We start from the raw sequence: 117,659 nt of genomic DNA on the forward strand, positions 1-117,659 counted from the left end.
AAAAATCAAATGAGAAACCTCTCAGGAGGAAATGATGGGCAAAATTTTCAGGTGTTGTGCATATTTTTTCCCTCTGTCCTCTTTACCATGAACGCGGATATAAATCGCTAAAGAGAACTGAATTATTCCTGAAGGCCAGTTCTGACTTTAGTCCAACAAGGTGAATCCATCCTATAACAACTTTAAGGTAAGTCGGTACTGCCCTTTTCAATTTGCCTGCCTTTCTACTGCAGTTTGGGGTAAATTAGGCCTGAAGTCACAGGACAGAATTCATCCCTGTTGGCAACCTGAGTTGCTTAAGATTTTCACTTCTAGGTTCTTATTTATTCTCCTAGTCATTCATTTAAAAGGCAATAGACAACATCTACAAAAATCAAAGTAAACTTGACAGTAAGGAAACATCAACTAAGATGCATGAGATCTGAAACGTGTAAAAGTTTTAAACTATCTCCATAGAAACTGGTTTAGGGGTTTCTTTGGGGAGACCTTGCCATCAATTTACCCAAGGCCAAACACAGAGAAATCCTGTAACATGTAGGTACCTGAAAGAACGCTGGTGAGGCCTTCCTCAGCAAAATTGATGTCATAAACACATTTTATTTATATTCAAGCATTTTCCTCCATCATTTTCCCCATAACTACATTATCTTTAAAGCACTGCCTAAACATGGCCTTTTTTTTTTTAAGCTGTTTTATCGAGAGCGGATTAAAAGAAACACCCTAAAATGTCATCAGGTTGAAAAATAATTCAATGCTCCTTTGGTGAGAGTGCCGCCTGGTAGGGGCATGTGTACACGTGGTGGGCAAGAAACGAGTTTTAGTAGATCTGGTCTTAAAACATCTTCCCACTGCTGTGATTTTTGTTTCCTGATTATCAAAATAAAATATGTTCACTGTCAAAAAAAAAAACTAACATTAAAAGAAAAAGGAAACAACCCATAGTTGGTGTGATTTTTGGATGGGAGCCCTGGGAAGGCGACGGAGAGGAACGCACGATCTGTGGCCTGGAATACTGGGCGGCGGGGTACCCCTGCCTAATAAATTAACAGTGCCATCCCCAGGGCGCTCCTCTTCGGCCACCTGTGTGGCGACTTGTCGCCTTCCCTGAGTAGCTGCGCGGCCCCGTCACCCCGCCACCCAGTTCCCACCGATCTCCTACGCAAAGACCCAACCCAGGCACCTTCCCCCGTAAATGTCCACCGACTGAAAATAGATCCCAAGCCCGCCCCTGACCTCCCCCCCCCCCAAATCCTCCCCTTTAAAGGGAGCCACCGGGTGACGCCGGGGGAGTTTGCGGAAGCGCCAACCGCGTTGGGGCCTTGGGCGGATCCCGTGATTGACCCGGCCCCGCCCCCCGGCTCCTCTTCCCCCATTGTGTGAGCGGCTTGGGCCCAGGCCCCGCCCCCTGCCACCTCCCTCCGGAGGCCTAACCCCTCCCCTTTTTTTCACCCCCCCCCCTTGGCTCATTTCCGGCCGCCGCTGCTACCGCTAGCCTGTAAGGAGGATTCGGCAGAGGGAAGAAACAACAGCCGCCATCTTGTTTGTGTGCTAGGCTGGGGGGGAGAGAGGGCGAGAGGGAGCGGGCGAGAGTGGGCAAGCGGGACGCCGGGCTGAGTGCGAACTGCGGGAGTGAGAGTGCGGAGGGGAGTGGGCCGAAGAGAGGCGGCAGGGGGCCGAGACAGTGGCAGGGGGCCCGGGGCGCACGGGCTGAGGCGACCCCCAGCCCCCTCCCGCCCGCACACACCCCCACCGCGGCCCCGGAGCCGGGCCGGCGTCGACGCCTAAGGGGGGACCATTACATAACCCCGCGCCCCGCGGCGCCTTCGCCCGCCGTCGAGGGCGGCCCCGAGCGGAGCCCCGGGGGGCGGGCGCTCCAGGCACCTGGCCGCCGAGGGTGGGGGCCGTAGCGGCGGCCGTATTTATTTATTTTCGCGGGAGGGGAGGGCGAAGGAGGAGAGAGCGCGGCGCGAGAGGAAGCCGCCTGCGCCGCTCGCCAGAAGCGGGGCCTCCTCGGTGGGCTCGGCGTCGGCGCGGGCAGGCGGCGCTGCTCAGCCCGGCCCCCCTCGGCCCTCTGGGCCGGCGAGCTCCGCGCCCGGCGTCCTCGCCGCGCCTCCGCCGCGCCATGTGAAGCGGCGGCGCCAGCCTGGCTCTCAGCTCGGGCGAGCTCTCTGCGGCCATTAGGGGCCGGTGCGGCGGCGGCGGCGCGGAGCGCGGCGGCAGGAGGAGGAGGAGGGTTCGGAGGGTGGGGGCTCAGGTCCGGGAGGGGGCACCGGGAGGAGGTGAGTGTCTCTTGTCGCCTCCTCCTCTCCCCGCTTTTCGCCCCCGCCTCCTTGTGGCGATGAGAAGGAGGAGGACAGCGCCGAGGAGGAAGAAGCTGATGGCGGCGGCGGAGCTCCGAGAGACCTCGGCTGGGCAGGGGCCGGCCGTGGCGGGCCGGGGACTGCGCCTCTAGAGTCGCGAGTTCTCCGGGATTCGCCGCAGCGGACGCGCTCGGCGCATTTGTGTGCCTGTGCCCTCCTCCGGGCCTGGGCCCAGGCCCGGCCCCTCGCACTTGCCCCTACCTTTTCTATCGAGTCCACATCCCTCTTCAGCCACCGCGATCCGGCGGAGAGAAAAAGGAACTTCCCCCCACCCCCTTCGGGGGCCGGCGGAGCCCCCTAAGCCCACCCCCGGGATCCGGGCGGGGACCCCGGGCTGAAGAAGAGATTTCCCGAGGATTCTCCTTTTCCTCGCCCGTATCTCCGAAAGAATTAAAAATGGCCGAGAATGTCGTGGAACCGGGGCCGCCTTCAGCCAAGCGGCCTAAACTCTCATCTCCGGCCCTCTCGGCGTCCGCCAGCGATGGCACAGGTTAGTCTCGGGAGTCCTGGCCTTCCACCTCCTTCTCAATCTTTTCTGCTCGCAGCACCTTTATTCGTCCATATTTTCTTTTCTCTTCCTAGTTCTCTGCCTCTTGATTGATTTTAAAGGTGTTTGAATGAGCTGATCGAAGGCGTCCAGTAGTCGAACCATTTTCTTTGCTTCCTAAACATTCGTTGCCACACTATGTCATATCGATGTGTGTTCTGGAATTAGGGCTCTTGAGTGGTGCTGTAAAAATGGCCTTTATTGTCGTTATCATGCAGTGTAATTTTGGAAATGCATTTGAGTGTAAGGGCTTTTTTTTTTTTTTTTTTGCACTTTTAGTTGTAATTTGTGGTTAAGTGAGGAATTGTGAATTCTTTCTTCCTGATCGTTACTTGTTCTGTTTTCTCTACTTTCTACTACTCTTCAAGAATTCCTTTTTGCCTAAGATTTTCTGTTGAGGATGAAGGTGTAAAAATTACTGGTTTTACTTGTTTGTGTGTGTGAGATCCAGGATTTCAGGCTTGATGTGAAGTTAAACGTCAAACCTGAAATTTGGTATGAATTATTTTACTAACCATTCCTAGCTCCCTCCGCCCCCTTATTTGCTTTTAAAATCAATATGGAGCGCAGTTCATTTTATCTCTCATTTCTTTGGTGCCAGACCAAAATGTCTGAATTTCTGGGGTTTTAGGTTGGGAGAGAGCAGAGGCATTTTCTTTGCAATTTGTAGTTACTTTCTCTTTGGGAAGAGTTGGGGGGTTAACTGATTGTGTGGAGTTATGTACTTGGAAATCAAGACTAGAAATTGAGAGAGTCCCAATCAAGAACTGCCCACATAAACTGATCATACAAGAATTTAAAATGTGTGTTAAGTTTTGCATCTGTAGGTTTTGTCTTTTTACACTTTAAACAATGTACGGGGATCCAGATTGCAGTTTAAAAAAACTTTAAATTTTTTTACTTCACTCAGTTGTGGACCAGCCTTTTGTCAAGAGAAATGAGACTTGTATCATTCCCTTGTCACAGTGAGTTTGGTGCTATCCTGATGGGCACCGACCTTCTCTTTGGCTGTCATAGTTGTTTGAGGTGCCAGGATAATGAAGACGAAGAATGGCTGGCCATCTGACAGTCTACAAGATGCTCCCCTTTACTACGGAGCATCTCTTTAACACCCTGAGAGAACAAGCTCAACGTCACCCCTCCATCTGCCAGTGATAGTACATAATGGAGTTAAATGTACTCTTTGAGTTTGTAGAGAACTTCTAAAGCGTGGCTCTAAGTAGGTTTCCTTTCAGTGGGTGAAAATGTAAGGATATGGCAAAATGCTTTGGATTTTTTGCTTTTAAAAGATGTATCCTGAGTTTAAGATAACCTGCAAAGATTGAGGATTTTTGCAGAGTTCCTCTGCTTCAGGCTTGTAACGTTGACAGCACATGAACTTTGATCTGTCCTCATTACTTGAAGTTTCTGTAGTCTTCAGGGATATTTTTTTTAACCTGTTTTTTCCCTCAGAATTCATACACATATTGAGTGTGGTATTCCTTTGCGCTTATTAAAATGTCGCTCGGAAGGACTTTCAGATTACCTTTAGACTCCTCTTCCACCTGTGGATTTTTGTGTCGTGTCTTTAGTTTTTGTGTACTGTGGTAGTTTTTGCTGTTTAGTTTTTGTGTAATATGGTAATAGATTTGAGTTAGCCAGTGACTTGGGGATATTGTAAAGAAAACTTTTTACCTGTACTATTTTGCCAATTCCTCATTTAAGCAGTTTAGTCTTGGGAGTACTGCAAGGCCTGAAAGGGAGACTGTGCTCTGTTGTTCAGATAGTTCTGTTCAGGTTGATCTGTGTACTTGGTAACTTTAACTTATTTTGGTAGTGTTTCCCCTGACTTATACACAGAAACTGTTTTGCTACTTGAAATACCTGTGAATAATTGTAAGAGTACTAAATGTATCAAGTAGGTTTTTATATTTAAAAAATTCCTCAACATTGAGATTTAACTCAGTCTTAGTGTTAGAGTTTATGTTCGTTACTTTTCTCCAAATTTTGTAGTGAAGATTGTTTTTTGTACCCCCGCCCTGCCCCACATAAGATTCTAATCCAGGAATTGGTTGGTGTCTAATTTTTAATCCTCACCAGTCTGGATTTTTTGATTGGGGCTGGAGGAAGGAGAATGAGCATTAAGAATATACTGTCCCCCTGTGAACTTCACATTGGGCATCATTGTATTTTGATTGATTGTTTTTACATCCAGCACGAGGTAGTTTTAAGTTTGCAGGTAACTTTAATAGAAACACTTCATTCTTTAAAACTTCACATTTTAAACTTGTAACTTGTGCATTTTTAGAGTTGCCACCCTAGGTAGTTTATAAATGTGAATGTAAATTATGCCTCAGTACTTACTGATTGATTTTATCTAGAACTGTTCAAAATGATCCCCAAATTCTAGACTCCAGAAACTTTTTTTGAATGATTGAGGCTTGCAGTTTTAATAGTGTACGTGTACCTGCCAAGAGTGTTTGCGTGTGCCAGTTTTATAGGGAAGAAAGTTGGAACCCAATTGGGTTGACATGCTGAAACATTACAAAACAAAATTAGTGCTTGAATCTCCAAATTTGAACTTCTAAGGTTATCCACTGATGCAGAATGAATTCTCAGAGATTCTTCTAAAAAATTTTCCAGGTTGATTATAGTAGCTTGAATTAAGTTCAAGTTTTACATGTCAAAATGAGGAGAAAGAGAATTACAGCTTTTGCATCTTTATGTTCTTGTCTCAATATTCGCACATGATCCGTTGAAATTTTTATGTAACTTGGTATGGTTAGAGCAGAATTATTTGAGAAATTGAATGACTTTCTGTCCTACCACGTCTGTTACCGCCCTGCATCATAAAAGCATTTATTAAAAAAAAATTGTTTTGGTAAAGTTATTGACCAGAATAGTTACTATTTAAGTCCTGCAAATATTTCTTGAACCTGTTTGTGGTGATGCCTTGAATGACGGGAAAGATGGGGATGATACGTTGCCTTCATTGCTCACTGGACATGTTCTAGCACTGCTTTGTATACACTTGATGCTGTATGGACAGTCTGGAAAGAGGCGTGACAGCATGATCTGGTATATTTAGTAGGCTCTTTCTGGTCTTGATACAGTTTTGTGGCTCTGCAGTGTCCTCTGTGTCAGAATTAGCTTGGATTTTATGCCTGTTTTCATTTTGAAGGCAAAGGACAGCTATAGCTGCATTTGAACACTAGATTATGGTATGCATTGGATTTTTTGTGTGTATGGCAAGGATTTTTTAAATGTCTGTTTCTTTCTCAGGACACTATTGTGTCTTAGTGGTTTTTGATTGGAGACTATTTCCTTCTTACCTCTTAGACCGGTGATACTATGTTTTAATTTTATTTTGGGGGCATGAAGGTTTGCTTGAGAGTTCTGGTTCTGAAGTTTTTGAGTTATGGCTGTTCAGTCCAGCAAAGTATTGCTGACCTTGGGTTAAGTTAAATTACAAAACATTTTAAGTGCCTTAAACTCTGGCAATTGCTTATTCTTAAGACTTTGTAAGTTCACTTATAGCACTCCCAGAAAGTTGTCTGTGGTTGATAGTAAGATAAGATGACGTTTGTTAAGTTGTAAATCTTGTGTGTGTCACAGTAGGGTTCCCTTTTCCAGCTAGAGTTCATATTATTTTGCAGAGGTAAGAAATGCATTGCCATGTCCAGCGATTGGATGAAGGGGAGGGAGGAAAGGGTTTCTGCCTTGGTTGCCTTTTGGCATTGTTTTCTGTTTTACTTTGCTTTTGAACCTTCTCCTTAGTCTGTTCTATAAAACGGAGGGGAATTAAAAGAAAAAGTTGAGTATTAGTGCATAGTGGGTTTGTAAGAACAGTAAGCGGTAAATAGGAAAGAAAAAAAGAGTAGGAAGAATGTTGCAGATGCAAGTGGGAGTGTAAAAAGCTTCTTCCTGGTATATTTACAAAAACAATTCAAGAGTTATTTTGCCAGTTCTTACACCCAACAATTAATGGAAAAATAAGACATCTTGTTTGGTGTGATTTAAATTTTAAGGTTTCCTCCTTTCAGAATTTCTGAAGTTGATTCCCGCCCCCGCCCCCCCCCCAACTATGGCAGGCATTAAGAGAAATTAATGGGCAAGCTGAAATTTAAATTATGCCATGTGTAAAATATTTAAAACATTGGCTATTGCAGATGATTTTTTTAAATTAGGTGGATAGTAGTTTTCTTCTAAAATTTTAATGGGAAAATTTTTTATTACTGCCTCAGTTCTTGAAAAAGATTTAAGAGAATAAATATTGAGGTTTTAAGGCCTATTCTGAACAATTTGGATATCATTTGTTTTTGAATGTACATCTTTTAAAATAAATGCCCCCAAGTCAATTAGGAGTAATTTAGTTGAGAGTGTAAAATTTAAACTACTGGAAAAAAAGTAAAATGTACACTACTGGGAAAGTGAGTGGCTGAGAGAATGGGTTTTAGAGTCCAACTAGCAGAGTTCAAATCCCAGGCCTGCCTTTGTTAACTGTGAGCCTTAGGCCAGTTACTTAATCTTTCTGTCTCAGCTTCCTCACCTGTAGTGCCCAAAGTGTAGGATTGTGGTGAGGAATAAATGAGAGTTCTCTTTATTAAATGCTTAGAATAGAGACTTCCCTGGTGGGCCACTGGCTAAGACTGTGGTCCCAGTGCAGGCAGCCTGGGTTCGATCCCTGGTTGGGGAACTAGATCCTACATGCTGCAACTGAGACCAGGCACAGCCAAATAACTAAATGAAATAAGTAAATATTAAAAACGCTTAGGATGGTGCTTGCTGTAACATAGTATGCGCTTTTTAAGTGTTGAGTGTTTTTAACCTTACTGCTAAATATAGCGCACAAAGCAGTGCTAGGTATATTTTTTAATGGATATACAGATAGGTTGGCTAAAGATAATGAGAGAGTAGTCTTAAAAGTAAGGCTTATGGTGCAGAGTTAGCCTATACATCATCAACTCAAATGTGAAGTTTTTTGAGAATATAAGAATATGGCAGCAGAGATCAAGAGTGTGTGTGTGTGTGTGTGTGTGTGTGTATGTATATATATATATATACTGTCACATATTGAAGGCAGTTAAGAAAGATTGTTCTTACTGGAGATGCTCAAGGTAAGAATGTCTTTTTTTCTAAAGAGTCGTATGGTTGAGCATTATTTTTTATTTATCTGGATCTTAAAACTTTCTTAAAGGAGGAGGAAGAAAAGTAGGAGGAGTAGGGTACAGCTTTTCAGTATTTTTGGCCACACCCAATAAGAACTACATTTTACATGGAGAACCAGAGACCCTGTCTCAGCAAGTGAACAAACAGTACTTATCTTGTTTACCCTTACTTCTTGTGATCTACTCTGACATTTTCTGTTGTATTTTATTTTTTTAAAAAGTGGTGGTTGTGGTCCACTACATTGATTTCATGAGCCACTATGGCTTGTGGCTCATGACTAGTATTTGAAAAATACTAGTTTAAAAGAGTTGACAGGCTGCCAGTTAGTTTTCCTGTGTTGGACCAACATTTTCTGTGTGCTAGGCATTTATGCTCAGAATGAGGAATATTGTGGTAATCCAGAAAGTCATGGACCCTTCCTTCCTGGGGTTTGCAGATAAGGAGAGGAGAACAACATTCAAGTCTGATGGGGCCAGTATTATATTTGGGAAGTACAGTGTACAGTGGGAGAAATGGGGATACCTAACCTGTAGCTACTGTTGCTCTAGTGGCTGTCTTTGAAGAAACTGGAATCTGATCTTGGGATTTGAAGGATAGACAGGGTTGCTAAGAGTGAGCCCGGGTTAAGGAGAAGAGTCTGGTCTGTCAGGAAATCTTTACGTTTCATCTAGTTGGGGGACAGCAAGAAATATAACTGCATAGGTTAGTAAGGGGCCAGTCATACAGGACTTACTGGCGTTACTGCTTACTAGAGTTTAGACTTTCCATTTTAGCTTTTTTAAGTGTATAGACAGAATTGTACCTTAGAGTCTAAGGCTTAGATGATCGACAAATGAGGGATGGTTTGGAAAGGAAAAGGAGAAAATAGGGAGACCAATGAGATAACTGTTTCAGAATTGCAGCTGTGATGAGAGAGGCCTGGATTAGTAGATGAAGTGAGGTTTGAGGGGGCATGGGTGGTCAGCTGAGCTTGGTGATTAATTACATGTCAGGATATTGCCAGAGAGGGAAATTCCCAGATTTCAAGTTTGGGCAGCAGGATTGATGAGGATGTCATTTACTGAGCCAGCAAGCATAGGAAGAGATGTGTGTGTGTATGGATGGGGGAGGGGTTTTGATGAGTTAAGTTTTGCACATTTTGAAGTGGTGCAATTCTCCTGAATTGAGTAGTCACTGTTTTCATTTGGAAAACTTTTCATTTCAGCTAACAAACATTGACTACCTACCAAGTTATAAGTGTTCACACATAAAGATGAAGCAAGGTGCAGTCTCTGGTCTCAAAGCCTTTAGAATCTGCTGGAATTGGTATACATATCTACACAGTTTTTCCATAAGTTATACTCTGATACAAGTTGTTAAAATGGGTTAGATGAAGGCAGAGGATAGGGATTCTTTCTTTCTTGACATGTACAGCTGCTGCATTTATTTATTTGTTTTTGGCCACCCTGGGTCTCTGTTGCTGCAGGCAGGCTTTCTCTCGTTGCAGGGAGCGGGGCCTTCTCTGTCGGTGCACAGGCCTCTCTTGTTGGGAAACACAGGCTCTAGGTGCACGGGCTCAGTAGTCGGCTACTTGCTGGCTCTAGGTTGAGTGGGCTTCAGTAGTTGTGGCTCACAGGCTCAGTAATTGTGGCACGTGGGCTTAGCTGCTCCAAGGCATGTGGAATGTTCCTGAACCAGGGATCGAACTTGTGTCCCCTGCATTGGCAGGTGGATTCTTATCCACTGTGCCACCAGGTAAGTCCAAGGATTATTTTTGACAGAATGGGTTTGAAGTATTAGGGAAAAACTTCATAGAGGAAATGTATATTTGAATAAGGGTAGGAGAGCATCACCTGCCTTTTCTTAGAAGTAGGGAAAGTTGGGAATTTCCTGGCAGTCCAGTGGTCAGGACTCCCGCACTTTCACTGCCGAGGGCCTGGGTTCAGTCTTTCAGCAGGGAACTAAGATCCTGCAAACCGCATGGGGCAGTTAAAAAAAAAAAAAAGAAGTAGGGAAAGTTGGCATGGTATTTCAGGTGGAACAAACGTAAGTGGTTTATATGTGACTGGAACACATATGACTATATGGTGGAATGTTTTCGTAGGAGACAGACGGAAAAGGATATTAGGGTCCTATTTTGAAAAAGACAGAAATATGCTAAGGAATTTAACATTTATCTCACCATCAGAATAAACATTTTATGAGAATAGTGGCATGGTCAGGGGAAGAGTAGTTCCAGAAGACTTGCACGGAATCGGTAACAGCAACAGAACCTAATGGCTGGAAGACTTAGGGTTTGTCATTTATCTCTTGGACATGCACATATCTTTTGTCTTTGAGGGTTTTGGTAAGTTGTCATTTTCAAAGTGAATTGTTTATTTTCTTAAGATCCAAGTTGTGTTACTAGCTGTTTGTCATACATGTAGAAAATAAGCCTATTAAAAAAACAGTCATGCTCCTCTTTTTCTTTACAGATGTAGTTTCTAGGAGGCTTTTTTTTTTTTTTTTTAAAGAAAAGGGTATGATAGCTTCCCTAGGAGCCCCCTAGGCATTCCCTTGGAACAAACTCCAATTAGGCAAACAAATCCAGCCCTCAGAGCAGAGCTTCTCACAAGATGTTACTGTACTCAAAATCAAGAAATGATCAGTGGTAGTTAAGTTAGCATGCCGTTTAGGCTTAATATAAACATGTAATTGAGTTGATTGGTTAAGTGGGTATTTATTGAAATGAAAATAATAGTGTCCTCATCTTTTTAATTTCACACCAAGAAATATCATAAATGTGTTAGGGTAAAGAATAAAACTTCCAGTCAGTCGCTTCCCCAAGTATAGGTATACCTTTTGCTGTCATGGTTGCAAGACTGTTAAGAATGCATATTTTGAAAATTAATACGTGCTTTTGCCTGTTGGCTTTTGAAATTCAGCCCCAGCCAACGTGCATAGCTGTGTGATCCTATAAAACTTAATATTGATTATAAAACTTATATTGATTATTGTCTTTGATCAAACTTGTATAACTTAGAGATGTTTCATAAAGTATTAGAAGTCTTACCTGTCTCTCCAGCGTGGATTTTTTTTTAAAATATTTTTAATAATTTTTTTTTTTAATTTTTAAATTTTTACTTTTTGGCTGTGCTAGGTCTTTGTTGCTGCAGAGGCTTTTCTCCAGTTTCAGTGTGCGGGCTTCTCATTGCAGCGCCTTTTCTGACTGCAGCGTGCAGGCTCAGGGGCGCACATGCTGGGCTTCTGTAGTGGTGGCTCTTGGGCCCTTAGGGCACAGGCTCAGTAGTTGCAGTGCCCGGGCTTAGTTCCCAGATCAGGGATTGAACCCCTGTCTCCTGTGTTGGCAGGCAGGCTTTTTTACCACTGAGCCCCTAGGAGCCCCCACTGTGGATATTTCATTACATTTTTTAGTGTTCCTTTAAGCTCAGTATTGTAGTTTTGAATGTCTGTGATCTTTTCCTTGACAGGTGGGTTTTTATGGTTAGATTAATTCTGCTTCCTCTACAGAGTATTAAAATACTTCAGAATTACAGTACTGAGTAGAAGTTATTTATCATGAAGTTTACAAAATTGCCTTGATTTTAAAGGCCAACATTGTGCTTTTTTAAGCACCCAAAACAGCTGAGTTAATTTAAGAATAGAAGTGCCCCAAACCATTAAGGAGAGATCTTTGTGAGATTGATAGTTTCATATCTAGCCAAACCGTTTTCAGAATTATTAAAGTTCTGTAGATTTGACTTTCATCTCCAATCCTTATTTTTTTAAAACCTCAGATCTCTGCCCACCTCGTCACTCACCTGGCTCCCCTTCAGTTTGCTTGACTCAGTTCCTCTCCACTCTTGTCCCATTCCTACTCGTCCTCTGGCCCCACCACAGGGATTAAAGAAAGGTTTTGAGATCTGGATTGTACATTCATTTAAAGGCACTTTTAATATCACTAGGGAAGCCCTTTAATATCACAGAGAAAGCTAGCTTAAAGGAGTGGATGGATAGATTCTGTCTTTTAAGCAGATACTTGCAAATTGACTAGTTTTAGAATAATTTGTACAGGTATTTCGCTTAATGTACACAGTTCCATTAAGAGAACTGAGTTTTTATTTGAATTCAGCTTACCTGAAGTACAAAAAGTAAGCCTGTTTATTCAGAAAATAAAGTTTGAACTTTATAAATGGGGAAAAAGTTAGTGCAAGAGATTCTCTTATGCAGTAGAATTAGATTTTGAGCCAAAATTATTTCGGTTTTGCATCCTAGTTTGTAGCTTTAAACTTTCTTTATACTCAGACAGTCCACTGTTTGGGGTTATATTGTTAGTAATTCTAATTTTGAAAGTTATACTTCAGTTATATATTTCACAGTAGTGAACGTTTGCCCAATTTCTCAGCCAAGTATTTCTTGTACAAGAGATGATACAGCTAAATCTGCTGTGAGGGCCACAGAAATATAGAAGACACCAAGGGTAATCTACAGAATCAGAATGTAAGAATGAAAGGGTGTTTTGACTCAACACTAGTTTCCTACATGTTCAGTCCAAGTTCATTTTTGTTTAAATAGTCACATTTCTTATCCCCAGTCCATGGATAAACCTAATGTATTATGCTGAACTTTTCAAACCAGATTAAAATCTGTCCTGGTAGCCTCATTTTGTGCCACCTTGTTTGGACTGAATGTATACTCAGGTGAAGGAACATCATTTTTGACCACATCGCCTGGCATTTGGGATCTTACTTCCCCAACCCAGGGTTGAAATGAACCCACTGCAATGGAAGTGTGGGGTCTGAACCATGGACCTCCAGGGAAGTCCTGAAGAAGCATTTTAGTCAAAGTCCTTTTGTATTTGAGCATCTGAGAACTGTATATGGAAACCTGTCAATAAACTATTTGATAGAAGTAGCCTGCTGTTGATGTTGATCGGTTGATACTTTGGAAAGTAAGCAGGAAAAGTCTTACTGGATAGTGTGAGTTCATTCGTTTCAGGTTGTTCGTGATACCGTTCTACGGTGTTTGTCATGGGATACTTTAAAGGTAATGGGATAAATTTCAGATTTGTACATCTCTAATCAAAGAGAAAGGGGAGTCAGCAAATTAAACATGTTAGAAGCTCACCTTAGTATCCAGAAAAAGTTCTCTCTGTCATTTACTATCTTAACCTCCTATTTCTCAGTCCACTGCAGTCTGGCTTATGTGCTTCACTGCTCTTAACTTAGACCGCCGACTATCTCCTGTTACCTATATTCAGTGAATTCTCTCTCAAGCATGGAACACCACAAGCATTGCCTTCTTGGAACCTGGTTTCCAGGACAGTATTCCTGGTAGATGGGCTGGAGGAGGGTGTTGAATTTTAGCATTCTTTGCTGGTAAGATCATTGTCCCTTAAATATGGGCATGTCCAGGTTATCCAAGCCAGTAACTTCAGAGTCATCCCTCTTTTTCTCTCCATAACCCCCAACCGTAGTTAGAGAGTTCTTCTGATAGACCTCTTTGATGCCCCTTTAGCAGCAACCTCCTCACCAGTCTGCCTTACTCTAGACTTGTCTGTCGATTTATTCTTCATCTTCTTTGTCTGAGTGGGCTAGAGCATGCAGATTCATTCATTTCCTGAAAAGTGAAAGTCGCTCAGTCTTCTCTGACTCTTTGCGACCCCATGGACTATATTTAAAGTCCATGAAATTCTTCAGGCCAGAATATTGGAGTGGGTAGCCGTTCACTTCTCCAGGGATCTTCCGCACCTAGGGATTGAACCAAGATCTCCCACGTTGCAGGCAGATTCTTTAACAGCCGACCCATCAGGAAAGCCCAAGAATACTGGAGTCGGTAGCCTATCCCTTCTCCAGTGGATCTTCCCAACCCAGAAATTGAACCAGGGTCTCCTGCATTGCAGGTGGATTCTTTACCAGCTGAGCTACCAGGGAAGCCCTTTGTTCATGTCATATTTTGCTTAAAACTCTTCAGTTGGGAAATTTTTCTCTTTGTAGTAAAAATCACAAGGTATTAACGTTAAGGGTCCTCTAGATTGCTGCTGTTATTTGCTGAACACGTAAATTTTATTCAGCTGATCTGAACTAATCCCTGTGACGGGCAAGTTGAAATGGGGGCCTGGGAAGGTGATTTATTTAAACCTTTATATTTTTCCTTTCCTTGAAGGAAAAGGAAGAAGCTGAGGAGCTTAGTAAGAGTCATGGATTGAGGCTGGTCAGTATTGAAACACACTGTTCAGTGTTTGTTTAAATCCTGGCATTTAAATTTTTAATTATTTTTCCCTTGCATCTTCATACATACTACTTTTTGTTTGGGATTTGCTTTTCTACTAGTTTTAGACCATTGGGTTTTATCTCTGTTTATGACAAACTGGTTAAAGACATAATCTCTCATTTTTAGTAATCTTTTTCCTATATGCTGCTCATGAACTCACAACCAGGTTTTTTTCTTGGAAGCCCCTTGCAGAAGAAAGATTGGAAAAGATTCTTCTAATCGGGAAAGATTGGAAGTTTGATTGTTAAAATAAAACCCTCGTGTTACATTTATTGAGCTTTAGTATTCTTAACCCTTTGGGGTTTTCCTGTTGGCTCAGTGGGTAAAGAGTCTGCCTGCAATGTAGGAGAGACAGGTTTGATCCTGGGTTGGGAGGATCCCTTGGAGAAGGAAATGGCAACCCACTCCAGGATTCTTACCTGAAAAATCCCATGGACAGAGGAGCAGGCGGGCTGTAGTACAGGGGGTCTCGAAGAGACTGATGCGACTGAGCACACCTCTTAACTCTACCAACATAGAACTGATACAGTTTGGGTAATGTTTCTTAGTCTGTAAGTATTTAAGTTTTGTTTAAAAATGTTTTCGCAGTTTAAAAATGTTCAGAAAAGTTACGCTTCTCATAAGATTCCCTACTACTATAAAACAACTGCTAAAAATGAAGTCTATTTGCTTACTTACATAGAACATTCAGCTGGGATCCAGGGACTTTAACAGAGTCCCTATTCAGTAACAAAATAGTACAATCTCAGGGAAGCCAGTGATGGATCACCAACTGCACCTATAAAATGAGAGAATCAGTCATTTCTAATCTTGGGCTCTCCCTGGGAGGGGCAGTGTTCTCTCAGAGGCCTGAGGAAAATGCATCTTCGCTCTCCCGATTCCTCCCCACCCGGTGTGTGTTGGGCGCTCAGGCTCTTCAGTTGTGTCTGACTCTGCGACCCCGTGGACTGTAGCTCACCAGGCTCCTCTGTCCATGGGCTTCTTGCAAGAACACTGGAGTGGGTTGCCATGCCCTCCTCCAGGGGATCTTCCCCACCCAGGGATTGAACCCGTGTCTCTTGCATTGGCAGGTGGGTTCTTCACCACTGGTGCCACCTGGGAAGCCCAATATGATTCTGCTTTTATATTTTGTCTGGTTGCAAGTAAACACTACTAGGTGATCCTGAGGATCCTTTGCTCAGTCCTGCCTGGTATATAACTTTAAAAAGAGGATTAATGAATTTACACGTTTTTTAATAGACACATACATTAATATACTTTGGAATTTGGAATTTTTCTCCCTTTTTAATATGTAAGAACCATCTTGTTCGTTCTTTAAAAAAAAACTCCATTCATTCATGGGGGTAGAATAAGTAGCCTTTTGATAGAAGAGGCAACATGAGCTCAGTTGGAAAGTAATTGGTAAATTAAGTCAGCTTAAGAATTAGCTTTTAAACTCCAGATATTTGGACCCCTTGAACTGTGCTAAGTTAGGTACCAGTGATGGCTGATGGCATTGGGGAATCCTAAATGCAGAACTCTGAGGCACAATCAGACTAGCTCAGAACAGTCAGTGGTAATCAAATGAAATAGTAAGATCTGTTTAGTCATGGGTCACAGTAGATGCGGCTCTTGAGTCTTCTTTGCTCTGCAGGCTTTTCTCTGGTTGCGGTGAGCGGGGCTGTTCTCACAGTGCGCAGGCTTCTCACTGCGATGGCTGCTCTTGTTGGGGAGCACGGGCTGTAGGGTGCGTGGGCTTCCTTAGTTGTGGCCTAGGGGCTTAGTTACCCTGTAGCATGTGGGATCTTCCGGATTCAGGGATCAAACCTGTGTCTCCTGGATTGGCAGGCGGATTCTTTACCGCTGAGCCACCAGGGAAGTCCGTGACACTCTGGCATAGTCTTCCAAATTTAATTAATTTAATCATTGAAAATAACAAGTTTTAAGGAAGGGTTAAGAGAACTTTTATAAATTTGTAAATTACCCAGTCAGATATATAGTGTGCAATTGCAGAATTGCTGGAACTGTTTATTATCATGTTCATTTATTGAGTATATGTGAGGTACTATGGGAAATGTAAATGTTAAATGAGACCCTTACCTTTCAATACTTAAAATTTGGTAAAGAAGATGCACTCAAATATTTAGCTATAACAACAAGTAGAATAGGGAGTACACAATTGAGGTTGTAACAGTGAACCATCTTAGAAAATAGGAGTACTTGAATCAGACTTTGAGTTGAAACCTGAGTGGATCTTTTGTAGTGATCACTAAATTAGGTCTGTTGAAAATACAGGATTGCCATTAAAAGAATAACCCTATAACCATTGTCAAGGTCTGCGAGTGCTAGCTTTCCTGTCTGTTTCACGGTGGAGCCTAACGTTGTAATGAGATGTTGACGATTTTGAAACAGTAGCCGAGTGCAGCGGATCTCACTGTAGTGCAGGGTAAGTTGAATCCTGAAGATGAGGGCCTGGAGTAAGGCTCCTGCATTACTGAAGTTGATTTCTCCTCAATGAACCATCTCTATGTGGCTTTTAACTACTTCTGAGATTCTTGGAGGATTAATGAGAATACTGTGTTCATTGAGGAAACACAATATGACACATTGGAAGTGCCTTATAAAAATTTGTTTTCGTTATTATAAGCTAGTCTTACCTCCTAACAGAGTGAGGATTCTATTGAATAATAATAGGTAACATTTTCATAGTTCTTAATATGTGCCAAGCACTGCTCTAAATAACTTGTCGAATTCTCACAAATAACCCATGAAGTGAGTACTTCTCCTGTTGTGGAAACTAGGTTCTTCTGTGTATACTTTAAAATAGTCTTGTCTGGTGGTTTGAAAAACTGTTAGGTTTTTTTTTGTGGGGGGTGGTATTGCTTGGCATTTGGGATCTTTAAAATAGTCTTGTTTGGTGGTTTGAAAAACTGTTAGGTTTTTTTTTGTGGGGGATGGTATTGCTTGGCATTTGGGATCTTAGTTCCCCAATCAGGGGTGGAACCAGTGCCCCCCTGCAGTGGAAGCATAGTCTTAACCACTGGACTGCCAGGGAAGTCCCCTGTTAGGATTTTGATTGGCATTGCATTGAATCTATAGGTCTATATTGGGGAAGAATTGATGTCTTTATGTAATATTGAGGATTTCTACCCATGTGTTTTGTGATGTTATTCTGTTTATTTAGATGGTCTTTAGTTTCATTGTTCATGTATATCTTCTAATACTAGAAGATTCCCCCCTATTTCTTAAAATTATGTCTTTATGTAATATTGAGGATTTGTACCGATATGTTTTGTGATGTTATTCTGTTTATTTAGATGGTCTTTAGTTTCATAGTTGATGTATATTTTCTAATACTAGAAGATTCCCCCCATTTCTTAAAATTATTTCTAATCATTTTTTGCTGATATGCAGAAATGCAATTTAATTTGCTAACCTCTTACTATTTCCACTTCTTGGCTTTGGAATTTCACTGTTGACAGGTGTATTGTTTGCATACAGTAAGTTATGTTTCTTCTTTTTCAGTCTTGACTCATGAATATTTCTTGTATTATTGCTTTGACTAGAGACTCCAGTTCAGCACTGAATAGAAATGGTTGTTTTGGATATCTTTGTCTTGTTCTGATGCTGAAGAGGCTATTTTTAATGTTGGTGCATTATCCATAATTGTTGTCAGTTTTTAGGTTTTGGAAGAGCCCTTTTTATCAATTTAAGGAAGTTCTTAGCAGTTGTGTGTGTGTGTGTGTTTTATTGGAGTGTTACTGATTTACACAGGCTTCCCTGGTGACTAAAGAGTCACCTGCCAGCGCATGAGATGTGGGTTCAATACTTGGATGGGGAAGATACACTGGAGAAGGAAATGGCAACCCACTCCAGTATTCTTGCCTGGAAAATCCCACAGAGGATCCTGGCAGGCTACAGCTGATGGGGTCACAAAAAGTCAGACGCGGCTGCAGATGAGCACATAGTTGATCTACACTTGTGTTAGTTTCAAGTCTACAGCAAAGTGATTCAGTTATAAGCATATCTGTTCTGTTTCCCATCAGGTTTTGATTGCTGTAGTTTTGTTTTTAAAGTCGTGATTGGGTACTGACTTTTATCCAGTGCCTTTATTCCAGTCATTGAACCTAATGTTTTCTTTCTTCTCTGTTACTGTGGTGAATATGCAAACCTCTTTCTTGGATTCCTGAGATGATCCCAACTTGGTCATGATATTACACCTTTAAGACACTGATAAATTTGGTTTGCTCTTTTTTAAGGATTCTTGCTTCTGTGTTAATGATTCTCTTTTCTTGTACTGGCCATGTGTGGTTTTTAGAGTATTTCTGTTTCGAGAAGTATTTGTGTGAGGTTGAATTGTCTTTTCCTTGAAAGTTCAGTAGGACATGCCTGCGAAAATACTTATATTTGGTCTTTATGGGAAAATTAAGCAATTGTTCTTTGATAGTAATAGGAATATTCAGGCTTTCTCTGTTTCCTTTTAAACTTTTTAAATGGAAGAATTCAATTTAATAGAAAAAAAGAATTCCCATGTGCCTGTTACTTCAGGTTACTAATAATTTTGTCCCCTCCTCCCCTCTTTTTTCTGCTGGAGTTTTTAAAAGTAAATCCCAGGCTTGTTGTTTCACTAGGAATGCTTAAATATGTATCTCTTAGGCTTTATTTTAATAACTATTCTGTTGTCGTACCCAACAAAATTAATGATTTTCTTAATATTATCCATTAATCAGTATTTGTGTTATCTTGATTCTCTTCTTAAAATGTATTTCCACAGTTGGGTTTGAATCAGGTATTCAAACGAGGTATTGTTGAATCTCCTGAGAACGTCTATCATTGACTTGCTGGAGATGCAGGGATACGTATAATTGCCTTTTGATTGAGGTTTATTGAGTGCTTAACAGGAATTTATTAATTTTGTCTCTTTTCTGGGGTTTTTTTTTTGGTATAAAATTGATTAGTAATGCCCCTTTCTCTTTTTATTGTCTTTTCTCCTTAAGTTTCTCAGGAGTTTATCTTTTATTACTCTCTTCGAAGGACCAACTTACGGTTTTGTTAGTAACCTCTCCATTTTTCTTTTTTGTTGCATTGCTTTTGTATTTGATCATCTTTTTCTTACTTTTTTTTTCAAATATCTTAGATATTTGTTGATTTCTAGCTTTATTTCCTTTAAGTTTTGAAACGTATTCTTAATCGTTACTCAACCAGGGATTGAACCCAAGCAGTGAAAACCTGGAGTCCTAACCACTGGACTGCCAGGGAATTCCCCATGTGTATATTTTAAATTTCTAAATAGGTAGAGATTATTTTTTCTTAAACACTAAAAATATGCTGATGTGGAATGTTTCCTTGTATACTCCAGGGGGACAATAGAATGGAAACTGCTTAAAAGTTTGTATGATTCCAGTGTTGTGAATTATGTAAATAGAAGGAAATGAAGGAAATATGTAATTATATTAAGCAGTTGTCTTGAGTAGTGATGTCAGGTAAATTTTATTTGAAACCTTATTTATATTCCAAAACTAATCATGAGATACTTTATTTTTATGATGGAGGGGCACATGATTTTTCAGAAGGAAAGAGAAGAATACTGTACTCTAAATCACGTTCTGAGATCCTGAGGTACAGTTCAGTTCAACTAAAATATCACCCTTTGAGGAGTTGGTATGTAAATAAGTAACTCATGTCATTCCCAGAGCTACAGTCTGGATGCATAGGTGGGGTGAGGGGTGGTGGTGGGGAAAAGATGGCAGGAGAGGAGGAAGACAGACACATACGTAGTTTCAGTGCCATGACAGAATGCAAAAGAACAGGAAGTTCACATAAAAGAAGAATTGTACTTACGAACTGAGGGTAATTAGACCAAGAAGATAATTATTAAAGTGGTATCTTGTCTTTGGATGAATTATCTTTAATAGGATTATCAGTTGTAGATTCAACTATATTTACTTTTTAAATACCCAGTAGGGCCATTTTTGTTTAAAATTAACTATTTTTGGCTGCACTGGTGTTTCTTTGCTGCGTGCAGTCTTTCTCTGGCTGTGGTGCTGGAGCTTCTCAGTGCAGTGGCCTCTCTCGCTGCCGAGCACAGGCTCTGGGACACGTGGGGTCACTGGCTGTGGCGCCCCCGTGCCCAGTCAGGGATGGAACTGCCCTGCACTGACAGGCGGATTCTTAACCGCTGGACCACCAAGGAAGTTCAGCGGTGCCCTTTCAATGTTAAAACTACTTGGAGAATTAAAACTCGGAACACCTCAGTCCTTCTATTTACATAACACTGGATGGAGGAGCCTGGTGGGCTGCAGTCCATGGGGTTGCAAGGGTCGGACACAACTGAGCGCCTTCACTTTCACTTTTCACTTTCATCCATTGGAGAAGGAAATGGCATCCCACTCCAGTGTTCTTGCCTGGAGAATCCCAGGGACGGGGGAGCCTGGTGGGCTGCTGTCTGTGGGGTCGCACAGAGTCGGACACGACTGAAGCGACTTAACAGCAGCAGCAATCATGTATACTTTTAAGCAGCTTTCATTCTACTGTCCCCCTGGAGTACACAAGGAAACATTCCACCATCAGCATATAATGAATTAATACTGTCAACAACCAGGGACAGTTTTGCACTTCCAAGGCACATTTGGTGATATCTGGAGACATTTTTGATTGTCACAAATTGGTAGAGGTACTACTAGCATTAACAAGAGAGACCAGGGATTTGCTGAGCATAGTGCACGGGACAATTTTTCCTTCCTCCCAAGCAGAATTATCTAGCCTAGAATGTTCAGTAGTGCCAAGGACAAAGAAACCTAGGTTAATCTATAATTTTCACATCTTCTTTTTGGCACGGGGTAGGGCAGAGATGGAGTGGTAATGGTTTGTAGGTTGGTGAAGAAACTAGACGCATGGTTTCGTATCTTAGCTAGATTTTGGTTAAGGAAAACTAATCTGTGGTTTGAAGTCAGGTGAACACAGCTTCATTCAGTTTTGTGGCACGTGCTGTGTGATAGCAGTTAAGAGGTAAGCAGCCCCCGTCTTCCCGGAGCTTACCCTGAGTGGTCTACAAAGAACAGATCTTTTCCTTTTTATCAGTTGTCTTTTTTATAATTATATTTTTAATCTTTTGTTTCATTCTGAATTAAGTCTGTGTATAGATTCTGGATTTAGTCTGTGTACGGATTAGTTATTTTAACCTCTTGTAAGAAATTCTGGGTATCACACTAATATGTATTCTTCTTTGGTTTTATTTTAGGTGCAGTTTATAAATGTTTAAATTTGTTGGCGTGATAGTACTCTTTTATGTATATTTTATTTGCACACACACACAAACATGTAAAATAAAACTTTAGTGTAACATGGAAAACTAAGACAGGCAGATAGTATTCCATGGGGTGAGGGTCAGAAATGACATTTAATGCTTATCAAGAGCAAGTGTAGAGAAGTTTGTAATTTTGACTGTCATATTTTAACCTTTATCTTCCCTCTTTGTTTTTAGATTTTGGCTCTCTGTTTGACTTGGAGCACGACTTACCAGATGAATTAATCAACTCTACAGAATTGGGACTAACCAATGGTGGTGATATTAGTCAGCTTCAGACAAGTCTTGGCATAGTACAAGATGCAGCCTCTAAACATAAACAACTGTCAGAATTGCTACGGTCTGGTAGTTCCCCTAACCTCAATATGGGGGTTGGTGGCCCAGGCCAAGGCATGGCCAGCCAAGCCCAACAGAACAGCCCTGGATTAGGTTTGATAAATAGCATGGTCAAAAGCCCAATGGCCCAGGCAGGCTTGACTTCTCCCAACATGGGGATGGGCACTAGTGGACCAAATCAGGGTCCCACGCCGTCTGCAACAGGTATGATGAGCAGTCCAGTCAATCAGCCTGCCATGGGAATGAACACGGGGATGAATGCTGGCATGAATCCTGGAATGTTGACTGCCGGCAGTGGCCAAGGGATGATGCCTAATCAAGTCATGAACGGTTCAATTGGAGCAGGCCGGGGGCGACCTAATATGCAGTACCCAAACCCGGGCATGGGAAATGCTGGCAACTTAATGACTGAGCCGCTGCAGCAAGGCTCTCCCCAGATGGGAGGACAGACGGGACTGAGAGGCCCCCAGCCTCTTAAGGTGAGTGTGGTTTCCGTTTGTGTGCCCTGTCTGTGTATTTCTGAGTGTTCAGGGGTAGAGGAGGAGGGCCTGAGGTCAGTTACTCATGTATTCTTTACTATTTATGTTTAATCTTCTTGTGTTATGTAGCATTTCCCACATATTCTATGCCAGGGATCTATTGTCACAAATTTTATAATGCTCTTACATTAAATGTTAAGTGATACATTTATTTTAACAGCTGTGAAGGTACCTTCACAGTTTGTTTCAAATTGATTGCCAGCTAATTCCTGTTCTCTGTGACACAAATATTAGAATATTTTCATCTCATTTTAGCCTTCATAGCCTCCCTTAAAACACAGTTTTGAGAGAGCTGGCATACTATCTTCAGATAGACTTCATTTGTTCCCATTGCTTGGAATGTCCCTGGTTTTTAACAGATGTGTTATTTTTTTTCCTTATTGGTTGATGGATATTAAGATGTGTTTTTGTTTAGTCACTTAAGTTGTGTCCAACTCTTGCGACCCATGGACTCCAACCTGCCAGGCTCCTCTGTGGATGGGATTTTCTAGGCAAGAATATGGGAGTGGGTTGCCATTTCCTTCTCCAGGGGATCTTTGCAACCCAGGGATCTAACCCACGTCTCTTGCGTTGGCAGGCAGGTTCTTTACCGCTGAGCCACCTGGGAAACCCTAAGATGCGTTAGTTTGCCATTAGGCCCCAACCAACATTCCAGGTGTTCTAATTAACCTGATCTTGGCTGTTATTTGAAAGACTTTTCTTTTTTAAAAAGCCTACTTCCTTAGCCTTATCAAGTAGAGAATGTTAAATACATTTTAAAATACATTTAAATATGTTCTCTGTATAATTAAAATTTTATCAGCGTACATTTGATGTTTATTCCTCCATATTCTTCCTACACATTTTATTTCTTTTTCTTGAAATGACATCACACTATAGTTGCCAGTCTCTGACATGTAATTATTCCTAAGTTCTTGTTGAATGAAAGAGATGGCTTCACTTGTAAGGTGATATTAGAGGTGGGAGAGATTTTTCACTTGGGGTTAGGAGCAAGCGTGCTCTGTAAGAATAATGTGAGCAACATTAGGACTTGTGTATTCCTGAGAATCATGATGGTGAGAGTTGTAGAATGAAAGTAAAGCGTGGATGAATTGGGAGTGGGAACCCTGAGGTCACGTAGATAAATGAAAGCCCTTAAATATGTGTGGGGTGTGTGTGTATATATATATTTTATAGCTACAGGGTGAAAAATGTAGACAACTTAGGAAAAGATTCTGTTTGCTGTCAACTACCTACTCTGTAGGTTCTCCCTTTCTGGCACTTTCATGTTGATGTTTACTTAAAATATTTGGACTGAGAAAGAAACAAGAAGGTAGGGTATTTATTAAGTATCTCTTCTAGATTCTAGGGATATGCCTATTAAGAGTCCTTGCCCTCCTGATGTTTATATGGGGGCAGGGATGACAAACATTACACCTTCACTGATTGAGCAAATATTTACTGAGTCGTAGCTTTGATGCTGAAGCTAGAGCAGTGAATAAGCTCACTTCATGGAACTTACTTTCTAGGGTACACATAAGATGTAAATTAATAGTATTCCAGGTAGCGCTGTGAAGAAAAATAAGAAAAGGCTCATTAGGAGAATGCCTAGGTTGAGAGTGGGTCACTGTTCTATTTATAATCTGAATCACCCATTTCTACATCAGCATTGTTTCAGGTTGGATATATAGCGGTAAATTAATCAGACAAAAAAATCCTTGGCTCTGTGGAGCCTATATTTTCATGGGGAAGCGTAATTCAAATATAAAGACTTTATTACCTATATGAGTACTGAACCCATAAAGTTTAAAAGTAAGAGTATTAAGTATAAGGCAGAGAGGAAGAATCCATCCTGAGAGAGAAAAAGACAAGTCATTATGCCAAATCCTGATGGATTTTAAAGGAGACTCTTACTGCCAAATTTGCAGTCTTGATGGGTGTGGTTTTAGATGTGCTGTATCAGTTTGAATTAAGTCAGTAGTGTAAGAGTCAGGAACGAGTATGGAAAATGTTTAGGATTAGATGTCTTCACTTCTGAAAGATGCCTCGTCGTCTTTGTTTATCGTTGTACATATCGCCCTGCCGCCTCCTCTCCCACCTGCCACCCGTTGACACAGTGCCTGGGGAATGACTGGATATAGATGTATTTATCAAATCCATTAGGTAGACCAGGTCAGGATGTAGTTTAATTTTGTTTTTATTATTTGGGGATTCATGGAGTCACATTTCCACGTTTCACGTTTACTGCTGGTGTGCATTACTGTTGATACATGCAAGTCTTACTAAGGGGATTCTGTCTCTTAGATATTTCTGCACTGTTCACACTGTTGTGTTTTGGGCACTGGTTTTTGTTTGTCAGTGTTTGTTACCATCGTGTGTCTTATGTGTTCCTGTGTTCCCTAAGTTTCTGTTTTTAATGCATCAGACGGTAAGAAACCTGTAGAGTCAGACTTATTTTTAAAGAAAGATAAAATACTCCCCTGCAGCTCCTCTGGTTTTACTTGCCTAGAACTAACTGTGGCTTCCTGGTCCTCTGCCTTTCCAGTTGAGGTGGAGATGTGTATCGCTCTGGTCCAGGTAGGTGGCAGGTAGCTGGACACCTGGATCACATTAGCTGTAGAGAAGGGAACAAGATGGGATCACTAACTATAGTGTAGCAGAAGTTAAGTACAGTATATTCCCTTCCTATTATACTTAGTGAAAGAGTAGAGGGGGTTGAGTAGGTAGAAACGGTAGGGGTGAGGGGTTGGTTGTGTTTATTTTCTAACACAGGCAGCAAAACTCTGAGGGAGACGGCACACAGAAAGCCTGAGGGTCTTTGTTGGTCACAGTGACCAGAAGTGTTAGGAATGAATTACTGCCGTCTCATCAGCAGTTAGTGCAGTCTGTATATTTGAGACCAGGGTCTGCTAGAGGGAACTTGGAGTCTGCAGGCTATGCATTGTGATTGAGGGAAGAAGCGGTATCAGGAATTGTTGAAACTTGTTGTGGGCAGTCAAGGTGATGTCTATGTGAACAAATGTGTGAAGGACCAAACTCTTCTAGGACGTACTTGATAAAGACATTATGCGTCTTAACAAGAGACATGAAGGCATCTTACTAATTCCAATGTTTTATTTATATAAATTGTGGACTCTTAAATGGCTTTCGTTTTACATCTACCGTGAATTTCCATGCTAATAAGAAACACAAGTGAAATCCAACTCCCCCAAGTGTAGGCGATCACACTGTTGCAACTGTGTTAGTGTAAATATCAGCACTTTAAAAGCAGTGTGGAGCAGCAGTGCTCCCAGCCCCATTTGGAACTACCAGAAGAAACTGGAACTTCACATAAGCCTGTTTGTGTATTTGATTATCCCTACATTTTCACTGGTCAGATTCACATAGGAAGTTCCAGTTATCGGAGACCAGATAAGTTTTTACTCTGGCTGCGTCCCACTGAGGCTGCCTTTTTTTTTTAATGCTTTCACCGGAACGATGCCACTTCCCTTGGTCTCATTCCCTATCATCATCCCTGCCTCTTTGTGAATTTAGTGTTTTATTTCCTTTACAGGTTAGCATTCAGGAGCCAAAAAATAGGGAAGGAGGGTGTGCCACTTCACTGCCTAGTTATAGGGAAAGGGAAAAGCTGAAGCAAATGTTGGAGATTCAAGAAACATGATGCTCAGGTTTGCAAGTAAATGAGTAAGGGAGATAAGTAGTACTTCTGCCATGGAGAAGTAGTCAAGTTCTCGTGAAGATAATGAAAGGTCTGGTATACCATCGTTTTTTCCCCCTTATGAGTAGAAAAAAGTGAGGACAGATGGCAAGAAAACCTGTTAGGTGCAGTCTACAAAAGCTGTGATCAGGGACTTGAATTAAGACAGTGACAGTGGGCACGGATACATGGGACTCGGTGGCTAAAGATAGAATTTGAAGGACCCTTTGATAGGATTGGATCTGTCTGAGAAAGGTGAGAAATCTGGCGTGACTCCTTTAGCATCCTTAGTTTCTATCCTGAGTGCTTGCAAGTAGGCAGTGATTGACTTACACAGGGCTCTTAACGTGGAAGAATAGAGTTGTGAGTTGCATCATTGTTATCATTAAAACATTTGGCTTTTGAATAATTGATGCTGTGTTCTTTAAGCTACAGTATGATGGTTCCACATGGACTTAAATAAAGACAGGGAAATACTTTTTTTAAGCCATGCTCTGTGGCATATGGGATCTCTTAGTTCTCCGACCAGGGATCCAACCTATGTCCCCTGCACTGGAGGTGCAGATTCCTAACCACTGGACTGCCAGGGAAGTCCCCAAACTTCCTTTTTAAAGTACATAGGGATTGCAAATACACTCAGATTACTTTACGAGCCTACAAGGCAATTTAATAAAGCAGCTAGGTGTAAGATAACACCAAGAAATGCAGGCTTTAAAGTTTACACGCTGTATCTAGATAATTCAGATTCAAAAAAATTTTAAATCACTGTTGTACTGTGTCCCTAAATTTAAAAAAAGACATATCCCCCAAACTACCAGTTTTCTACCTTGTTTTGGGTATTTGTTTGTTTTTTTAACCGAGCTGCTCCACACAGCATCTGGGATCGTAGTTCCCTGACTTCAAAACCCAGGCCCCCTACCCTGGAAGCAGAGTCTTAACCACTGGACAATAAGGGAAGTCCCCTCCCCCTTTTGTTTTAATGCTGGAATAAGCATTCAAATGCTTTGATATATCAAGTTCTCTAATATATTTAAGGCTTAGATAGTTTATTGAGTTGAATTTAAATGAAAATGACTTAGTACATTGAAAGTGGAGATGAATGGCAGAACCTGCTTAGTAGGTGTAGCTAAGTGAAGACAAATTTTTAGTGACATCTCATATTTACAGGAAATACCTCTAAATTTACTGTACCTCAGGCCCCTAGTCTTTTTATATATGGAGAATTTCTTTTTAAATTGTCTTTGTAAATTAGGAAGCGGAAAAGGAAAGGAAATAGTATGTCCTGTTAGTGTGGGGAATAAGATGTGATTTCTTTTCTGTTTCTTGTTCTCAGATGGGAATGATGAACAACCCTAATCCTTACGGTTCACCATACACTCAGAATTCTGGACAGCAGATGGGAGCCAGTGGCCTTGGTCTCCAGATTCCGACAAAGTCTGTACTACCAAATAGCTTATCTCCATTTGCAATGGACAAAAAGGCAGTTCCTGGTGGAGGAATGCCCAATATGGTGGGTAGTAATCTATCTGCAGATTTGTTTTCCATCTGACACTTGAGCAAAAGAAATGTGTTTGGGACTTCCCTGATGGTCCCGTGGTTAAGACTCTGTGCCTCCAATGCAGGGGGCGTGGGTTCCATCCCTGACTGGGGAACTAAGATTCCACATGCCATGCATGCTTGGTGCAACCAAAAGATTTTTTTTTTTTTTTTAAGAATTCTGTTCAACTTTTATGTTTTCTATTCTGCTGTAAAGCAGAACAGGGTGTAATGGGATGGTCCCTGTGATCAAGGAAGCTTATGCCTGCCTTCCATTTCACATGGTGTTTTTTTACTTGGGTAAAAAACTAACCCCAGTAAGGGTGTTAGTCCCAACAGAAGTAAAGGGGGCTGCCACAATGAAAAGTCCCAACAGAAGTAAAGGGGGCTGCCACAATGAAAGTTTTGGGGTCCTGCCATATTCGACTCCTTGTATACGCAATTCTTTCTATAGGGTAAGAAAGTGGAACCATTTGCCTCTTTGGTCAGTCATCTGGATATCTATTGATTTATATCTGATACTGTTAGAAGTAACTTCCCTCCCTCTCAAAGTTACACATTATTTTTAACAGTGACCGTTGCTACGGAGAAATCTCCAACTCTTCTAACAGTGCTGTTTTTCTAAAGTAAAACTATCTCTAGTTGTAAATGTGTCAAATAGTCCATGTTCATCTTCAAAAATTGTACTGTAGGAATTTTATTTCCTTTTCAGATATTTTAGGTTTTTTGCTTTATGTCCCATAGTCACTGAATGCCTGTATTTCAGATGCTCTGCTAAGTACTGGAGACAAAAGATGAACACGTTTCTTAGTCTCCAAAAATGTTTACTTTTCTATAGGAAAAAACGAATTTTGTCCAGAGTTTACAAAAACTAGTTTTTCACCCACCTGAAAGGTCCCTGCCAGGTCTCCCGAGAAGCTCTTCACTATTTCAAGACCTAACTTGAACATGCCCTTCACAGCAGATTCCTTTATTTACCCCCTTGCATTGGACTTTACCATGTCCTTCTCTTTCTTTTACTCTCTGTATGTTACACATCCTTTGATTATATTACCTGTTAATATGGTAATAGTAATTTATTTTCTTGTTAAATTAAGCTTCTTGATGGCAAAAGCCATCGTTTATTTATCTTAGAATCCCCTGTGTTAAAAAATTGGGTCTGGCACCTAGTAGATGACATGTCGTTAAAGGTTTTCATTGAAAATCTCCCAGGTCCGTTTTTATTCAAGAGGTAACACCCAGTGACACCTAACATTGAATATGTCTTTACTGTTGTATCCCTTAGGGCCAGCAGCAGGCCCCACAGGTCCAGCAGCCAGGCCTGGTGGCTCCGGTGGCCCAGGGGATGGGTTCTGGGGCACATACGGCTGATCCGGAGAAGCGCAAGCTCATCCAGCAGCAGCTTGTCCTCCTCCTGCATGCTCACAAGTGCCAGCGCCGGGAGCAGGCCAACGGGGAGGTGAGGCAGTGCAACCTTCCCCACTGTCGAACCATGAAGAACGTCCTTAACCACATGACACACTGCCAGTCGGGCAAGTCCTGCCAAGGTGAGTGGGCTCAGAGGCTTTTATGCTTCGCAGTCAATATTTATTTATAGTTAGAGCTGATCACATTTTCTCTCTCCTGAGATTCCTTACTGATAACACCTTACTCTATGTTATGATAAAATTCAGTATCATTTGGTGAGTGAGTATCTAGAGATGTGGTAGTAGAGGAAGTTTTAGAGACTTCTCTTTTGCAAGGAACTTTTATTTGCCCCAGCATAGCTTTAAATATTGAGAGTTCGCTGTCATGAAGGCAAACACTAACAAGAATATTACCCATCTTAATATAATTATAGAGCCATTAGAAATCTGTATTTTTTATTGGAGCGTAGTTGCTTTATGATGTTATGTCTGTTTCTGCTGTACAGCAAAGTGAATGTTATACATATTCATATATCCACTCTATTCTTTTCACATGTAAGTCAAGTATTGAGTAAAGTTTCCTGTGTTAGATAGTAGATTCTTACTAGTTACCTGTTTTATAGAGTATAGTAGTATATATATGTCCTTCCCAGTCTCCTAATTTTTCCACCTCCCCTGCCTGCCCAGTAACTAGTTTTTTTCACACCTCTGATTCTGTTTCTGTTTTGTAAATAAGTTCGTTTGTACCTTTTTTGGGGGGAAGGCTGCCCTGGCTCTTCATTGCTGCATGCAGGCCGCGGGGGCTCCTCCTGGTGGCAGCTTCTCTTGTTGCAGAGCACAGGCTCTAGGAGCTCAGGCTTCACCAGTTGCAGCTCTCAGGGCCTCGAGCTCGAGGGCTCAGAAGTTGGGGCCCACAGGCTTAGTTGCTCTGTGGAGTGTGGAGTCTTCCTGGACCAGGGTACCCTTGCATTGGCAGGCAGATTCCTATCCATGAGCCGCCAGGGAAGCCCTGTACTCTTTTTTTTTTTTTTTTTAAAGAGAAATCTATTTTTTAAATCTATCTTTCTCACACAGTGTTGTGGTCAAAAATAGAGGCTCTGGAAATCAGACTGCTTGAGTTTGAATCCCACTTTGGGTGCTGTGTGACTTTGTTCAAATTACTTAACCAATTTTTGCCTATTTTCTCAACTGTAAAATACAAGGATTAATAACTACCCTTTAGGGGGTGTTAGGAAGATGCATTAATAGCATTTGTAGCACTCATTATATGGTTGATAAGTTAGCTAATAATAATATAAAAAATCATTTTTCTTATTAGTGGCACACTGTGCGTCTTCTCGACAAATCATTTCACACTGGAAGAATTGTACAAGGCATGATTGTCCTGTGTGTCTACCCCTTAAAAATGCTGGAGATAAGAGAAATCAACAGTGTAAGTGATGAAATCTTTGGAAACTTTTATATCAAAGTATTCTTAGACTCTTCACCAGTGCAGTTAGGTGAGATTTAATGTGCTTCTTGATTGTATGAAGCTCCTGTGACTGCCAGTGCTGTCATCCTAGATTATTTCCACTTATCACAGACTTCATGATGATAAGGTTAGAACTGAAGTATTTATTACTTAAAATAAGATCCAGAAAGATCATTGCTTTGACATTGGGCAGATTATTCTTCTTCTCTACCTGTGATCCTAATATTTAGATAATTTGAAATTAATACTAAAGAAAAGTTTGAGGTTATTTTTAGAAGCCTGGGAGTGATGAGCTTTTCTTAGCGAAAAAAAATATTAAAAGTAGAAAGTGCAGCCACCACATCTCATTTAGGATTTAAAAATTTAAATCCTAAATTTAGGATTGAAAGATAAATTTGGAACTGCATATAGCATATTTTTAAAAGGAATGAAATTCCATAAATTAGTAAATAAATCATAGATATCCTAGTAGAGAATTAGGACTAGGAAATAGTTCACTGGAAGGAGGAAATACCCAAAAGTTCCCTATTAAATTAAGTAATAAAATAAAATACCATTTCTTTCCTGTCAGGCTGTCATGTATTCTTGGTGGGAACATTGATACAGCTTGTGGGGAGGCTTTTGGGTATTTTGGGTCAAAAGTTTTTCATGCCAGTGATGCCCTTTGACCAATCAGTTCTATGCTTAGAAATTTAAGGAAATAATGGGAAACAAGGTGCATGTATTTGATAATCACACAACAGTATTTTTGTGTTTAAAACTCAGACATGATAGTATTTCCTGTCTCAGCATCTTTAATGTTGTAATACTCTCTTCTGTTTTCCCTAGCAATTCTGACTGGAGCACCAGTTGGACTTGGCAATACTAGCTCTCTAGGGGTGGGTCAGCAGTCCACTCCCAGCCTAAGCACTGTCAGTCAGATTGATCCCAGCTCTATAGAAAGAGCCTATGCAGCCCTTGGACTGCCCTATCAAGTAAATCAGATGCCGACCCAGCCCCAGGTGCAAGCGAAGAATCCGCAGAACCAGCAGTCTGGGCAGTCTCCCCAAGGGATGCGGCCCATGAGCAACATGAGTAAGTCTGTGTCCTCCTCGTCATGACAGAGGTGACACGAGCTGTGTGTGTGATTGCCGTGTAACATGCAAGGGTAGCTCCTTGGTTTATTTTAGTCTATGTGTATGTGTATGTCTCTTTTACTCCGTCTCTGTTTGCTCCCCCATCTCCCCATCTTTTTTGTTGTTGTTATGTGAATAAGTTTTTGAAATAACTTTTAAAAGATTATAGTGTGAAAATCACCTTGTAATCTGTATACCAGAGGCAACGGCTATTGATGTATATCCTTCTTAATCTTGTGCATATATTAGTTTCTGTTTCTAGGAATGGGATCCCATGAGTTTTAACAGACTGTTTCTTAATACAGTGTGAACATCTTTCTGTTTCTGTACCTAATGTATCCTTTTTGATGCTTCTGTAGTATTTTGTCGTATAGAACAGTCTTGTTACAGGTGGACATTTAAGTTTCCAAGTTTTTTGATATTTTAAAGTATAAAAAGAAACGGTTGTGTTTGGGCTGGAAGTTTTCTTTTGGTTTGAGGTGTTTGATTATATAGATTTCAGTGTATCTGGTAGCTGGAGTGATTTGCCTTTGAATAGTTTATCAGATACACTTGTTTGCCTAACCTCTCTCTATTATAGAACAGAGGGAAGGGAAGAGTGAGCTGTGTTCTTATACCCTAATTTGAGGGTGGTTTTTATTCTATAATTATATGGGGAAAGAGATTGGCCCTAAGACTATCTCTTTACTGTCAAGCAGTTAAACATCTATAAAGCAGTTTTGGTAAGCCCATGACTTAATACTTTGCTTCTTACTCTAAAATCGTTCTTGGTGATGAAGTTCTCTGTAACTAGACAGCAGTCTGATTTGAAGTAATCTACCATGCTTTTTTCTGTGAAACTCATTTTTGCTGTTCTATTGATAGGTGCAATAGGCTTTAGTTTTTGCACATTACTATTTGATTCTAAATGAGAAAGCAGAGTTGGGCACACTACTCATAAAAATATAAATCTTGTTGATTTTTATTATTTTTAACTTAAAGTATACACTCTCTTATAGCAAGGAATGCTAACCTGTTAAAGAGTTATTGAGAGAGGAGTTTAATTTATTTTCAAGTTAGCTTCTTGGATTTCTTTTACCTTTCTGAGTCTTTTTTTAAATTTTGATCTCTTCTACTGTTTTGGGGGGGCGGCGTTGCACTCGGTCTTCATTGCTGTTTTGTAGATTTCCTTTAGTTGCGGCAAATAAGGGCTACTCTTCGTTGTGGTGGGCAGGCTTCTTGCAGTGACTTCTCTTTGTCACAAAGTACAGGCTTGCAAGCTCAGTAGTTGTGGCACAGGGGCTCAGTAATTGGTTGTCCCTACTTTTGAGACATCTCTAGTGTGGATGAGCAGGTAAGTGAACAAATAGACAAAACAGCAGGATCTCTACTGCATATTTCAGGTAATACAAATTCTGTAGCAGAGAGGGCCAGGAGGGAGCCACTCCCGGAACTCTGCATCAGATCTTTTTACTGTAAGGCCCTCATGACCCTGTTTAACCACATTCTTAATCTTCTGATTACTGTTGGATTCACTTAACGTATAAAGATTTTGTCGGGGCTTAGAAAAAAAATGTAGGTTCTTCTAAGGCTTAAGATTCTCCCTAAGGCTTAAAATATTACGTGTTTTCTTCTTGATTATTAGGTGCTTTGAATTTTTCTTTTGTTCATTTTTTTTTCTTTCTGACTTACTCTGTCAGTGCCAGTCGTGTTTTTATTCCTACATTTTTGTATCTCAAGTGAATGCTCACTCTTAGGGTCTTAAATACAAGTCTGTGTAAAGGTGTCTTTCTCAGGTTAGATTGAGCCATTACTTGCAATCAATGCCAAAGATTAAATGAACCTGGATACTTTGGAGGGAATGTCGATATCTTTTTTCGTATGCCATCAGAAGGCAGTAAAATAAGCAAATCGGTAATAGTATAATCACTTTTTTCTTTACCTTCATTACTGTTGCCACCGGTGAAACAAATCTGTGTTAAGGATGTGTAATTCTCTTAAAAGAGAATATTTCATAGTGACAGATAAGCCACTACCAGCAACTGTATTTCAGAGCCTGCCTTGATGCTGTTAGGAGAGTTCTGCCTAACCATTTAGGAAGTGTGATGAAAGAAGGCAGTAGGATTTTTATTAGACACTGTTGAGAAATCCAGTCAATTATTTGCATTTTAGGGAGGAGTTTTGTTTTCTTATTTTTAACTAAATATCTGGAAGGATATATTAATAAAATGGTTAATCAAAAAATTTTAACCATGTGAAAATCTGGTTTAGTATAAATACTGCCATTGATGGTTTTCTTTGTTTAAGAAGTAATATTCATTAAATCTTAATTAAACAAGTAATAGGAATACATAGAGCTATCCAAGCCAGTTTGAAGGAGTAGTCAATTTAAAATGTGTAATGCAAATGCTGTCTTTCATTCCCCTCCCTGGGATCATCATCCTTAGGTTGCCTATGTTCTTATATAGATGATGCTTATGAAAACATGTGCATGTTTTAAGTTCGGTTCCCTAAACAATTGATGTTCTAGTTTTTTGCTCCTTTTGACACCATCACTCTTATTTTTATCCATACATATGTGAGTATAACTGTAAGATGGAATAGCAAGTGGAAATCTAAGTTGGTGAAAATGTGTGTACATTCTTTTTTCATTTGTTTAACAGTTACCAGATAGCTTTCCCAAGAGTGGATCAGTTTACACACCTATGAAGCTTCATAGAAAATGCTTCTTTTCCCAAACCTTTCTCAACATTTTATATTGTCAAACTTTAAGGGAATTCATAGGAATTCCCTGATGGTCTAGTGATTAGGACTCCATGCTTCAACTGCAGGAGGCATAGGTTCAACCCCTGGTTCAGGGAACTAAGGTCCCCAACAAGCCACTAAAATTCCACAAGTCCAGTGGCCCCCCAAAAAAAAAGTTTTGGAATTTCATACATGAAAAAAAAATTATGTTTTTCATGTATGTTTTTTAAGCTATTGTATTTCTTTTTTAATGTAAATTCTTTTCCTCTTGTTCATGTTTTTCTTATTATGCTATAAAGGTACTTTGTGTAGTAGCCTTTATATATGTGTTGCTGATTATATTGCAAGTAATTATCATATATTATCATTTTCCCCCCCAGATTTGTCATCTGTCTCTTGACTTGGTTTATGGTGATTATTTTACTTATTACTAATTACTTTTACATTTCTAAATATCCTTAAAACTTCTGTTTTGGGTCTTTTGAAAGGACAAAAAATTCTTGTAATGTTTTATTCTAGTACTTTCATAGTTTTCCCTCTTCCTTTCTTTTTATCCTTAATTTTTGTTTTTGTTATCATTTTTTGGTATTTAAAATACCGTCTCTTGCTTTTTGTTTTGACGTAGGTGCTAGTCCTATGGGAGTAAATGGAGGTGTAGGGGTTCAGCCGTCGAATCTTCTTTCTGACTCGATGTTGCATTCAGCCATAAATTCTCAGAAGTAAGTTTTAATCTTGGCTTGTGCCCTTTGTCAGATTTCAGACACTTGTTAGAGCTCCGTATTTGAGCTTTTTAAGTTTACTTGATTTGATAATATCCTTGATGAATGATAACAGATGTTGTGTTTTCTTTAGGCTCTGTGTAACCTCTTTAGAAATTATATCAATTATTTGGAGTAACTGACACCTTTACAAATACAGTAGGAAGTTAACAAATGCAGCTGTTTAAAAAGCAAGTTTGCTTTATCCCAATGCTAGCAATTAGTCCATTGCCCAGTGGATTCCTGGGTAAGCTGTGTCAAAATGATGGCTTAATCTTCTAACACAAGATATCTTGTGTCTTTTAAACATAAGATATCAGCCACCCCTCCACACAGTGAAATGTTACGTGTTTTGTTTCGCCTCACAAATACAAAGACATACATACCATTTCCCCCAGATTTATGTGTAAATAGACCTGTCATAGTGTATTGGCCCTATTGCAGTCATCACTGTTAGCTCTACTTAAATGAGAGCCTCTTTCTCCTATCCTTCTTTGCTAAAACTGTTTCACTCCTCTTTAAAGCCCAATGATGAGTGACAATGGCAGTGTGGCCTCTCTGGGTCCTATGCCAACAGCAGCTCAACCATCCAGTACTGGAATTCGGAAGCAATGGCATGAAGATATTACTCAGGATCTTCGAAATCATCTTGTCCACAAACTGTAAGCTTGTTGGCATGTCTTATTCATAAGGAGTTACAAGGTCAATCTGCCAGGCACTTAAACACGAGAAATGACTGATTTTTCTATAGCCTGGTTGCTGCTGATACTTCTCCTGTGGCTTTCCTGCTTCCTATTCTCTGCTTCTCAACTTTTTCTCCATCATTTCTTAGGTGTCTTTTAGCTTCTAACCATGTGTGAGGATTCTGTCTAGTGACAATAATCAATATATATTAAAGATTATTCATTTTAATGATCATTTCCTTTATAAAGCTCATATTTTAAAAGAAAAACTAGGTTTTAACTTAGATCATTAGAATAGTAGTGGCAACACAGCCTTCTGTTATCCTTGGTAAAATTTTTATTATCTTGACAAATTGAATCTGTTTGGGTGGCCTCTGTGGTCTTCTGGTCTTCTAATGTGTTCATAGCAATTACCTGTGAAATACCTGTGCACTGTTTTTTGTGAAGTTAATGTATGCCAGGCACACTGCCTCACAAACACTGTCTTGTTGGTTGAAAGAGGCGTAAGGCATATAGAATGGTAAAATGTAATATACCCAATACCCTAAAAATAGAGCAGAGGGATCTCCACTTCATCCAGTTTTTTTTTATTACCTTGAAACCAGGTAGTCTGTCTTATCATCTTAGTTTATTTTTATGTTACATTAGCTTATCAGTTATACTTGAGCTTCATTTAGGAATTCTCAAATGATAGCACCAGAAATGGAATTTGACACAAAGAGAAAACTGAGATTATTTTTAATACAGTGAATTAATAAGGAATAACAAAAACAAACTTACCTTGTGATCAAATTGTTTAGAAACTTAATAGAAACAATAGGGTATTTGGGATTGATCATCTGACTTGAGGTTAATAATATATGCTTGAGAACTTTTTACTAACTCGGATTTCCCTTTATTTCTTCTCCACCTGGTTCCTTCAGGTGTAACACACAGCTGACCATGAGTTGTCCAGATGATAAAATTCGTAGCTGAAATCACATTTGTCAGCCTTCAGGAAAGTTAGTGCCAAGCATTTTGGGAAATTGCTAGAGAGTAAAAGACATTGAATTTAGCAGAATTTTCTTTGCATTTTTGCTCCCTTCACTTCAAGTTTTTGATCTTTTAAGATTTTGTAGAGATTATTAGGTTTTATTTTACTAAGCTGAGTACGAGAGTAGAAGAATCTTAAGGCTTTTGCTACATGATGCTATAGTAGAGGTCAGGTTTTCTCACTTCCCTTTATGCAGATAGCACAGGTGTGTTTTTTTTCCCTACATTAGGGTAATAGGGACCAGAGAGTATTTCTATGGAGTGAGTTCTTATATTCTGATCAGGAAAACCCTTTGATTTGATTAATACAGACAGACACTTCTTTTGGTCGGTAATTTATGTTTGAACACATCTCAAGCCTTATTTTAAAATTTTACCCAAAGTATTCATTGTATAAAAATGAGAAAATACTAACCAGGAAAATATTTAAAATACTGTGTGTTTCTATGATGAGGGAAAAAAAAGCTGACGTGATATAATAGTGGTAGGATTTTATATTCCTAGTGTTCAAGCCATATTTCCCACTCCGGATCCTGCTGCTTTAAAAGACAGACGGATGGAAAACCTAGTTGCATATGCCCGGAAAGTGGAAGGGGACATGTATGAATCGGCAAACAATCGAGTGAGCATCTGTTTTTTCTATTTAAAGCAAAAGTGGACCTCTTCTGGTTGTTTATTTTTGTTCCTCTTTGTTGCACGTACACAGAACACTATACCTCAGAAGACACCCTTTAGCCTTTCTGTCCTGTAATGCACTGTGGAGTTGCGATAACAAAACACTTTTCTTAAAGTGTATGTCAAGAATCTTACATTTTTCCTCTTAATACAGCGCACTCATGTGGCACTTTATCTGGGTTGTCCTTCTGGCAGCTAAAAAGTGGTTGAGCTGTTACCATGCTCTGTGCTATTTTCACTGGAATATGGTGGTGAATCAGCTGCTTAGTATCTTCATCTCAAGTAGTATTTTTGTATCAGTTGAACTTTCTTTAAATTCGCACTTCTTTAAGAAGTAGCATATTCTTTGCACATATTGGGAATTGTACTTTGAGAAGTCATGCCTTACTATGTAGATCATTATATAGCAATTTTTTACTGATCATTTTAAATGTGAGCTCATATTTGGAATGATCTAAGAAAGTAGATTAGAATGCTTCTTTTCCCTTTTCATTTCTGCCTTTTTTAAATGAAGCAAATATTTGCTCTTAGTTCATTTTTTCTGTTACCTGATGGTAGTTCATCTTTTTTCCTCATCTCTACTTAATAAAATTCAAAAAGGCGGAATACTACCACCTGCTAGCTGAGAAGATCTATAAGATTCAGAAGGAACTAGAAGAAAAGCGAAGGACTAGACTACAGAAACAGAACATGCTACCAAGTGCTGCAAGCATGGTGCCAGTTATGAACACAGGGCCTAACATGGGGCAGCCGCAACCTGGAATGACTTCTAGTAAGTGCTTTTTATGTATTTTTAGGAGAAGCTGAAATAAAGTGGTTTCTAACCAAATTCACTAATTTGCATTAGCTTATGTTACTATTCTAGAGCTTTCAAATGACTATTGCCTTTTCAAAGAACTTGGTTCGTTCTCTAGTAAAAACAGTAAACAGTATATTGAAGATTCCTAGACTTGCTACTTGTCTTAACAATATGGCTTCATTTTTAGTGCCACATAGTGACACCCAGGAACTGATAGCCCATGGGTTTTTACTGACTTGCATGTGGTAGGCAGCCAATTGATGTAGACTCAGCAGGCAAGCACCTCACTGGCTTCGATACATCCTAAACAGTATCGGATTACTTACCTTGTCACACTCTTCTTGACCCAGTATGTTCATAGGCTAAGAACTGTTTAAATGATGTGTGAACGGCTATGATGGGGAAAACCAGTGTTTTTTGAGTCAGGAAAAGCTGGCTACCTATAAGTAGTGCCAACTGAGCCAACAGGTACCAACTCTTAGGCCATTGGTGGATGGTGAATGGGTGGAGAAATTCACACCCCACAGGTCTTGAAGGAGTCAGGTGGAGAGCTTTCAGCAGCCTCTTGTGTTAACTGTGGTGTGCTGGATACATTTTCTCATTGGACCATGATGGTGAAAAGAATTGAGAACAGCATTTCTGGCAGAGAGAGCAACATGCACTGAGGCCCCACTAGCAAGGGAAAATTGCAGGTGTGTGGGTTTGGGTGTTTTTTTTTTTTTCCTGAGTAGCTAGGTAAAACGATTGTTCAGAAACAAAGTCAAGACTAGAGTTGAGGACGCTGCTTCAGTGCTGATAGTTTGAATTAGTGCAGTAACTATGACATAGAGACAAGTGGCTAAGTTTGAGATATTTAAATGTGGTACAGTTTACTTGACTTCTTTAGAAATTTGAGCCAAGTTTAAAGTTTGTCAGGTATTAAATTGTAGTCTTTATTTTAAAATACAAACAATGGTTCTAGTGTGCTGCTGCTAAGTCGTTTCAGTTGTGTCCAACTCTGTGCGACCCCATAGACGGCAGCCCACCAGGCTCCCCTGTCCCTAGGATTCTCCAGGCAAGAATACTGGAGTGGGTTGCCATTTCCTTCTCCAATGCATGAAAGTGAAAAGTGAAAGTGAAGTCGCTCAGTCGTGTGCGACTCTTAGCGACCTCATGGACTGCAGCCTACCAGGCTCCTGGGATTTTCCAGGCAGGAGTACTGGAGTGGGGTGCCATTGCCTTCTCCAGGTTCTAGTGTAGGCAGGAACAAATGTTAGTGGGACTGAGTAGCCCTAAGTGCGTGTTTATAGAATGAAATCCCTCTCTTATCCCATACACAGAAATCAATTGTAGAAGAATCCAAAATTCTTTTTTAACCATAAACATAACTAATGAGCAAACTAGGGGAACGAAGCAAACCACCTTTCATAAAAAGTGATTTTAGACTATATAGATTTTAATCATTAGTAATTATTTCTATTTTTGTATCTAAGAGGTACATGATATATAGTGCAATATAATATGTATATTATCTAAAGTCAGTGTTCACAGTGGACATGTATACATCAAAACACATTATTGGGGGGTACACAATCAAAATTGGTCACTGGACAAAATCCGTGGCTCTTGTCTATAGAGATATTCTTTTTACCAGTGAAATAATCAGGCTTAATCAAATGACAGCATATTAATACTGCTGCTGCTAAGTTGCTTCAGTCGTATCCGACTCTGTGCAACCCCATAGACAGCAGCCCACCAGGCTCCTCCGTCCCTGGGATTCTCCAGGCAAGAACAATGGAGTGGGTTGCCATTTCCCTCTCCAATGCATGGAAGTGAAAAGTGAAAGTGAAGTCGCTCAGTCGTTTCCAACTCTTGGCGACCCCATGGACTGCAGCCTACCAGGCCCTCCGTCCATGGGATTCTTCCAGGCAAGAGTACTGGAGTGGGGTGCCATTGCCTTCTCCGATGTTAGTCTTTTTAAATATAAGATCTTACATTATTTCCTGTCAACACCAAAAGCACCCTGATTCATAAAGAAATGGACTAAAACCATTTCGAGATATTTTCTTGTATTGCAGAAAAGCGTTTTCTTCAGATTCCTCTCTAGTTCAAACCTTTATTCTTTTGATAGTCAGCTGAATCCTGTAAGTTACTACTCTTATTTAAACGGGAACAGCTGGCTGAAAGGTGCGTTTCTAACCATTTCTCTGTTCTGCTCTAGATGGCCCCCTCCCTGATCCATCTATGATCCGTGGCAATGTGCCAAACCAGATGATGCCTCGGGTAACTCCACAGCCTGGTAAGGTTTTTGTTTTTTAGCAGAATTCCTAGTGTATTACAAGCTTAAAATTGTCACCTTGATTCCTGCTGCCACTCAGCAGCAGGTATTACGATTGTCTACTTGAGAAATCAGAAAGCCTTTGAGACTAGAAGCCCAGGGAGGGAGGAAAGGTGAAGAGCAGGTTGGCTGGCAGGTCTAGGAGCAAAAGATACAAACGATCAAGCATTCATTTAAAAACAACTAGCCAAAATGAGATTTGTTCCATCCAAATTTGGTTGAGACCATATATTAATTAACAATGCCTTTCTGTAGCTGTTGGGAATGAAACAGAGATTCTTTCACAGTTGGAAGCAGGTTCCTTTAGTTGTCCTGATAAAATGACATAGAATTGTAAAGAGCTCTCTTATTCTCCAGTCACATGGTGTTCAGATTTCGTATTTTGTACTGATTACAGGTTTGAATCAATTTGGCCAGATGAATATGCCTCAGCCGCCTATCGGACCCCGGCAAACCTCTCCTCTTCAGCACCATGTACAGTTAGCTCAAACTGGAACACTTAACCCGGTAAGTCTGACTTCTGGGTCATCTTTTTGGCCTTTACTTGACCTTTTTAAAGTTCCTTTTCTCTGAGACAACAAATTCTAACACTTGCTTAAACAGCTGACTATATGCAATTAGTCCTTAATGCTTTTGTTTTGGGGTTTTTTTGTTTTGCGTAGAATTTTGTTGTGTTTAGCCCTTAACACAGACCTGATTAAATGATTAAAACTAAACCATATACCACAATTAGGCAGTGAATACTAAAGTCCTTAATTTTCACTTATCTCTTTTTACCTATATTTGTTGTTTTTAGAAATTTATCCTATAGAAATAATTCCTGAGATGCTGAAAGGGTATAATTTGAAGAAAATTCATATTAAGGGTGGTATATTATATAATGTGTTTTAGAAAATGGCCATAGCCTGAATGTACATTAAGGGATTCATTATGGTTAAATTATGGTACATCTGTAAATTGGAATGCTTCATAAGTGGTAATTTCAGAACTTATATGATAGCATGAAAGCTGTTTACAGCTTTAATTGGGAAAAGCATGTGTCTAAAGTATATAGGATCCTGTACAGTTAAGAACTCTCTGGATTATAATTTATATAAAATAAACACTAAAAGAAAGATTTGCTTCCAAATACTGTTCATATCTAGTCACAGTACTAGAAAGCTTGTAACAGCACCCAGCCAGCACTGCCTAGAGTCTCACTCAGTGTTGAGTAGTCTGCACACTTTGGCAGAGTCCTCTCTCTTCCGTAATGCCTATCTTCCCCAAACACAGAGCCTGCCCAGGGAGGAAGCTGTCAAGGGTGGTGGAGGGGCAGTTGTCTGATTCTCAAGTGGAGAAGAGGGACTCTGAGCATCTCATTGCTCCTTATGCAGATTCTAAACCTGTCATCCACCTTTCCATGTTGGCCCCCAGCCCTTACCCTACCTCCCAGAGTTAGTACTGTCAGTCATTGGGCCTTTTTGGAGTTGTCTCGCCTCTGAGCTGCTGTGTTTAATGAGGGGTTTTATTTTTCATTTTAATCTATGAGACAAATGCCTTTCTTAGATTATGAAGTTTTGGGCCTTTGGTATCCATAATTACTCACTATGGAGTCTTATAGCTTGTGCTTTAATAATACCTGCATAAGCAAAAACCTCATGAAACTGATTTGCTCTTCTCACTTATAAAACAGGCAGTGTATAAAGACAGTTACCTCTGCACCCCGGTCTAGATGCGTGTGTGTAACTTCCTTAGAGCGGGCTTTAGGTTAAGTAGTGAGGCTGTTCTCTGTTACCTTGGCATGAGTGTCTGCTGACCTCATGCCGCTTTCTTCTTTCTCTTCTCCACCCTCCCATAGCAGGGCCAGGGCAATTAATTGGTGGTTCCAGCCTTAGCAGAATAACTAAAATGAAGCAACTTGGTGCTCTGTGTTTTGTTTTGTTTTGTGTGTGTGTGTACAGCCTATGGGCTACGGGCCTCGCATGCAGCAGCCTTCCAGCCAGAGCCAGTTTCTTCCTCAGACTCAATTCTCAACACAGGGAATGAATGTAACAAATATGCCTTTGGCTCCGTCTGGCGGTCAAGCACCAGTGTCTCAAGTATGTCTCACAGATGGTTGTTCTAAATTTGTGCAATTCTTAAAGCTTCTCTTGATGTAGGTTTTTACAGAGAAGGGCAGCAAAATTAAGCTTTTAATTAAAATAGTTATAGACATAGTATTCTGAACATGAAGTGATGACTGTGTGATGCAGCAGTGGTATTCCTTGTTAATAAGTAAGAAAAAAGTGATTGTGGTTTATTTGCTCAGTTGTGTCCAATTCTTTGTGACCCCATGGACTATATCCCACCAGGTTTCTCTGTCTGGGATTTTCCAGGCAAGAATACTGGAGTGGGTTGCCATCACCTTATCCAGGGGATCTTTCCCATCCAGGGACTGAACCTGGGTCTCCTGGATTGCAGGTGGATTCTTGACCACCTGAGCCACCAGGGAAGCCCAAGTAAGAAAGAGATTAGATTTTAAAGAAAACCATTTTAGCCAGTTTTTAAAACAGTGAAATCTTTAAAAATGGTATCTTACTGAGCGCTATGAAGCAGAAGAGAGAACTTTGGCTGAAGAGAGCATTGGACGGCTAGAAAACAAACAGGTTCACCTGTCCCGTGCCCCCACAGCCCCTGAGAGATCCATTTAACTGAGTACTGTACTGGTTGGATTTCCCAAAGACAGGCCCCCAGTAATAGGGTTTTTGACACATTTTGAAATGGAAGCATTCATTGTTGATTTCTGTTAAATGTATATAGCCTGCCTATGTAAATACTTCTTTGATTCTGTTCTGAATTGCATCTTGTTATGTTTTTCCTTTTAACAGGCACAGATGTCCAGTTCTTCCTGTCCTGTGAACTCTCCTATAATGCCTCCCGGGTCTCAAGGGAGCCACATTCACTGTCCCCCTCTCCCTCAACCAGCTCTGCATCAGAACTCACCCTCCCCCGTACCTAGTCGCACCCCCACCCCTCACCACACTCCCCCTAGCATAGGGGCTCAGCAGCCACCAGCAACAGCAATCCCAGCCCCTGTTCCTACGCCTCCAGCCATGCCACCTGGCCCACAGTCCCAGGTTCTCCATCCGCCTCCAAGACAGACGCCTACGCCGCCGCCAACACAGCTTCCTCCCCAAGTGCAGCCTTCGCTTCCTGCTGCTCCCTCAGTCGACCAGGCGCAGCAGCAGCAGCCTCTGTCCCAGCAAAGCACAGCAGCCTCTGTGCCCACCCCGACCGCACCCCTGCTGCCTCCGCAGCCGGCAACTCCAGTAAGCAGAGTCTGGGCTTTCGGCAGAACCATGTCAGCCGTACTGTAGTTTTATACTACTTCAGTGCGGTTTCTTTTTTCCTTTCGTGGGAGGTGGCTGGGGGTGGTGAGCTTGCAGGACCTTAGTTCCCTGAGCAGGCGTCCACCCTGGCCCCATGGCAGTGAGAGCGCTGAGTCCCTATCACTGGACCTCGGGGGAACGTCCCTGTGCCATGCCTGTTCTCTGCCATTCTTCTCTCAGTGTCGCCGCCTCAGACTGGAACCTCTTACGTTTACGGACTTTTGCTGTCACACCTCACATAGAAGGACCTCAAAGATTTTCTTTAGATCTTACGTTGACTGCGGTCACGTTGTATTCAGAGGCTTGAAAGCATGTAAGGGGAGAAGAGCGACCAGACGTTTAATACTACATGTGAATTTTACAGATACTTAAAGAATCTTTTCAAACAGCCTGAACTGCTGTTCTCGAGCAAATGAACAAAATCATTGATTTATGAATGTCTATGGTCCTAGCCAAAGTTAGAAAATTCATGAGAAGGTGTTTCATAAGGGCCTGAAACACTCCTTGCGAAAGATTTGTTACCTGGGTAGCAGAGATCCAGATGTCCACCAGTTACATCCTTATTAACAGAACTCTGCGTGCCGCTGTTGAAACTTCCTGCATGATCACTGATAGTTCTCTGTCCTGTTGGCAAACTGAGAAGTGCTGGGAGTCATTGCTCCTTCTTAATACATTGTTCATGTGTGACTGGTTCATCTTAGCCTCTGATACGTAAGAAAAGGTAGGATGCAAAAAGGCATCTGTATCCTACATAGGATAGATTCTGAAAATACTGACTTCCCGTTAAGAAGTATGTTATTGGAAGACTTAGGAAGAATGGAGGTTGTTAGTTATCCATTAGAATGTGATGACTCAAAACAGCTGCTCATTGTGGGAATTTATTATATTCTCCCAACTTGTATATATGAAACTTTTCCTAAGGAGAAGTTAAAACTAAAAGATTGTCCGTCAGTCCTTCTTATTTTCTTTCCATTTTTCTGTAAACATGAGCTCCTCTGAGGTAGCCCTTTCTGAAGCCTCCCTCCCAGGAGCTGTCCCAGAATGTTACTGGAGAAACAGTTGCTGACTCTTGTGTCTACAACAAGCTGGCCAATATTTGTTAGTCCTCAGTCTCCTTGTCTTAAGCAAAATTTACTTCGGGGGGCCAACTAGGCAGAGTAAGTGAAAGCACCATGCGTGCACATGCGTGCTAGATCACTGCAGTCGTGTCTGACTCTTCTGCGACTCTATGGACAGTAGCCCACCAGGCCCCCCTGTCCACGGGGATTCTCCAGGCGAGAATACTGGAGTGGGTTGCTCTGCGCTCCTCCTCGAGGGCATCTTCCCGACCCAGGGATCGAATATGTTTCCTGCATCTCCTGCATTGCAGGCGAGTGTTTTACTAGCCCCAAAACACCATAAATGGGTGTAACGACACTAGCTTAGAAATAGGTGGTTATTCTGCCATCTTGTCATATAGCCTAAATTCTGGTTTTGTAATAGACGGACTTTTTTTTCTTCTCTGCCCCGCCCTTTTCTACCCAGCTTTCCCAGCCAGCTGTCAGCATCGAAGGGCAGGTGTCAAACCCTCCATCCACTAGTAGCACAGAAGTGAGTTCTCAGGCCGCCCCTGAGAAGCAGCCGTCACAGGAAGTAAGACCGGAGCCGAAAATGGAAGTGGAGGCGCCAGAACCAGCAGACACTCAGCCGGAGGGTATGCCAGAGGTGAGAGGAGGGCAGTCGCTGCCTTTTGGGGTTAGGAACATGTTACAGGAAAGGACTCTGATACTTAGGTCTCATTTTACTGATTTCCATATGAGAAAGGGTCTTGAGCTCCATCCACAGGGGAGAGTAAATAAGATAATGATGGTACTGCTACTCAGTTACATGTCTTTGGAATACCAAAAATTCCTACCATGCCTTCTAGCCTAAAGCAGAAGACTGTAAAGTAGAACCTACAGAAAGCGAAGAGCGAGGCACTGAATTAAAAACTGAGACGAAAGAGGAAGAAGACCAGCCAAGTACTTCAGCGACCCAGTCATCTCCAGCCCCGGGACAGTCGAAGAAGAAGAGTAAGTTTCTTAGGCTCTGGGTTCATGGAGGCAGAGGGAAAACTAAAGACTTCAGTAGAGTGAGATTGGGCTTCTTGGGCCTTGGAATTGAACTTTCATGTGATTTCATTAAGCCTGGTGCCCTGGGCCTGGTCTTCATTACTACTAATGTTGGAGAAGGAGTTTTCTTTCCTTTAAGTGTATTTGTTTCCAGCAGTCACTGGGTGGCAAACAACTTCTCAGAATTCTTTCAGAGGACAAAAATTATTAAATAATACTCTGGATCAAAATGCAGGAAATAACAGCAGTAATAATATTCTTTGTTTTCTTTGTTAACTGCTGTGCACCAGGCACTGTACCACAAGCTGCCTTGTCTCATCTGAGAACCTCACAGCCCCTCTGTGAGGTCCCTGAGCCCTGTTTCACAGGCGGGAAAACAGGCTCAGCAAGGTCCAGTAACTTAACCCAGCTCACTTAGTCCAGGCAGGCTGAACCATGCTACTGAATGGTAATGAGGCAAGCAAGCAAGCATGCTTAAGCAGAGAGTGTTTAACAGGTCCCACGGAAGTTAATTTACTAGCTAGTTTAGGACTAGAACTTCTTATGGCTCTAGTGACCCCTTCAGTGTCACAGGTAGTAGGACCTACCTTAGAGGGGATCTGCTAGCTCCTGAGATGATATCTATGAAAGTGTTGCATGAATACAATGTACCTTAAAATGATGGGGCTAAAAAGTTACTTGAAAATAAGCTTGTTGGGACTTCTTGGTGGTCTACTGTCAGGACCCCATGCTTCTACTGCAGGAGAGGTGGGGTTCAATCCCTTGTGGGGAACTAAGATCCTGCTAAAAAATAAATAAAAATAAACTTTTATATATGGAGATGTGATTTTGATGTAGGCTGCAACACACCCAGTCTTACTATTAGGAATTTATATTTAAAACAGCTAATCTCACAAATTTGTTCAAATTCTGTTTATTTTGAACACAGCAAAATATTAATATGAGACAGGCTTCTCCCATCTATTTGTTTGAATTTTTCATGGCAGCCCCCACCATGTGGTGAAAAAAATACTCAAGGTACTGACAGATATACCATCTTGAAGATGAAATTAATTTGTAAATAGAAGAAATAAGCCTCTGCTCAGAGTGATGGACCCTGAATGGCCAGCTTCTTAAACGGCGCGTAATTCCATTTGGCACACACCAGGAAATCTTCCTGACTTTCGGGAAACATACTGAGAACACATTTGAGCATAATTTGATAACTGAGTACATCGTTCTGGTGATAACAATTTAGTTTTTTTGTGTGTGTGTGTTTTTTTTTAGAATTAAAACTAACATTTGCCATTGAAACAGTAAATATGTCTACTGCTGAAGCTCTAAAACATCAAACGTTTTAACGAAGGACTCTTGGCCTTCAGTGGTTCTGATTCCTTTGGTGATAAGACAATACCAGGTCTAATTTCTGACTTGTTATACGCTGATATTGTGAAGAGGGGGCTGATTTGTTATACGCTGATATTGTGAAGAGGGGGCTGCTTTCTCTTCTTGCTTGACAGCATCCCCTGCCCATCGTATCGTTTGGAACATGCTGACAAAAGTCTTTCCATAAATTTTTGGAGCACTTAGGATTCTCTTGCTACTTGGTCAAGACTAAGTGGGTTTCTGACTAAGAAATTTAACTAAATCATGAAGGGTATTTAAAGATGCCTAGACAGGTTGTTTTAAAGGATCTGTCTGACCAGAAAATAGAAACACCCATAGTGATCTTTCATGGGGACCACGTAAGGAATTTAGTGTTTTCTGGCTCTTGAGATATATAGTTTCAACTTTTTCCCCTCTTTCTCTTAATTGGTAACTAATTTCTAATATACTCTTCTTCAGTTTTCAAACCTGAAGAGTTACGGCAGGCACTAATGCCAACATTGGAGGCACTTTACCGACAGGATCCGGAATCCCTTCCCTTTCGTCAGCCTGTGGACCCTCAGCTTCTAGGAATCCCTGTAAGTATGTGGGTGGTACTTCTTATTTCTCCTACAATTTGTTAACAGCTTTTTAAAGATAGAATTCACATATTATAAACCACCCATTTAAGTGTACAATTTAATGGGTTTTTGTATTAACAGAATTGTGCAACTATCACCACAGTCAGTTTTGGATTATTTTTCATCATCCCAAAAAAGAAACTGTGTCCATAAGCAGTCACTTCCATTTCTGCCCACAGCCCCCCTACTCCCAACCAGCTGTTGGTCTGCCTTCAGTCTGTTCTGGACGTTTCATCAAATGGAGACTTGTAGTATGTGGTTCTTTGTGACAGGCTTCTTTTCATTTAACGTAATGTTTTCAAAATTTGTCCAATCAGTACTTCATTCTTTCTTATGACCCACCGTTATTTGTATGGATATACATACATTCTCTTTACCCACTCATTAGTCAGTAGTTATTTGGGTTTTTTATACTTTTTGGCTGTTGAAGATAGCATGCCTATAAATGTTTATGTACAAATTTGTGTGTGTGTCTTTTTATTTCTCTTGGGTATATATCTAAAAATGGGGTTGCTGGCTCATATGCTTTATTTTTATCAGTTGAGCAGCAGTAGTTTCATGATAGAAAAGATAGACCCAAATTAGCTTCATCTGCTTTTAAAGTTGCCTTTATACACCAAACTACTGGCAAGTTTCATTTGAGGATTTTGATTTGAGGTGTTGGATAAGGCATTGGAGTGCTTCGAGGGGTAAAGATCTGTTGGAGTCTTGTTGGTTTTTTCCTCTCTGTTTTTATAGATGGTCTTCATTTCATCTGTAGGCCCCATCTAGTACTAAAATGCTAAGGGTCTTTGACTTCTTGGTCTTTAAGTTGATCACACACATACTATAATAAAGTGTCTGAAATCGCTCCTATAGACCATTAGCTTGCTACTAGAAAGTCTGGGATTGAAGGCAAAAGGAGAACAGGGCAACTGAAGATGGATGGTTAGATAGCATCACTGACTCAATGGATATGAGTTTGAGCAAACTCCAGGAGATAGTGAAGGACAGAAGAGCCTGGCGTGCTGCAATCCATGGGGTCGCAAAGAGTCAGATACAACCGAGCAGCTGAACAACAACCAGAAAGTCGACAATAGTTGTTGTTCTCTCTGCCCCTGTGTGCTTAATATGTCTATAGACTGATGATTTAAGGAAGTGTTGGGGGACTTCCCTGGTGGTCCAGTGACTTAAGAATCAACCTTGAAAAAAAAAAAAAAAGAATCAACCTTGAGTGCAGGGGATTTGGGTTCAGTCCCTGGCTGGGGAACTAAAATCCCACATGCTGTGGCGCAACCAGGCCTGAGTGCTCCAGAGCCCACACGATACAACTCTGGAGCCTGTGTGCCGCGAGGACAGCTCCCGCATGCCACAGCTAAGACCCGATGCAGCCAAATAGACAAACATATACTTTAAATAATAAAGATGTGATGGGCATCAGTCATTTATTTGGACATTCAGACACATCAAAGATTCAGCGTTACCTAGAAAATTTTAAATGGTTATGCTGTGGACCTTGAATATACTGAGATTTTCAGTAATGTTGTTTGGTGTCACTTGTCCTTCTAGGATTACTTTGATATTGTGAAGAGCCCTATGGATCTTTCTACCATCAAGAGGAAGTTAGACACTGGACAGTATCAGGAGCCCTGGCAGTATGTGGATGACATTTGGCTCATGTTCAACAATGCTTGGTTATATAATCGGAAAACATCACGGGTGTACAAATACTGCTCCAAGCTGTCTGAGGTCTTTGAACAAGAAATTGACCCTGTCATGCAAAGCCTTGGATACTGTTGTGGCAGAAAGGTAGGAAATTTTTGCACAGATAAGAATTACAGTGAAAACTTGACCAGTTTGAATCCTTGGATCATCAGGTTTTTAAGTTCATCTTGAATTAGGAACTTGGTCGTGTTTGCCTGTGGGACACTGTAGCTGGCATGTGCTAGTTTCCCTGTGCGTGCCAATTCACACTGGGCTGCTCCTGCCCTCTTCAGTTCTTTGGCAACTGGTGGAGAAATAACAACTATTAAGCTTACCTCAGAGTGGTGGAATAATATAGCAGTAAACTAGAGTAGTTTTAGTTTGGTGAACTGTCTTGGAAACTGAAATTGCCCATCGTGAGAGACATAATGAGGACCAAGGCTTAAGTTCTCTTTCTGATTTGCCAGTGTAAATATTTTAGCTTGCCCTTCAAACCATATTCATTGAATGGTTTCTCTTGCAGTTGGAGTTCTCTCCACAGACACTCTGTTGCTATGGCAAACAGTTATGCACAATCCCTCGTGATGCCACTTACTACAGTTATCAGAACAGGTAAGCTCGACCTGTGTGGACCAAGGTCACAGTGTCCGCGTGTCCAGGGAGTGCATGCGGATGGACCAGCACACATACAGTCATGGTTCGTGTGTGGCTTGCTTGAAAACAGCTGTATAGCACAAGTCTTGGTCTTAGCATTCTGCCTTTGCGAAACTGCATGATTTTCTAGTAGAAAGGAGCCTTGGGTCAATTGTCTGTGCCTGTATTTTTATAAGGCAGGAACCCAAGGCATGAAGAAGTCAAGCAGCTTTATGAGTTGGTAGCATACATGGGATTATGTCCCAGGCCCCACATTCTTTTCCCACTGTATTTTTATAGCTTACCACAGCCTCTGGCTAAACAGAAAATTGTCAAACTAATTGGTCTATCTTTCCATGAAATTCCCAAAACTACCCAGAAAACTTTTAACCATAAATTTGTTAGCCAGCTGTATCTTTTAAGAAATAATTCCCTTTTTGTGTGCAATGGATTCCTCGGTTTTTCTTGGAGCATATAAAATCAGCAGATCCCAGGGTACTTGCTTTTTTCTCTGTTAAGTACATCAAAAGGAACACCTCCAAAAACAGCTCAGTACTGGACTGTTCCTTACAGGATGCACATGACAGTGGATGGTTATGCTTTTAGTAGGTTAGACACTTCTGCCTTCTTTTCTCCTGCTAAAGGACGGACCGTGATCATACAGAATGCATTCATTAATCATGATTTGTCTCTTATTTTGTGAAATCAGTCAGCAGTATGCCTGGCATAGGGTGCTGAGTTGGGGCTCTAAGACAGTGTAAGAGCATGGCTGGACAGTCAGTACTTTGATAAAGCAGCCCCATGGTGGTGGCTTTTTGCTGAACTTGTGCACTACAGCTGTATTTCTGGCTTTGAAAAAGTCACTTAAACTTTTTGTTTTATTTACAAAAAGTTAGGTGCATTCTCCTAATGCTTTGTAGTTGTAAGAATCCACAGTTTTTTACTCATGAAAACCTAGAGAAAAATGGGTCTCAAGTTATTAGCACCTTGTGTTCAAAAAAAGCAAGTGACAGCTGGCATGCTATAGTCTCATGCTATAATCTTGGCATTTATGTACCATTTTTGGATTTTAAACACCAGTGTACAGCGCTTGCAGTCTTTGTACCAAGGAGTATGTAATCGCGTGTCTGCACATACCACTGCCTTTCATTTACCTCTCAAACTAGGTGGCTACAATCAGTATTTAACTGCTTGTGCAGACTTTTTATTGTACATTGTGGTTTCCTTGGGATCAAAGAGAAATTGGTGTTTTTTGTTTTTTTTCAGACCAAAATTGTTTCTAGATGATTATTTCCTAGTACTATGTTCATTGTGGATTTTTGACTATCCCATCTTTGATTATTTGCATCAAGTAGCATTAACTACTCAAATGAAAGGGTATAGGTCTGTGTGAGACTTGTTTATTTGCTGTAATCATTTGCTACTTGTGATCCCATTGAGAGATTTAATGCTAATCTGTGCTTTGCCTTGGCTTTCTGCTTTGTGTTGTCTTGTCTTGCTTTTATGTTTTTTGTTGCCCTGCAATCCCTCATTTCTTCGTTTGTTTTGTGTTTTTTTTTTTCTCCCTCATGCTTGTCGTTGTCTGCACTTGGCTTTGATTGCAAAAACCAAAACCCAAACTGTGGTGCCCATAAATCTGCATCATTGAATGTCCTTGTCGCCGTTGATGACCTGCTCTCTGCTCCCGTCCCCCTCCTTGGCCTGCTGTGATTGGTGGCTTCGTTGCTTGGCTTGGGCTGTGTTGTGTGAACGGAACAGTTCACCCCAGTATGGCCTTCTTGCCGACAGGTATCATTTCTGTGAGAAGTGTTTCAATGAAATCCAAGGGGAGAGCGTTTCTTTGGGGGATGACCCTTCCCAACCTCAAACGTAAGTAACTATTATTTTAGAAAGTACTCTCTTTTCAGTTTGTTGTCAGGATCGTGCTCTAAGTGGTCTTAGATTTTGTTGTCCAGGATGGTATAGCCACAGGTAGCTATTTAAATACGAATTAAAATAAATAAGATTTAAAATTTCTAATTTCAGTTGCTCAGTAGACATTTATGGCTCGTGGCTGCCATTTTGGTCAGCATAGATGGAGAACATTTTGATCATAGCGGAAGTTCTCTCGGTACTGATTTGGGGGGGGTACAACAGTACTGGATGGTCATAGATTCCTTCTATAAGGAAATAGCTTCTCCCAAAAAGTGAAAGTGTGGAGTGCAAGGTAACTTCATCATTAATTGTTTTGAGTTTGAGGAGAATTGAACAAATAACCACCATACAGCCTTCTCATAGAAGTTAACAATACCAAAATCCTTAGACTCATGTGTATCATAGTATCATTAAGGATTTAGGAGGTTGTGAGAATGAATTATTATAAAGAGACTTGGTTGGACTTCTGCAATCCACAAGCTCTTATGGTTCGGTAAATGCCAAGAAAATTTTTTAAACATTGCCTAGACTGCCTCTAATCTCTATAAGATTCAAGCTGTCAATTTTTCATGCTTTTAGGAAGAAAGAACTATTTGGTATCCTTTAAATATTCTTCAGCTTCTCTTCCGATTTAACCTACAATAAACAAACAGTTCAGAACATTTCCCATAGCAATTCAGAATTGTTATGTTACTAGTAAAAACAGGGCTTCTGAGAAAAACTTGGTGTCTTCAAATTGGATTCTGAAGTTGTCCTTTTCCTTCAGTCACCACTGACATATAAAATGGTGGGCTCTGGTACTGGTTCGGGTCCCCTTGAGCCTTGAGATTTTCTAACCCTTGGCTAACCAGGGAAGTCAGGTCTAGGTCGGTTTCCCTGATGCAAAAAAGGGAGGCACCCTTACCACAAGTTCTGTGCCTTAGGACAGCAGGTCTCTGACTTTGAAGTGTGTAGGAACCCCTCTTGCAGTTCTGCAGTTGGCAGTGAGCCTGAGAGAGTGCGTTACTGACAAGTTCCCAGGTCCATCCAGGCTGATAGTCTTCCAAACACACTTTCGGATAGCAATACCTTAGGGCACGTAGCAATGAATCTGGAGCCTGTAACTAGGAGAAAACAGTTTCAATGGGGAAATCGCTTCATTTTTATGAGGAAGAATCACAGTAGTCAAAAGTTTGTTGTAGGTGGCCTCCTGTGTTTGTGAGACTATGAACAGAGTAGGAGGCTAGATTTCAGGATAGGAGGCCATGTGAAAATTTTTTAATGAAACCCCCCCCCCTTTTTTTTTTTTACTAATCCTGTCAGTAACCTGAACTATGTATTCTTAATGCTAAAATTTTTTATTAATATAAAAAGTTGCTTGACTGGACTGTCCTAAAAAATGCCTTTTTTTTTTTAAATAGTGGTTTAGCTCCCTCTGTACACACTGTCTTTCATACTGCTAGACTGAGCTGTCTAGAAACAGTAAACTAGTCAAAGGCATAAATACCTAACACTAAGAGTAGTAGGCAAGATTTTAAAAGGAAAAGAAAAAAGTACAAATTCATGCTTTTAGATCTTACTGGGTTCTCCTGTCAGTGGGAACAGAGGTACTATAAAGTCATTTCCCAAAACATAGGCATGTAAATGTGCGTTTTGCGGGAGCTAAGAATGTACCAGCTGTATCCTTGATAGAGTCTTAGATTTAAATAATCTTAACAGGGTGGGGGTTTTTATCATTTGGTTATTAGAACAATAGTCAACTTGCTAATCTTCCTGTGTTGCTTTTTCTTATTGTATCCTCTTCTTTCCTTAGTACAATAAATAAAGAACAATTTTCAAAGAGAAAAAATGATACTCTGGATCCTGAACTGTAAGTAGTTCCCCTTGAGTAGTACACTTTCATTTTCCGTCTTGCTTTCATTCTTTTGGTTTGTGCAGCCAGTGTGGTGATGCTATTATTCTTGGGCTAAGTCTGTAGCCTACATCTAGGAGACAAGGTAGAAATGTTAAAAATCGAGGCTATGGTTTACATTTGCATTTCACTAACCCTCCCTAGTGTTTTGGTGCTCTTGTGAGGCGCCAGGCTGCCTCTGCTCAGTGCCGTTATTCCAGCCTTGTCCTGTGTGTTTTCCAACCGTTTCATAATCGCCTCCTTTATTGTGACACCTTTCAGAGGTACAGAAGTGTACTGGTACTAGACATTCCTGGAATGGACAGGATGGTGTCAGACTCGGAGGTTTAAACAGCAGTCGTCTTTTCTATCACTTTTTACTCCATAAAATGACTGAATTTAACTGCATTTGAGATTCACTCTACCTGTTACACTAAAGAGCTTTTAAACACTGTTACTTCAGTTCTTTGGACATGATCTTGGCCATCTTTTGAATTGTCAGAAAACGAGAAATACCGGCACTTTTGATTTGGTTCAAGTTTTGGATTTAACTCGACGTTTTGCCTTTGCAGGTTTGTTGAGTGTACAGAGTGTGGGAGAAAGATGCATCAGATCTGTGTCCTTCATCATGAGATCATCTGGCCATCGGGGTGAGGCATCAGTATTTTCCCCAGACTTTAGCAAGTTTTTGTCATCTTTGCAATGACTGTATTTTATTGTCAAAATTACTGCCTCTTAGAATTATTCTCTGGATTGGGAAAAGGTCATTAAAATTCAGTTTTGGAACAGTAATCAACCTGGAATCCAGAACAGGCCTTCTCTTACTACAATGTATTAGTCCATGTAGAGACACTTCTCTCTGCTGGTTCACTATTTCTAAATTCTTTGGTGGTTATTGTGCATCAAAAGTAAATATAGAGGATTTATCAATAGAGGTAACAGGAAATCTGTAGCACCTAGAAACTAGAAAGGAAATGTTAGACACAACTAAGTGTTAATCACTTGGTCATGTCCAACTCTCTGTGACCCCATGGACTGTAGCCCACTAGGCTCCCGTGTCCATGGGATTTTCCAGGCAAGGATACTGGAGTGGGTTGCCATTTCCTTCTCCAGAATATCTTCCCAACCCAGGGATAGCACACGGCTCTCCCACATTGCAGGCAGACTCTTTACTGACCAAGCCACAGGAAAGCCCTGAAAGTGTTAGTTGTGTCAACTAAACTTGACAGATGTTGAGTGTTGCTAATATCCCAGAGGACGGACTAGATGATACCAGTAATGGAGAGCACCAAAACGACGACTTTGTTTCTGCCTCTGAGAGAACATTACAGTGAGATTGTATACTGAATAGTGGCCCTGGTTAGACTTGAATTATTTAAAGTCTTTTGGGCAGTTGGATAACAGGTAACATGGGTGTTCCCCACTGAAAGGCAGAGATACGTGAAAATGATGAGATACAGACTTCAGTGAACTAGATACGCTTGGGCCTCATGTTTTGTTTCTTGAGTATTCTCCACATATCTACCCAGGCTGCATATCATCAGTGCCTTTCACGGAAATAAGTGGATTTTTGTCCATTGTGACACTGCCAAGTGTTTACTGCCATGGCTACCTCTCTCCAGGAATGAGGCTGCTCCCAGCTCTGTTCAAGGGAAAGGTTGGGGAGGGGATGTCTGTGCATTAAGTGACTCTCATCAAGATGGGAGCTCTACTCTCTCCTCTGCTTTTTTCCTGGACTAACTTGATGCTAGTTTAGAGTTCGTGGGGGAAAAGGAGGCTAAATAACAAAATTTCCAGAAAAAAAAAACACTAAGGAAAATTGTAGTAGGTAAGCTTGTCTTTTGATAGGTTTCTCTTTTTTTTTTTTTTTGCTTTTTTATTTTTTTAATTTTCAAACCTTTAATTCTTACATGTGTTCCCAAACATGAACCCCCCCTCCCACCTCCCTCCCCATAACATCTCTGTGGGTCATCCCCATGCACCAGCCCCAAGCATAGGTTTCTCTTCTTAATTACAGAGTAGGCAAGGATCATGAGACTTGCAGTGATCCTTGCAACTGAAGGTCAGCCAGCTGGTTGATGAGTACTTATGTGTTGTCCAGTTTTTCTCAAAATTCTACTTATGCACACATCCTTATGTAATTTCAGGAACAAAGAGAATGTACATATAAAATCTATTCATGCTGCTTTCAAAATGTCCCTTTTTATAGTCCCACTGGTAACATATACACTTCTGCTAATGTGATTGACTAAAAAATAAAATTTCTGCTTTAATCTGTGATTCTTCACCATCTTTGCACATGTAAACTAGTTTATATTCTCTTTGTATCTTTTACCTATTTATCTTTTTTCTCTTAATGTTTTCTGAAAGCTCTTTGTATATTGGTTGTATTTCTCCCAGGTTGTTTTTTTGTTTATTTTCAACCTTACGCATACATAAGATAGATTCTGTAGAGTGCGTTATTTGAAATGCTCCTTTAAGTTGTTAAACAAAGTCTCGGTTTACATTTTAGATTTGTCTGTGATGGTTGTTTAAAGAAGACTGCACGAACTAGAAAAGAAAATAAATTTTCTGCTAAAAGTAAGTTCCTTTCTTACAGGTAAATTATGGGAAAACTTTGCTTGAAACATCATTAAAAATTAACATCCAGAAAGAATTATTTTGTTTCAACATTATTTAAAATATTTAACCAAACTAAACAACAAATAATTTTTCCATGATGTACTTGAAGTTCTACTGTAGTATCCTTTTTGGTGTGAAGTTACTTATACCTAATAATGTGTAAAAAAGCGCAGATGTATTTTTCTTGTTCCAACACATTTCCTGACAGAGGCCAGCATTGCCATCCCGTGAGTGATTCCCTCAGTTTTGTGGAGGGGCTGCATTTAGCCCTATGTGATCTTTTCACTTGGTGGGTGGCAGTAGTTTTAGTTCTGGAGATAGATGCCTGTGCAGTTTTTTGCTGTTCTGTGTTGTTGTTTAGTCACTAAGTTGAGTCCATCTCTTTGCGACCCCTTGGGCTGCAGCATGCCAGGCTCCCCTGTACTCCACTATCTCCAGAGTCTGCTCACATTGATGGCCATTGAGTCAGTGATAATCTTGCTAGTGTTGAAAAAGCAGAAGTGAGATACGGTATTGAAATTTGACTGGTAGTGATAAATGTGCACCTTGGCTACTCCTGAACTTGTCACTTGTAAATCCTAGGACTGCCATCTACCAGGCTTGGGACATTTCTGGAGAATCGTGTGAATGAGTTTCTGAGGCGACAAAATCACCCTGAGTCAGGAGAGGTCACTGTTCGAGTAGTTCATGCTTCTGACAAAACTGTGGAAGTCAAACCAGGCATGAAAGCAAGGTATGTAGTAATTTCCCCCTTTCTTATCTGTGGATCCACAGTTGCTCACACATAGTTACTGTTGATGATTCTAATCTGAATGAAATGTTGTACTTCTTCCCTCCACTATGAATTGTATAGATTTGTAGATAGTGGAGAGATGGCAGAATCCTTTCCATATCGAACCAAAGCCCTCTTTGCCTTCGAAGAAATCGATGGTGTTGACTTGTGCTTCTTTGGTATGCACGTTCAGGAGTATGGCTCTGACTGCCCTCCGCCCAACCAGAGGTAGGACTTTACTGTGGCTACTTTCTAATTTGTGTGGAAGTTTGAAATTACAGTCAGGTGAACAAGCGTAGTGGATAAGAAAATGTTTGATGTGCTTTTTTTGGAAATGTAAGTTCTCAAGTGTGTAGTATAGAAGTGAAACCAAAAAAAAAACAAAATACTGCTCTTTCATGTTCATAATAACAGGGAAAGAGATATGAATGGCAGCCTAAAATATGACTTTTCAGAAAATGTACTTAAATCTAGGCTGAGTACCTTCTTGAGATGTAAAAGAATGTCACACAAATGAAGTAGAGTATGGTGTAGAATTTTCCACGTAGTATAAAGGCCAGAATAAGAGTCTGTCAGAATGTATTTGGATCGCTCAGTAGTGACTAATTATGCTGTGTCTCAGGCCCTGCTAGGTGCTGAGATAGTAATAGAGCCACAGACCCACAAAACTCCCCTGATGAGCTCATGATCTAGTCATTTACCTAAATAAATGTAATACTGTGTGATAAGCATTAAAAATGACAAGGTGAGCAAAGGGCACAGAGAAGAGAGATGTCTTTAGCCACATCATTAGAAACTTATTATGCAACTTGACCTGGCTTCTTTCTCGTTTGATACAGGAGAGTATACATATCATACCTCGATAGTGTTCACTTCTTCCGTCCTAAATGCTTGAGGACTGCAGTCTATCATGAAATCCTAATTGGATATTTGGAATATGTCAAGAAATTAGGGTAAGCATAAAAAATGCTAGTTTTAAAAACAACTTGTTTAAGCTGATTAGTTTTAAACTGATCACCACTGTGGTATTTTGGTGAGATACAGTACGTGCAAATATGTAACTTTTTGGTTTTTTCTCTTCCACTTTGGTTTTCATCTGGCAGAACTATAATTTAGAGACCCTTTGAAATTGTTGGCTTTGCCATGGGAAAGAAATGGATATTGTGATGCTAGTTGCACCCATCCCGAATTACTTTATTTTGTTCAGTTAAGCTGTTTGATACAGTTGGATTTGAAGAGCCAGAACTTTATAAACTGCACTTGGTCCTTTCACACCTCTGAGTATCAAAACCTTCGTACGGGTTCCTTACCTTCAAGGTATATATGTGCTTGAGAATGTTTAGCACCTCACCTTGCAGGTTATTCCTCCTGATATTTTGCATTTCATTAAACTCTCTTGTTGACATGGATTGACTTTTCCTTTGCATTGTAGCTTTTGTTTGGTCTTTAAATACAAATTGAGGATTTTTTTGATCCAGGGTTATTTATGCCTAGTTCTGGCATAGATCACACACTTCATGTTATCTTGGGGAATTGTTAGTTTCTGTACTGATTGCTCTTTGTGGTTTAACGTGGAGCATTCTTTCTAGAATGGATGATCTTTCTCTTCAATGTTCCTTTTGTCTGTGTTGTTAGATACACAACAGGGCATATTTGGGCGTGTCCGCCAAGTGAAGGAGATGACTACATCTTCCATTGCCACCCCCCTGACCAGAAGATACCCAAGCCCAAGCGACTGCAGGAGTGGTACAAAAAGATGCTCGACAAAGCTGTGTCCGAGCGAATCGTCCATGATTATAAGGTCAGGACGGGGGATGACAGCACCGTGGCTTAACTAGTCCTACTGCTCTGTATTTGGCTTGTTTTACTACCTTAAGAAAAATCTTGTGTTTCTTCTCACTCTTCCATGTAATTTAAGATGAAGTAGACTTGGCAAAACATTTGACAACCGTTTGTGACTGTAGGGTGTCTCATAATAAGAAACTTGAACTATTAAATGTCTCACCTGTTTTTACTCATGGGGAGGAAAACATGAACTGGTATTGTCCTAATAAGCAGCCCGGAAAATTGTTCTTAGCTATATGGTTTCCAGTATCTGTAACTGGGATTTTTCTGAACATATTTCTCAGTAGAAACTGCTAGTATTTCTAGGATTTTTGCAAGGCCAGCGTGCCTCCCATCACACTGCATTCTGTCTCAGAATCGTTGGAGGGATGGGTGTGAATGCTGCTGCCTCTGCCTTTGTTCCTGACAGAGGCATTTGTCACTTGGTTACATAAAGGCAGATAATCTCCCCATCCTCACGGGAAGAGGAAACAGGAAGCCAGAAATACTGACTTCAGACCAGACCTTTCCCTGTTGGTGACGCTGTCTCCCCAGGCACCAGGCTTGGGCACAGAATCCCTGCTATCTTCCAGAAGACACATCTGGTTCTTTGCGCTTCTTGTGTCCGTTAGCTGTGACTCTGCTGCTATATAATAAATGCCTTTTTTTTTCCCCCAAAAATAGACGTTGCTATTTGTTCTTGGATATTTTCACAGGATATTTTAAAACAAGCTACTGAAGATCGGTTGACAAGCGCGAAGGAATTGCCTTACTTTGAGGGAGATTTCTGGCCCAATGTCCTGGAAGAGAGCATTAAGGAACTGGAGCAGGAGGAGGAGGAGCGGAAGCGGGAGGAGAACACCAGCAACGAGAGCACAGATGTGAGCACTCTGCGTTTCCCTTTTCCACCTCTGCCTCCGCTCATATGACCCGGACGTGAGCTGAGGCTTCCAACGGGCCCTGAAGCTCTAGCTCTCTAAATTGGGCAGGCGCGGAATATTGGTGTAGATAAGTTAGTATGGTTCTAGTTTAGAGAGTTTAAGCCCTTTTTGCACCAGACCTCATTTTTAAATGGAATCCTGGATTTCTAGTAATGGAAACCCTGGAGAACAGAACATTACCTGTCTAGAACATGACATTGATAAACTGTTTCTGCAAAAGTCTGAATTATGTATGTTTCAGGCCTTGCGGGCCATATATTGTCTCCAGCACGTTCTTTTTTTCTTCTTTAAACAACTGTTTAAGTGTAAAAACCATCATTCTTAGCCGTACAAAAAACAAATCTGGGCCAGAGTTTACCAGTCCCCCCTACAGAAGCTGCCTTATAGCAGGTCATCTGACAAGGTCAGATGACAAGGTTTCCTTGTCATTTATTTCCCTGCAGTATATGTCGGTTGCCCTTGCTGAGTCTGAACTACTGAAATCGCCCTTAGTCTAAGAATTCTTTATAGCCTGCAGTTTAGACTCCTTGATTGAATGTTTTTCAAGGTGGTTTGGTTTTTTTTTTTTTTTTTTTTAAATAGTCCATGAAATTTTAGAAAGTGAGTCGAAGGAAATAGAACCAGGGCCTTTGGCTCCCTACTCCCATGCACACTTCACTACCTGCTGCTCACTCCTCTCCATCCTCAGATTTGGTTTGGGCTGGCTCCACCTGAGGTGTCTCCTGGTCCGCAGCTTCCGCTGGCCAAAGACCTAAGGCTGCTGTTGTCTAATGAAGAGAGATCAGCAGAGAGATTTTTCAGTGGGAGAAAATTAATGCAAGAACATTAGTAAACCTTAGTTTACAGCTTTAAAAAGAAAGAGGAGCAATGAAGAGAGAGCAGCTGTTAGAAGGTTATGATCTATTGCTCCATCAGAAACTTGTTCTTAACAGTTACTAACAAATAACTGTTCTAAACTTGTAAACAGTCTCTTAGCAAAGAGTTACTAACATTTCTTGTTCTCTCATGCTAACCTGCAGGTGACAAAGGGTGACAGCAAAAACGCTAAAAAGAAAAACAACAAGAAAACTAGCAAAAACAAGAGCAGCCTGAGTCGGGGCAATAAGAAGAAGCCAGGCATGCCCAACGTATCCAACGACCTCTCACAGAAGTTGTATGCCACCATGGAGAAGCACAAAGAGGTAAGAGAACAGCCCCCAGAGTAGGAAAACCAAGGCCAGGGTCCTCCAGAACTGCCCACCATAGTTGGTATTTATGATGTGAGCACCAGATCATTTGAAACTCAGAAGGAAGAAAATCATACTGGAAAAGGAAATGGCAGCCCCCTCCAGTACCTTTGCCTGGAAAATCCCATGGACGGAGGAGCCTGGTAGACTACAGTCCATGGGGTCGCAAAGAGTTGGACACGACTGAGCGACTTCACTTTCCCTTAGGAAAAAAAAAAAGAAAATCATTTGAGGGAGAAGAAAGCAAAAAGAGGGTAGTGAGAACATGAAATGGTAAGGTATCTTACTTAGATCTGTAGCTGTTACAAAGCTATATGGTGTTGGGAGAAGTGTAAGCAGTTTGTCTGACCCTATTGTTTGTAACCGTTTTATGTTTGTGTTTCTGTCCATTGTTCAGAAGATGGGCTTGTTGGATATCTTTTGGGTATCTTTGTGCTTTTGCTTTATACCAAAGCCCCTTAGAACTCTATTTGGCCATTCAGGTTTCTAATGGAACTTTGGCGAAACTAATGAATGTTTTGCCATACTGAAAGGGAATTGGCAAATGGAGAGGATTGAAGAAAAGTTAAACTTTGATATATGCATTCATGAATGCCTTCACAGCAAAGTTAAAACTTGGAATTATTTCATTATTGGTTATTTGTTGTTTGGGAATAGAACTGAGTATGTTGGGGGTTTTTTCCCCTTCAACATTATTGTTGGTAAGATGAGGCCTTTTGAAGGGTCATGTTGGTTTGTTTAAACATCTGTTTATCTCCATGTTCAGACATCAGGTTCTTATAGGAAGAGGCTATTAATGTAGAGAGGGAACTGATGGTTTGATTTTAGGTGTGGAACTCTGTCATAACAGCGATTAGGAAAGGCCCTTAGAGTATGTTGTAATAGGTATGACTTCAGTTGTAGATACATCATCTGAAGAATATGTGGGTAGTAGTCTCCTGTTAGGAGTTAGAATCTAATGTAATCATTTTATTAAATTTAGGTATTGTTTTAGCTCTAGGGTGACATTCAGCAGTCAGTCACGATGGCTGTTATTAGAGGTTGGCCATAGGGAGTCACCAGGTGGTTTGATCTGCCCCCACTTGTTAGATACAGTACTTCCCTGTGTGTGATCACATTTTCAGGACACTCCTCCTCACTCTGTGAGTGCTTGCTTTGAGCCACAGTAGCAAACCCAGTATCACAGTCCCCCCTTGAGCTTTTAACTCTGGCTTTGAATGTCTTTACTCAGTGTGGATGCTCTTGTCCTGTGTTGTTCGTGGCGTGTGCAATCTTAGTCCCATGTCCCGTCTCCCACCCCCACCCAGGGCCGAACCCATGCCCTTGCAGTGGCAGAGCAGTGTTAACCACTGGACCACCAAGAAAGTCACTGTGTTCTTTTTCTAGACTCTTGTTCTATGCCAACATTGCTGCCCAGATATATAACAAATATTATTGCCAGTTTGCATAGATTTTCAGCCTCAAAAAAATGGACAGGTTATAGTGGGCAATACAGCAGTTACAAGTTCTTGATCTCTTGAAGGTTCCCTTTTACATTTTATTATTACAGAAATAGCAGCTTCCTCTTGCAGCCTTTAAACCAGTGGTTATGGGAATCAGTGGTTGTGTTGTGTTTTTAAACAAAAATTTTTTGTTTCTGTAGCAAGGAAAAAGATTTTGCTTTTTTATTCTTCCCACCCCTACCAATTTTTTTTCCTTCCGAACTTACAGGAAAGTACAGAAGATGCCCTCCTGTTGCTTTCAGCTAGATTCATCAGTTAACGTTCTACTACATTTTATTTCAGTAAGCTCCTTCTAAGACAGAGGACACGCTCTGCATAAGCGTGCTGTGACTTCACACTCAGGAAACCTCTCCCCTGTCACCACCTCCCATCTGCTCCTCTGCTGCATGTTGAGTTGCCATGTCTCAGTTCCTGGCTTTATTTTCTTTAATGACATAGGCATTTTGTGAAGACTCCAGGCCAATTGCTTTGTAGAATATCTATCCGTTTGGGTTTTTCTGATTTATTTCCTTATAATTAGAGTCAGGTTAAACCATGGATTGCATCTTAAAAGTTGACCTCTTTGAAGTAGAATGTCCCCTCTATGGCCCTGTGTTTGACCATTCTTCTTTTGAAGAATTACTGAATGAGATAGAAGACATAAGATGCAGATGTTTTAGGCCCACTGTAGTCAGTTTCAAAAAAAAGAACAAATGCATGAAGCAGGAGAATGCGGGCTGTGTCGTGGAGCCTTGCAGGGTGGCCACAGAAGGAAGCCAGGCCTCCCGGCCCCCGGGTGCAGAGCCTGGCCAGCTGCCTGCAGTGCTCAGTTCCAGAGTCCAGAGGGGACTGTCTGTGTTGCAGGTCTTCTTTGTGATCCGTCTCATCGCTGGCCCTGCCGCCAACTCCCTGCCTCCCATTGTTGACCCCGACCCCCTCATCCCCTGTGACCTGATGGATGGGCGGGATGCCTTTCTCACCCTCGCAAGGGACAAGCACCTGGAGTTCTCATCACTGCGAAGAGCCCAGTGGTCCACCATGTGCATGCTGGTTGAGCTGCACACCCAGAGCCAGGACCGCTTTGTCTACACCTGCAACGAGTGCAAGCACCACGTGGAGACTCGCTGGCATTGCACCGTGTGTGAGGTGGGTCCCTTGGCGGGGAGGGCTGGGGGATTCCAGGTACCTGAGAGGCAGTTCAGAGGTGGTGCTGGCCTGAGGGCAGCCTCCGGGGCCAGTGTGAGGACCAGAAGAGGCCAGGTGGGGCCTGGTGTCAGATTTGAATGGTTGGGCTAAAGAAGCTTTCTCTAAAATGGGGCTTTTCAGCCCAAGCAGGATATGTAAATGCTTTTGAATGGCTTGAATCTTGGAGTGTTGACCTGCTCCTGTTTTCCCCAGGATTATGACTTGTGTATCACCTGCTACAACACTAAAAACCATGACCACAAGATGGAGAAGCTCGGGCTGGGGCTTGATGACGAGAGCAACAACCAGCAGGCCGCCGCCACGCAGAGCCCCGGAGACTCCCGCCGCCTGAGCATCCAGCGCTGCATCCAGTCGCTGGTGCACGCCTGCCAGTGCCGCAACGCCAACTGCTCGCTGCCGTCCTGCCAGAAGATGAAGCGGGTGGTGCAGCACACCAAGGGCTGCAAGCGCAAGACCAACGGCGGCTGCCCCATCTGCAAACAGCTCATCGCCCTGTGCTGCTACCACGCCAAGCACTGCCAGGAGAACAAGTGCCCCGTGCCCTTCTGCCTCAACATCAAGCAGAAGCTCCGGCAGCAGCAGCTGCAGCACCGGCTCCAGCAGGCCCAGATGCTGCGCCGGCGGATGGCCAGCATGCAGCGGACTGGCGTGGTGGGGCAGCAGCAGGGCCTGCCCTCCCCGACCCCTGCCACCCCAACCACGCCGACAGGCCAGCAGCCCACCACCCCGCAGACACCCCAGCCCCCGCCCCCCTCTCAGCCCCAGCCCACACCTCCCAACAACATGCCGCCCTACTTGCCCAGGACTCAAGCTGCTGGCCCAGTGTCCCAGGGCAAGGCAGCAGGCCAAGTGACCCCCCCGACCCCGCCTCAGACTGCTCAGCCCCCACTTCCAGGACCTCCACCTGCAGCAGTGGAAATGGCCATGCAGATTCAGAGGGCAGCCGAGACGCAACGCCAGATGGCCCATGTGCAAATCTTTCAGCGGCCAATCCAGCACCAGATGCCGCAGATGACTCCCATGGCCCCCATGGGTATGAACCCGCCCCCCATGGCCAGAGGGCCTGGTGGACATTTGGAGCCAGGGATGGGACCCACTGGCATGCAGCAGCAACCCCCGTGGGCCCAGGGAGGACTGCCCCCGCCCCAGCAGCTGCAGTCCGGGATGCCCCGGCCAGCCATGATGTCGGTGTCACAGCATGGGCAGCCCCTGAACATGCCTCCCCAGACGGGCCTGGGCCAGGTAGGTGTGAGCCCTCTCAAGCCAGGCACTGTGTCTCAACAAGCCTTACAGAACCTCCTGCGGACTCTCAGGTCTCCCAGCTCCCCCATGCAGCAGCAACAGGTGCTCAGTATCCTTCATGCCAACCCCCAGCTATTGGCTGCGTTCATCAAACAGCGGGCTGCCAAGTACGCAAACTCCAACCCGCAGCCGCTCCCCGGGCAGCCAGGCCTGCAGCCTCCCGCCATGCCAGGTCAGCAGGGGGTCCACTCCAGCCCTGCCATGCAGAACTTGAACCCCATGCAGGCAGGTGTCCCGAGGGCTGGCTTGCCCCAGCAGCCCACACAGCAGCAACAGCTCCCACCACCCATGGGTGGGATGAGCCCGCAGGCTCAGCAGATGAACATGAATCACAGCACCATGCCCTCGCAATTCCGAGACATCTTGAGGCGACAGCAGATGTTGCAGCAGCAGCAGCAGGGAGCGGGGCCAGGGATGGGCCCGGGGCTGGCCAACCACAACCAGTTCCAGCCCCCGCAGGGCGTGGGCTACCCTGCCCCACAGCAGCAGCCGCCGCCACGAATGCAGCACCACATGCAGCAGATGCCGCAAGGGAACATGGGACAGATGGGCCAGCTCCCGCAGGCCCTGGGAGCAGAGGCGGGAGCCAGTCTGCAGGCCTACCAGCAGCGGCTCCTTCAGCAACAGATGGGCTCGCCGGCCCAGCCCAACCCCATGAGCCCCCAGCAGCACATGCTCCCGAGTCAGGCTCAGTCCCCGCACCTCCAAGGCCAGCAGATCCCGTCTCTCTCCAATCAAGTGCGATCTCCCCAGCCTGTCCCTTCTCCGCGGCCGCAGTCCCAGCCCCCCCACTCCAGCCCTTCCCCACGGATGCAGCCTCAGCCTTCTCCACACCACGTCTCCCCACAGACCAGTTCTCCACATCCTGGACTGGTCGCTGCCCAGGGCAACCCCATGGAACAAGGGCATTTTGCCAGCCCGGACCAGAATTCGATGCTCTCTCAGCTCGCTAGCAATCCAGGCATGGCAAACCTCCATGGTGCGAGCGCCACGGACCTGGGACTCGGCACCGACAACTCAGACTTGAATTCAAACCTCTCACAGAGTACACTAGACATACACTAGAGACACCTTGTAGTATTTTGGGAGCAAAAAAAAAAAAATTATTTTCTCTTAAGACTTTTTGTACTGCAAACAATTTTTTTGAATCTTTCTTAGCCTAAGAGACAATTTTCCTTGGAACACATAAGAACTGTGCAGTAGCTGTTTGTGGTTTCGAGCAAACATGCGAGATGAACCTGAGGGGTGATAGAATACAAAGAATATATTTTTGTTATGGCTGGTTACCACCAGCCTGTTTTTTTCCCTTGTGTGTTTGGTTCAAGTGTGCACTGGGAGGAGGCTGAGGTCTGTGAAGCCAACCACACGCTCCTGCCTTGCACCTCCAATAGGTTTTATTATTTTTTTTAAATTAATGAAAATATGTAATATTAATAGTTATTATTTACTGGTGCAGATGGTTGACATTTTTCCCTATTTTCCTCACTTTATGAAAGAGTTAAAAAAGAACATTTCTAAAACCAGAGGACAAAAGGGGTTAATGTTACTTTAAAATTACATTCTATATATATATAAATATATATAAATATATATTAAAATACCAATTTTTTTTCTCTGGGTGCAAAGATGTTCATTCTTTTAAAAATGTTTGAAAAAAGAAAAAAGAAAAAAAAACAACCCCTTTGCTCCCCTCAAGTCAACTTTTGTGCTCCAGAAAATTTTCTATTCCGTAAGTCTGATCGTAAAAACTTCAAGTATTAAAGTAATTTGTACATGTAGAGAGAAAAATGACTTTTTCAAAATATACAGGGGCAGCTGCCAAATTGATGTATTATATATATTGTGGTTCTGTTTCTTGAAAGAATTTTTTTCGTTATTTTTACATCTAACAAAGGAAAAAATTAAAAAGAGGGTAAGAAACGATTCCAGTGGGATGATTTTAACACGCAGAATGTCCCTGGGGTTTCTTCTGTGCTTGCTTTCTTCCTCCTCACCCTGCCCCCAACCCACACACACACACACACACTTTCTGTAAAACTTGAAAATAGAAAGCAAAAACCCTCAACTTGTAAATCATGCGATTAAAATTGATTACTTATAAATATGAACTTTGGATCACTGTATAGACTGTTAAATTTGATTTCTTATTACCTATTGTTAAATAAACCGTGTGAGACAGACACCTGATTTTGTTTTACTTCTTGCGGTTGCATCTTTGTGTTGGAATGCATTGGTTTAAATGCCTGACACCTAGGATTTCGGGCGGAAGGTGGAAGCACTAGCTTAACAGCCCTCCCTAACTATTACATGAAGTGATTTTGTGATAAGATAGATTTTTATAAATTCATCCAAAATTCTGGAAAAAGACTTGTCAGGGAAAAAGACAAGTACCTGCTAAACGTTAATTTTATCCATTTGAATTGATACGAGGCTTCATCAGCCTGATTACAGCTCCTTCCCTGTGGTCCCCTATGTATGACTGTATGGTCTTCATTGAGTCACCCTCATCTTCCAGGAGTAAGAAGGACCACCTAAGAGGAGTCACACCTGCTGAAGTCACAGGTAGCTCCACTGGAAGCTGAGGCAACAATACAGCCCTGTTCTCTTGTGATACACACTTTATTTTGCTGACTGCCAGGCAGGAAGTCCTAGGGGTACGAGGCTGTAGGAAAAGACACTCTGGAAATAAAACCCACAATGGGAAGGCTGAGAGAGGCTAGTCTGATACTGAGACGGTGTTGAAGAACAGAAAGGGAACCGGCCCTTCCTCCACAGAATATTACATCCGCTGCGGACAAGTCTGAAAAGTCAGAAGGACCCTGGAGTGAGCTGCTCTGGCAGCATTTGGCAGGTCTTCCTTGTTACTCTAATGGAGCTTTAATTTACACTGACTCGATCATCTGCTAAAGGCTAAGGAAAAAAGACCCTCTTCAAGTACCTTAATTCAAACTCCTGTTTGGCCTTTGCACTAGTTTACTTGGTCTCAGCAAAAATAACCAGTCTGTCCATGTGAGGTGGACCAGCATACTCAGTGCCCACTCCAGAAAATGTTACCCAGCGTCCACCTGCCTCAGGTCAGTGGTCCAGCAGACATACACGCAGCGCCTAGGTTCTGTGCCAGGCTGGACAACACATGTGGATGGGATGCAGCCTTGCCCTCGGGCTGGCCAGCTAGTGATCTAGAAGAAAAGACAGAATGATGCTTAAACAAGATAAAGTGGAAAGTCTTAAGCGGTACAAGCAGGGAACAGAGGAAGTAGGGGTAAAAGCTGGCTATTGGGAAGTTTCTGGGGAGGACAGCACTTAACTTTCCTCTGTGGGGACTATCCACAGCTTTGTAGGGGAGATGGATGGGATCCAGAGGGGAGAGGTGAGGAGGGTCTCCGCCCCTGAAGAGAAGAGTCAGTTCCTACTGGGAAAAAGCAGCTTCAGCTCCACGTGACAGACCAGAGAGTAGACGTGAGTGCCTGTTAGAGAAAGGTCCCCAGTGTGGTCCCCACAGCCAGAGACCCAGGGTAGAGCTGAGCGCCCAGCAGGGAAGACACTTAGAATTCCATCTATCTACAAGCAGTCCATTCCCAGGGTAGGTAACCCTAGCCTCTCTGGCCAAATACAGCCGGATTGAAGTGTTAACATTCGCAATTTTGCAAGGAGGAAGTAGGGACAGAAATAATTAAATGGGGAGGAGGACACAAGCTGTCCTTACCCAGGCCAGAGGCAGTGCTAGGGAGGGGAAAGATGTGATACCAGAAAGCGATTCCAGTGTTTCTGTGTATTTGAAAATTATCACAATGAAAAGGTCTACACAGAAGAACTATACAAAAAGGATCTTCATGACCAGGATAATCATGATGGTGCGATCACTCATCTAGAGCCAGACATCTTGGAATGTGAAGTCAAATGGGCCTTAGAAAGCATCTCTACAAACAAAGCTAGTGGAGGTGATGGACTTCCAGTAGAGCTATTTCAAATCCTGAAAGATGATGCTGTGAAAGTGCTGCACTCAATATGCCAGTAAATTTGGAAAACTCAGCAGTGGCCACAGGACTGGAAAAGGTCAGTGTTCATTCCAATCCCAAAGAAAGGCAATGCCAAAGAATGCTCAAACTACCGCACTATTGCACTCATCTCACACGCTAGTAAAGTAATGCTCAAAATTCTCCAAGCCAGGCTTCAGCAATAAGTGAACCGTGAACTTCCAGATGTTCAAGCTGGGTTTAGAAAAGGCAGAGGAACCAGAGATCAAATTGCCAACATCCGCTGGATCATGGAAAAAGCAGGAGAGTTCCATAAAAACATCTATTTCTGCTTTATTGACTATGCCAAAGCCTTTGACTGTGTGGATCACAATAAGCTGTGGAAAATTCTGAAAGAGATGGGAATACCAGACCATCTGACCTGTCTCTTGAGAAACCTGTATGCAGGCCAGGAAGCAACAGTTAGAACTGGACATGGAACAACAGACTGGTTCCAAATAGGAAAAAGGAGTATGTCAAGACTGTATATTGTCACCCTGCTTATTTAACTTATATGCGGAGTACATTATGAGAAACGCTGGACTGGAATAAACACAAGCTGGAATCAAGATTGCCAGGAGAAATATCAATAACCTCAGATATGCAGATGACACCACACTTATGGCAGACAGTGAAGAAGAACTAAAGAGGCTCTTGATGAAAGTGAAAGAGGAGAGTGAAAAAGTTGGCTTAAAGCTCAACATTCAGAAAACTAAGATCATGGCATCCAGTCCCATCACTTCATGGGAAATAGATGGGGAAACAGTAGAAACAGTGTCAGACTTTATTTTTTTGGGCTCCAAAATCACTGCAGATGGTGACTGCAGCCATGAAATTAAAAGACGCTTACTCCTTGGAAAAAAAGTTACGAGCAACCTAGATAGTATATTCAAAAGCAGAGACATTACTTTGCCGACCAAGGTCCGTCTAGTCAAGGCTATGGTTTTTCCAGTGGTCATGTATGGATGTGTGAGTTGGACTGTGAAGAAGGCTGAGCGCCAAAGAATTGATGCTTTTGAACTGTGGTGGTGGAGAAGACTCTTGAGAGTCCCTTGTACTGCAAGGAGATCCAACCAGTCCATTCTGAAGGAGATCAGCCCTGGGATTTCTTTGGAGGGAATGATGCTAAAGCTGAAACTCCAGTACTTTGGCCACCTCATGCGAAGAGTTGACTCATTGGAAAAGACTCTGATGCTGGGAGGGATTGGGGGCAGGAGGAGAAGGGGACGACCGAGGATGAGATGGCTGGATGGCATCACTGACTTGATGGACGCAACTCTGAGTGAACTCTGGGAGTTGGTGATGGACAGGGAGGCCTGGCGTGCTGCAGTTCATGGGGTGGCAAAGAGTCGGACACAACTGAGCAACTGAACTGAACTGAACTGAACTGAAAAGGTCTAAAAGGAGCCCCAAGTTTCCAACTGGGCTGTTTCTCAGACATCAGTCTAGGAAATGAGCCCAATGGGTGCAGCAGTGTCCAGGTGCTTTTTCATTTACTAGCTCACTGAATCCTCAAAACCAGCTCCAAAAGCTGACAAATGAGAAGAATGCATCTTGGGTGTGTACGTAAGGTCATACAGCCAGAGTGAGCCAAAGGCTGCTGGGTTCCAGCCGTGCCTTCCCCTGGCATCCTTTTTCTCCCCGCAGGGAAGCCGCTGTGATGGCTGCACAGTAACTGAGGACACAGGGCTGTATCCCAAACAAATCCAAAGCACAGACTAAAAAAGCAAGAATAAAGGTAAGTTCCAGGCTTCCCCAGCCAGGGAACCTGATCTCTAGACAGTTTCCCGAAGTGTTGAGTTTCATGACGTAGTCATGCTGTTTAAGGAGCGCACAGGCCGGCATCAAAAAGGATAAAATGTTTAAGAATAAATTTAACAAAAGACATGCACATGTGTACACTGAAAACTACAGAACATCACTGAAAGAAATTAAAGACCTAAAGAAATAAAAGGACATCCTTGTTCACAGATCAGAAGACTGGGAAGACCAAATATTGTTAAGAAAGTACGGACATACCTTGTTTTATTGTGCTTCACTTTATTGCATTTGGCAGATACTTTTTTTTACAAGCAAGATTTGTGTAATCCCTACATCAAGCAACTCTACCAATGCCATTTTTCCAATGATATTTGCTCACTTCATTTCTGTGTCACATTTTGGTAATTTTCCCAATATTTCAAACTTTTTCATTATTATATTTGCTATAGCAAATAGAAGGGGGAAAAGCAGAAGCAGTAACACTTTATCTTCTTGGGTTCCAAAATCACTGCAGACGATAGACTGCAGCCATGAAATTTGAAAGATGCTTGCTCCTTGGAAGGAAAAAGCAAAGGCCTGTACAGTCAAAGCTGTGGTTCTTCCAGCAGTCATATATGGATGTGAGAGCTGGACCATAAATAAGGCTGAGCACCAAAGAATTGATGCTTTTGAATTGTGGTGCTGGAGAAGACTCCTGAGAGACCCGTGGACAGCATGGAGACCAAACAAGTCAATCCAAAAGGAAATCAACCCTGAATATCCACTGGAAGGACTGATGCTGAAGCTGAAGCTCCAAACTTTGGCCACCTGATGCAAAGAGCCAACTCACTGGAAAAGACACTGATGCTGGGAAAGACTGAAGGCAAAAGGAGAAGGGGTGGCAGAAGACGAGATGGTTAGATAGCATTGCTGCCTCAGTGGACATGAATGGGAGCAAACCCCAGGAGATAGTGAGGGACAGAGGAGTCTGGCATGCTGTAGTCCATGGGGTAGCAAAGAGTTGGACATGACTTAGCAACTAAACAACAAAAATGGTGATCTATGATCAGTGATCTTTGATGTTACTATTAAAATTGTCTTGGAAAACTAAGAACTATGGCCATCTAAGATGGCGAACTTAATCTATAATATGTGTGGTCTGACTGCTCCACTGACTGGCCATCCCCCATCTCTCTCCCTCTCCTCAGGCCTCCCCATTCCTTGAGACAAAACAGTACTGAAATTGGGCCAATTAATAACTCTACGATGGCCTCTAAATAAATGTTCAGGTGAAAAGAAGAGTCACACATCTCTCCCTTTAAAGCAAAAGCCAGAAATGATGAAACTTAGTGAGCAAGATATGTCAAAAGCTAAGATTGGGCTGAAAGCTGGCCTCTTGAACCCAACAGATTAAGTTGTGAGTACAAAGGAAAAATACTTGAGGGAATTTAACACTGCTACTCCAATGAACACATAAATGATAAGACAGCAAAACAGCCTTACTGTTGATGTGGAAAACAAAGTTTTAGTGATCTGGAAAGAAGATCAAACCAGCCCAAACAGTCCCTTAAACCGAAGCCTAATCCAGAGCAAGGCCCTAACTCTTTAATCTAGGAAGGCTGAGAGAGGTGATGAAGGTGCAGAAGAAAAATCTGAGGCCAGCAGAGACTGGTTCATGAGGTTTAATGAAAAGAAACCACCTCCGTGACACAGAAGTACAAAGTGAAATACCAAGTGCTGGTGACTGCAGCCATGAAATTAAAAGACGCTTACTCCTTGGAAGAAAAGTTATGACCAACCTAGATAGTATATTCAAAAGCAGAGACATTACTTTGCCGACTAAGGTCCATCTAGTCAAGGCTATGGTTTTTCCTGTGGTCATGTATGGATGTGAGAGTTGGACTGTGAAGAAGGCTGAGCGCCGAAGAATTGATGCTTTTGAACTGTGGTGTTGGAGAAGACTCTTGAGAGTCCCTTGGATTGCAAGGAGATCCATCTAGTCCATTCTGAAAGAGATCAGCCCCGGGATTTCTGTGGAAGGAATGATGCTAAAGCTGAAGCTCCAGTACTTTGGCCACCTCATGCGAAGAGTTGACTCATTGGAAAAGACTCTGATGCTGGGAGTGATTGGGGGCAGGAGAAGGGGACGACCGAGGATGAGATGGCTGGATGGCATCACGGACTCGATGGACGTGAGTCTGAGTGAACTCCGGGAGATGGTGATGGACAGGGAGGCCTGGCGTGCTGCGATTCATGGGGTTGCAAAGAGTCGGACACGACTGAGCGAGTGAACTGAGCTGACCTGATAAAGAAACTGCAGCAAGTTGTCCAGAAGTTCTAGCTAAGATAATTAACAGCAGTGGTTGCACCAAACATTTTCAATGCAGATAAAACAGCAAATGAAGATGTGAAGAACTGACTCATTAGAAACGACCCTGATGCTGGAAGAGGCTGAAGGCTGGAGAAGGGAACAGAGGATGAGATGGTTGGATGGCATCACCAACTCAATGGACATGAGTTTGAGTAAACTCCAGGAGGTGGTGAAGGACAGGGAAGCCTGGCATGCTGCAGTCCATGGGGTCGCAAACAGCTGGACACGACTGAGCAACTGAACAACAACAAATGAAGACACTATATAGGATTTTCATAACTAAAGAGAAGTCAGTGCAATGCCTGGCTTCACATCTTCAAAGGACAGGCTGACTCCCTCATTAGGGAATAATAGAACTGATGACTTGAAGTTGAAGCCTGGGCTTGTTTGCCATTCTGAATATTCTAGGACACTTGATAATTAGGCTAAATCTACTCTGCTTAGGTTCTATAAATGGAAAAACAAAGCCTGGATGATAGTACATCTGTATAAATGTTGTTTACTGAATATTTTAAGCCCACTGTTGACATACTGCTCAGAAAAGAAGATCTCTTTCAAAATAGTGCTGCTTGTTGACAATGCACCTGGCCCCCAGAGCTCTGGCAGAGATGTAATGAGATTCCTGTTGTCCTCAATGCCTGCTGACATCCCTTCTGCAGCCCGTGGGTCAAGGAGTAACTCCTACTTTTAAGTCTTATTTTTAGGAAACACATTTCATAAGGTTATAGCTTCCACAGACAGTGATATTCCTCTGACGGATCCAGGCAAAATCAGCCGAAAGCCTTCAGGAAAGGATTCACCACTCTAGCTGCCAACAGATTCAAGGCAAGAGGTCAAAATGTCAACATTAACAGGAGTCTGGAAGATGACTCCAACCCTCGTGCATGATTCTGAGGCATTCAAGACTTCAGTGGAGGGCTTCCCTGGAGACTCAGTGGTAAAGAATTTGCCTGCCAATGCAGGGGACATCGGTGCAATCCCTGATCCAGGAAGATCCCACAAGCCATGGAGCAATTAAGCCCGTGTGACACAGCTATTAAAGCTGTGCTCTAGAACCCAGGAGCCACAGCTACTGAAGCCTGAGCTCCCTAGAGCCTGTGCTCCACAGCAGGAGAAGCCTCGGCAATGAGAAGCCCGAGCACCACACGTGCAGAGTAGCCCCTGCTCACCGCAAGTAGAGAGAAGCCAACAAAGACCCAGCACAGCCCAAAAGTAAGTTATTTTTTAATTAAAAAAAAAAACGACTTCAGTGAGAGGAAGTAACCATAGAGGTGGTGCAAACAGCAAGAGAATGAGAAGTAGCACCTGAAGAATTGCTACCACCTCATGATAAAATTTGGATGAGGAGTTGCTTCTCATGGATAAGCGAAGAAAGTGGTTTCTACTCTTAGTGAGGATGCTGTGAAGACTGTGGGCAACAATGGGGTAGATGATTACAGAAATCTAGGTGATAACAGTGGCAGGGCTTGAGAGGACTGCCCCCAACTTTGAAGGAAATTCTACTGGGGGTAAAATGCTACCAAACAGCTGTGCATGCTACAGAGAAAGCATCTGGGAAAGGAAGAGTCACTTGATGTTTCAAGCTTCACTGCTGTCGATTTGAAGAAATAACCAGACACCCCAACCACCCTGATCAACATTGAGGCAGGACTCTCCACCAGCAAAATGGTTACAACTCACTGAAGGCTTAGATGGTTAGCATTTTTAGCAATAGTATAATTTTATACAATAGAATAATCTAGCAATAGTATTTTTTAATTATTTACTTGTTTCTTTTTGGCTGCACTGGGTCTTTTTCCTGCTGTGCATGGGCTTTCTCTCGTCGTGAGCGCGGGCTACTCTTCATTGCAAAGCACAGGCTGTAGGTGAGCAGGCTTGAGCAGATGCACTGCGTGGGCTTTGCGCTCCAAGGCAATGTGGGGTCTTCCCAGATCCGGGATCGAACCCGTGTCTCCTGCATAAGCAGTCAAATTCTTAACCACTGGACCATGAGGGAAGTCTCACAATTTTAAAATTAAAAGATATGTACATTGTTTTTTAGCCATAATGCTATTGCACTTGTAATAAACTATAGGACAGTGGAAACATAACTCTTATGTTTAAGAGTTAAGCACTAGGAAATAAAAAAAATTCATGTAACTCACTTTATGGCAATACTTGCTTTCTGCAATGGTCTGAAAATAAACTGTCACTATATCTGAGGTATGCCTATACTACCCTCCAACTAATCTACAGATTCAATGCAATCCCTATCAAGAATATGTACTTTTTTTTTTTTTAGCAGAAATTGACATGCTGATTTTAAAATGCAAATAGAAGTGCAAAGGAATCAGGGACTCCCCTGTTGAGCCAGTGGCTAAGACTCTGTGTCCCCAATGCATGGGGCTGAAGTTCAACCCCTAGTCAGAGAACTAGATCCCACATGCTGCAACTAAGACCTGGGGCAGTGAAATGAAATAATGAAAGAAAAGGAGACCCACATATTCATGGACAACTGATGCACACCAAAGGTGCCAAGGTAATTTGACAGTGAAAGAATAATCTTTTAAGTAAATGATAGTGAAACAAGCATTTATAAGCAAAACACCAAAAAAAATTGATTTACACATCAAACCATATACAAACTAGAGCCTATGACTGTGTGGATCACAATAAACTATGGAAAATTCTGAGAGAGATGGGAATACCAGACCACCTGACCTGCCTCTTGAGAAATCTGTATGCAGGTCGGGAAGCAACAGTTAGAACTGGACATGGAACAACAGACTGGTTCCAAATAGGAAAAGGAGTATGTCAAGGCTGTATATTGTCACCCTGCTTATTTAACTTATATGCAGAGTACATCATGAGAAATGCTGGGCTGGAAGAAGCGCAAGCTGGAATCAAGATTGCCGGAAGAAATATCAATAACCTCAGATATGCAGATGACACCACCCTTATGGCAGAAAGTGAAGAACTAAAGAGGCTCTTGATGAAAGTGAAAGAGGAGAGTGAAAAAGTTGGCTTAAAGCTTAACATTCAGAAAACTAAGATCATGGTATCTGGTCCCATCACTTCACGGCAAATAGATGGGAATCAGTGGAAACAGTGGCTGACTTTATATTTTTGGGCTCCAAAATCACTGCAGATGGTGATTGCAGCCATGAAATTATAAGACCCTTGCTCTTTGGAAGGAAAGTTATGACCAACCGAGACAGCGTATTAAAAAGCAGAGACATTACTTTGCCAACAAAGGTCCATCTAGTCAAGGCTATGGTTTTTCCAGTGGTCATGTATGGATGTGAGAGTTGGACTATAAAGAAAGCTGAGTCCCAAAGAATTGATGCTTTTGAACTGTGGTGTTGGAGAAGACTCTTGAGAGACCCTTGGACTACAAGGAGATCCAACCAGTCCATCCTAAAGGAGATGAGTCCTGAGTGTGCATTGGAAGGACTGATGTTGAAGCTAAAACTCCAATACTTTGGCCACCTGAGGCGAAAAGCTGACTCCTTTGAAAAGACCCTGATTCTGGGAAAGATTGAAGGTGGGAGGAGAAGGGGATGACAGAGGATGAGATGGTTGGATGGCATCACAGACTCAATGGACATGAGTTTGGTAGACTCCAGGAGTTGGTGATAGACAGGGAGGCCTGGCGTGCTGCGGTTCATGGAGTTGCAAAGAGTTGGACACAACTCAGTGACTGAACTGAACAACTACTGAGTTTTCTGGAAGGAAACATACTAAAAAAAAAAAAAAAAAACCTCTGCAAATGTGGAGAGGCAAAGATTTCTTAGGATGCAAAACTCAAGACTCATAAAAAATTTTTTTTTAACTTGAGTAAAACACAGTTTAATACGCATAAAACACCGTTAAGAAAATGTGAACAGCCCACAACCTGGGAAAATATTCACAATACATACACTTGATATACTAAAAAAAAGACCAGCATCTAGAATAAAGAACCCCTACAACTTAATAGTAAGAAGACAAATAACCCATTAAAAAATAGGCAAAAGATTTAAGCACACACTTCACATGATAAGATATGTGAATGACAATAAGCAAATGAAAAATGCTTAACATCATTAGTCTTCAGCTACTGCTAAGTCACTTCAGTCGTGTCCGACTCTGTGTGACGCCATAGACGGCAGCCCACCAGGCTCCCCCATCCCTGGGATTCTCCAGGCAAGAACACCAGAGTAGGTTGCCATTTCCTTCTCCAATGCATGAAACTGAAACGTGAAAGCAAAGTCACTCAGTCGTGTCCGACTTTTGGCGACCCCATGGACTGCAGCCTACCAGGCTCCTCCGTCCATGGGATTTTCCAGGCAAGAGTACTGGAGTGGGGTGCCATTGCCTTCTCCAGATTAGTCTTCAGAGAAATGCAAATTAAAACCACAAGATACCATTATACACCCACTAAAATGGCTCAAATTGAAAAGGCTGTCAATACCAAGTGTTTGTAAGAACACCGACGACTAAAATTCTCCCAGCGTGCCATTCAATGTGTAAAATGGCAAACTCGAGAAGACAGTTTGACAGTTTTTTATAAATTCAATCATACCAGTATTCTAAGATCCAGGAATTCTATGAAATTCCTAAGTACTTATCCCAAACATTTGTCCATGCAGAGAACTGCACATGCATGTTCCCAGGAGCTTTATTCATAACAGCCCCAAACTGAAAGCAACCAGGTGGATGGATGCTCAGCCACCAGGACACTGCCCGGCAAAGAAGCAACCTCCTTCATGCAACAACGAGGATGAGTCTCGAAAGAGCACGATGCTGAATGAAAAAAGCCAAATTTAAAAGCATACACATGTTACATTTATGTGAAATTCTAGAAAAGGCAAAGCTAGTCCATTAGTGGCAAAAATCAGAACAGTGGTTGCCGAAGGCCAGGACAGGGGTAGAGTATGGCCCGACTGTGAAGTAAACTCCCTGGGATGGTGGGAATGCTTGGTTTCTTGTGTGGGAGTGAGGGTACTCATTGAACCGGACTCACCGCATCTCACCTCACCCCAGAGAAGACTCCCGGCCAGAGGCCGCATCTTTCCTAGCCTCCCCCACTGCCAGGCCACTGACGCCAGCAAACACCAAACTTCACATTGTACAGCGTGCGTGACACACAGCGTTTCACTGAACTCTCAGGTAAGGATGTTCTGCGATGGTGCAGACCTTGGCCCTAACCCTAAAATATAAAGTAAGCGTCTGTCCTACACTGAGCCACTAGCCACACGTGGCGACTGAGCACTGGAAAGGCAGTTCTACAACTGGGGGACTGAATTGTTCTTTAATTTTAGTGAATTGAAAGGGAAATGGCTACTGTAGACAGCACAGCTCCAGCTCTCCCAGAAGTGAGGACCATAATCCTTATTTTACAAGTGAATAAAGTGGGATTCTTGCGAGATCCCTAATGTCAGTCTATGGGGAAAATACTAAGCTTCTCCCACTCAGGTTAAAAAAGGAAATGTGAAATTGATTGTCCTCTAATGGATCAGCTCAAAGATACAAAATCATCACAAAGAAACAGCACAGTTGCCACGCCTACATTGACGTCCCCAGCGTCGCTGCTACCCCATCAGAAGGGCCCATCAGCGATGGCTTTGAGAGAAGATGGGCTGTTACAGACACACGTCCCAGCCCCGGCAAAGGGTCGGCCCAGGGATATCCAAACTCTCCATGCCAACCACCTCCCAGGGTGCGGTCCCAGATGTGAGGCCACAGTCTGGGACTGCCTGTCTCCGTCCACCTCCGGCCCCTGGCCACGCGGCTGCAATAGTCCTCTACTTCTCCAGGCAAATACATTAACTAGCCTGTGTCCATCAGGCCCACACCCTTGCTGTGGCACCCGAGACGTGAGAACTGGAAGAGCTTCCTGGTGCTGAGGCAGGTTTCTGAGCCTGCAGGCGCAGATTTGCACGGACCAAGCTGGCTGGTGAAAGTGATGAGGGGCCCTCGCTGGACTCTGTCCAGGGGCAGCTGGCCTTTCCCAGGGGACTCCCCAGGTCTTCTGCAAGTCTCCACTGTGGGGGACCACACCAGCCATGGGGCTCAGCATAGGGCCAGGGACACACTGTAAGTGCTTGATGGTGGCGCAAGGCCTCCTCCTCCAGGAAGCTGCCCTGATAACTGGCGCACAGACTCCTTCCTTTGAGGGACAGAGCACTTGCTCTCACAGCACGTTTGGGCTCTTGGCCACATGCTATCCCCACTGTGCAGCGCCACATTCCTTGCTGGCCTGCCTTCCAGCCGTGCGCACGCTGCCAGCCCTGCGTCTGCCCCCAGCAGCATGTAACGAGCACCTGCTGAGCACGCAGCTCTCGGGACAGCATCACCTCCTCAAAGAGGTCCTGTCCACAGCCCTCTGGCACACTGCCCTGTGACGACGTGCTCCAGAGCCCTGTCTCTAACCGATACTTTTCCTGTTGATTATTTGTTTCAACCCTGTTGACCCGTTTAAGCCCTGGTTCCCACTGGCTGGGTGATTCTGGTCAGTGGGAACAGTTGCAGCCAAAAGTTCTTGGGAACTTCACCTGCCAGGTACCACTAAGCTTTCACATACATTGCCTCACCCAACACTCACAGAATCCCAGCAAGGTAAGTTCCGTTAGTACTCCAGTTTTCGCGTGAGAAAACTGAGATGCAGGAAGATTCAAGAACATGGACCTCCTTGGTGGCTCAGTGGAAAAGAATCCACTGTCTACAGGGGACCCAGGCTCAATCCCTGGCCTGGGAAGATCCCACATGCCAAGGGGCAGCTAAGCCCACACACTGCAACTACTGAGCCCACACGCCCTAGAGGCTGTGCTCCACAACAGGAGAAGTCACCAAAACGAGAAGCTCGTGCACCCCAGCTAGAGCGTAGCACCCATTCTGGGCAACTAAAGAGTAACCAAATGCAGCAACAAAGACCCAGCAGCCAAAAATAAATAATACATCTTTTTTGGAAAAAGACTCATGGAAGAAAACATAGAGAAAATCTTCATGACTTTGGGTTAGGCAAAGAGTTCCCAGATATACCTCCTTAAAAATGATAAACCTGACTTTATCAAGATTTAAAACTTGCTTTGCAAAAATGATGAGAGAACAAGCTATATGAAGAGGATATCTGTAAATATCTGTAAAGCATAAATACAACAAAAACTGGCATTCAAAAAACCAAACAAACACAGCAAAAATAAACACCCATCAAACGAAAAAGCTTCTACTCAGCAAAGGAAACAATCTGCAAAATGAAAAGGCAACCTACCAAATGGGAAAAAATATTTGCAAATCATATCTTTGATAAGATTTAATATCTAAAATATATAAAGAATTCATATAACTCAACAGCAAAGCAAACAGCCAACAATCCAATTAAAAAATAGGCAGAGGATCTGAAAAGACATTTTTCCAAGACCACCAGATGGCCAACAGGGCCATGAAAAGGTGTTCAAGACCACCAAACATCAGGGAGACACAGATAAAAACCATAGTGAGAGACCACCTCACACTTATTATCAAAAAAGACAAGAAATAACAAGTGTCTGTGACGATGTGAAGAAAAGGGAATCCTTCTACACCATTATGGAAATGTAAATTTGGTACAGCCACTATGCAAACAGTACAGAGTTTCCTAAAATAACTAAAAATAGAACTATATGAACCAGTCATTCTCCTTCTTGGTGTCTATCTGAAGGAATGAACCCTAAATCAAAAGGATATCTGCACCCTTGTGTTCATTGCAGCAATATTTACAATAGTGAAGATATATTAACAACCTAGGTGTCCATTCACTGACGGATAAATGAATACAGACAATATGTTAAATGTATACAATTGAATAGGGGCTTCTCAGGTGGTGCAGTGATCAAGAATGTGCTCACCAGTGCAGGAGACAAGAGAGACTCAGGTTGGATCCCTGGATCGGGAAGATCCCCTGGAGCAGGAAATGGCAACCCACTTCAGTATTCTTGCCTGAAAAATCCCATAGACAGAGGAGCCTGGCGGGCTATAGTCCATGAGGTCACAGAGTCAGACAGGACTGAGCACAGAAGATACAACTGAATATGATCTAGTCACTAAAAAAAAAAAAAAAATCCTGCCATTTACAATATGGGTGGACCTTGAAGGCATTGTTGTTGTTGTTGCTGTTGTTCAGTCCCTAAGTCATGTCTGACTCTTTGCAACCCCATGAACTGCAGCACCTGAGAAAATCTTACCTGCCTCCTGAGAAATCTGCGTGCATGTCAAGAAGCAACAGTTAGAACCGCATGTTTCCAAATCGGGAAAGGAGTACAATAAGGCTGTATATTGTCACCCTACTTATTTCACTCATATGCCGACTACATCATGCAAAATGCCTGGCTGGATGAAGCACAAGCTGGAATCAAGATTGCAAGGAGAAATATCAATAACCTCAGATATGCAGATGACACCACCCTTACGGCAGAAAGCAAAGAGGAACTAAAGAGCCTCTTGATGAAAGTGAAAGAGGAGAGTGAAAAAGCTGGCTTAAAACTCAACATTTAAAAAACTGAGATCAAGGCATCTGGTCCCATCACTTCATGGCAAATAGAAGGGAAACAATGGAAACAGTGACAGACTTTATTTGGGGGGGCTCCAAAATCACTGCAGATGGTGAGTGCAGCCATGAAATTAAAAGACACTTGCTCCTTGGAAGGAAAGTTATGACCAACTGAGACAGCATATTAAAAAGCAGAGACATTACTTTGCCAACAGAGGTCCATCTAATCCAAGCTATGGTTTTTCCAGTCGTCATGTATGGATGTGAGAGTTGGACCATAAAGAAAGCTGAATGCTGAAGAATTGATGCTTTTGGACTGTGGTGTTGGAGAAGACTCTTGCAAGTCCCCTGGACTGCAAGGAGATCCAACCAGTCCATCCTAATGGAAATCATTCCTGAATATTCATTGGAAGGACTGACGTTGAAGCTGAAGCTCCAATACTTTGGCCACCTGATGCGAAGAACTGACTCACTGAAAAAGACCCTGATGCTTGGAAAGACTGAAGGCAGGAGGAGAAGGGGATGACAGAGAATGAGATGGTGGGATGGCATCACCAACTCGATGGACATGAGTTTGAGCAAGCTCTGGGAGTTGATGATGGACAGGGAAGCTTGGCGTGCTGTAGTCCATGGGGTCACAAAGAGTCAGACACGACTGAGCAACCGAACTGAATTGGTCCAAGTGTTACACTAGTGGTTAGTCTCACTAATCACTATTGAGTGCACTTATCATAGGAAACCAGTGACATTTTCAGATTTAATTGTGGTCAGTGGAAGAATATGCTTCTGCTATTCAATTTATTAGATAAGGCCCACACCTGTTTTGCATCCCCCTTTTTGAAATGTCAGGATTGCATTAAAGGAATTACTTCATGTGTCCCCACAGCACCGCACCACATTTAGAAAGAGGGGCTAGAACATCACCATGGATTTATAAATGTTTATCCCCTTCCCTGCAGGAGGGATTGGGCTTTTTTTTTTTTAAGGTTTCCTAGTTGATTTCAAGGTGATCAGCTGAAATGAGCAAAAAGCATGATGGGTTGTCATGAGGAATAAAATACTCAAAGGCACCAGGCCTAAGGAGCTGTTTATTATTCACAGACTCTGAACCTGAATTGATCAACAATGGGAAAAGTGTGGTTTAGTGAAAAGCTTTTTCAGCACCAACAAGGCTGATTTACTTAACTTTTCTAAGCTTCATTCTCCTCATTTCTAAAAAGGATAAAAACCCCTCCGGCCTTTTAAGTTTGTTGTGGGGAAAAACAAAATTACAGGATCGGTGAAAACAGGCAGCCTGGGAACACCTGACACACATCACAGTAGGAAACACTTGGCCTCCTTCCCTTTCACAGGCCAATGGGGACTGAGAAAAACACAGCATCTCTTAAGGTCCCGGGCAGTGTCTGTGATAATAAACTGCCACCTGCGTAGACCTTGCTACATGTATTAGTAAATACACCCCTCCAAAATGGGCATTTGATAAGCACCCATCAATTAACTGTACACCTAGAAATGGTGCCACCAAATTAACTGCCATCATTCTACAAATAAACTATTTCAGTTCCTTTAACTGATACTTCAAAATTCCTACTTACGTTTTCCATTTGCCTTCCAGTAATCTGCTAGGAGGTGAACCTGTCAATAGGAAGGACAAAAATTATCTATCGCCAACGCCCTCAAAAGAACACTCACTTAGAAAACCCAAAATACTCAGTTGGAATTTTCAGAATTCAATCAACCCCCCACTTCACCTACCTCCCACTTTTGATTCTGCCTAAAGGACTCCTCATAGTTGGTCCAGCCCAAACCAAGAAACGTTTAAAAAACAGTAAGAGTCAAAACGGCCTGGAGATCTTGTTTGCTGGGACACACTCGTTGAGACTTGCAGATTCCGCAAAAGAGCTGCTTTAAACAAATAGCTAGGAGCTCAGATGAGATCACAGCATGTTTGAGCTTTTCAGAGCTCTATGCTCAGCCAGGCAGTTATCCTGCATACCTTTGATTTATTCAACATTAAGGCTCTGCCCCTGCTCCCTAATCTTATAAACGTCTCTAGGACACAATTTCTCCATCTATATAGGGAGGCTAATAAAACGCTTCCTCAGTGCGTTGTGAGGAATTATCTCTGACAACGTATCTGAAAGTGCTCTATTCTTTGCAAAGCACTCACTACTCACATACTAGTTTTGTCTTCCTAAGTCCAGCCGTTTTCACTTCAGAGCAAAGTGTGGCTTACAGAGATCAAACGTCTTCCCAAGGTCTCACAGAGAACCAGGGCAGAGCTCGCTCGGTTATCTGCAACCATCCAACCCTTCTCAACTTTCAAAGCCTGGTTCAAGTACGCGTTTTCCTCAGCCCAGCGCAGCGGGCAAGAGACCAAAACGGCCCCGGCTTCGCACCACAGCGCTGCCTCTCACGACCTCCTAGGACACACGTCTGCTTCGTGCGCCTAAGGGGAAGGAAGGGGTGGCGACCCCGCCTGGCCAGCCTGGGTACCTAACAATGGCAGTTAGCTTCTTGTCAGCCCAGCTGGCACTCCCTCTCCTGTTTCCTCCCCGCTCGGGGGGGCTGCAGTCAAGGCCGGGACACTTTGAGGGCTCGCTGAGTGCCAGGCACTGTGCTCGTGGCTCTGGGCGACCGCGACCCCCTCCTCAGCCCAAGACAAATGGTGGTGGTGTGCGTGTGGGGGGTCGTGCCGCCCTATCCTCCCCAACACGGGCAGGCGGGCATCCAGCTCTGGCAGCCCTCGGTTCAGTAGTTCTATCTCGCTGCCCCGCGACGACTCCAGCGCCCCTACCCTAAACGGCGGTCACTGACCCGCCCTGACTGGCCCCCGGCTGTTCAGCAGTCCGGTCGAGCCCGCGCAGCAGCTGCCCAGCCTGGCCGGGCTCGCACCAGCAGGATCTGCAGCCTTCCCGCGGAGCGGCCGGGGGCGGGGCGCGGGCCGGGGGCGGGGCGGGGGCGGGGCGGGGCCGGGCAGCCGGCGGTTGGCGCTGGCAACCCGCGCGCGCTGGCAGGCCACGTGACCCATGGGGCGGGGCGGGTATTGCGAGCAGCTCCGCCCCAGGCTGGCATTCCCGCCCCGTAACCCCAGGGGGGCGCGCCAAGATCTGGGCCTAGCAATTATCATCCCATTTTGCAGATGAGGGGAACTGAGGCCAGTCTAGAGTCACGGGGCGGTGGGAGGAGGTGGAGGCCGGCCGGTGTCAAAGCGGTTAGCACCGTGCCAGCCCCTGCTTGGGGCGGGAAATCGTTGGTCTCCTTTCCTTTGGATTATGTTGGAATGGAAGCCCTAAAAGGGTAGGAACTGTGCGGTTCGGTGTTGTGCCCCGAGCACAGTGGGCACGCAGTAAATCATTTGACTTATGACTTACTCCGGCCCTGCCTACCTCTCTAACTTCAACTTTCAGTCACCTAGCCTTCTCCTCAAAAGCTTGTAAAAGAATCGGAGAAAGTCCACATAGGAGGGGTATGATATGGAAAAGAGCTCCCAGCCTGCACTTGTGCAGAGGAGTTAATCCAATTTACAGAAGAAGTGAAGCGAGACCAGCTAGGAGGCTTCAGTGAAACCCAGAGCAGGATGATGGTGGAGTGGAGGTGGCAGTGGAGATAGAAGGGGAAATGTTTGAGATAGGTTTTGGAGAATTAAGGGGATTTGCTGATGGGTTGAAAGTAAAGAACGGAGCAAGAGGAAATGAAGCAGTTCTTGAGTGGCTGATGGTACTGGACAGTGAAATGGGGAAAACTAGGAGAGAAATAGGTTTAGGTTAAGGGAATAAAGTGTTTGTTTTTCTATTTATGATGTAAGTTATCTCTACAGATATAAAAGCCTGGAACTCAGCCGACAAACACATGGACTGAAGGTGGGAATGCGGGCCATATAAATGGTATTTACAGCATTAAGAATGAAAGACATCACTTATGGTGAGAAGAGAAAAGAAACAAGCAGGACAGAGCCCTGAAGATCACCTGGACTTAGAGTTCTGGTATAAGAGGGAGGCCCTGCAAAGGAGAAGGGACTGGCCAGAGAAACGGGAGGAAAACCATGAGGGACCCAGAAAGAACAGTGTTTCAGGAAGCATGGAGGCATCAGTTTTGGCAAATGCCACTGAGAGAAGAGCCATGTGAATGTACATCAGAGAAATTGTACTTGAATTTGACAGAGCCCTTTTGGTGGAGTGTAGGGACAGACGGAGAATTGAGGAGAAGTAGAAATGGAGGTAGGTAGTGTGCACAGACAATTCTTTCAAGACATCGAGGGGTGGAAGAGAAGAGCATAATGGTCAGGGACAGAGGAGGTGATTTCAAGGGATTTATTTGTCTAGAATGGGTGACACATGAGCACATGTGTGCAGTTATTTGGGAATGATCCAACAGAGAGCAAGAGATTTAATGATCCCGGAGAGACAGGGGCAGTGACTCACAGAGGAAAGGCCTCAGAAAGAGGGGACTATATAAGATTGTATATAAAGGCATAGCTCAGACCAGCCAAAAAGCATACCTTTGTGACAGCTCAGACCAAAGACCCAGGAGCTCCACTGCAGAAGAAACAGCCACACTTTCAGGGTAGCCACTGTTGCTTAGCAACCTGTGTTTAATAAGATGTTTCAACTGAATTCCTCATTAACTGCCATTTCAACTTAGGCTAACAGTTCACATCACTGGGACCTGCCTCAGCTTCCTTCCCTCCCCCAAAGCTGGGTACTTTTGTGGAAATGCCATGAAACTGGAAAGCTCAGGTTTTTGCTTTCTTCTACTGTTGATGATATATCCATTGAGAGGTGAAAAATAATACATCACAGAGAAGATGGATTTAGGGACTCTCATTCCATCTTAAAGGGAGGTTGTTGAAAACTGCAACAACAAAGTGTTGAGGAAACTACCCTGGTGGCTCAGTGATTAAGAAGACTCCTTCCAACGTGAGGGATGCAGGTTCGCTCCCTAGTTGGGGAATTGAGATCCCACATGCCACAGAGCAACTAAGCCAGTGCACCCGAACTACCGAACCTGTGCACTCTGGAGCCCATGTACCACAGTTACAGAGCCCACATGCCACAACGAAAGACCCCGCATGCTGCAACTAAAACCGAGTGCAGCCAAATAATTTTTTTTTTTAATTTCAGGGTTTATATTTCTAACTCAGGACTCTCTGGTGAACTCCACTACCTTCTTGCCCTCTTGGAGGCATATCAGGCTAAGCAGAACTCCTAATTCCCTCTATTCAACCATCCAAACTCACTTATTCCTTGTACAGTTTTTACCCACTACAGAACATGGTCAACCCATCTGACACATTTACCCAGTCATTCTGGATTCCACCGTCTTCCAAACCTACTCCATACAATTAATTACTGCCTCCAAAATACTTCTCAAATTCTTCTACTTTTCTGCACGTCCTCTAAGTCTGCCCTGGTCCAAGTCACCAGCATCCCTCCCCTGGATCAGCACAGGAGCCTTCTAAGTGGTCCCCCTGCTGCTCCCTTGATCTACCTCCAACACACTTTCCACGCAGCATCTAGAGAGTGAGCTCTTAAAACAAAATCTAAACAATCTACTTATTTCCTTAAAAATCTTTACAGGTTTGTGGTTACATTTTTCTGCCAACTAGGGCCCTTTACCTCCTCCTCTAAATTCTGTGTCTGGGAACTTCCCTGATTGTCTATTGGCTCAGACCCCACAATCTCAATACAGGGGGCCCAGGATTGATCCCTAGTTCAGGAACTAGATCCCACATGCCACAGTTAAGAACTCAAATGCCTCAACTAAAGCTCCTTCATGCCACAACTAAAGATCCCCCATACCACAATTTAGACCTGGTGTAGTCAAATAAAAAAAATACATAATTTTTAAAAATATAGGATACCTTTTGGTGGCAGAAGAACCAACAGTACTCGTGGACAGCATGGGTATGTGGTTGGAGGTAGAAAGTCTTGAAGAAAGCAAATAAGAAAGACTTTCACATGTATCTAGTGGACCTCAAATTTAGAAATATATTTAACATATGTCAAGGCCTACTTATTATATTTAGATTCTCAATTAAGAGTATAGTATAGCATAGGCAAAGAATTTGGAATAAATCTTGAATTCCAATCAAATGTGATCTTAGAAAGTGTCTAAACCCAAAGGGCCACTGTTTCCTCATTTGTGAAACAGTGACTGATTGTCCCTGATTTAAGATGTTTGTAAAGCTCCATGATAGAATTTCCTTGATGGCTCAGTGGTAAAGAATCGCCTGCCAATGCAAGAAACAGGGTTCTGATCCCTGGTCCGGGAAGATCCCACGTGCTGTGGAGCAATTAAGCCTGTGTGCCACAACTAATGACCTTGTGTCCTAGAGCTGGTACTCTGCACCAGAGAAGCCACGGCAATAAGAAGCCCACGAATTGCAAGGAAGAGTGGCCCCCACCTTACCCCCACCTCTCTGCAACTGAAGTCCACACAGCAAGGAAGACCCAGCACAGACAAATAAATGAATATATATATTTTTTAAAGCTCTACTACAGCACCTAGAACTGTGAGTAAGGACGGTTGTGGGTCCTTAAAGGACCGTTGTGGGTCCCAAAAGAATGAGGCAGAGAGCCTCATATCTGAGGTTTATTTCAGGAGATGGTGATGCAAGGTAGAGTGTTGCAGAATTTTAAGCATGTGGGACATTTATACCATTGGACCTAAGAGTGAGTATTCCAGTTTCTGCCTAAACAGGGAACAGTCACTCTGCTAGGCATCCCCGCACTAGGGCACGTTTAATTTCTCATCAGGGAAAGGGCGAGGTTTTTCCTGGAGGGTGCCTGAACAGTACTTTCTTACGTGAAGTCACTCAGTCGTGTCTGACTCTTTGCGACCCCATGGACTGTAGCCCACCAGGCTCCTCCCTCCATGGGATTCTCCAGGCAAGAGTGCTGGAGTGGGTTGCCATTTTCCTTCTCTAGGGGATCTGCCCGACCCAGGGATCGAACCCTGGTCGCCTGCATTCCAAGGCAGACGCTTTAACCTTTGAGCCACCAGGGAAGGTTGCTAGTACCCTCTTAGGTATTCAATAATTGTTTAATGAAGAACGGAGTCGGTGTGATAGCAAGAGGTTACCGTGGAGAAACAAGAACTATCCTCCCGGGCCAGGCAGGTCTGGGGCGGGGAAATTTTCACGGCGCCATAGCAACGACCCCCTCCACGCGCAGCCCAAAGGAAACTACAAGTCCCATAAGCACCCGCGGCTTCCCCGCCTCCAGGGGAGGCGGGGCTCAGGCCAGCGCGGAACCGGCTTTACCTCTTTCCTGCAGCGTGATTGGCCTTCGGCCCTGGGAGGCGGCCAATGAGTAAGCTCCGGGAGAGCGGCGAGGCCAATATGGCTTCCTGCACCTGGTGACGGTTGAAGAAACTGTGTTAGGTCTCATGGAGAAGCCCCGGGGCGTCGAGGTGAGAGGGAGAGGACTTCTCGGAAAGGGAACCCCGAGAGCCTCGCTCGGTGGGCCTTTGAGCGACGCCTGGAGGGTGGAGGATGGAAGAATGGATAAACAGGTAGTTAGGCTGAGCAAGGCCAGAGGCGATTGGCATCGCCTTTTGCTCCCGTTCTCCTGGGTCCGAGTGAGGTTGAGGGAAGAACAGCTTCACTGGCCTGGGGGAAGAGGAACTGGGTTCAGGATATGAGAGCTCCTGAATCTTCCTTCTCCCCCTTGTCTCATGGTGGCCTCTTTAGGGACTGTGAGGCCTGTCACATCCTGGTGGGAAGTAAAGGAAGATTAAAGTTTAATAAACACTCCGTATCTGGAGCGTTCTCGTGCGTTATCCCACAGTAACAAGTCCTGTGTTATTGTCTGCTTTTTTATGGATCATGCACCTGAGGCTTGGAGAGGGTAGTGCCACTCTCCAGGAGGGCCACGCAGCTGTAAAGTGAAGGAGATGGGCACTAAGTCTGTCAGGTTCCAAAACTCTCCCTGTTTTGCTTTTCCCATTCTTCCCACCACCTGCAACCCATATATCCTTTCATCATTTGGCTTCTGGTTACCTTATATTTGAATGTCCTTTCTGGCACATTTGCATATGTAGTGTAAATATAAAGTGGAATCGCTCACAAACTCTCCAAGAGTCAAGAAGAATCATCATCAGTGTAGAGTGTGAATGATAACTCCCAGTTTCAGAGCTGTCACTGACTGCTGGGAACAGAACTAGGCTTTACATAGCGCCTGGGTGCGCACAGCAGCACTCTAAAGAAGGCTTGTTACAGCCATTGTACTGATGGAGAAACCGAGAGCCCTAAGTAGGAGAGCCCGGATTCCAGCTCCGGCATATCCGATTTGAGTGCCTGTGCTTTTAACCAGTAATGATCACCAGCATTTATTGAGCACTTGCTGTGTGCATGTCACTATTCTGAGTGCCTTTCCCATAGTAACCCTTACTTCTCCCCCAAAGCCTATGAAATAGGTGGAATTGTCCTCATTTACAGATGGGGAAACCGAGGCACTGAGATTGAACTGCTGCAGGTCATATAGTAGGGATGGTTTTGGAGTCTTGGCCTAGAGCCCAAACGCTTCACACCTTTTCTGCTACATGCCACGTAGATTCATATAGAATACCTCATTTCACATTGCACATCTTTTGAACCAATTTTTTTTGTTGTTGTTTTATAGATGAGAAAAATGAGACCCAGACAGGTTAAATAACTTGCCCAAGGACCCACAGCTAGTTAGGATCAAGGCTAGGTCCAAAGCTATGGTATGTCCCACAGTGCTAGTATGTCATTTGCCTCAAATCCTCTTTAGGGCAGTCTGGGCCCCAAATTAACTTTCGTCTGACTTAAATTGTTTTTGAGTTGAAATTACTTTGGTGTATACCTGCTGAAGGGGGAAGAATGAGTTTCTGGAATACATCTTTTCCAGAATGTCTTCACGAAGCACCATGCTTAGTATATTTTCACATCACTCTGTTCTGTGTGAATTGTGGTAAAATGTCGTCATGTATAAATCCGCAGAGGACCCTGGTGAATTCCTAATACATGTTTCTGTCTGGCTAAGGTATTCTTTTGACTTGCAGTTGAGAAAGGTATAAACAAGAGTAATGATCCTGGTGTTTACGAAAGGGGTGTTTGATTGTACCTGCCGCTCGGCCCAGAAGCGTTGACTTGACCAGGACCTGGAAAGGGAGTTGATAGCAGACCTGCAGTTTCCCTTGTCTTACAGTAAGCCAACCACGATTGCTTCTGCCTGCTTTGTGTCATCCTTTTCCTAGGAGACTCCGTCTTCAGAACCGATGGAGGAGGAAGAGGAAGACGATGACCTGGAGCTCTTCGGCGGCTATGACAGCTTCCGGAGTTACAACAGCAGTGTGGGCAGTGAGAGCAGCTCCTATCTTGAGGAGTCAAGTGAAGCAGAACATGAGGATCGGGAAGCAGGGGAGCTGCCCACCTCCCCGCTGCATCTGCTCAGCCCTGGGACGCCCCGGTCCTTGGACGGCAGTGGTTCTGAGCCAGGTGCCTTCAAAGTGTCCCCCAAAGATAGGGAGGTTTCAGAGGCTATGGATGGAGAGGCAGATGTAGGCCAGGTGGGCGGAGCCGTCCAGGTGTAAAGGGCTCTTTGATCTGATGTCTAAGGACCTGTGAGAGAGACAGAGGCACCCCAAGTATCCCCAAGGGTCATTTCAGTCTGATTTCAAGTTGTGATTTCATTCTTTTCTCACAATTAATATTCATTCAGCACATATTAGATGCCGATCATTAACATGGTGGTGCTTTTGCGTTTGTGTAAATAATAATAGTTGGTGGATTTCTAAGCCTGGGTCTTGAGAATATACGACACCTAATGTGATCTGGTTACTCTCTGGGAAGGGACAAGAAATAGCTCGTGAGTCGGAAGTGAGAGGCAAGGAAATACAGAATTAAGTGACCTCCAGGTAAGAGGATGAGGGCAGATAAGAATCCCCGTGAATCATCTGGAAGCCAGTTGGCGTCAGAGGTGTGATGCTTGTACAGCTGCTGGACCTCGGTGTCAGGGCCTCCAGTGTGGGGACTGCCTGTGCAAAGAGGCAGGTTAGATGGTCTGTGATGACACTCCTGTTTCTTGGTCCCTTTACTCTTTAGAAGAGGAGCATCTAATACTCTTTGCCTCTCCATTCATCCTGTCTTCTTTTCCTCTCTCCCTTTTTATTTTTATTAAATTATTTATGTTACTGTTGGTTGCGCTGGGTCTTCATTGCTGCACGCGGGCTTTCTCTAGTTGAAGCAAATGGGAGTACTTCGTTGTGTATGTGGGCTTCTTGTGGTGGCTTCTCTTATTACGGACCACAGGCTGTAGGTGCACGGGCTCAGTAGTTTTGGGACACAGGCTTAGCTGCATTGTGGCACTTGTAATCTTCCCAGGCCAAGGATCAAGTCCGCCTCTCCTGCACTGGCAGGCAGATTCTTAGCCACTGTACCACCAGGGAAGTCCTGTCTCCCCTTTCTTTTATTTTTCTCCCTTCTATCTTCTTCCAGTCATTATCTTAGAATCTTAGGACTAGAATGAACTATTAGAGACCATCTAGTCTGGGGATGCACTCACCTGGCCACACATTAGAATCATCTGGGGAACTTCTCATAACCACTGATGTCTGTGTCCCACCGCAGAGCAGGTCATTCTAATCAGGGCATTTTTAAGTGCTTTCCAGGTGATTCTAATGTGATATCAGGGATGAAACATTGATCTAGTTCAGCCTCTTTAGAGATGAGAAGAAAACAGGCCCACAGAAATTAAATGATATGGGTACATTTTTGTCTTCTCATTTTCCTCTTTGCAAACTTTCCCCAGTTGTCCGCAGGGATTCTCCTTAGCCCCATTTTGACACAGAGCCAAGGGATGCCACACAGCTTCAGGGGTACACACCCAAATTTCTTCCTCCTATTCCAGTTCTGTCAGCCTTAGGGGGTTAATGCAGTGCCCCAGGTTTGAAGGGCCCATCATTTTGTTTGAACTGGGGTGATGATCAAGGGAGTCACGTGCTAAATTCTCTTCCCAGCTGTCTGTGAGATGTGTGGGATCGTGGGTACCAGGGAAGCCTTCTTCTCCAAGACCAAGAGATTCTGCAGTGTCTCCTGTTCCAGGAGCTACTCCTCCAACTCCAAGAAAGCCAGTATCTTGGCAAGATTGCAGGTGAGAGGCAGTCACTTGGAAGACCCTTCCTGGGGCCTTGGTTGCTGGGTCAGGAACCACTACCTGTGCTGGTGAGGGGCCCAGAGGGCTTGGGCAGGACGTTGCTTGTAGTCTTCTGAGGTTGTAAACAGCCTGGTATTTCTTACGCACCCATTTCTGGAGCTCAGTAAGTTGCAGATTCCTGGAGCTTCCCTTCACCCCCAGCCCTCACCCCTCAGGGTCTGAGGTGTCCTCAGGAAGTTCTCTTTTTGGCTGTGCTGCATGGCATGGGGGAATCTCAGCTCCAGGGATGAAACCCATGCTCCCTGCAGTGGAAGTGCAGAGTCCTAACCACTAGGCTGCCAGAGAACCGCTGCCCTCAATAAGTTGTAAACAAGAACTCAGGCGGGAGTCTGGCACCCATGTCTTCCTGTTGCACTTTTACAAATGCTCTGAAAGGAAGCTGGGAAATGGGCCACAAGCTTCTCCGGCCACAGGGGGTTTGAGAAGATGGTGCCTTGACTCTGACTCCATTCCACAGGCAGCTGCCTAGAAAGTCTTACCAACCTCTAGTTGGTATTACCAACTAGTCTTACCGGCCTCTACTATTGACATTTGTAGAACTCTGAGAAGGGGGAGGATTCTTGGAGATGTGTTGTCTAACCCACATACTAATTGACAAGTGTGCTGAGGTCCAAAGAGGGAGAATCATCTACCTGTGGGCTCTGTAGGAAGAGGACAGAGCTGAGACTGGAGCCTCATCTCAGGAGCCTGGCCTTGTGTCTTCACTACACTGGTTTTCAAACGTGACTACACGTAGGGGTCACCTGGAAGGTTTCAAAAATCTCATGAAGATTCTGGTTTAATTGGGAGGGAGCACAGCCTAGACATAGGAGGCTTTAACGAGCACCCCAGGTAATTGTCCTGTGAAGCCTGATGTGGGCCTCAGCCCAGCTCTTCTAGTTAAAGCCTCGTGCATGTTATCTCTCACTCATGAGACAGCTACTGTTGTCTCCCTCACTTTTCAGCTTTTAGTCAAGACATAAGAAAGTCCTTCCCAGTGAGCTAAGAATAACATCGTTTATTAACTACAGTCTGGGGATACTTGCGGAGGGCTTGGCACCCTCAGTCTAACCAGTGATTCCTAAAAAATGAATTTTTTAAATGAATTTTTAAAGATTACTATTTCAAAGCCTCAAAAATTTTTGCTAACTTACTCAGGTGTACACAAATAAAATTGAAGAGCCAGGATTTGGCGCCAGGTCTGTGTGGAACTTAAGTTCAATTCAGTCGCTCAGTCGTGTCCGACTCTTTGCGACGCCATGGACTGCGGCATGCCAGGCCTCCCTGTCCATCACTGACTCCCGGAGTTTACTCAAACTAATGTCCCTTGAGTCGGTGATGCCATCCAACCATCTCATCCTCTCTTGTCCCCTTCTTCTCCCACCTTCAATCTTTCCCAGCATCAGGGTCTTTTCAAAGGAGTCAGTTCTTCGCATCAGAAGGCCAAAGTATTGGAGTTTCAGCATCAGTCCTTCCAATGAACATTCAGGACTGATTTCCTTTAGGATAGACTGTTTGGATCTCCTTGAAGTCCAAGGGACTCTCAAGAGTCTTCTCCAACACCACAATTCAAAAGCATCAATTCTTCAGTGCTCAGCTATTTTTATAGTCCAACTCTCACATTCTTACATGACTACTGGAAAAATCATAGCCTTGACTAGACCTTTGTTGGCAAAGAGACATGTCTCTGCTTTTTAATATGCTGTCTAGGTTGGTCATAACTTTTCTTCCACGGAGTGTCTTTTTATTTCATGGCTGCAGTCACCATCTGCAGTGATTTTGGAACTTAAACCCACATTTTTTTATTTTAAATTTTGGCTGTGCCACTTGGCTTGCAGGATCTCAGTTCCCTGACCAGGGATTGAACCCTGTCCATGGCAGTGAAAGCACCAGATCCTAACCACTAGACAATCAGGGAACTCCCTAAACCCATATTTCTAGTTCATTGATCTCTCTTTTTTTTTTTTTTAACTTTTTACTTTGTATTACAGTAGCTTCCTTTGCAGCTTAGTGGTAAAGAATCTGCCTGCCAATGCAAGAGAGGTGGGTTTGATCCCTGGGTCAGGAAGATCCCCTGGAGAAGGAAATGGCAACCCACTCCAGTATTCTTGCCTGGGAAATCCCATGGACAGAGGAGCCTGATTGGCTACAGTCCATGGGGTTGCAAATGAGTCGGACACAACTGAGTGACTAGACAACAACACAGCTGATTAACAATGTCATGCTAGTTTCAGGTGAACAGCAAAGGGATTCAGCCATACATGTGCGTCTGTCCATTCTCCCCCAATCATTGATCTCTTTAATACATTCTCTGGGCCTCTCTGATCAGTGCTTAAGCTACAAATTACCGACCAGGTTTTCCTTATAGCTCAGATGGTAAAAAAATCTGCCTCTGATGCTGGAGACCTGGGCTCGACCCCTGGGTCTGGCAAATCCCCTGGGGAAGGAAATGGCAACCCACTCCAGTATACTTGCCTGAAGAAAAATCCCATGGACAGAGGAGCCTGGCAGGCTACAGCCCATGGGTCGCAAAGAGTCGGAAATGACTAAGCGACTAACACACACACAGGTCAGTGGCCTTTCACTCTGGGGTAGGACCCCTTTGAGCACCTCATAAACTCTGTTCAGTTCATGAGCCTTCTGAAGCCCCTTCTTTGCCATAAACCTATAGGAGCACCAGGGGAAGGAGATGGCTGAGAGCTTTGGCCACCAGCGAGAACTTCCTGGCAGTAGCAGAGCTTAAAAGATGGAAAAATGTATCCCTCCCTGCTCTCTGGCTCTGCCAACCCCCACGCCAGCAGGTGAACAATGGCTAAGTGCTTTCTGAGTTCAGCACAATATGTGACCCTCACCCTTGCAACTCCCCCCTGAGCTAAGCATTATAATTGTTATCATCTTGATTTACAAGTGAAGAAACTAGAGTCCCAAAGAGATTACCAGGGCAGTCCAAATCCAGAGCCTTGTTATCAGCCTTTAGGCTACCGACAGGCTCTCCTCCCTCCAGGGAAAACCACCTACCAAGAAGGCCAAAGTTCTGCACAAAGCTGCTTGGTCTGCCAAAATTGGAGCCTTCCTCCACTCCCAGGGGACAGGACAGCTTGCTGATGGGACCCCAACTGGGCAGGACGGTAAGTCAGTGGGGACTGGTGCTCAGGAAGCCAGTGGGGTGTGGTGCCAGGACTCAGCAGGTGAGGGGAGGGGTCGCTCCCTAGGAGCCAGGATTGGAGAAGGGCCAGCTAGAAAGGGCCAGCCCAGGCTCGCTTTAGATGGCATCTTCCTCACCTGGGAGTAACTGTGAGATGGCCCAGAAGATCCCTCAATCACTCTACTCTTGAGCACTGAAAAGCCAAGAGTTAGCTTCCTTTGTTTAGCATTGCCTGTAGCTCTCTGGCTTTTGTGTTCCTGGGGCAGTGGAGACCTAGACCTGGTGTGAAGAAGGGTGATGGGATCAGGAACTTCTCTCTTTCTGAGCATGAGTAGCTGTTTGTAAATAAATGTAGACTGGCAGCTGTGTACTAGGTGGTCTGACACAGCTCCCAGATCAGGGCTGGAGGGACTGTGGTGTGTGTGCCTCCCACCCATCTAGATTGGCTGTGGCCAATGAGAGGTTGGGGGCGGTCTGAGGAATTTAAGCCTTGAGGGTCTTTGAATTTCCCTCTTTCTCTTGAGGGAGAAAGATCAGACATTTCCCTCTGACTCCCTCTACTGAGAGTCTGGCAGCCTCTGGATGAGGTCCTCCCCGTCCCATCCTGATGGCCACTGCTGGGGCAGGTATGGGGTGGGCCTGGGCTGCATGGTGGGAAGGGGCCTGTGCTCCCGGTCCCCAGGCCCGGGTTCCTGCAGTGGCCACTGCTGGGGCAGGTATGGGGTCGGCCCAGGCTGCTCCCAGTCCTCAGGCCCGCCTGGTTTCCTGGAGTCACTGCTGCGAGAGCTCCGCACTTCAACCCCTCAACTCTGGTCCTCTTGGCTCTGCAGCGCTGGTCTTGGGTTTCGACTGGGGGAAGTTCCTGAAGGATCACAGTTACAAGGCTGCTCCTGTCAGCTGCTTTAAGCATGTGAGTGCCCTGGGCATGAGGGGAGGGAGGGCAGGGGCCCGGTTGCTGCTGCCGGCTCACCCACCTGCCTCACTGCTTCAGCACTGGGAGGGAACAGGATGAAGTCTGGGTGCTCAAAGCCCGGCTTTGCCACTGGCTCCAATTCACCTTTCTGCCCACTTGTCCTTCACCAAGTCCTCCCAAAGACCCTCTTCGAGGGCTTTGAGCACTCCCCTCGGAGGTCGCCCCCAGGCTGATTCACATAATGGCACTTTGTGCTTTGGTATCCAGAGCCAACTGTGAGAATCCCTTTCTCTTTTCCCCCATTTTTAGTGCTTTCCTGTTGACAGCTTGGTGCCTGTGAACTGCCCCCGGCCCATTGGCTCCTGGGAGGCAGATATGGGTGCCTCCTGGAACCCTTTCTGCTAAAGCCTCCCTGACTCCCTGTCAATGCCTAAATTGCATCTGACTCCTTGAGACCCCGTGGACTATAGCCCGCCAGGCTCCTCCATCCCTGGAGTTTTCCTGGCAAGAACACTAGAGTGGGTTGTCATCCCCTCCTCCAGGAGATCTTCCCGACTCAGGGATCAAACCCTGCATTGGCAAGCAGATTCTTTACCACTGAGCCACCTGGGAAGCCCCAGGTGGCTGTCACTGAGAAGCGGCCGAGGCTGAGACTGGAGGGCTGGGCTTGGAGTGCAGGCCTGAGCAGTGGTCCCCCACAGGTGCAGAGAGAGGCAGAGGGGGCTCCTAAACCCCAGGAAATCTGGAGAAGGCCTATTTAGTTTATCTTGGCTGCATTGGGTCTTTGTTGCGGAGCACAGGGGCTTCTTGTTACAATGCAAGGGCTTAGTTGCCCCTTGGCTTGTGGGTGCTTAGTCCCCAACAAGGGATTGAACTCACGACCTGCACTGACAGGCAGGTTCTTACCCACTGTACCACGAGAGAAATCCAGCCACCCGGTATGACTATTGAAGGAGTGCTATTTGTGTCTTAGAAGCGCCTGTTACATAGTCAGAGTGGGAAACTGCTAGATGTCTGCTGGTACAGGTGTGATGTGCCAGAGGGTAGCAACTGGGAGCCGGTCCTGTAGAGATGAGCAGGGCTGTCTGACACTGCGACTCCCGTCCCCTGACTCGGCTCTTCACAGAGGCGGGCGCGTCCGTTCATCGCTTCCTCCCTGGTGCTGGGCCCGGCCTTCCACACACAGTGAGGGGAAATACCGAGGGGCAAAGGAGAGGATACAGCGCGTTTGTGAGGCCCTGCGGCCAGCCGCTCTCCTCTGCCCACCCAGGTGGCTCACTGTCCCCTTGAACCCTCTCACCCCCGCGCAGGTCCCACTCTATGACCAGTGGGAGGATGTGATGAAGGGAATGAAGGTAGAGGTTCTCAACAGCGACGCCGTGCTCCCCAGCCGGGTGTACTGGATCGCCTCGGTCATCCAGGCAGCAGGTGGGTGCTCCTCCGGCCAAGGCGGGGTCAGGGGCTGGGGGCGACATCTCCAGATGGACAGGCAGTGCCGGAGCAGACATCAGCTTCATAAAACAAAAAAACCCGCCCACTGGAGTTTGGTTCTCCCTCCTTGCTATGCTTTCGTGCTGCCTGCCTTAGAGGGGGCCACAGAGCTTGGCGAGTTTGGAAACCCCCATTTTGAAGTTCATTCCGGGGTCGATCAGGCCGTAGAAAATTACTCCCCTACTGTGCCATACTGCTTTCCAGGTACATGGCAGGGGTTTGTTTTCGCTCTGGCTGTTGTAGAAGGGGTTCTTGGAGTAGGCAGCCTGGTTTAGGCTGGAGAAGCAAGAAGGCCTAAGAGTTCATCTCCCCTTCCTCCTGCTCAGGGTACCGGGTGCTGCTCCGATATGAAGGCTTTGAAAATGATGCCAGCCATGACTTCTGGTGCAACCTGGGGACTGTGGATGTCCACCCCATCGGCTGGTGTGCCATCAACAGCAAGATCCTGGTGCCCCCGCGGAGTGAGTTGATGAGAGTGCTCCCCGTCCTGGTTCCTATGGCCCCCCTGGGAGAAGTCAGACCAGCCCAGAGCCCTCCTGCCTCCTCACTTCCTCTCCTCCCTCGTCCAGAGGCCCCAGGGCAGGTCCAGGTTGGGGAGTCCAGGACTGCCGGCCTGAGAAGGCAGAAATATGTCATTCAGGCCCTCTGCTGCTCTCTGGGGCAGACTGGCACCCGTCAGCAGAGTGGTGGCAGTCTGTATTCAGGATTCTGCTCTGTCTCCCCAGCCATCCATGCCAAGTTCACCGACTGGAAGGGCTACCTCATGAAACGGCTGGTGGGCTCCAGGACACTTCCTGTGGACTTCCATATCAAGGTCTGGCAGAGCACCCTGGGGTCTCCTGACTGGCCTGCTCCTGCCCTTTCCCCTTCTGTCAGTCCTTGGTGCTGCTCACTGGAGTATTTTTTCTAAGACCCCCTTGGTTTAGCCATCAGAGCAGCTCCAGATTCCCTAAGTATGGGTGGTGGGCGTCTTCTGCCAGTAGCTTCCTCCCTTCTCTGTTCCAGCCTCATCGGTCATGTTGCTTTGTCTGCTGGTGTGCTCTTCCAGATCCTTCCCTTTGCTCATAGCATTTTCAGGAGCATTCATTCAACTGGGCTTCCCAGGTGGCGCTAGTGGTAAAGAACCTGCCTGCAATGTAGGAGACCTCTATTCATTCAGTAGATTTGACTAAGTGCTTGTTGTATACAAGGCACTGCCATCTGGCATGCTCCCCCTCCTGGTGGGATTTGGAATTGCACTGCTCAGTCCTCACCACCACTAAGAAACTGGAATGGCTCTCCCTGAGTCCGCAGTGCCCCGGTGCTGGAAAAGCCGCAGAACTTCCGTATCATCCTCTGTCCCAGGCAGGACAGCTTGAGAATCTCAGCAGACAGAACTGCCTGTCTCTTCACCCAGGCCCCACCACCGGGGCTGTAGAGCTGCTGTGGGATCTTGGTCACTGTCCTCGGCTGTGTCCAAGAGGCAGGCATTACTGCTGAGGTGCTAGGAGAGCTGTTGAGAGCTGCAGCCCAGCGGAGCCAGGGCTGAAATTAGAGGTGTCGAGGCAAAGGGTGCTCAGTTCTCTAAACACCAGGCTGGTTGAGTGAGTGCTGTCAGCAGGGGCCGGAAGGTAGAGAGCACTGGGAGGGACTCGTGTAATCAGAGTGCAGATCCCTGAAGGAGCATAGAGCTGGACCCCAGGACAAGATTTGTGGCTCAGCTCTGGCACTAATGATCCGGTGTGACTCCAGGTGAGTCACACGACCTCCCTGGGGCACCTGTTTCCTTAATCTGAGAAGCAGTCTGTGATTCCCATCGCAATGAGTTGCTGACATTTTGGTGCATACATTGTAAATATTCTATCATCCCAGGGACCTGGCGGGCAGGAGGGGCTCCTCTGCCGGCTTCCTCCTGCCCCCTGCCCCATCCCGTCCTCTGGTTACTCCCAAGGGACAGGACTGGACAGTGGGAGGGAGGGATCGCCCCCAGCAGGCCTGTGTTCTGATGTCATTGCAGATGGTGGAGAGCATGAAGTACCCCTTTCGGCAGGGCATGCGGCTGGAGGTGGTGGACAAGTCCCAGGTGTCCCGGACCCGCATGGCCGTGGTGGACACAGTCATCGGGGGTCGCCTGCGGCTCCTCTATGAGGATGGTGACAGCGACGACGACTTCTGGTGCCACATGTGGAGTCCCCTGATCCACCCTGTGGGCTGGTCCAGGCGAGTCGGCCACGGCATCAAGCTGTCAGGTTAGCCGAGTCCCTGGCCAGCATGGGCCTGGTCAGGGGGGCACATCTCTGCACTCCACAACTACTCTGAGTAATGGGGGCAGTCATCTTTACCCTGAGGATGGCAGGACTGGACCAGGTGTCCCAAGGGGTTGAGTGACTTGACCAGTGACACTCAGCCTGAAGTGTGTTCTGTGTGTTAGTTGCTCAGTCATGTCCAGCTCTTTGTGACCCCATGGACTGTAGCCCGCCAGGCTCCTCTGTCTGTGGAATTTTCCAAGTAAGAATATTGGAGTGGGTTGCCATTTCCTTCTCCAGCCTGAAATGGCAAAAGTTAATTCACAGCTAGAGGTTCCAGGCCACATCCTCTCCTTGCGACGTAGGAGGAGTCTGGGTCCTCAGTGCTGATTACTTCCAACAGAGAGCTCCTCGGTGCGGGTGGGAGGTTGCTGAGCAGCCCCACATTCTGGGGGAGGCGTGGAGATGGTCCTGTTAGCAGCTTCAACTTCTTTCTCCCTTCCTCCCTCCACTATCTCCCTAAAAGAGAGGCGCAGTGACATGGCCCACCACCCCACCTTCCGGAAGATCTACTGTGACGCTGTTCCTTACTTGTTCAAGAAGGTGAGGCCCAGCCCTGGGCACTGCCCCTTGGCTGCAGGTCCACTCCAGACCTGAGGCCCCGGATCTCCCTTCCTCTCCCCTTTTCCTTACCAGGCCGTCGGCAGCTGAGGCCTCTTCCCCACCCCTCCCCCGGGTCAGCCCAGAGATTGCCCAATTGCCCCATTCCTTTAAGGTTCGAGCTGTCTACACAGAAGGTGGCTGGTTTGAGGAAGGGATGAAACTGGAGGCCATTGACCCCCTGAATCTGGGCAACATCTGCGTGGCGACCATCTGCAAGGTGAGTCTGGGCGCCCTGGGCCTCCAGCAGCGCTTCCTATGGACAGGGCGGTGGTAGAGTGCCCCCTACTGGTTTTCGTGCACATGGACTTGGCTCCTGGTTTGGAATCTGCTTTCTCTTCGGGGGTCAGAGGCTTGCCAACCGTGTGGGCTGGTCCAGGCATGTCGGCCACGGCATCAAGCTGGCAGGTTAGCCGAGTCCCTGGCCAGCCACCCGTGGGTGCTGTGGAACACCTGACCTGAGCCTGGTCCTGGGGCAAGTGTGGGCCTTCCCGCCACCGTCTGCTGTCTCCTTGGGCGCTGGCCTTGCCACGCCTTAGCCAAGCTGGCATTGTTGCAAACCTCTGTTACTGCTGCAGCTTGCGGAGCCAGCCACCACCCCTTGGCCTTCCTGGGGACACGCTGATGTGTCTGTCTAGCAAACCTCCAGGCTGGGCCCCCGTGTTCACCCCTGAGAACACAGTGACAAAAGGACAGACACAGTTCCTGCTGGCACAGCATGTGGTGTCCATTGAGGGAGTCAGGAAGATCCCTCGGAAGAGGAAATGGCAACCCACTCCAATGTTCTTGCCTGGAGAATCCCATGGACAGAGGAGCCCGGCAGGCTGCAGTCCATGGGGTTGCAGAGTCTGACATGACTGACCACACGTGAGGAAGCTAGATGATTTTACCATTATGGGTTACATGAGTGCTGAGTGCTCTGAAAAGCAGCTTCGTCTCCTGTCCCTGTCCTGCCGCCTCACCCTGGAATGGGGGTGCAGTTTAGAGCACCAGGTTCTGTTTCCCTCTCTGCCTCCACTAGGTCCTCCTGGACGGCTACCTGATGATCTGTGTGGACGGAGGCCCCTCCACAGATGGCTCCGACTGGTTCTGTTACCACGCCTCCTCCCATGCCATCTTCCCAGCCAACTTCTGCCAGAAGAATGACATTGAGCTCACACCCCCGAAAGGTAAGACTGGCATACAGTTGGAGGGAGCAGGGTTGAGGCCACAGGCCAAGCCAGACCCCCGGAATTGAAGTCTGAGTGGACTGGAGAGGTGACAGCACTCCCCACGGTCACCACTAGCCCTTAGTCTGGGCTGGCTTGGCCCCATGGCCCCATGTGGCTTGGTGAGCAGAACTCCCACCTGTCCCTTTGGGCAGTGAACACCCTGTACTACAGGACCATGGTCCTAGAGCAGGTACCAGCCTGGGCAGGAGGGAAGAAGGTTGCTGGGGAGACTTTGGGCTGAGTCCTGATGGAGCTGCAGGAGCCCCTTTGGCACTGTCCGGGACTCCCCCTCACCTCCCTCCCTCCCTCATCTCCCTCCCTCCCTCATCTCCACCTTCCACTGCAGGGTACGAGGCTCACACTTTCAGCTGGGAGGCCTACTTGGAGAAGACCAAGGCAAAGGCAGCTCCATCGAGACTCTTCAATATGGTGAGGAGACCAACCCTGCCCACTGCCACCCAAGGTGGTGGTTCCAACCCCTTCTCCTCTCGAGTCCCTGCTGCTAAGATCAGCTGTTTCGGGGACAAGTCCAAACTCTGATGTGGATGCGTGCTGAACGGTCAGCCAGTCCCTTTCCCAGAGGGGCTGGTGCCTGGGATCACAGTGCAGAGGGGTTCCTGGTCTGAGGCCCCCGCCCCTGCTCCCACACCCAGGGCTGCCCTGCCAGCGTGGAGACTTAGCTGATTTGCTTGGCCTTCATCCCCATCCCAGGACTGCCCCAACCACGGCTTCAAGGTGGGCATGAAGCTGGAGGCCGTGGACCTGATGGAGCCCCGGCTCATCTGCGTGGCCACTGTGAAGCGGGTGGTGCACCGGCTTCTTAGCATCCACTTCGATGGCTGGGACAGCGAGTACGACCAGTGGGTGGACTGCGAGTCCCCAGACATCTACCCCGTCGGCTGGTGTGAGCTCACCGGCTACCAGCTCCAGCCACCTGTGGCCACAGGTCTGGGCTCTCTTGGCCCTGAGGGGCTCTTGACTTTCCTTTTCTTTTTCCTTCCTGCCAACTACCCTCCACCCCACCCCCCGTGCCGCATGCCCACCTTTGGCCCTCTGGCATGAGATCGAGCATCTCCTGGACCACTTCTAGGGAGAGAGTGGCCCTGGTCTCCCCCCTCCTGCTCCTGACTTCTCTGTCTCCCTCTCCCTCTGGCCTGCAGAGCTCCTTCCTTGACCTTGCCCACTCTGTCATATGCTCGTGCCCTTGTGCACCAGGTAAATCCCCCAGGCCCCTCTGAGCACCCTGGTGATGCGGGTGGGAAGAAGGGACAGCTGTCATCCAGTCCCTCCCTGCAGCCCCTCCCCGTTCTCACGGCCCAGCTCTGGCTTTCCTTCAGGAGCGTCCCCTGTGTAAGGGAGGCCCGTGAGGGGTGGGCAGGGGTCTCGGGACGTGCCTGCAGCCTATGTCCTCTCAGAACTCTCTTCTCACCTCATGTCCGTGTCTTTCAACAACAGAGCCCACCACACCTCTGAAAGCCAAAGAGGCCACAAAGAAGAAGAAGAAACAGTTTGGGAAGAAACGTAAGTGGTGCTCTAAAGCTACCCGGCTGGGGTGGGACCTGGGATCACCTGAGCCTGTGTCCCTGGGCAGGGGATCACTACCCAGATCAGTCACACTCTTTATGTTCCCACCTCTCCTTTGCCCCTTGCCCACGAGCTCATCCATCACCCTGTATCTTAGGGGCCCAGAGCACAATGAGGGAGTCTTCTGGTCTCTGGCAGTGTTCAGGATGCTGAGGAAAAGAGACAAGAGACTATATGGGTTGGAGCAGGGGTCAGGGGTGGCCTGGTCTCTGAGGCCTTGTGCAGCTGCAGTGTATGAAAGTAAAAATGTTAGAGCAAACAGACGGAAGTCATTCTCCCATGATCCCCAGGGGAAGGGAGCGAGGGTGACCACCAAGCTTAGGGACCTCTCACAGGCCGGCCCAACCTCAGCAGGCCCCAGGCTGAGCTGCAGTGAGCTGGGCTCCCTGACGTGGTCTCTGCAGAAGACAGGATGTCCCGAAAGGGAACAGAGGAAACAGATGCGGTCCCTGGGCAGGGTTAAGATCCTGTGAGGGTGTGGTGTGGATCGAGTGGCAGGACTCTGTGCCGTCCCGAATCAGGGCTGGCAAAGTGACGGTGCAGAAGTGAAGAAAGTGAGGAGCAGAAACAGGAAGCTGAACTACCATGGCGGGGTGAGGGCACTGACCCCTTACTGGGGAGAAGCTCTGCCCCTTGGACCCACAGCCCTGAGGGCTGAGGTCAGAGCTGGGCCTCGGTCCTCCCCAGCTGGCACCTACCCCTCTGCTGGGCTGCCTGGCCGCTATTGCATATGGATATAGCCCTCACCTGGGTTGAATTCTGTTTTTATTCCAAGGAAAAAGAATACCACCGGCCAAGACGCGGCCCCTCAGACAGGGGTCCAAAAAGGCCCTGCTGGAGGAGGACCTGCAGGCGGCAGCGAAGGCCCCATCGGAGCCTGCTCCTGAAGAGAGTAAGAGCCTCCCGGGCGGGGCCGGCGGGCGGCTCCCTGCTCAGAGGCCGGTCCTCTCCTTCCCCACCTGGCACAGAAGGGCAGAGGCAGGCTTGAAGGGCATTTTCTGGGCACCAAGAAATCTCTCAGACCACTGAGCCTGGAGGGCTTCTCAGACACCCGCCCCCAGCTCTGAATGGAGCCGAGCACTGGCCTGGCCCTCTGCACCCCCAGCCCTCAACAGGGTGGGCTGCCTGCCAGGCTGGTGGGACGGGGCCCTAGGCCTTGGCTGCCCACCACACCCAAGGGCCCCTGTCTGTAGGAAGCCCGGTTCCTTCTCCAGATCCTGAGCTCCATGCTCCCTCCTCCTTGCCCCGTACCTCTCTCCCTCTTCAGTCATCGCCGTGCGTGTGAAGGAAGAGCACCTGGACGTGGCCACGGGTGACAAGGCCCCGAGTCCAGAGCTGCCGGTGCCCGTCGAGAACATCAAACAGGAGACGGACGACTGAGCCTTCCTCGCTGCCAGCCAGAAGCCAGCCCAGGGCGCCTCTCTGGCCACCACGCCAACCTCCTTTAGTTTGGAGACTGAGCCTTTTTGCATACATTTTGCCTGGTGCTGTGCGGGCCGGGCACCCAAGGAGCAGCCAGGGTCTCCTCTAGCCTCTGGCCTTTCCAGCAAGGCCATGTGACGGGGGCTGCCTGCGAGCAGCTCCCTCTCCAGCTCGAATTCCTGAAGCTCTTCCTCACTAGTCCCCTCCACTCCCCCCACACTGCTCCATTGCCAGGGTGGGGGCTACACACAGGAGACAAGCTGGCTAGTGTTTAGGCCCGAGCAGGTCTCAAGGTGGGGACAGACCGTCACCCGACGGACGAGAGTGGTGTGAGAGGTACAGCCTCTGCCCCAGACTCCATGAGGAGCGGCCCCTCCTGCCTCGGTTGGGGCTCTGCTCCTCCTGGCACCCCCAGGATGTTGGGGAGCCCTGTGCCAGCACCCACACCCAGCTCTGGCAGGCAGCTGAGCAGCAGTGATCAGCATGTAGGTCCTGGTGACTTGTGAAGTGGCCTTGATCGATTTTCCCTTGGCATAAATACTGACTCCATTTTCAAGAGGAGCAGAGATAAGGTCTGCTCCCTGGAAAAGGGAGCTTGCCAGGGCCTCAGGTGGGGGAGACCACACCAGTCCCTGTGCCACGGGAAAGGGGGGTGGGGGTGGGCGTGTGCACAGGCATGCAGGTATCCTGAGAGAGAAGGTGCCATCAGCGTTGAACTTAACCCACTCTGGAGCCCAGCTGGATGGGACCTGTGCTTTTCTTTGTTAACCAGGAACAGGTCTGGCCTTGCCAGAAAGTCTCGGGGCCTCTACACAGGGGATGGTCTGCCCTGCTGGCTGACGTGGCCCTGGAGGAGGTCCTGGAGACGGGGACATACTTCTTGGTCCTTTTCCTCACTGTGCATGTCCTTAACTCCATAATATATTTTGATTCCGCTGCTCCTCTGAAAGTACAATCTAGAAGTTTCATCTAGCGTCTGCCCACATTTCAGCTGCTGCTTCTCTGCAGTTAAGTCTCCTTTGAAGCTGTCTTCTCCCTCGGACCCACCCTCTCTTCAGGAGACCTGGGGTCTAGGTGGTAACAGGCTGCTCTCCTCAGCCCTTCTTTCCTTCCACGTGTTTGAGTAGAGACAGCATGGCTGGGTGTGTCCCTGTGTTACCCTGTAATAGCTGCTATGGTCCATGCTTGCCAGATGGGGTGCTGACCATGGGTGTGTTGAGGACCCTGCTGTTGGGTGTCATCCCAGAGATGGGTGACCAGCCCAAGGGGAGCCAATTTCAGTTCAGAGAACCAGATCTTTTGTCCTTTCCTAAAGGCACTGTGCAGGCTCACGTGGAAGAGAAACGAGGCTCCTGTAGCCTGAACTCCCCTAAATGTGACGGGCTGTGCCTCCCCTTACCCACCTCTCGGTGACGGTGGCTCAGTGGAGGAAGGTGGCTGACGGTGGCTTGCAGTTCCACAGCCTGCTCGCATCACCTGCCTTTGTTGAGGGTGATTTGCCCAGCTGAGGAGAATCATTGTCCCCTGTGCTCTTGCCCTTTAAGGGTCAAGTTCTGACTGAAGAGCTTCTGGGGAGATGGGACTTGTTTGGCCTTCAGTTTTGCTTCTTCCTGAGTGAAGAAGTTGATGCTCACAGTGCTTGGGCGCCGCAGGCAGGGCTAGAGGACAAGTTTAGCCACGGTTCCAGCCCCAGATGGGCTTCCCACACTTAAATCCTGTGAGACGATTAAATCCCTTTCTTGCTGCAGTCTGTCAGTGTTCCTTCTGTTCTGAGATGCCACCTCTCCAGGTCGGCTACAGACGGGGAGAGTTCACCCGTGAAGAGTGCAACACGACACGTGTCTCCACAGCAACACGCTATGTTCTTTGTCCCTGCCACTCCCCTCCCAGGACCCCGGGCTCCCCAAAGGCCCAGCCCGTGTCTTCATGCCCCTCATGCCCAGCGCAAAGCTGCCCTCAGCAAGTATATGACCAAGTGTACAAACATCCCTGGGACCTAGAGGTTAGCCAGTCACAGATGGCAGTGTTGACCTCCAGGACGTTTTAGCTCAAGGCACACAATGAACCTTGTCCCTCCACTGCCCTTGCCCTGGGATGTGGGGGTCGAGGGGGTGGGGAACACGTGAAGACTGGAAGACGTCCTGGGGAACAGAAGCCTCTCCACTCCTTGCCCACTGCCTGACGACGGCCTGCAGTGAGCGGCGCTCTGGGGCAAACGCTGGTGGAACCCCCTGCACCTTCCTTTACTGTCACCCCATCGGACTCGGCTGCTCAAGGGACGGGGGAGCAAGGGATTCCGCGTTTATGACAGCCTCATGCCAGACACTAGCTTACAGGTGTTCAAACTGCTTGCTTCATCTTTGATCCTGTGAGGATGTGCTGACTTTATTTTACATGTAAGAGAGAAGGCTCATTAAGATTCAGTAACTTGGTGACCTAAGTTGACAAGAAATGGAAACAGTGGGATTAAACTCCAGCTCGTCGGCCAGGTCACAACCAAGACTCGGTGGCTTCAATCTGGAGAGCACCCCAGCGCAGAACATTCTGCTGGGATCAGGGTCCGTGTCCTTCAAGGCCTTTGTATTCCTGGGAGGAACAGCTACTTTCAATAGAAGTAGAAACAAATCCTAGGGCTTCCCTGATGACTTAGTAAAGAATCCGCCTGCCAGTGCAAGAGATGCTGGCTTGGTCCCTGATCTGGGGAGATGCCACATGGAGGACAACTACTGAGCCTGTGCTCTAGAACCCAGGAGCTACAACTGCTGAGCCCATGTGCAGCCAATTGCTGAAGCCCGAGAGCCACCACAGTGAGAGGCCTGCGCACCACAATGAGTAGCCCCCACTTGCTGCGATTCGAGCGAAGCCCGTGCAGCCAACAAGACCCAGCCCAGCCAAAATAAAATAAACCCCAGGTGTGATCACTCACCTAGAGCCAGACATTGTGGAATGGGAAGTCAAGTGGGCCTTAGGAAGCATCACTATGAACAAAGCTAGTGGAGGTGATGGAATTCCAGTTGAGCTATTTCAAATCCTAAAAGATGATGCTGTGAAAATGCTGCACTCAATATGCCATCAAATTTGGAAAACTCAACAGTGGCCACAGGACTGGAAAAGGTCAGTTTTCATTCCAATCCCAAAGAAAGGCAATGCCAAAGAATGCCTAAACTATTGCACAATTGCACTCATCTCACATGCTAGTAAAGTAATGCTCAAAATCCTCCAAGCCAGGCTTCAGCAATACGTGAACCATGAACTTCCAGATGTTCAAGCTGGTTTTAGAAAAGGCAGAGGAACCAGAGATCAAATTGCCAACATCCCCTGGATCACAGAAAAAGCAAGAGAGTTCCAGCAAAACATCTATTTCTGCTTTATTGACTATACCAAAGCCTTTCTGTGTGGATCACAACAAACTGGAAAATTCTGAAAGAGATAGGAATATCAGACCACCTTACCTACCTTCTGAGAAATCTGTATGCAGGTCAAGAAGCAACAGTTAGAACTGGACATGGAACAACAGACTGGTTCCAAATCGGGAAAGGAGTATGTCAAGGCTGTATATTGTCACCCTGCTTATTTAACTTATATGCAGAGTCCATCATGAGAAACGCTGGGCTGGATGAAGCACAAGCTGGAATCAAGCTTGCAGGGAGAAATATCAATAACCTCAGATATGCAGATGATACCACACTTATGGCAGAAAGCAAAGAAGAACTAAAGAGCCTTTTGATGAAAGTGAAAGAGTAAAAAAGTTGGCTTAAAGCTCAACATTTAGAAAACTAAGATCATGGCATCTGGTCCCATCACTTCATGGCAAGTAGATGGGGAAACAATGGAAACAGTGTCAGACTTTATTTCGGAGGGCTCTAAAATCACTGCAGATGGTGACTGCATCGATGAAATTAAAAGACGCTTGCTCCTTGGAAGAAAAGTTACGACCAACCACGACTGAAGTGACTTAGCAGCAGCAGCAGACGGCATATTAAAAAGCAGCGACATTACTTTGCTCACAGAGGTTCATCTAGTCAAAGCTTTGGTTTTTCCAGTAGTCGTGTATGGATTTGAGAGTTGGAATATAAAGAAAGCTGAGCGCCAAAGAATTGATGCTTTTGAACTGTGGCATTGGAGAAGACTCTTGAGAGTCCCTTGGACTCCAAGGAGATCCAACCAGTCCATTCTAAGGGAAATCAATCCTGAATATTCATTGGCAGGACTGATGCTGAAGCTGAAACTCCAATACTTTGGCCTCCTGATGCGAAGAACTGACTCATTTGAAAAGACCCTGATGCTGTGAATGATTGAAGGCGGGAGGAGAAGGGGACGACAGAGGGTGAGATGGTTGGATGGCATCACCGATTCAATGGACATGAATTTGGGTAAACTCCAGGAGTTGGTGATGGACAGGGAGGCCTAGCATGCTGCAATCCATGGGGTGGCAGAGTCGGACACGACTGAATGAACTGAATTATGATCCCAATTACTTTAAAAAGCAAAAAAGAAAACTATATGTTTTGTCAAATGTAATGTCAAGGGGGTGATGAAGTTTGATCTGTGGTGCCAACAACACACCTGTACCCTTGCTCTTCCCACCCCAGCAACAAGCGAGGCCCCGAGATTGGGTGGGAAAAGGCTGAATTGAAGCAAGCCAGCAGTGACCATCACTGTGGGATTCTTCTGGACACACACAGTCCCGGGAGGCTGCAGCTTAATCAGGCCACTGCCCAGGGGACAAAAGGTGTGCAGTCATTTCCTCATAAGCCCCCTCTGAGCTTAGCCCAGAGCTGGAGAGGGTGGACATCACTCTCAGAAGCCACCCGAAGAAGATCTGGTCCCTGCCCAGATCTACAACCTCATGAAACTGGGACCAAGACAAGTCAGACTCCTACTACCATAACGGCCTTAAAACCTGACCCACCCACCAAGGTCTTCCTGCCCCCACCCCTTGGCCAACCTTGTTCGCTTTCTGCTGTCTTCCCTTCACGGGGGTCCCCCGGGCGCCAGGCCTGGGGGCCGGTGTCCGCTTGGCTTTCCTGGCAGCCCGGCCTGGGCAGGCTTCAAAGACAGCAGCTGCGGCCTTCACCCTCTGGCCACGGGCACTGGGAGGGCTGGCACAGGTGGCCCCCATGCGCAAGTTCAGCCCAGCCAGCCACCTGAGAAGAAAAGTGGGGGTGGGGGAGCCCCCGTGCCGAGCTTTCCCGAGGACAGCGAGGAGGCCCCCAGGGATTTGGGGACGGTGGGGCCTAGTGGGTGAGTGGACGCACCAGTTACGTGATCCTGAGCAAGTCAAACCTCAGTCCCCTTCCTGTAAAAGGGGGCCAGTAATAAACAGTGGCGGAGGACTGGTGAGCCAAACTGATCTAGACAAGCTACTGAATTTAACATCATTTTACAGTCGCCATCATCCCCTTTACAGACGACGAAACAAGCACAGAGAGGCCACGTTCCTCAAAAGGAGACAATCACAGAGGCGGGTTTGAGCCCTGGTCACTGGGCTCCAGGGCCCTTGCTGCTTTCTTGGGCAATAATGTACAGCGCTCACACACTGACTAGGTCCACTCAGCCAGGCAGATTTCACCCCCGCTTTATGGATGAGGGAATAGAGGCTCTGGGAAACCCACCCCAAGCCCTGTGGGGTGGCTCCCCAGAGGGTAGCTGGCCCTGGCAGGATCCTCCCCCGTGAAAGGTGCTCAGATGGCACCGACTTGGTGCCCCCAGGGAGACGGTGGGGGCTTGAGAGCAGCTGGCCGGGCCCATAGCTGGGGGGGTTCAGGCGGGGGTGCTCACTTGTGAAGCGGAAGCAGCTGGCAGTCACAGTGGAACGGGTTGCCGCTGAGGTCAACGAGCTCCAGCTCACTGAGACCGGACAGGGCGTGCAGCGTCCGCAGCTGGTTCTTCTGCAGGTGTAGGCTCCGGAGCCGGGGCCCCAGGCCCGAGAAGGCCCCAGGAGAAATCTGCAGGAAGGTGCCAGGCCCTGGTGTGAGCTCCTGCCTGCCTGGGGAGTGGCGAGCCCAAGGCGGGGGCAGGAAGGGCAGTGCTTGTGGAAGACTCAGGCTGGTCCTGTTGGGACCTGACCTGAGCCATGACAGGCTCGAAGGGCCACACTAGGCCTAGGCCTCAAGCACTTGCCCTCTGCAAGTCACCCAGACCCCCCAGTTCATGGTTCTTTCTGCTAGGCCCTATCCCCCATATAATATAATTTATTTATAAATATTTGATTATAAATATAAATATGACTTATAAATATTTATAATATAATTTTATATATATATATATATATACCCCATATAATTATAACAAAAGCCCTGCCCACAACATGTGTAACAGAGGTGACCCCACAGACCCTGGGGAGCTCCCGCCTCCAGGCCTCAGCAGCATCCTCCCTGCGGCACAGCATTCAGCCTGATCTGCGGCCCGCACCTGAGCTCTTAGGGGCAGGCGCAGTGCCCGGCTCCTCTCAGGGCCCCCGTGCCCAGCCTGCCTCCCCTCGCCCCTCCTCCCCTGCGCCCACCTGCTCCAGGCCACTGCTGTTCAGGAAGAGGTGCTGCAGTGAACGGCCCACGGGCCGGAAGGCGCCATCTCGTAGGGCCCGGAGCGGGTTCCCAGAGAGCTGCAGCTCCAGGAGGGCCGGCAGCCCCTCCAGGGCCTCAGTGGGCACCTCGCCCAGCCGGTTCCTGTCCAGGTGCAACTGCTCCAGCTCCCGAGCGGGGCCCAGCGCCCCAGGGGACACTCGGGCGAGGCGGTTTCCACTCAGGTAGAGCCAGCGCAGGGCCCGCCCACCTGCCAGGTCACCGGGCGCCAGGTGGTCCAGGGCGTTGTCCTGCAGGTGCAGGGAGAAGAGGCTGGGCAGAGCGAGCAGGGCGGCCCCTGGCACCCGCACAAAGCGGTTCCGCTCCAGGTACAGGTAGCCCAGGCGGGGGGCGCCCTCGAGAGCGGCAGCGCTGAGGCCGGACAGCCGGTTGTCCGACAGGTAGAGGTAGACGAGGCTGTCCAGCCCCGCCAGGGCGCCCGCCTCCAGCTCCGTGAGGCCGCAGTGCTGCAGGTGCAGCGACACGAGGCGGCCCAGGCCCGGGAAGGCCGCCTGGGGCACCACGGGGAAGCGGTTCCGCCTGAGGTCCAGGAGCTGGGTGTCGTTGGGGAAGCCGCGGGGCACTGCCTGCAGGCCCCGGCCCTCACAGCTGCTGTGCCGCGACTCCGGGACGCACACGCAGGAGCGCGGGCAGGGCCCGGCCGCCCCGGCCTCCTCCCCAGGGGCGCCGTCAGGGGCCCGGGGCCGCGCGGCCTTCAGCTCTTCGGCCTCCTCCTCCGCCCCGGGCCCGGGGCAGCGCAGGTCCGAGGGCCGCAGGGCGTCCAGGGCCTCCCCGCGCAGGCGCCGCGGCCCCCAGCACGCGCCGTCCGAGCGCACGCGCGCCCGCGCCAGCCACTCCAGCAGCGGCCGGGCCCGGCAGCCGCACCAGAGCGGATTTCCCTGCAGCTGCAGCCGGCGCAGCTGCCCCAGGCCCTGCAGCGGCGGCAGGGCGTCCAGCTGGTTCCCGCGGAGATCCAGGGTATGCAAGCGGGGGCAGCGGGCGAAGGCCCGGGCATCCAGGGCCTGCAGGGCCCCGTGGTCCAGCCTCAGCTCCCGCAGGCCGGGGAGCGCCAGCTCATCCTCCTCGCCCATGTAGGTGAAGGGGTTGTGGCCCAGCTCGAGGCAGGCCAGGCCGCGGGCCTGGGACAAGGCGGCCCCGGGCAGGGCCTGCAGCTCGTTGTGGTGCAGGCTGAGCCGGCGCAGGGCAGGCAGGCCCGCCAGAGCCTCGGGGGCCAGCACGCTGAGCGCGTTGTGCGACAGCTGCAGCCAGCGGGCGCGCACCAGCCCCTGGAAGGCCATGGCAGGCAGGTAGACCAGGGCGTTGTGGGCCAGGTTCAGCGTGGTCACCGCGCCCAGCGCCCCAAACGTTCCTGGCCGCAGCTCCTCCAGCAGGTTCCCCGCCAGCTCCAGCCGCTGCAGCGAGCCTAGCCCGTCCAGCGCCTCCTGGGGCAGCGCGCGCAGGCGGTTGGAGGCCAGGTTGAGGAGGAGCAGGCGGCCCAGGCCTCGGAAGGCGCCCTCGGCCACCAGCCCCACCTGGCAGTGCCGCAGGTCCAGGTGCGTCAGGTGAGGCAGGTCCCGGAAGGCAGCCGGGGGGATCTCCTGCAGCACGTTGCCCTGCAGGTCCAGACGCTGGGTCAGCTGAGCAGGGAGAGGGAGGGGAAGCTGAGAGGCACCCGGACCACAGCCTGTGCCCCTTGCTAATGCTGGCAGCTGCTCTTCCCTCACCGGGAACAGTCTCCTCCCCCTCATTCTCTCCATCCTGCTTCCTGATGCCTCCTCCAGGAAGTCTTCCTCCACGGCCACCCGGGTATCCCCCACTCTGGCACTTTCCTCATTGAATCGTCACTGCCCCCTCTACTTTGATTCTCCAGCTCTTGACTCCGCAGGGCAGAGACCATACCTTATCCCAGTAGGTACCCAGTTCGCTGCCCCAGGGCCTGTAATTAACTCAGTATTATAGGTCACATAACTTGTTCCAATCACTTAGGATTTTAAATAGATCATCTCCGTTGTTGGCTGTTATCATTCCCATCTTACAGATGTGAAGACGGAGGCTCAGGGAGGAAAAGTGACTTGCAGGGGCCTTCCCCAGCCAGGTAGTGGCAGATCCTCCGGTGCCAGCCCAGGCTCCTCCCGCTGTCCTCTTCCACCCCACCTTGCCCTGCTGACCTCAGGGATGGCGGTTGGCACCTCGGTGAGGTTCTGGTGCCGGCAGGCGACATGCCTCCTGGGATTGTCGCAGACGCAGGCCTGTGGACAGCGCTGGGCCACCGCGCACCGGTTTGGCCCCAGCGGCAGCAGCAGTGGAATCAACAGCACCAGGGAGACGCTCTGGGGCCTGCCAGAGAGAAGGGCCAATTGTTCGCAGAACAAGAGACCCACACTGTCCACTTCCCTGAGCCCTGCTTCTTGTCCCAGAGCCCATCAGACGTCTTCCTCCTTTGGCGCTGGGGAAGCTTTCATTGTCCTGAGCCTCCAACTCCTCCACAGAGCTGGGATTCCCTGTTTTACACCAGAGGAGACGGGATCAGAGGGATGACCTGGCGAGTCTCTGACTCTCTGCCCAGTGCCTTGGTGAGGCCTTGCCCAGTCAGTTCAGGGGAGTGAACAGGCAGTGCAGAGGCTCCTGGGTCCAGGGGAGGCCTGTTCTCCTGGGGTGAGGTTGGCGATGGAGAGTCAGCTGTTCCTCAGACCGATGTGGCATCGGCACCCTGGTGCCAGGGAGCACGACACCCACCTTGAGAAGACGACCCGGCAGCTGGAGGGGTGGACCCAGGCCTGGCCCGAGTGAGGCTAGACTTCGGGGGACCAGGTGTCATGGGATTTGAGAGCCTTGAGGAGCCTTTGTGGCTGGCCAGCGCCACTCTGACAGGCAGACTGGTGGGAGCTCTGACTTCTCTCCTGTTTATTCCTCTGCTCTCATCTCTCCATCTTAGCACCACCCAGCTGGCCTGGCCTGGGGGAAACTGAGGGTATGGCCTTGGAGCTGTGCTCTGGGCCAGGTCTGTCCACTTATCCATCTGTCCTCCCACCATCTGTCCATTGCCCAGCAAGACCCCTTCACCTCCCAACTGCTACCTGCCTCTCCACAGGGCCCATCATGCCACGGTGGCACTCCTTGCTCCACCAGCCCTCCGCTTACCGCCAACACCCAGAGGGAACTTCCCGGAATACAGGTGGGCCGACACCCCACCACCCTCCAGCATCTCCTCACTGCCTTTGCTGGGAGGTCCTGAGTCCTGATTCCCTGACAGGTACCCACCCGCTCGGAGCCTTCAGCGTCCCCCTTAGCTCCCCTACCATAAGTATGCAGAGCTGCTCCCTCTCGTCTGCCTGCCATGCGAACCTCACCAGCTGTTCCCATGTCTGTCCTTAGCTCTCTCTGAGCACCCCTTCCTGACCCCTGGGCTGGCTTCTACCCTGAGCTGCCCCCATTTCTGCTCACTGGCTTGTCACCATCTATTTTGCAGTCTCCTTGGAGTCCCAGGGTCCAGCCTGGCCTTGGGGTTGGTAGCATCCTCTAGAATCTAGTGAGGTTGAGGCTCAGGGCGGGCTGGAGTGGGGTGGGGGCTGCATGGGGACAGATCCCTGCAAGGTCAAGCATCCAGGCCTTGGAGGGCTGCCAGGCTCTCAGCCGGGCTCCTGGAGGACTAGCCCAGTGGAGCTCCTGGGAGCAGCTGCACCCGCCATCTTCCTCGAAACCCTCTTTTGAGACCCTTGGAGAATCTCTGTCCGGAAAGATCCCAGAGCCCCTCTCCCCCATCCCTGAGAGGCCCAGAGAGGGACAGGGGCTTGCCTGCAGCCATGCAGCTTCTCTGACCCCCCCCACCCCAGCAACCCTGGGGCCCCAAGACTCACCCCGCCATTCCGATCGGCCGGCCAGTCGGCCTGGAGGCGCAGCACAGGGAAAGGCTGGCGACGGTCCCCCGCCTGGACGCCGGGGGAGCCCCCCCTCCCGGCCCACAGACCTGGCAGCAGGGGCAGAGCTGAATGGGAGGCTTTGTGAGGTGAGGGAGAGACGGGCATGGCGGGAGCGGTGGCTGGAGTTACAGGGCTTCCTGCTCTGAATCCTGGCCCAGGCCTGAGACGCAAGTCCCTGGACCGGCCCAGCAAGGGGGGTCCTCGAGGGGCTGGGCAGCCCGTGGGTCCCAGACCTAGACTTCCTCCTGCTGTGGGTTCTTGGGCAGGGCTGCACCTCTGTTAACGTGCTAACACACAGTAACTGGTCAGGGCTGCTGTGGGGTCACACTGTAGGGGCTCAAGAACAGTTAACTCTGCCTTGTTTGTGCTTACATTTACATACATTGTTCAACATTTTACACAAAATATTCTGCAAACTTGTTCTTTTTTCACGCAACATCATGGAACTAAGTTGATTAGTTAGTATTGGATAGTATTTCATTGTATAAATGTATCGACTTACCCATTAGATGTTATGGTTGCCTCCGTTTTTTTATTACAGTGTTGCACAGAATACTTAAATACTTACCTTCCTGGGGACATGTGCACTTAAAAAAAAGTTTACCTAGACCGTAGCAATTATGTATCCTGTGATTTTCCACACCCTATACTTTAGATCTGTTTCTGGTGGAAATGCAGCTTTCATTGTTTTAACTTTTTTAAAAGCAAGAAACAGTGTCACACCACACACAGACTTCCACATGTGCTTTATCTCACACAGCAAATTCTAGCCACAGTATCCCACAGGGTGTATTCTTTTACATCTGGGCTTTTTTTTTTAATCAGTATTGTTTGTGAGATTCGCCTGTGATGCATATTTTTAAATTGTTTATTTTCATTTTTATCCAGCATTCCCTTCTGTAAATAGTCCACAAGCAGCATGGGACAGCGGCAGGAGCGTGATCCACCCCGGATGGAGGTAAGAAGGTGTAGCATCTCCTTGTCTCTCCTTTCTACCCAAAGGCAATGGCTTTCATGTAGTAGTATAGTTCTTAAATATATCAAACAGTGCCATATTATTTTGCAAACATGTTTCTTTCACTCAGTCATGTTTTTGAAGGTTTATTTAGTAGATACATGTAGCTTCTGCGTCTGGTTTATTTGAGTGCTACATATATCTCACTGCGTGTCTGTGTGCCACAGTTTATTCTACTGATGGCTGTCTGGTTCATTTACTT

The 117,659-nt window shown here is 45.7% G+C and overlaps 3 protein-coding genes and 1 long non-coding RNA gene across 5 annotated transcripts; 2 read left to right on the plus strand and 2 right to left on the minus strand.

Annotated features, from left to right (window-relative positions):
* Positions 1-1,511: 1,511 nt before the first annotated feature.
* Positions 1,512-67,029, plus strand: EP300 (E1A binding protein p300). The gene is made up of 31 exons (XM_069586106.1): positions 1,512-2,850; positions 21,749-22,386; positions 27,456-27,632; positions 28,944-29,205; positions 30,383-30,496; positions 31,364-31,609; positions 35,000-35,093; positions 35,657-35,794; positions 37,352-37,469; positions 38,123-38,294; positions 40,522-40,599; positions 41,036-41,145; positions 42,579-42,716; positions 43,485-43,925; positions 45,510-45,689; positions 45,892-46,036; positions 47,900-48,018; positions 49,609-49,848; positions 50,267-50,355; positions 52,165-52,245; positions 54,083-54,139; positions 54,733-54,810; positions 56,673-56,740; positions 57,365-57,515; positions 57,636-57,782; positions 58,394-58,507; positions 59,190-59,355; positions 60,095-60,259; positions 61,339-61,500; positions 63,891-64,172; positions 64,425-67,029. The coding sequence occupies exons 1-31, from the start codon at positions 2,757-2,759 to the stop codon at positions 66,597-66,599; spliced, it is 7,239 nt and encodes a 2,412-aa protein (XP_069442207.1). The 5' UTR covers positions 1,512-2,756; the 3' UTR covers positions 66,600-67,029.
* Positions 60,551-85,055, minus strand: LOC138437947 (uncharacterized). Its single transcript, XR_011256213.1, has 6 exons — positions 83,905-85,055; positions 83,745-83,784; positions 75,428-75,615; positions 68,604-68,713; positions 61,654-61,747; positions 60,551-61,086 (listed from the first exon to the last, which is right to left on the minus strand). It is a non-coding gene; the product is annotated as an uncharacterized lncRNA (long non-coding RNA).
* A 4,318-nt stretch (positions 85,056-89,373) lies between these two features.
* On the plus strand, positions 89,374-107,706 carry L3MBTL2 (L3MBTL histone methyl-lysine binding protein 2). Of its 2 annotated transcripts, XM_069586109.1 has the most exons (17): positions 89,374-89,562; positions 91,372-91,612; positions 93,133-93,266; positions 96,313-96,436; positions 97,284-97,363; positions 98,677-98,794; positions 99,184-99,318; positions 99,583-99,671; positions 100,854-101,085; positions 101,609-101,685; positions 101,858-101,962; positions 102,764-102,911; positions 103,300-103,382; positions 103,665-103,899; positions 104,409-104,474; positions 105,313-105,429; positions 105,805-107,706. In XM_069586109.1, exons 1-17 carry the CDS (start codon positions 89,539-89,541, stop codon positions 105,915-105,917), a joined length of 2,121 nt encoding a protein of 706 aa, XP_069442210.1. In that variant the 5' UTR covers positions 89,374-89,538; the 3' UTR covers positions 105,918-107,706. The 2 variants fall into 2 exon arrangements, with proteins under 2 accessions (XP_069442210.1, XP_069442211.1); XM_069586110.1 differs by lacking the exon at positions 105,313-105,429.
* A 606-nt stretch (positions 107,707-108,312) lies between these two features.
* Positions 108,313-114,319, minus strand: CHADL (chondroadherin like). Its single transcript, XM_069586108.1, has 4 exons — positions 112,465-114,319; positions 111,741-111,907; positions 110,908-111,106; positions 108,313-108,545 (listed from the first exon to the last, which is right to left on the minus strand). Exons 1-4 carry the CDS (start codon positions 114,277-114,279, stop codon positions 108,513-108,515), a joined length of 2,214 nt encoding a protein of 737 aa, XP_069442209.1. The 5' UTR covers positions 114,280-114,319; the 3' UTR covers positions 108,313-108,512.
* Between the last annotated feature and the right edge of the window lie 3,340 nt (positions 114,320-117,659).

This window comes from Ovis canadensis, chromosome 3 (genome assembly GCF_042477335.2).
Source record: "Ovis canadensis isolate MfBH-ARS-UI-01 breed Bighorn chromosome 3, ARS-UI_OviCan_v2, whole genome shotgun sequence".
In the NCBI taxonomy this organism is placed as follows: domain Eukaryota; kingdom Metazoa; phylum Chordata; class Mammalia; order Artiodactyla; family Bovidae; genus Ovis; species Ovis canadensis.

Bases quoted from the DNA above. Each gene is read 5' to 3' on its own strand.
- CHADL (XM_069586108.1), bottom strand. From the start codon at position 114,279: ATGGAGAGAATGAGGGGGAGGAGACTGTTCCCGGTGAGGGAAGAGCAG. The intron at 111,107-111,740 runs GTGAGCACCCCC...TTTTCTTCTCAG, and splicing joins CAGCTGCTTCCGCTTCACAA to GTGGCTGGCTGGGCTGAACT. The intron at 108,546-110,907 runs GTTGGCCAAGGG...TGTTCCTCCCAG, and splicing joins GACAGCAGAAAGCGAACAAG to GAATACAAAGGCCTTGAAGG.
- EP300 (XM_069586106.1), top strand. From the start codon at position 2,757: ATGGCCGAGAATGTCGTGGAACCGGGGCCGCCTTCAGCCAAGCGGCCT. The intron at 54,140-54,732 runs GTAAGTAGTTCC...TTGCCTTTGCAG, and splicing joins GATACTCTGGATCCTGAACT to GTTTGTTGAGTGTACAGAGT. The intron at 57,516-57,635 runs GTATGTAGTAAT...TGAATTGTATAG, and splicing joins AAACCAGGCATGAAAGCAAG to ATTTGTAGATAGTGGAGAGA.
- L3MBTL2 (XM_069586109.1), top strand. From the start codon at position 89,539: ATGGAGAAGCCCCGGGGCGTCGAG. The intron at 91,613-93,132 runs GTGCCTTCAAAG...TTCTCTTCCCAG, and splicing joins CGGCAGTGGTTCTGAGCCAG to CTGTCTGTGAGATGTGTGGG. The intron at 105,430-105,804 runs GTAAGAGCCTCC...CTCCCTCTTCAG, and splicing joins GGAGCCTGCTCCTGAAGAGA to TCATCGCCGTGCGTGTGAAG.